This window comes from Typopeltis vanoorti, chromosome 14, assembly GCF_054136105.1.
Source record: "Typopeltis vanoorti isolate ZY-2024b chromosome 14, IOZ_Tvanoo_1.0, whole genome shotgun sequence".
Classification (NCBI taxonomy): Eukaryota; Metazoa; Arthropoda; class Arachnida; order Uropygi; family Thelyphonidae; genus Typopeltis; species Typopeltis vanoorti.
In genome coordinates this window covers 8,498,138-8,642,316 of record NC_143562.1, presented here as the reverse complement: position 1 = coordinate 8,642,316, position 144,179 = coordinate 8,498,138, and the positions used below count along the sequence as shown (strand labels likewise).

At 36.4% G+C, this 144,179-nt stretch overlaps 2 protein-coding genes across 2 annotated transcripts; both read left to right on the top strand.

Annotated features, from left to right (window-relative positions):
* Positions 1-20,726: 20,726 nt before the first annotated feature.
* On the top strand, positions 20,727-40,581 carry LOC150099171 (uncharacterized). The gene is made up of 2 exons (XM_090404202.1): positions 20,727-21,039; positions 39,196-40,581. Exon 2 carries the CDS (start codon positions 39,290-39,292, stop codon positions 40,403-40,405), a length of 1,116 nt encoding a protein of 371 aa, XP_090260328.1. The 5' UTR covers positions 20,727-21,039; positions 39,196-39,289; the 3' UTR covers positions 40,406-40,581.
* Positions 40,582-79,123: 38,542 nt separating this feature from the next.
* LOC150099170 (uncharacterized) lies at positions 79,124-122,258 on the top strand. Its single transcript, XM_090404273.1, has 3 exons — positions 79,124-79,257; positions 83,662-84,973; positions 117,135-122,258. Exons 2-3 carry the CDS (start codon positions 83,775-83,777, stop codon positions 118,513-118,515), a joined length of 2,580 nt encoding a protein of 859 aa, XP_090260399.1. The 5' UTR covers positions 79,124-79,257; positions 83,662-83,774; the 3' UTR covers positions 118,516-122,258.
* Positions 122,259-144,179: the final 21,921 nt, after the last annotated feature.

The window sequence follows — 144,179 nt, the reverse complement described above, 5'->3', positions numbered from 1 at the left end:
AAAGTTGTATCTAATATCAATAACGTTGGAAGCAAGGCCAGATTTATGAGATTTTAAAATTGCAATGTAGTCCTAATATTCTTGGATTCTATTCTCAGCGCTGCGGCTAGTTTGTCCAACAGGGCAATTTATAGACACCTGGTAAGTAGAGAGGAGTAATTTATCCTTGGTAGACATAGAAAAGAAGACAGTTTCTGAGGTGGTTCCAAGGAAGTGAATAGATTTTCCTTGTAAGGAATCCTTACAGTATGTTCAGGCATTCCTTTAAGGTAGTATAGAAATTCTTTTCACATCAGATTGTAGACTCACTGACATGATAAATGTCAATAATGTTTTCAATAATAGTTTCATTGTGACCATTAGTCACTAGAGTGGTCTTTTATTTTATTTAATTCATTTAACAGAAGGGAATTAAATGAGCAGATTGCACTAGCACTGTGAACAAGATTTTTGATAATGCTTGTCTTCTATAATTCTGGTAGAAAGGCTTATGCATTGGTTACCCATTATTATTAACAAAAAATAATGTATACTAAAATATTAATTATAAAAGCTGTATCTATTACTTTCCTATATTTCGGTAATGATGCTACATTTATATCTGCATGCAACACTAACACTGGGCAAATGAGGTTCAGAAAGTTAACCAATGTCAGACCTAGTTATAAATGGCACCTCCTTAGTGAACTAAATTGCATAGTTTTGGCAGATGGGGTTAACAACAGAATTAAATTTGTTGAAGTGTAGGAAGTTTTTCAGGTCTGCAGTAGATTCGAGGGAAAGCTTTTCATATTTGTATTTGCTGTGATGTAATAGGTTGACCTACTAACATATCCTGTTGAGGTGTCCAATGCATGGTCCGCAATCCTGAATGGCTGAATTGATTGAACCAGATGCAGCTCTTGTGATCAGAAATTTTGATATTGGTGGTCCTACCTGTTTGGTCATAGTAAGACTGTAACTGTAAGCAACCAGGTAGGTCTAGTGCAGCATTTCACAAACTTCCTACGACAGAACACTCCACAAATCCTGAAATTTGAACAGAACACCTTGATTGTTTTGTAGTATACATAAATATAAATAATAAATAAAATAAATGAGTAAATGAGTTAAGAAAAAACAAAAATTTATTCTCAAATGTTAATTATTTAAAGCGAAACAAAAATAGTAAAATTAACTGGCATATATACACATATTATTATTATTATTATTATTTGACACCTCCAGGGAGTCCAAAGACTCATCGAGGGAGAGTGTGCCAACAGCATCGAACGATTGGCCCCCTTTCAACTACTAACCGTGCTCAAACTTACTTAACTGATATTGCAATTTAAGTTCTTAATGAATTCAATGTTTTCAGATCTTTGAATCACAAATTCTTTTGATATCAGGCATAATATTAGAAAGTTGAATTCTCATATCTGGTGTAGCATCGAGTCTATTCCTGGACTTTGATTTGGTTGCAGCATAATATGACAATCCTGCCTCGCATACATAAATGTCATTGTAAAAGGAAGTAAAACAAGAATAGCTAGTTTTGACACACTAGGGTACTCATGTTAAATTTGTCCAGAAATCATTTATTGGCAGTTCCTAGTATTTTTCTTTTAAATCAGTCACTAATTAATCAATTAGATTTTCATAATCACTTGCGCTGAAGCCTGCTGGATTAGTTGTCACTGTAAATGGATTCAGAATTCAAAAATTGTTCTCACTGGATTTTGGAAAATATTGCAAAGGGTTGATTGTAAGTCGTGCATGTGTTCTAAAATTATATTAGAAACTTCATTTACTTTAGAATTTATTTCAGTCAAAAATTCATGCAAGGCGGGAAAACAATCAAAATTATTCTGTTCAACTGTACAAATCCAGAATTGCAACTTCCTATCAAAAGATGCAATTTTATCTCTTGTATTAAAAATTAATATTCTTTCCTTGTAATGATAAGTTAATTTCATTGCACTTTGTAAAAATTTCTGCCAGATATGCAAGACTCATCAACCATGAAGAATATCTTAATCTTCTTCTGCAGCTTCTCCCACTTAAGTGGGGTCACTGTTTGTAATGAGTCTCCTCCACACCTCCACATTCCTGTCTTGGGCTGTCACCACATCCAAGTTCTTCATCTTCAAGTCCTCTTCTACCAGCTCCCTCCATCTCTTCTTTGGCCGCCCATGCTTCCGCCTTCCATGCACGTACATCTGCATGACCCTACTTCCCACATATTCGTCCTCCCTCCTCATCACATGACCAAACCATCTCAACCTTGCCTCCTGTATTTTCGCTCCTAAGTTCGTAACTTTCACTGTTCCCCTGATAGTCATTTCTCAGATGATCCTTTCTGGTCACACCACACATCCACCTAAGCATTCTCATCTCTGCTACTTCCATCCTGCTGATGTCATTTTTCCTCAGGGCTACAGTTTCTATAGCATATGTCATAGCTGGCCTCACTACTGTCCTATAAATTTTGCCTTTCAGATTGATCGGCACCCTCTTATCGCATAACACTCCAGCCATCTCCCGCCAGTTCCTCCAACCCGCTTGTATCCCACTTCCTTCTCAGCTCCTCCATCATCTTCCACTGTTGAACCTAAGTATCTAAAGTCTCTCACCTTCCTGATGACATTTCCTTCCAGCTCCAGATCTGTCTCCTGGCCGCAGCCGACTGCACAACACATATACTCTGTCTTACTTCTGCTCAGTCTCATACCTCTCTCTTCCAGTACTTTTCTCCATCTTTCCAGTTTAGTTCCTGCTTCTTCTCTTGAATCTACACACAAGATGTCATCTGCATACAACATTGTCCAAGGCGCATCTTCTCTCACCTCTGTTACCACCTCCACAATATTAAACAGAAACGGACTTAATGCTGACCCTTGATGCAAGTCAACGGTTACTTGAAAACTTTCTGTCTGTCCCAAACAGGTCCGAACACTTGTCTTCACATTTCTGTACATTTCCTGCACCAACCTGACATATTTCTCCGGCACCTTCTCCCTCAGACACCTCCAGACTTCTTGCCTTGGCACTCCATCGTATGCTTTCTCCAGATCAATAAATACCAGATGTAGCTCCCTTTGTTTCTCTCGATATTTTTCCATCATCTGCCGTAACCCAAAGATAGCATCTGTTGTTGATCTACCAGGCATGAATCCAAATTGTTCCTTTGCAATCTCCACCTTCTTCCTCAATCTACCATCAAGAACCCTTTCTAGGATCTTCATTGTGTGGGACATCAACTTTATTCTTCTGTAATTTTTAGTCTAGTGCATCCCTTTACCCTTGTAGATGGGGACAAGAATACTTTTGCTCCATTCGTCGGGTATATTTTCCTGTTGGCAAACTTTCATGAACAGGTCCCACAGCAGGTCAATTCCCTCTTCTCCCAGTGCCTTCCATGCCTCCACTGGAATTCTGTAGGGGCCCAGCGTTTGCCATTCCTCATCCTCTTCATGGCCTCCGTCACTTCCACTCTACTGATGTTCTGCACCATCCCCTCAGAAGGCTGCCCATCTCTGAGAGTCCTTACATTTTCCTCATTCAAAAGTCCCTCAAAGTATATTTTCCATCTGTTTCTTATGTCCACATCCCTCCATAATACTCTTCCTTCAGCATCTTTGATCTGCCTCACATGTAAGATGTCCTTTGCTGCTTTATTTCTACTTTTCGCTAGTTGGTAAATTTTTCTCTGTCCTTCCTTTGTTTCTAATTGATCATACAGATCTTGATATGCTATGGCCTTCGCCTGTGCCACAACTCTCTTGGCTTCTTGCTTTCTCTCTTTGTACACCTCTCTGTCCTCTTCCACTCTTGACTCATCCCACTTCTGGTTTGCCTTTCTCTTAGCTGTCACTGCCACTTGTACATCATTATTCCACCACCAACCCTCCTGCTCTCTAAACTTTCCAGATTGCACAGCTCAGGATTACTTTTGAATTATGTTTCCACCAATCCTGTACACTTTCCAGTCCATCCGAAATCCTCTAACACCCTCTCCCTAAAACGATTCCTCACACTCTCCTCTTTTAAGCGAAACCACTTAATTGTCTTCATCCCATGGCATCCAGAAGTTCTTATCTTCGATCTTATTTTAAAGTCTGCGCACAGCAGTCAGTGTTGTTGTGCTACTTGATCTGTTGGAATTACTTTACAATTTGTCACAACCTTAAGATGTTTTCTTCTAGTCAAAATGTAGTCAATTTGTGAGCTGTTGTTACCACTCCTAAATGTTATCAAATGTTCTTCCCTCTTGTAATAAAACGAGTTCACAATTGCCAGATCAAACGCTACTGCAAAGTCCACAACCCTCTCTCCTTCCTGGTTCATCATTCCCACTCTGTGGCCACCATGCACCCTTTCAGTCTCTATTCTGTCTTCCATTCAAGTCTCCTCCAACAATCACCATCTCATTTTCTTCCAATTCCCTCATTCCTTCATCTAACACGTTCCAGAAACTCATCTTTTTCTTCTGCTGTACAACCAACTTGCGGGGCATATACACATAATACGACCACCCGCTCTTCTCCAAGATGTTTCTTGGAGAAGAGAGGGTGGTCTCATTTCATTCGCATGATCCTGTCATTCCTTCTACCTACGTCCAGTACTTCACCCTTCATTCTGCCACACACCACAATTCCTACACCATTTCTTCCCTCGTTATTCTCTCCAGAGTAGAACAATTTATATCCATCTCCCAGTTCCTTTGCCTTTCCACCGTGTCTCCTGCACACATAAAATGTCCAACTTCCTCTTCCTCATCATGTCTGCCACCTCTCTTCCCCTTCCAGTCATGCTTCCAACATTCAGTGTTCCCACTCGCAACATCCTGTCCACCTGCTGGGCTCACTTCTTTAACCGCACCCGCCCTTGATGCGGTAGTCCTCGTCCATTTCTCGCAGCTGTAGGGCGATGTGGCTGCGTGTCGCTTAAGGGGTACGCCCTAGCCCTTATATCATTTTCTCTTCGACTCATAATCATAGTTTGAGCTGGCATTGAAGTTTTCTGACCGGATGCCCTTCCTGACATCAACCCTCGCATTTATCCGGGCTTGGGACCAGCACCTATTGAGGCTAGCTTGCCTCCTTCGGCGGCTGCATAAGATGAAATGACTTAGCAAGATAGGAAAGACTCACCCCTAGCCCTCGAATACTCAAATAGCATCAGGGGGAAGGAGCAAGGAGAGGAGAAAGAAGGGGAGGGACCAGTCTACAGAACAATATAACAGATATATATTACATGAAGTAAGGCATGGTCCAGCATCAAGTACCTTGGGTTTGCCATGCCCGTACTCACTAAAGTGAGCCCTTGAGGTAGAAGAAGAATTTCTTGTTAATTCAATAAAATTTTGTCCTAAATTATATGATGTCAAGAAGACCCTTAACTCACTACGAAGTTAAAAAAGCGTCAGTGCTTTTCCTCTGGTTTGTCACCACACATTAGTATGTAATAAAAGTGCATTATGTGCTCAACCCATTTAATTGCACAAAATTTTAAATAATCTTGATTTGAAGTGGTCGAGATTTTACATAGTTGATTATTTTTACGACTCCATCCAAAATAATTTTTAAATATGTAGGAATTCTTTTGGTTACTAGTGCTTGTTTATGCAACACTGACTTGGTGGCTCTTGTTGCAACTTGCAGGATGTGTTACAACTCCCTTCAACTTTCCTATCATTGCTTGAGCACCATCTGTACAAATATCAATACACTTTTCCCAACCGATTTCCTGTTTTGTAATATAATTATTAATACAGTTGAATTCTTCAGTATTTTTTTTCTTGTAGATATTTCTGGTCTGGTTGGCCCAGAGGTTAGCGTATCTGTTCTCCAGCCAGAAGGCTGCGGGTTTGAATCCCACCATGGGCATGGATGTTTGTGAAAATAGCGTTGGTGGTCAGTGGTAGGTGAAGATAACTGCAGTTAGTGGAGTTGCGGAGACAGAGTTGTATAGCAGGTGCCCTCCCTCGATGAGTTCTAGGTTTTCCTGGAGGCGTTATGTAATAATAATATTCGCACATGAGTAAATCTTCAATAATTTTATCAAATATGTAACGAACAAATACTAGTAATACAGCGAGTCCTGCGACATCTGTAGATTCATCCATTTGCAATGCATATTTACTGCAAAGTCTAATTTGATGAATTAGCTCTTTCTCTATGTCAGCAGAAAGATCTTGGATGAAGCGTGAAACGGTATTATTTGATAATTGCATTGCATCCACTTTTTTTAGCAACCTTCTCGTTTAACATGCATGATACAATGTCTTTCACACAACACTTAATGAGCTTCTGTATTAAGTGCAATGCGGTAACTCACGCGAAAAGATGCCTCTGTTGTATTTTCAGTTGTAGCAATTGTAAACATTTGAAGATTAAGATTTTTCTAGCGAGGCAAGTCGTCTCTTAAAAAAAAAAAATCTATATCTTTTCCTTTGTAATCAGTGTGTTTCGTTTCAAAGTGCCTACCAAGTTTAGCTGGAGCCAAAGGACTGCTAGTATTGTATTACATAAAACACACATTGCATCAAGAGCATCTGTATTGCCAATAGACGTAAATCCATTTTACGTCTATTGGCAATACAAGAACAGACCAAAACGGAAATACGAAGGGTTATTTAAATAACCCTTCGTATTTCCGTTTTGGTCTGTTCTTGTCTTGACGACACTAGTCCTTTAATATGAGCTGTTGAAGAAACCACACTTCGTAATTCCATATCTTCTCCAATCATCGAGTAGATGTGTCAGCAGAAGTATTTGCTCCTCCTTGTGATAAAGTTCCTGTCTTTAAACAAGAATCCTTGGTAGCTATGACAAATTCCAATATTTGTCATAGCTGTAATAAAAACAAACAATTGTGTTGTAAAAGTAACTTTCGTATGAAATACAATAAAATTATAAATAAATGTCGAATAATATAAAAGTAAATGAATAATGCAAAATAGTAAAAAAAGACTGCAACACAAAAGTAAATATGAATTGTGTCAAATAATCTAAAAGCAATTGTAATAAGAATGATTTGATAAAATGTTCAGTAACAAAAATTAAACAGTTCGAAATAAATCAGATATATTAATTATAAAATTAAAGATTAAGAAGAATTCTTTTTTTATAAGATGAGTGCTCGGTCCCAACAAATTTACTCGTAAATACCTTTCCAATTTTTTTTTAAGTTCATATATTAACATAAGTATTAATAATTAATTATTAATCATAAAGAGTATTAGTATACTTATGTATACGGTGTAACATGTTGACAAATATAAAATTACATTTAAATTAGTTATCAATCATTGGACTAATGAAATCTTGAAGCATATTGTAGTTCCTTCAGGCAAACATCATTAAATTAATTTGTGCTGATTTTCATTTACATATTCCATTCTGATCAACAAAACTTTATATTATTATTATAAGTACTTACGAGTGAATGCAGACTTTTTCATCTGTGTGCTGGTAGTTTTCCCATCCTTTTGTTCATCCTGGAGATCTTTGTAGGCTTGAGGTGGATGAATCACTATTTTCCATCACAAACACATTCAATACGAGATTCTTAACACCAAAATTAAAGTCCCTTGTCTCTTATTCATAAAAAAAATCAGCTAATTCCTTTTTATTCCCGTATATAGGGAATATGCGGGGGCGTTTAGCCCTATCTAACTTTTGGAGACCGAGTGTGCAGTTCAATCTCCACTGGCAGCCAATTAGAGATAGCTGGCCCAAGGCTATCACTAAGCAGCATGCAGTGAAGGGAAACGGTTCAACAATTGCTGCCATCTTGTGGCCCCTTACAAAATATATTTAATGTATGAAATAATGTGGGTTCTACGGTTGATTTTTCTTGAGTTTATGGGATGAAAAACCCGAGTTTCTGAAAGAATATTATCTTATTCATATTAGAATTTAAATGTGTAGGCTTATTACTTTAAAAAAAAAATTACTGCAATACGAACTTGAGAAGTATTACGTATTAATAGATTTGAGAACTGGAAACAGATTACCTTGATCTTCAGTTTCAATGGGAAAATATTCTTTATACTTCCTTGCCGATTGGTCACTAACATTTACAACACGTTATTTCGATTTCAAACCTGAACGAAATAACATCTGTTAAGTTTAAGGGAGATGGTAAATCCCGTATTATTCTACAGCCCGGTACGAAACTCGGATCGAAATCCTAGAGTTTTATGCCGAAAAAACTATCGGCGAGCCCAAGTGTAAGTAATCCTAGAGTTTTATGCCGAAAAAACTATCGGCGAGCCCAAGTGTAAGTAATCACTTGGGTAGTACGACAACCAGGGCAACTCGGAGCAAAGGTGGAGCAAGTTCCGTCACTATCCTTAATATTCTCTCATAATGTAAAACGCAGCTCCTAAGAGATGTATTACTGTTTTACATTATGAGAAGAGGTCAGTCACTACCCAGACCGGTTTCAACCCTATGAATAAGTAAAGCCGTCTCTAAAAATTCGGACGATCCCTAGGCCACTCAATTGTGGGCGAAAGATCGTCCATCTCAGCGTTGGCTCCACTCAGTGATGGCCTTCCACCCACCACCGAGCAGAACCGCTCATATTCCGAAGAAAAGCATTCACCGACAAAGCTCCTCACCGGGCCGTGTCGGAAAACACTACCCCCGGAGACTCAAATTGCTCCCTTAAGGCAAAAACCTTAAGAGAGCGAACTTATATTTTATCAATCTCACCGGTTTCAACCCTTTTTAAGGTCTCATCAGTGAGTAGGTAGACCTGGAATATCAAGGTTTTAAGTAAACCGAACTTACATATACCTCTACTAACGAATTGCTAAACTAGTGTACTTATATATTGTTATTACTACGAAAACAAGCCAAAAGGCTATTTTACCGTCGACATAAGTTAAATTTAAGGGAGATGGTAAATCCCGTATTATTCTACAGCCGGGTACGAAACGGATCGAAATCCTAGAGTTTCATGCCGAAAAAACTATCGGCGAGCCCAAGTGTAAGTAATCACTTGGGTAGTGCAACAGTAATAGATCTCCTAGGAGCTGCGTTTTAGATTATGAGAGAATATTAAGGATAGTGACGGAACTTGCTCCACCTTTGCTCCGTGTTGTCCTGGTCTTGTGCTACCCAAGTGATTACTTACACTTGGGCTCGCCGATAGTTTTTCGGCATGAAACTCTAGGATTTCGATCCAAGTTTCGTACCCGGCTGTAGAATAATACGAGATTTACCATTTCCCTTAAACTTAACTTATGTTTTGCTGGTAAAATAGCCATTTGGCTTGTTATCAAAATAACATCTGTGTTGCAAAAAGGATATGTCGCCATTGTCGTAATCAGCCTGCAAACAATTTTTATGATCAGTCATAAACAGCGGTATTCCTTTTCCGGAATGTTAAAAGATTTCGATGTGTGAAAATTAACGATTATTCATGAATACTTCCACGTTTTAAAATACACAGCTTGGTCATTAACATTTGCTACACAGGTATTATTAAGCGTTCTCGGTCAGCTTTTTCATATTCACGAATATTTTTCTCCTCAGAATATTTCCTGTATAAAATATTTATTCATGTATATGCTTAGAAAGCTAAAATGACAAATTCCAGAACTTCTCGTGGTCCCTTATAATTGATGGCATTTAAAACCATTTCAGGATCATATTAATATTAAATTTGATAATTTTTCATGGAACACTTATTCACTTTCCGTGGAACACAATTTGGGAAACCCCGGTCTAGTGAATATGGCAAGTTTTCCATTCCACCAAAGACCAGGAACATTCCCCAGACCTAACAGGTTTCTTGCAGTTGCAAACTCTCCTACTATGGTCAAACAGGCAGGACTGCTAATATCAGAATTTCTGAACACAAGAACTACATCTGATTCCACCAATACAGGCACTGATGACTTACCATCCTTTGGACAACCACATGATACCCTAGAAGAAGGCCACTCTATTACACTGCAGCAAATACAAGTATGAAAGTCTGTTCCTTGAATCTGCTTCAGCTCTGAAAAACTTCCGAAACCTCAACAAATTTGGGCGCATGTAACTGCCCCAAAGTGGGAAAGCATTAATGCTCCATTCTTCAACCCAGTGGCTAAGACTACCCAATTTAGCCCTCTATCAGGTGTCATTTAGCACTCCAGGCTGACTTTTGTTGTCTTTCTTCAACCTTATTTGCTCAGTGTTAGTGCCTGCATGCGCATCACATTATTTTGTTACGCATGATGATGGCAATGTAAAATTGCCAAAATATAGGAAAGTTTAATTAATGATTTCATAATTAATATTTTAATATACCGTAGTCCCTATCTTATCCATGGTCAACCCCAGTTCGAATATATTAAATAGAAAATTCCAGACATAAACAATTTATAATTATATATAGTCAAAGGATGTGGGATCGCACATTATTTTAAAGCAGAATGCTTGTAGAAACTGAGTTTCATAAGTTCACCCGAGAGCTTACAAGAATACAATCCTTGGTATCCCCGAGTTGTCTTAGCTTCCACTGCTCGACTTAAGTAGCTAAAGTATCAGTGCTGTTTCTTCATAATACTGAACAATAAAAACTTGCTTTTATTTTTAGTCAGTAACAAATAAAAATTGGTATTAGAGCAGTTGCACAAACTGAATAAGAATTTAGCAATAGGAACTGATGGAAAATCAGCATGTATGCTAAAAGAGTGTTCAGCTGAATTTATAATTCCTTTGACCAGGATATATAATATGAGTCTCAGAACAGGGAAGATTCTGCAGGAATGGAAGGAATGTGTGGTGCAAAGACTGATGTATCAAACTATCGACCAATTAGTATCTCTATGGTGGTGGTGAAGATTTTAGAAAAATCAGTTAGGGCCTGCATTCAGAAATGGGTTGACAGTGAATCTCTACTTTGCAATGAAAAACATGGGTTTACAAAGGGAAGGTCATGTTTTAGCAACTTGCTCACATTCTATGAAAATGTTACCATTGAACTAGACAAGGGGAATAGATACATCATGATCCTTTTGGATTTTGCTAAGACTTTTGACAGAATACAACATGACAGACTACTGCATAAATTGGAGAAAATGGGATTGGGTTATACAACAGCATGAATAAGAGGATGGCTGACTGACAGATATCAAAAAGTGGTATATGGGGGATCTGAGTCTGCAAGGTTTAAGGTAACAAGTGCAGTACCACAAGGATCAGTGCTGTCCCCTGTTATTCAATCTGTACATTAATGATATTGGGAAGGATTTGACAAGTAACACTGTTATTTGCTAATGATGCAAAGATAGGCAGGGTAATCATGAATGCTGCTGATATGTAGTCCTTGCAGAACGATTTGAATAAGCTGGAATTGTGGGCATGGGAAAATGGGTGTCAGTTCAATGTCAGTAAATGTAAAGTCATTTGCTTTGGCATGATTACCTATCGAATGTCGTATTATATTGGTGGTATTAGGCTAGAAGCAACTGATGATGCTAGGGATCTAGGAGTGTTAATAGATAGGAAGTTGAAGTTCAGGGGCCATGTGGCAAAGATTGCAAATACAACTCAAAAGATATTTGCAATGCTCAAACTAACGCTTACATGTAAATATAAGGATATTATTTGCCCTCTTTACAAGGCCTTGATAAGACCTCACTTGAACTATTGTGCGCAGCTCTGGTCTCCTGGTTTCCGATGTGATTCTGATATATTGGAGAGAGTACAAAGGAGAGTATTAAAAATGATATCAGGATTGTGGAATACTGATTATGAAGACAGGTTGAGAATTTGTAGATTACAGACACTAGCAAACAGGAGAAAGAGGAGTGATATGATTGAGACTTACAAACTGCTAAAAGGGTCATACAGAATTTCAATTTATGGAGGGTGGAGAAAGGACAAGAGGGCATCCTTGGAAGCTGAGAATGAAGGCTGCCAAGAAAGGTGTAAGGGCTAGAGTTTTCTCTCAGAGGGAGGTGCGTGATTGGAATGGATTGCCATTGGATGTTGTGAGTGCAAGCAGTGTGAATGAATTGAAGAATAATTATGATAGCTGATGTGTGTAGTAGTATGTGGCCGTCCTCGATGAGTCTCTGACTCCCTGGTGGTCTCTCTTAATAATAATAATAATATAGTTTATTATGACTACATAGGTAATTATCTGTGTATCCAGCTATCCCTCCAACTAGTCTTGAACCTGCAATAGAAAATCACTGTAAATTGTAAGCACATGCATACGAACAAATACACATCAACCTTATAATTATTCACATAAAGTGGGGTTAGAAATTCTTTCAAGTTCAACTTTCAAAGCTACCCAGTGTTCTATAAAACAACCACCTAATTTAGGATTGGTGCACTGCATATTTAATTTTATGTTTATTGAAAATTGCTAGATCAATTGGTCTGATCAAAAACTAAAACTGAAATGATTTGAAATTTTTAACACAGATCTTTAGTAGAAAGTTTAATTAAATTAAGGCACTAGTCACTTCAAGAAATTACTACCAATTATTCTAGTAATTTCTCGAATAAAAATGATGCCATTAAGACTATAACTAAATCATATCTATATATATTTTATTGATAACAGACATATTTAACCCCAGTGTAAAAATATATGATTATTTTATTATACTTGATCGAAATCTCTATTCAATATTTTACCTTTGGTTTTTTTACTTTATTTTAGTTGTCGTAACGCCGAGTGTATAATCTTATTGCTAGAAATAGACTATTACCTTTTAATCCATAAATTTACCCCACCCCTCCCAAGGTCTGTGCTATTTCACGTGTTCGTATTTTAAAATTTAGGAACTGCTTCTGGCTGTAACCAATTCCTTTGTCTAAACGGCTGGCTTTTTCTCACCTTGATCTCTGAAAATTTATTTTTATTTACGACTGCGCTATCAGAAAAGGCGTAGAGGAATTGTATATCTTTCCAATTCATGCAAGAAAGAGCCCAGCACAACAGGTTAGTTCGCGAAGGTTTTCTCTTTTTATGAGAAGTGCACTGGTCAGGCAGAATCTGGCAAGTTATTTGACAAACAAAACAATTTATTCATTCAAAGTACATAAAAAAGTTTACACTACACATACTAAATTAATCCAACTCAAATTCACTAATCAAAATTGACTTGGAAAAACATAAACTTCACTTGTCTGGTTCTCCACCAGATTACTTAACATTTCTCACTTAAGTTCAATGATTAATGCAATTAATTACGTTTACAGATAATTCAGACAGGGGAGCAAACTTGCACATACATTACATTAATTTAAACTCAGACTATATATGTTATTAGGCTTAACTCAAACTTTCACTCTATTTCAAACTATTCCTTCTTTAATGTATAACATTATCTAATTCCTTATAACTCTGAAAACTATTTATCAATTATTTTTACAAATATGCTTTCCGTCTTTATCACTGTTTTTTAAGCTAACAAACAGAATTTAGGAAAGTCCTATACCTGTTAATTTGTCATCCAGTTCATTACACAAGACCCTAGAGATCCCAGTTCATTACGCAAGATCGTAAACTTGTATCGATTCATAAGATAGATGAAAAAGCTAGATCTTTGAACTGTGTAAGCCAGTCTGTGTGTGTTTCGTGAGTTGTGGTTAAAGTTTTACAGTTAAAGGGCTGGTTAGAACTAAGACTCAGAATCGGATTGACAACAGAAAAATATTATTTAGTGTCAGCATGAGTCGTAAAACGACGTTCGTATTTTAGCAATCTTTTAATAAGAAAGTGACAAAGGATAATTGGATAAGGGTCATGCATACCTAGTGTTATATTTAGATTTTGCAAAGCCCTTTGTTAAATTTCCACTTGATAAGCTGGTAACTAAATTTGAACAGTTGGACTAAACAGTAGATTAGTTCTCTGGATTGGAGATTGGCTCTCTCATAAGCATCAGCGAGTTGTGTGTGTGTGTGTAGAAGCGATATCCCAGAAGAGGAAGGTAACTAGTGGTGTTTCCCAGCGGTCTATATTGGGTTCATTGCTGTTTAATTTGCATGTAAATGATATCTGGAGAGATATGAATGGTGAAATACAGTTGTTTGCAGATGACGCGATGTTGGGAAGAGCTATCAAGAGTACAGTAGATGCTGTGACATTGAAAGAGCATATGAATACACTGGCTGAATGGGTAAATGAGTGCTGATGATAATTCAATTTTGGCAAGCATAAGGTCTTGAAATTTGGGAAGCACAGATGGGATGTAGGGTAATGGCATATGATAGTGAGTGGCCAGAAGGGAGTAAGCCTACTTTGAAAGCCATACTCTAGGTCAAGTAGTTACACGAATAAAAGATTAGTGAATTTATTAATTATTTGTTTTTATTTTGAACCATCTGAGAGGGGGAAATAATTAATATTATGTACATCACTGAGATTAGGGGACAAAAAGTAATTTAAAATTGAAGTTCAAACGGCTTTTCATCTACCGATATAGGTGAGTTATGTGATTATAAAGAGGAGTATTTTGAAAGTAATGTTAGAGAGCAAACTGCACTTTTAATGTTTGCAGCCTAGTAAAGTGTGCAGTTTGCCTTTGGTTTTTCGCCCTAATTGACGTTTAATATCTGTATAATAAACTTACGATCGATTTTGTATTTCTTGTTATTGCATACACAACGGATGAGTGTTTTATATTCTTTTCGAAGCCTGTAAAAAGAGCATTGTGAGCGAGTTTTCAATGCAGTGAAATGCTCTAGATGCTGATGGTGTAGGATGCTGTTTCGTGGAGTTAGTTAACGTTAATGACCAGTCACTAAGTGGATGACCAAATCTTGTAGATGGTGATTTCCATAATCAGTAAGCTGAGCAGTAATCTCTTAAAATTCGCGAATAATTCAGAAATTGGATTAGCAGCTGGAGATATATAAATCGCAAGAGCCTTGGATTAAGACAAAAGTAATTGGAAGCCAGTGATCATATGAGAACTCTCCAATAAATGTACTAATACTAACAGTGAGACCAGAACACCGCATTAATGCTGAACTTCTTTAGAACACTTTTAATATCAAAACCACAAATCAAAAGATAAAAATACACAGCATATTAGGGCTATTGAGCAGGTAAGTAACTTAGTATTGGGATTCAAAATTGTGGAATATCCCCCACACACTTCCCACTCAGATCTGTCAGATTTATGGTTTCTTAAATTAGACACAGATCAAAGGCATCCAATTACAAAAGCAGAGTTGAGAAAATGGTTCAGTGCACAAGCTGAGGAATTTCACTGCTAATAAGATGTTGGAAATATTCTTAAACAATGAAGAAAGTGTGTCGAAAAGGAGGAAGGTATTGTTAAGAAATACTGCTAAAAATAAAGGAGAATCTCCAAATATTCATTTCTTTTTTTACTTTCACTGATATTTCTCTTTAAAGCATGGGACGCGATCAAAATGGAGGCATTGCTTTCGTATATGTAGATATTATTATTATTATTATTTCGGGCGACTCCAGGAGTCCTTAGACTCATCGAGGGAGGCCCTAAACATCATGTCCACACAACTATGCGATTACATTCTCACAGTATCTATCATACCTTGTCTTGAACTCGTTCACCGTCATACCACCCACAACAGACTGGCAGCTTATTCCACTCATTTACACTCTAAAAGTAAAGAACCCAGCTCTAATACCCCTGCTAACCACACTCTTGCCCAGCTTCCATAGGTGTCCCATAGTTCTCCCACCACCAGTCCTGATCTCAAAAATATCCTCTGAATTAATCCTATAGAATCCCTTTAGCAATTTGAATGTCTCAATCATATCTCCCCTTTTCCGCCTATCAACTAGTTTCTGCAACCCACAGATCTTCAACCTGTTCTCATATGGTTCATTCCATAGACCTGTTATCATCTTAGTCACTCGCCTCTGGATCCTCTCCACCTCCTCGCCATCAAGAAGGAACCGAGGTGATCAAATCTGGGCACAGTAGTCGAGATGAGGTCTTATCAAGGCTCGGTACAGAGGTACAATAACTTGCTTGTCTCTGCTCGTCAAGGTATTTTTCAGCAACCAAGTGATTTGATGAGCTGATTTAGCCACTTTTGCAATGTGCCCCCTAAACTTCATCTCCCTATCCACCAACACTCCCAAGTCCCTGGCCTCATCAATCTCTTGGAGTACAGTTCCACCAATGTGGTATACTGCTGCTAATCTTTTCACCCCAAAATGCATAACCTTACATTTTGTCACATTAAATTGACATCCATTCTCCTTAGCCCAGAATTCCAATCTATCTAAGTCATCCTGCAAGACTTTGACATCTTCTGCATTCACTATTGCCCTACCCAACTTTGCATCATCAGCGAACAAATGAATTGTTCCACTTAGATCCTTCCCTATATCGTTAATGAACAGATTAAACAGCAGTGGTCCAAGCAGTGGACTCCTCTCTGTCATACCGCGACAACAGACTAACCATTCTAACTCCGTCACTCTTTTCTTTCGCTACCTTTAACAATACTTTCAAGTCCTCTCTCATAAAAAAATTATCACCTTTCAATTCATTCGTACCCGCCACAATTATTAATTCTTTCACCCTCTGTTTTTGCACTCTAATACTCTCCCTTACATCCTTAAATTTCGCACCCGGTATGTATGTATGTATATATTTAAAATATGCTGAACTAGTCAAAGTCCACTTTCTTTTGTAAGAATAAGAAAACGAGCATGTATTGGTTAACATTCATTTACCATCTCCAGTTTGAAATCAACCAAACCAATTTTTGATCCTTCACCATTCCCTCTACTGTTGTGGTTTACAAGAGCCATCGTAATTTTCTCTTCTCTAAAGAATACTGTCTTCTTTTTCGGCTTGCTACACTTAAAGTTCCCGTATAATAAAACAAAAAAAAAAAATTGAATCGTGATAAATTATTTAAAAACTAGAGGAACCTTTCTGTATCTCTTTGTTTCTCAATTGATTCACAAGTTATCTTAGCAATATTACAGCAAACAGGATCCTTTCTCCCCAATAATCTCATGTTTTTAACCGTCCTTTCTAGAAAAGTTAACCATAGAATTTGCACTAGTACGTACAACTAACTAGAAAAGAACAGATATCGGCAAATTTTCCAAATGTGTCATGTAGGCCACAGATAAGTATATAGAAAAACAACGTATGAAGGTAATTTATTATATCTGTACACGAATGCTATGAGTATCAGAAACAAAGCGGTAGAGGTTTTTTGTTTCGGTTAATATATTGGGACTTCATATTGTAGGCGTTAGTGAGACTGGCTATCAAAATCAAAAGTTGGTATCGAGTGCAAAGGATACAGTATTTTTAGGAAGAATAGTTTAGTTAGGATAGAAGAGGACGTGTTGCTAATGGTATCAGACTACTGAATTAGAATTGAGGACTATAGGTGCAATTGTAATTAATACGTGCTCATGTGGCAGTGAGTTTGAAGCCTTCTGGTGTGAGTTGGAATGTAATAAGACTAAATACATAGTGGGCTGTTGTTACAGACCAGGTGAATCCGTTCTAGTGACGAAGAAATGCATCATCAAATAAATACAAATGGGAAGGAAAGGAGAAATAATAATGGGTGACTTTAATCATCGGAACATTGCAATGGTAGCTTTGAAATCGCACTAGAAGAGAGAGAGAGAGACCATGTTTACGATTTTAGGAGTTTCGTTAAATTTTTCACATAAATTTTTATGCAGTTCCATGTTTATATTGTTTTTTCCTGGTAATTTCCTCTTTTCATATTATTATAAATGACAATTTCTCTAAGTTTGTCTCCACTGCGTTACATACGTGTATCAAAGTGTACATATACAACACTCCCTATATTTGTTTTGTATTTTCCGGTTCCTATTTTGACATTTAATTTTCTACTAGTTGTAAAAAATCTCTTTTATGTGATTTATCTGTGAATTTTTCTGGTTCTTTCATGAACATAGCATTTATTGATATTTTAAAAACATTTATTAGTGTTCAATCTGTTTTTAACTAATAAGAAATTTTAATATAACTGAGTGAAATTTGTGTTACAAATTTAATAGCCAAGTTACTTGGGTAGTTACTTTTATTGGCAGAATTGATTAGTGGCATACTCAGGATTTAATCTTGGGGGTACCCGAGCACTCAAGATTTAATTAATCTTAGGGGAGGGGCGAGTTGGGTAGCCGATATGATAATGGACATTACGCATTGCATACTATAAGATTGATCCAGAAGATATTTTTGAAAATATGACTGGTGGTGAGAGGACTAGGGGCCATGCATGGAAGCTAAGCAAGAGCGTGGTTGACAAGGGAGTTAGAGCTAGGTTTTTTACTTGGAGAGTGGTGAATGAGTGGAATAAGCTTCCAGAGTCTTGTGGGTGCTACGACCGTGAATGAGTTCAAGGCAAGGTATGATAGATACTGTGTCAATGTCGAATAGTTGTTCTTGACATGATGTTAGGGCCTCCCTCGATGAGTCTGTCGACTCCTTGGAGTTTCCCAGAACAATAATAATAATCATAATACGACCTATGACTGAGCATCTGCAGTGGTCGCCAATACATGAAACCCGTTATTTCCTCTGACTACGTCGTTCGCCTCGCGTTCAGAGCGGCCGTGATTCCCGATAGTTATAAGGTATTCTCACCTTATGTGACCGCTAATTCATAAGTAGTAAAGAAATAGAAGACACAATACAACATAAATAATAATAATTTTAATTAAGAAAAGATTTTTGGAAAATTTTCTAGTGTTTCTTTCCTTTTTCTTTTTGGGGGAACCTGGGCCCATCCCCTGGGTGCGCCACTGGAATTGATAATGTTGGAGGAACAGTTTAGTGGTAGTTAACATCATGTAGATTGTAGAATGCGTGAAAATTATGATTGGTGAGATGCTAATTGTGAGAACAGAAAAAATAAGTATGTGATGAATTATTATTATTATTATTATTATTATTATTATTATTATTATTATTATTATTATTATTATTATTATTATTCCTGATACCTCCAAGGAGTCCGAAGATTCATCGCGGGAGAACACCTACAACTGTCTCTATACCTAACCTCTACTACGAATCATTTCCATCAACACCCTCTACCGCCCACCTCCAACACCACCACAACTAGTAATTTTTGTCTGTAAATTGCGTGTGTTCTGAAGGGCCGATTTGTAGGTATGCGGGATGAAAAACCCGAGTTTCCGGGAGAAAAAACCCTTCTACCTCCGTATGAGATCGGCTAACTCACGTAAACAAAAGGTAAAGGAAATGATTTATTATAAGGCCATAAGAAAATGACAGATTCTGAGCATTCAAAAAATATGATCATTGTTCAACGACTATTTTTAATTGTTAGGCCTATCTAAAGAGGAAGTGAATATCAGGTAAAATATTGGTCAAGTATGTGTTTTATACTGCAGATAAGTCCTGAAAGGATGTCGAATTCGATATATTACGTAGAAACAACTTTTTAAAAGTTGATTTTACGTAATATATACCACCGATCTCATACGGTGGTAGCGGGGTTTTTCTCCCGGAAACTCAGTTTTTCATCTTGCGTACAGACAAATCGGCCTTCCGAACACACGCAATTTACTGTCAAAAAATACTATTGTTGGTGGTGATGATGGGCGATAGATGGCGTTGTGTCATAGTTGGAGAATGAAGTAGCAGTGGAGAGGATGAGATGTATTTAGCGAAGTAGAGTAGTGTGCCCTCCCACAATGAGTCCTTGAACTCCCTGGAGGTGTCATGTAGTAATAATAATATTAAATATGATAATCAGGAATAAAATCTGAAGATATCAGATCTCAGTTCATCATTAATTCACATTTTCACATGAAAAATTAAACCTTCAAACGTGAACTGCTGATGTATTTCAGGTTTCTTTCTGGTTTCCAATGATAATAAAGGTCAAACATATGAGCCAGTAGACAGAAGTCCCCAAAATAATTATATTATTACCGGACAAATGCAACTCGATTTCAGTTTAAGTTAGAATGTCTTGAGTCGTTTATGAATCACCATCCTCTGAATGATGCAGAACTTAGTTGGCTAAACAAAAGAAGACAGGTGTATCCGATGAATTCTGAAATGTCTTGTTAACCTCTGGAAAATTTACTGTGAACATTATTATTATTATTATTATTATTATTAATTTATTTATTTATTATTTTTTTTTTACTTAACACTTCGAAGGAATCCAAAGACACATGGAGGGAGGTTACTTAACTCTTCAAATCTCTTCCTCTACCAATCAATCCACCAATCGTAGTGAACCGCCTCATCTATTGATGAGGCGGTTCACTATTCATGAAATGGGCAATGTATAAAAATTTACTATTATTTGTTGTCTTGAAATGGCGACCTTTCTGATCAGGCGCCTTTGTGCAGGGCACACCCGCACAGGGAGGTCCTCAATCCATATATATCTCAAGATCATGAAGTAAAACTTTAGTAAATACACTGCACGACCTAAAACAAACGTGAAGCGATTAAAAATGGACAGTAAACCAACAACCGATTAGCCGCTTGGCTGGGACTTTCAGCTTCATGAATGGTGCGTCTAAGCAGGTTTGAATTGTATTGCGATGTTTTTGTGATAACTGAAAACAATTTTTTTAGATGCTCTATTTTTTATGTAGATATATGTATATGTTGTATTTATTTAATAAATAAATAAAAGTTTCTTGAACTTAATTTTATTTTAATTTACACATTCCATTTTATGGGGGCGCTGATATATAACTTTGAACAATGGCGTGTCTTGCGGATTTGTGTGATCTTTACGAAATGACAATAATAATTATATCCATGGCTGTTATAAAAGTATATAATAGAAAAGTATGTAATATATAACACAGTATGTAATGAAGCCTTTTGACTCTTTATTTTATTATATAATAGTGTATAATCGCGCAGAAATTGACTGCGGACTGAAGAAACTAGATTCCCATTCGCTTTTTTACATCCCAGCAGACGAAGATCCACCTCTTCCACAATCCATCCTTTGTGTAATCAATACAGGATTATCAATACCGGGTTGCGTGACTTTGTAAACGAATAAGTATACACTTGAGAGCAAATAGGTAAGAATTGTTAGCTATTTGAATGATCCTATTTCCACTTCAGTTAAAATGAGCATTGATGGGATGAGTTGAATTTCAGAATTCGTATAATCCATTTTTGTGCAAATGTTCAGGGATGAAATATATATTATTTATGATGCCAGCCTAGTTGGCGTAATGGTTAGCATATCTGCTTCCCAGCCAAAAGGCTGTAGGTTCGAATCCTGCCTTATGCATGGATGTTGGTGATTGTCTGTGAAAATACTATTGGTGGGGGTAAGCAGTAGATGGTATTGATGTAGAACGAGGTTCACTCTAGTTGGTTGAGACAGAGAGGTGTAGAGCAGGTGCCCTCCCTTGATAAGTCTTTGGACTGCCTGGAGGTGTCCCATAATAATAATAATATCATACCACTGAAATAGTAATATCGTCGTCATCATGATTATTAAGAGATTATGAGGTGCGGCTATTAAATAACGAGACAAGTGCTATGAATCTTGTACTCATAGCAGTTGGATGCATTTGCTCAGTGAATGAACTTGATGGTTTTAGAAGCAGTTGAGATAAGCATTGTTTGCTGTCGCTTGTAGTTAGTCTGTAGGCAGTTATAAAAAAAAAAAACGTGTGAAGTCGCTTTGCCCGAATAATGTCTAACATTAAACTCTATCAGCACATTAATCTCAAATTCCTTGTGAAAGGGAAGAAATTGCCGACCAAGTGTTTGTGATCAAATGTAAATTTTCCAGTATGATCCTGAAACAAAGACAATCGATGCACCGGAAAACTTCCCCATCACCGAGAATGAAAATATCAAGACTGAGCAAGCCAAAACTGAAGGCAATGCTCTTTTTTTTTTTCTTTTTTTTTTTATATCAGTGGCATGGTAATGGTTGAATGGGTACCAGAAGGTCAGAGAGTTAACCAACATTATTAACTTCAGGTTTTGTCAAGCTGAGAGAAGGAGTGAGGAAGAACAGACATGATCTGTGGAAGAACAACGCTTGGATTCTCCATCAGGACAATGCTCCAGCTTACAGTGCACTGTCTGTATAGTAGTATCTGGCTGATAAGAAGATCCCAGTGTTGAACCATCCTCTTACTCCCCGGACTTTGATCCATCCGACTTTTACCTTTTTCAAAGTTGAAATCTGCATTTAAGTGCATCCATTTTCAGTCAGTGGATGAGGTAAAGGAGAAAATGGCAGTGCTACTTTAGCAGATATCACCTGAAGACTTGCAGCAGTGCTTCGAACAATGGAAAATTCATATGCAAAGGTGTATAGATAGAGGAGGGGGAGTATGTCGAATCAGATAACAATTAAGTTCTGCAATTGTAATAATAAAGCACATTTTTGCAACTAGTCTCATTTTAATAGCCACACCTCATATTATTAAGAGAGACCTTCAGGGAATTAGGAACTCATCAAGGGAGGTAACATATACTACATACACCATTGTAACTATTCTTGAATTCATTCACACTGCTTGCACTCAACACATCAAATAGCAGTACATCCTGTAAGAAAAAAAAAATTAGCCCTTACTGCTTTCTTAGTGTTATTCATTCTCAGCTTCTAAGGATGCCCACTTGTCCTTTCCCCACCCTCCATAAATTGAAAAATTCCATCAATAGAAATCTTGCATGATATTTCAGAAAGTTTGTAATTTTGATTCATGTCACCACTCTTTCTCCTGTTTTCTAGTGTCTGCAGTCTGCAAATTCTCAGTCTGCCTTCATAATCAATATTCCACAATCCTGATGTCATTTTTGACAATCATTTGCATCCAATATATCAGAATCACAATGGAAACCAGAGACAGACCTGTGCACAGTATTTCAAGTGAAGTCTTATCAAGACCTTGTAACGAGACAAAATGACATCCTTATCTTTATATGTGACCATTCATTTCAGCTATCTTTTGAGTTGTATTTCCAATCTTTGTAAAATGGTTCCTGAACTTCAACTTCCTATCTACTGACACTCTTGAAGATTCCTAGCCTCATCCGCTTTTAGCATAATCTAACCTATATAATACAACATCGGATATCTAATCATGCCGAAGCAAATGACTTTAAAGTTACTGACATCTGTTTTGCAATGTCCACAATTCAGCCTATCCAAATCATTCTGGAAGTACTGCATATTAGCAGCATTCCTGATTACCCTACCTATCTTTGCATCATCGGCAAATAGCTATATGTTGCTTGTCAAATCCTTCCCAATATCAATGTGCAGATTAAATAACAGTAGACTAATCACTGATTATTGTGGTACACCACTGGTTAACTTAAATCTTGCATACTCACATCCCCCCATACACAACTTCTTGATATCTTGCAGTCAGTGATCATCTTATCCTCTCTAATTTATTATCATTCTTATTATTATACTGGTATCTCCATTCAACCAAAGTTCTCTCAGGTACCCTACAACTATTTTCCATGCGTGCTGATTTTTCTGAAATGCAGCTTCTGAGTTTATTATGATCATCTGCTTTACAATTCCACATAGACCGAATAAAATATAAACTTTATTGAGCACTGTATCGACCAGGCCGTTTATATATATCCTTAATTACATGGATACATATACAATGGAACACTTAGTATATTTAGAGAAACCTGGATTCGGATCCTGTCTGAGATATAAAGAATTTTCATAAGAGCTTTTCGACTGAAGGCGAGTAAGCCAGTGTTACAGAAGCAATGGGATATTTCTTTCCTGAAATTCAGTTTTCTTCATTCCAAAAAAAATGGGCAAAACCACCCATAAATACAAATGCATGGCTTTATACAGCCTTGTTGCTTTGACCATAAATCTAAAACCAACAAACATGGCATACTTACAGAAAAAAATTCTGATTAATTCTTTTTATGAGGCTTTGTGAATGCTTTGTCTGTTAACAGGTTCAAGGAGAGGTATGATGGATTGTGCAGATGAAATGGGTCTCCTGCAGAGTCTTTGGGCTCCATGGAGATGCCCATATTATAATAAGACGTATCACAGACATTTTCTGCTACTCAGAAAAGAGGGCTGATGCACACAGTGGAATAGTATGTTAAACTCTACCAATGCAAGAATGCTCCAACACTCCTTGTGCAATCCAGGATTGTTAGAAAAATCTAAACAGAGAAAGCCACCCACATGACATACAGTGAATGACAAGAGAAAAAAGCTGGCCAGCCAAATAAAAAATTAAAAGATAAAAGGATAGTACCAACCAGTGGTGTGCCTGAGCCACCTCATGTGAACAAACTGTTAAAATGGCAATGCTATAAACTTCAGAGTGGCAAACACTTCCATCCACAATGGCTAGTAGAATTTGGGCAATAGGCTTGTATATGGTAACACGAAAATAGAGCCAGGGATGGGGAGTGCATTTTGGCACTCTTTGTGCTTCCTTCCCCACCCTATGCAGCAGCTGTGTACAGATTGTATACGTCACTCAATATTTATGGATGTAATTCTTAAAACAAGACTTTGCTGCATCATTTCTTTAATGAATTTATTCATTTATATTTTTAGTGAGCCAACTGTTAAAAAATTACCAGCACTTTTGGTACCAACACCCTACACCAGACCAGATTAAATTTCTTGGAAATGTCAAACTCATAGCAGTGGTTTCTTCATACATTTCTTGGGGGAAAAAAAAGTCTGGAAGCAGATAATGTTCGCTAGGATATTTGTTATAGTTCTACAGTGTTCATAACCTTCATGGTGATCACTAATTAACTGAGGGCCTCTAACAAGTAAAGCTAATAACTTTTATTATGTTTGCAGAGACAAAAGTGAGGGAAAGCAATAGTTTGATGACAAACTTTAATCTCATTTTCTAGGAATGAGCTAAAAATAGGCTTTCCTCCATGCTGTGGAGTCATTTTTTACAAGTTTTGAGCTGAATTGTGAACAGATATATAATAGCAGCAGATTGCAATTTTATAGATTTAAGAGAGAGAGAGTCAAGGAATGAATGTGGCCAATTCAACAGAAAATCAATGCTCATAAAGTAAATTAAAAATAAAATAAAAACATAATGGAAAGCAGAATGCTGATTAGAAAGGGATAATTGCAACTGGGTGAAGAAAAATAATGGACAATAGAGAGAAATAAGCAATCTGATTTTGCCTAGAAAACTAGGTATTATCTGTACCAGGCAAGAAGATCAGTGGTTGAAATATTGGTTATGGAAGGTCCTATTAGTTCCTTCCACAACTATTCTTTTAAACACTGAGCAGCAAAAATACAAAGTTTGTAAAATGAAGACAAGGAATGGGATGTACTATCAAGAACAACAAAATGAAAGGATTTGTAAATGAGAGCATTTATGAAGGAAAATGATAGGTTAAAGTACATTGCCCTATAGTCGAGTGTAACAGGTCTCTGTAATCTTCAGATCTCTACAGAAGCCATTAAGACATATATCACTGGTATTAGTTTTGGAGAACAAGGCTACACGAGATTTGTGGTGCACTACAGCTGATGGAAGGAGTCTTAATTTGTCTATACAGAAGATGGGGAGCAACAATGATTGCTGGAATGGTGGAAATACAGATAGCTGCATCTAATGGAATTTACACCACCACAGTCAGATAATGCCACTGTATTATCTGACTGTCATTAAAGTCCTATCTTTGGCACCCTCTAACGAAAAAAAAAAAAAAAATTTGTTTATTGTATTTTTTTATTTTTATTATTTTTTATTATTTATTTTTTGTATAAAATATGCTATTTTTGGCACCCTCTAACGAAAAAAAAAAAAAAACAGCAGCCATCCAGGAATTTTTCTTAGGATAACTGTCTCCCAAATTTTTGGCAAATTAATGCAACCATATTTGTTAAGGTTGGGAGAATTCTTCAAAACCATTGCTGACTCAAAAAATAATCTTTCAGATCTATCTATAACAACTCCTAAATAGCACATTTGTTTTCCTCCATCTAATCCTGAGAGTCCAAAGTGTGGTCTGCCAGTCCCTACTTGCCATAGTAATAGTAGCGAATGTGTCTTTCATATTCTTCCAGGCGGATGTTCACTGGTGTTCCTGTTTGCCCATAATAGGCCAAGTCACAGTCACAAGGAACTTCATACACTCCTGGGTGTGCTAAAGGGTGAAGTTTATCCTTAGGTGAGCGGATCAGAGTTGCCAGCTTGACATGAGGTTTGAAAGTGGTGCGAAGGCCATGTTTCAATAATACTTTGGCTATCTTTTCCAATGTACCTCTGATATTGGGAATAGAAATGGTCATGTTGTATTCTTGTGTATTAGGGGAGGGCAGAGTAATAAGCCTATGTAGTATTTTATCTATTTTGTAGGGATTGTAGCCGTTGGCTAAGAATGTATGGCGCAGGTATTGGAGTTCAGTGGTCAGAGCTGTATCATTAGAACAATTGGCTCTGGCTCTGTGTGTAAGTGTTTTTAAAATGCCATATTGTTGGACTGGATGATGATGTGACTATTTATGTAGGTATCTTCCTAATGTGTGTGTAGGCTTTCAGTAAATAGAAAAAGATAGTGATCCATCTGAAAAGCGGGTGACTAATGTATCAAGAAATGGTAAACAGTTATTTGATTCTTTTTCTACTGTGAAGTGAATTTTGGGGTGTGGCTGTTTAGGTAGGTGACAAAAGCATCCAAAGAGTCTTTTCCATGGGACCAGATGGCAAACATATCATCTACATAGCATAACCACACTTGTGGCTTGTATGTAGCTGTGGTAAGTACTTTGTTTTCCAAGTGTTCCATGTAAAAATTTGCTAACAGGGGAGAGAGGGGGGGGGAGAACCCATAGCAGTACCATTAATTTGTTTGTAGAATTTTCCTCCCCATGTAAAGTAACCTGTATTTGTGGTAAATTGAAATAATTCAAAAATATCTGGGGGAAATTTAGACTTGATTAAATCAAGAGTGTCTATAAGTGGTACATTGGTAAATAAGGAGGTGACATCGAAACTAACCATGTCTGAATTTTTTAGGATTAGATTTTTAACCAGTGGTGTTTCGAAATGGATTGAATTTTTTTACAAAAGTAGAGGAGTTGCCAGTAAGGGTTGCAAGCGACTTGGCTAAATGCTGGGCCAGTTTATATGTGGGACTATCTATGCTATCAACTATGGGGCGTAGGGAGATATTAGTTTTGTGGGTGTTTGGTAATCCATAAATACGGGGTGGTTTAACATGAATTGGTTTTATTTTCCTGATGATTTCTTTGGGCCATGATGCCACTTTTTTCAGTAATTTTCGGACTTTTTGCTTTTGAGACATCGTATTGTCTCGATGTATAATTTGATATGTGGAACTGTCACATATGAGATCTTGCATTTTTCTGTTATACTCTTCTTTAGTCATGATAACTGTTGCATTTCCTTTTTCGGCTTTTGTAATAAAAATATTGTTATTATTATATAACTTTTTTATGGGCAGTTATTTGCTTACGTGGCATATTGCTTTTTGGAGGCTTAGCCTTGTTTAGAATACTTGCTATATCTAGTCGCATGTTATTGGCCATTGCTGGCGGAAGATCGTGGATACCCCGTTCTACTTTCATCATAATTTCTAGTTTAGGAATTTGTTCGGGCGTGACGGCAAAGTTATGTCCTAGACTGAGAGCGTTCTTGGCTTTTTCAGTGAGTGTTTCCAACGATATGTTTACGACCACGTGGTCTCGTCGAAGTTGCGGTTGGGACTTGGTATGTTGGCGCTGTTGTAGCAGTTCATATTTCTTTAGTGGTTGCTTTTTACTTTTGTGAATTCTTTTTCTGCTGCAACTTCGGAGATGTGCTGTAGGACAGTCCATATTTCAGGATTTAACACGTTGATTAGTTCTTGTTGTAGAGCTGTTTAGCTTACTAAGCTCTATGCGAGTAGCGGCGATTTGTTTTCGAAGAAGCGCTAAACTCGCCCGTCGAGTTTAGCGCTTCTTCGAGAAAAAAGTCCGAAAAAAGTGACATCATGGCCCAAAGAAATCATCAGAAAATAAAACTAAAGGCACATCGTATATATCAACGGGTGAGTTTAGCGCTCCTTCGAGAACAAATCGCCGCTACTCGCATAGAGCTTTTTCTATTTACAGAAAGCTTACACACACACAGGAAGATACCTACATAAACAGTCACATCATAAAATTAGTTTAATCCTTTATCCAAGTGTGAGCAAACAAGGTTTGCACCTGAAAGTATCTTCAGGTAAACTTTAAACAGTCACATCATCATCCAGTCCAACAGTACGGCATTTTAAAAACACTTACACACGGAGCCAGAGCCATTTGTTCTAACGATACAGCTCTGCCCATTGAACCCCAAACCTGCGCCATACGTTCTTAGCCAACGGCTACAATCCCTACAAAATAGATAAAATACTACATAGGCTTATTACTCTGCCCTCCCCTAATACACAAGAATACAACATGACCATTTCTATTCCCAATATCAGAGGTACATCAGATAAGATAGCCAAAGTATTTTTGAAACATGGCCTTAGCACCACTTTCAAACCTCATGTCAAGCTGGCAACTCTGATCTGCTCACCTAAGGATAAACTTTAGCACACCTAGGAGTGTATGAAGTTCCTTGTGACCGTGACTTGGCCTATTATGGGCAAACAGGAAGACCAGTGAACATCTGCCTGGAAGAACATGAAAGATACATTTGCTACTATTACAATGGCAAGTCGGGACTGGCTGACCACACTTTGGACTCTCACAATTAGATAGAGGAAAACAAATGTGCTATTTAGGAGTCGTTATAGATCTGAAAGATTATTTTTTGAGTCAGCAATGGCTTTGAAGAATTCTCCCAACCTTAACAAATATGGTTGCATTAATTTGCCAAAAATTTGGGAGAAGGTTATCCTAAGAAAAATTCCTGGATAGCTGCTGTTTCCTCCCCCCCCCCCCCCGTTAGAGGGTGCCAAAAATAGGATATTTTATACAAAAAATAAATAATAAAAATAAAAAAAAACAATAAACAAAAATTTCTTTTTTTCGTTAGAGGGCGCCAAAGATAGGACTTTAGATCTTTTGTGTTTTGCAATTATATTGTTTCACTCGCTCACTGTCGTGTATACAAATGTGTTGTGTCTGATGATGTCTTTAGATCTTTTGTGTTTTGCAATTATATTGTTTCACTCGCTCACTGTCGTGTATACAAATGTGTTGTGCTCTGATGATGTCGTGTTGAAAATCAGCGAAATATAAGTGTTAATAAAACATCTTTGTGATAAAAGTGTGTGTGGTGGTGTTAGTACTATGATAAATTAGTCATGAATTCAGATTTGTTGTAGGCTGAGAATGAAATTGCTGTCTCAGTGTGGAAACCATTTGTGATATGCTTAATTTTTTTTCCTGTGGCATCTTTCCAGATCTCTTGGAAAACCAAGGTCCACATATGATTCCAAAAGATGGCATGGTATTCAAACCATGGAAACGGACACAAGCACTAGGAGGCCTAGCACCATTGTAATGCAAAATGAAATTTTGCTTTACACAGGTCACAGTTTATCTTTTTTTTTTTTTTTCATTCTTTTCCACTTAGCTCAAATTTATATTCCAAGTTACTGAAAGGTGATCTCTGTAAATCTGAAAGAACTGAAGAGATAAAATAATCAAGGTCCACTTGATTATTATTTCCTGATTAATGGAATCGTTAGAAAAAGAAATTCATTTGGGAGATGTGAGTAGTTAGTTACCAAGGAACATGTTATAAAGTCAGACTGGAAAGATCATATCAGGCAGGAAACGGAATTTGTATAATTATCGAGAGATAACTGCCCGAGGCAGCATGAGATGAAGAGTGCTTAAGATATGAGTATTGGATCTGATAAGCTATTCATAAATAGATTGACCACATTCCCTGTGATTGCAGATACCGATTATTTCTTGACTTTGGAGATAGCAAAATGTAGGATTTTCAGTGATGAAGGGATATATATGTGGAACTACAATAGCAATGACTTATGCCAAGCTTAGGAGTAAGCTTGAATCTCTGCCATGACACAAAAATCTGGATGGGAAAGATGTCAGCCGTGTATGAAATATAGATCAAAGTGTGTCTTGAAGAAGCAATATCACATTATATCTAGGGTCAAGAGGATTAATCAAATAGGAGTTAGATTAATGAGTAATATTATTAAGCAGGAACTACATAGTCGAGTTAAACCCAGTAATTCAAAATGGTTTAGTTACTAGCTAACCACTTTGCAAGGGTACATCATCCAAGTGAGGTTATACATGGGCCAGGGACTGGTGTGAAAGCAGGTATTGATAAATTGAAGTTATTTAGAAGACTGAAGAATCATAATGTAAATACAGCAGTGAGATTAGATGGGATATCAGTTCACGTTTTACGGAAATATGCATGGGAACTGGCAATGCCTTTACTAGACTGCTTAAGTCTTAGTCCTCTGGTGAATTCCTTGGAAGTGGAAAAAGGGAAAAACAATTCCTATACATAAAGTTGGCTTTTAGCAAATTACAGACCAATTGGCATCTCATTCATAAATAAAACTACTGGACAATTTGGTTAAAGAGTGAATTTTGCAAGTGGATAAAAAGATGCTCAGGACTAAATGGTGATATACTTCCAGTTTCATATCCCCTGTACATGCTGGTGTCCTGCAACAGGGAGAAAACATCACTATCAACAATAACATTGTCAATGAAGCTTTACTTATTACTTGCCTCTTTTCTCTACATAAATTTGTGCACTTTTTTATGTTGGAACATAGTGTTTGTAATAACCAGTCCACGTCTTGAGCAGAAATCCAACAGGTATTTGCTATTATTATTAGCTTTGCTCTATTCTCTAAATTTTTCCCAAAATTTAGTCTTTAGCTGGATAAAATTGAATTTCATATTGAAAAGAAGAACATGTAAGAAAGTTTTGAAGCGAATAAAATTTGAGCAGCTGTTGTATGTGAACCGTAGACTAATATACACAAACATTATTCAAGAAAAAATGAGAGTTTCAGAATAGGAACGAAACCTTGGAGATTCAGTGGCAAGCCTTGAAGAAAACACTGATTGATTCAGCCAGAGAAGCATGTAGTGAGATTGTCTGCAAGGATAGAAAAATCAGAATTCTACAGTGGAAACATGAAATTAAAGGGAAAGAAGAAAGCATATCAAAAGTTCCTGGCAAATAAATCAGCTTGTGCTCTTAGAGAATACAGAGACAAATGTAAAAAAGCTAAATACTGTGTAAAACTAGCTATACAAAAGAGGAAAGAGTGTTGTAAAAGGTATTAGAGATGATAAAGGTGACATGGAAACTAGAGAAAAAGATATCCTTGAAGTATGGAGTAATTACTTTGAAAAATTGCTAAATGAAACAAGTGGTGATAAAAGAGTGGTAAAAACACTAAACAGGCATGCAGTCAAGAATACATATCCATTCTTGAAGTAGAAAAAGCCATCAAAGGACTGAAATGTAGAAAGGCAGCAGGAGTAGATGATATTCGACCAAAAATGCTCAAGTATGAAGGTATAAAAGTCTTACAGTGGCTGGACTGCATAGTTCAGACGGCCTGGACAGAGGGATGAATTCCAGATGATTGGAGTAGAGTTCTGAAAGTACCCATATATAAAAAGGGAAATAAAACTCAATGTGAGAACAACAAAGGTATTTCTCTACTGAATGTTCCTGGTAAGATTTAAGCAAGTATACTTTGAGAAACGGTTGAGAAGAATTGTGGAAGAAAAGCTTGATGAAGAACAAGCTGGATTCAGGCCAAATAGAGGCTGTCAGGATCAGATTTTCAATTTATGACAAATAGTTGAGAAATCTTTTGAATATAACAAAGATCTGTATTTAAGTTTTGTAGATCTGGAAAAGGCATATGGCAAGGTGCTGCGAAGAGAGAGAAGCTATTAAATGCTACAGTTATATGGGGCATTATATCATACTTCATCTTTATTTGAGCCGGAAGTCAGCAGTTCGAATTGAAGGAAGCAAATGAAGATGGTTTAATGTTAAATCTGGTGTCAGACAAGAATGTACATTATCCTCTCTGTTATTCATTATCTATATGGATCACATTATGAAGGAACTTAGTATTAAACCTGATATCGAAATTGTAGATGTTAATGTCAGCTCTTTGCTTTATGCGGCTGATGTTATACTTCTAGATAAATCGCTAAAAGTCTGCAAGATTTCCTGATTAAACTGAATAACTGTTGTAATAGATATGGTATGAAGGTCAGCAATAACAAGACAATGAAAATATGCAGAAGCACTGAAAATATCAACTGCATTGTGCATGGAAAACCTATAGAACAAGTGAAACATTTCAGCTACTTAGGCATGAATTTTAGTGACGATGGTAAATTAAATATGGAAATAGACAACAGCATCAACAAAGCTGGTATGGTCGGAAGTCAACTGAATAAATGTATATGGAATAAAAGAGAAATTAGCCAAGACACTAAATTAGCCGTATACAAGACAGTGTTCACACCAGTCTTAACTTATGGACCTGAGAGCTGGGTCAGAAGTGAAACACTTCACCAAAGACTAGAGACTACAGATATGGCAATCCTGAGAAAGATTAGGAGTATGAACAGATGGCATCAATGGCAATATCATATCAGAAACGACAATTTTAGGAAAGAACTTGACATTATCAGCATTCAGGAATGCATTAGCAGAGCTAATCTCAGGTGGTATGGTCACTTAAATAGAATAGGCATGGAGAGATTAGCAAAACACGTGTTCTCTGCCAGGTTGGCAGGAAAAAGACCCAGAGGAAGCTCAAGATATAGGTGGATTAATATGGTAAAAAGTGCCCTAGAAGATAGAAATATAAGATCTGATAATGTTGGCAGGTAGCAGACCGATTTGGAGGAAAAGTGTGGATAGGATGTTACTAATGATTTAAATTTTTCATGTGGTTCTCTTATATCGTGTACACCCCTTGAAGGTACATGACAGGAATTTGATTATGATGATAAAAATATGGTATTCTATGAGAGATAGCACGGCTTTATGAAAGGTTGGTCATGCTTTAGTAATTTATTTACTAATGTTTTACAATACAGTGAGAGCTAAGTTGAATAAAGGGAATGCATACATGATGATACTGCTCGATTTTAAAAAGATGTTTGACCGGATATCACATAGAACTCTATTACACAAATTGCAACAAACATTAATCTGGAAAAATGAATATGAGGATTGCTGATTTAGCGATACCAAAAAGTTGCACATGCAGGTTTAAGAGCAGAATCATGGAGAAAACAGGTGACTAGTGGTGTGCTGCAAAACTGTTTCTGAAGCACTACTGTTCTAATTACAGAAATGAAAATAAATAATCTTATGGGAAATATTCAGTTGTCTTCTGATTATGCAAAAATGGATAAGGTGCAATAGTTAATTAGTACCATGTGTAAAGCTTGCAAGCTGATTTAAATAGCCTGTCAGTATGGTCAAGATAATGGGTGTCAGTTTAATGTGTTAAAATGTGAAGTTATGTATGTAAATGTAAAGTTATGCATTTTTGGAGAAATGAATTACAAGGTTTGTACCACATTGATGGAACTTACTCCAGGAAATCAACAAAGCTAGGGATGGTTGGTGAGAGAGAGAGAGTGTGGAAGTGAAAAGAACATACTGGTAAGTTTGACAAGGTAGTTTATAAGGCTTGGCTATTCTAGAGCACACTGACAAGAAGACACGGATTTTATTATTCATTGTTATAAGGTCTCGATACATCAACATCACTGTGTTCAAGTCTGATTACCTGGAGTTCTTGAGGATGAGGGAATAATGGAATCGAAAAAAGAACAATTAATTGAGCTTTCAAGTGACAGTGAGCTTAAAATGCAATTTCATTACCTTGGTTTGGCTCAATTCTGGATCTCGCCTTCAGATAATTTGGAAAATTATCTGAAGAAGCACTGAAAATCGTCATGCAATTTTCTACAACTATCTTTTTGAGAAAGGATTTTCATCGCTCTTTCAAATACATTCAAAATACAGAAATCGTCTTAGTGTGTGTGCCGATCTTCAACTGAAGTTAACCAATATTGAGCCAGATATCCAGCAACTCTGCAAAGGCTGAGAAGCTGAACCATCTCATTAAAAGTAAGTAGCAACATAATTATAATATTTATTTGGACTAGTTTCCGATTATACTCTTTACTGGTTTTGGAATTAATCCATTTCCAAAATCGCGGTGAAACGAAAGTTACACGAAGTGACGTCACGGTGAGGCTCAACTCTGTTAGCGAGGATAGCTGCCCGCATCCCATTTAGCAAAATTCTATCTTGTATGGTCGCTTGTGGGAATATGTGGTCTAGCACATCGAATCCGTCACATGCAGACAACAACATCCGTACAGTCATGTCAGTACAAGCAGCACACAGTACGGATAAAAATAAAACCACCACATTATTAATGAACCTGCCAGATTTATGATGATCATTGTTGTGCCTCTGGATAAAACAGGACGGATATAATTAAAACCACCACCATCATAACACGATTAGTACAAATCACATGCATGCGGTTAATCAATTGGTAGAGCCTCTGCTATTAACCTCCCTACCGGCCGATGTGGATGAAATATCGACACCAAATTGCACTTCTTATCCATGTTATTCAATGGGTGTTACAGCTTTGTATCCAGATTTAGCTGAATGTCTATAGACGTAGTGGCCGGTTGGGGGTTAATGGCTTAAGCAAGTTTAAGCACTGTTAGTAATTGGAAGGAGACCGATTGTTTGATGCTGTTGGCACACTCTCCCTTAATGAGTCTTTGGACTCCCTGGAGGTGTTACATAATAATAATATGGCAAATGGTTGCTGGCAGGAAAATGCTCCTGACCACGTGGATGACGCTTTGTGGCTGACATCGTGGGTTGGAGTAATATCAGGAAGGACCTCACTAACAGGATGTCTTAAATTTTTTTGCTGGTCACGGAAAACTCTTCACTGAAATAAGGCTTCGTATCGGCCGAAAGTGTGTGTGTGGATGGTGGTGGGGAGGGATTAATGGCTTTGGGATGTTCTGAGTGAAATTTTTGGATATATGCAGGGGATGGTTTGGACAGGACAAGGGATGCCATCCATGATGGAATCCATGGATGTCAAGTTCGTATTCAATCAGTGGGACGGCACTGATATACCCACTCATTTGCCCACAGCAAATCGGAAACTGATACCTTTATTTGTTTAATAAAAATTAAATCTTTGTTCAGTGATGATACACTTTGAATCGTTTACTTCCAACTTAATTATGTTTTCATCTGTATTCAAAACATGCTTCTAGATTTATTATGTTATTAAAGGCACAGTTATTTCCAAAATGTTGGTAATCCCCACATAAATTTTTAAAAAAATTACATAACTTAGTGTCCATGGAATTGTTTTAGTCATTTTACTGGTCCTTGGGCTTAGAAAGGTTGAGAAACGCTGTTTGGCAAGATGATTCTAATATATAGGAATTAAAATAGGAATGAGTTAGGTAGAACTATTTGATGTCTCAGCATAGAAGTAATGTTCTAGGGCAGGGGTTTCCAACCCTATGCCTGCGGGCACCATGGCACCCTTCGACCAATTTGTGTGTGCCCGCTGCTGTTCAACCGTGTGCCGTATAGTTTGAAATAATCACGCAACAATTTATGGCATGCTATATGACGCATGCGTTAATTAAACGCATACAATGTAAAGTAGACGTGCATTCGAAGTTGTTCATTCCAGTTTAAGAACTGGATCATCATATTCTCCTAATTATGAAGTACTGGCCAATGAAATGCAATGCCAAAGATCACACTAACTTACATATATACATATTTAAATTTTTATATAATGTAAACTTTTAAGTAATAAAACATTTGATTATAATGTAAACTTTATATGTATTCATTTAACAAACGAATTCAAAAAATTTGCTTGAAAAAATAGATGGTGTCTGTCACCCTATTGGTATTTTAGAATGTGCTCTAGGAAACAGAAAGGTTGGGAACCCCTGTTCTAGAGTAATACCTCTAATGCTGTTGTTCAACTTAAGCACAGCATTCGCGAGATTTCTGTTTTATGGCAACATGATTCTAATATATAGGAATGAAGATAGTGCTAAATCAATTAATTATAGACTAATTATTAGAGCAATCATTAAGGAATTAAAGAGAATGATTAGGATTTGCAACCAGAAGTGGTAGATGGTACTGTTATCTGCTATAGAGATAGTGTGGTTTTGTCAAAAGTATGTCTTGCATTAATGATGCTCATGTTCTATAATTGAGTAGCTTGATTTGGATAGCATAATGTATATACAGTCATCCCCCGACTTATGTAAATTCACAGTTACGTAATAAATCTCGAAAATTACAACTACTAGCGCGAATGAACATGTTTGCGACTTTTGCATCTTTGACATCCATTGCGGTATGCAACGACATTATGTTAACTAGACTTGGCATTCACAGCAAATGTAACGAATAGTAACAGGCAGTGAAAGGTTACTGGTAAATGCCGAGAGCAGCAGAGGGCAAGTGCGCAAAAGCCGTAACATTCAAACCGAAACCTACCAATTAGAAATAAGGACTCCATAAACAATTCCTCCCTTCCCTGACCCGTCAGTAGTCCATGCCTCGCGCAGTTAGTTTAGTCACTTGTTTATTGCCGTTAGTGTTCGTTGTTTATTTATCCTTAAATGTTATTTCAGTTTATTTTTATATTTTATATGTTTTTCATACTTTTATAGTTTATATCTGAGTAAGTACTGCTGCATGATGTTTCATTTATAAAATAATACAGTGTAAATAATATACATATCTGTATATATACACACATATAATAATAATAAATATTGCAGTTTCTTACGAAGTTACACTTAAGCAATTTACAAATTCGACTTACGTACAATTCAAGATAAGTAAAGGTTTACAGAATGCATTACTTACGTAACTCGGGGGATGACTGTAGTACAGTTCTTCAGGATTTTAATATTTGTATTGCTTTCAAACCTCTATGGTGTCTGAAATCTCATTCTAGCATTTTGCCAAAGCATTTAACTGAATTCCACATGAGTTTGATATACAAACTCAGAAAAATCGGAATGCTAAATAGACTTGTGTCATGGATAGTAGAATGGCTGGCCTACAGGCATCCTGATACTGAACTATTAAAATGAGGTTAACATGATATGCTACCATAAAATTCTGTAATTTATTTTTCATAAGAATTCAAAAGGAATTCACATAATAAATGTTATTTAGAATAAAATATTTAACTTCTGTTTAGTTTGCAAATAAAGCTGTTGTGAGCCTGTTGTATTGTCATTAGAAAATTAGACGGCCTTGGTCTAAAGTAATTTTCACTTTATATGGATTTTGAAAGTGCACTTGGCATTCAGATAACCAGGCTAGTTTAAAAGAAGACATGCGACATAATCTCTCTTCTCTCCTTAACATCCATTTCTATATTACTCCATGTTGTAGATTAACTTTCTTTGGTCTAACTTATATCCTCTCTCATGTGTTTATATTATTATTTGTATAAAAGTAATTTTATTATCAGTGGTGGCCCGTACATAAGCACTGCGACACTGCCCAAGGAAAAAATGAAAAATTTAAGTTTTGTTTGTGTTTATAAATAATAACAATGCTTACAGCATTATATAAATGCAATACAACATGTTAAAGGTTTCAGCTTATGTTTCGACAGTCATTGAATAGATAATAATTGGAATTGTTCAGAATAATGCTTTAGATTATGAAACAAATACACTGTGATCTAATGCAGTGTCTATATTATCACGTTTGACCAATTGCAGTCAGACTCGCCGATATTCGTTTGCGCTTGTAATTGCGCGTTATGAGTAATTTCTGTGAGATATGAAACTTTTATTATTGGTGTGTGTTCGTGGTGAGTGTGAACTATTTTTTGCAAATCTTATTTTATTTTGTTAAAATAACATATAATTATTTATTTATTATAGATACAAGGCTGAATTATGATGAATGTCACTGTTGAAAATATGAAAAGAATTATATTTTTCAATTATCGTTACACCAAACAAATACACTGCGTTTGATCTAGAAAGTTTATTTTTCACTTGGTTAGACTATAATAAATTTAGTTTAATCCATTATCGAAGTGTGAGCAAACAAAGTTTGTGCCTGAAAATATTGTCAGGACTGGGGTAAGGTAGTACAACACTGGGAAACTCGTAGCAAAGGTGGAGCAACTCCCATCACTCTTATCCCATTATCTCCCATAATGCAAAACACATCTCCTTGCAGATATGTATAATGTTATGCATTAAGGGAAGGGCCACTACCCAGACAACTCCTATAGGTAAAGATGACCTCGCTATTGCTTCTGCCTGGTATCTCCACCTATGGGCCTGGCTCCCACTTAAGAGACCTCAATAAAGGTCAAAACTAGTCTGGGTAGTGGCCCTTCTCTTGATCATAACATATATATCAGCAAGGAGATGTGTTTTGCATTATGGGAGATACTGGGATAGGAGTGATGGGAGCTTGCTCCACCTTTGGTACAAGTTTCCCGGTGTTGTACTACCTTACCCCAGTCCTGACGATATTTTCAGGCACAAACTTTGTTTGCTCACACTTGGATAAAGAATTAAACGAAATTTATTATACTGTGTTAAATGGCAGTGTCAGAATTATCGCGTTTGGGCAGTGTATCGTATGCTTGTGTGTTATTTTTGTGAGATACGAAACTTTTATTATTGGTGTTTGTTTGTGGTGAGGGTGAAATATTTTTAATAAAGCAATTGTTTAATATGTAAATTTATTTATTAATAAATTTGGTTACTGATTAGGGGGAAAAAATTTATTTTTATTTTTTTTATTTTGTATATGCAGCACCCCCACATAAAATTTTCACCGCCCACCACTGGTTATTATACAGCACATAAAAAAGATTTTCATAGAGAAATAATATATAAAAGAATGAAATTTAGAAATAAAATTACTTTCTGGTTACAGTGCCTTGAAATTAGTTTGCTTCCATGTTGTAGTGCAAATTTTATTATGTAAATCAAATCATTTTATTTTTTTCTGATATATATATCATATTTCCATATTATTATTATATTTCCCTATTATATTCTGTAATAATACAGTATCATTAAATATATTCACTGTGAGTATGTTCTTAATAACTATAATGTGTATGTATAAATAATAAACTGCATTTTTTCTTCTTCTTTTCAGATGACTGTACTTGGTTCATATAAGCAAGAATTTCCAACTGGCTCTCTCTCTCTCTCTCTAATTTGTGGATATCTAAACATGATGGAAAATTAGCATGGAGGAATCTTTTGTGAGAGGTTTAATTGAAAATTCAGTTTCCAACCCTGATGTAAAAAAACAGTTCGAAAAATTTAATGATAATGAGGAACAATTTAGGCTCGAAGCATCAGCAAGTACACTTGAACACTTGGATGCAGTGAAGCAACCTGATGTATTTTCCACTCTTAGGAAAGTTATAATCTGTGACATGTGTGGGAGATCATTTACACAAGCAAATAGTCCTGAAGCACATGTGACCTTTCACACCAATGAGAAACCATTTATTTGTGAAATGTGTGGGCAAAAACATTTCCATTCTGGTGCATTTAATGTTCATGCAAGAACTCACACTGAAGAAAAAAATTTAACTTGTGAAACTTGTGGTAAATCTTTTAGAACAAATTCTATTCTTAAAAAACACAAAAGAATACATATCAATGAAAAACCTTTTAAGTGTGGACTTTGTGATAAATCATATCAATTCCCATCTTATCTTAAAATGCATATAGCATGTCACACCAATGAGAAACCATTTATGTGTGACACTTGTGGTAAATCATTTTCACATCATTATATTCTTAAAGCACATCTAAAATTTCACAAAAACGAGAAACAATTTATGTGTGAAACCTGTGGTAGAACATTTTTCAGTATTTCCAATCTCAACACACATAGAAGGGTTCACACAGGTGAAAAACCTTTTAAATGTAAAACTTGTAATAAGTCATTTTCAAACTCCAGTTCACTAACAACACATACTAGAATTCACACTAAAGAGAAACCATATCTTTGTGCAACTTGTGGTATCTCATTTTCTGATGCCTCTGCTCTTCGAAGTCATATATTAGTTCATAATTTGGAGAAACCATTCACTTGTGAGTCTTGTAGTAAATCATTTTTACGTGCTTCTGATCTTAAAAGACATTCACTTCTGCACTCTAACACAAGACCAAGACGTTATGCTTGCGAAACTTGTGGTGAATTATTTGTATATTATTCTGATCTTAAAAGACATTCAGTTCTTCACTGTAACACAAAACCTTTTGCTTGTGAAATTTGTGGTAAAACATTTAACCGGAATTCACATCTTAAAAGACACCGAAAAGTTCATGCCAATGAGAAACCTGTATAACATGTGAATCATTTTCAGGAATTTCATGTCTTGAAAGATATCTAATGCTTCATATAAATGAGTGATCTTTCGTTTATGAAAATTAAGTTTATGCTCTTAACGCAGTACAGAAGTAATTTTGTTTGTTAAAACTCTTTTCACCAGTGATATTTTTGATAAAATTGTTCCCAAACTTGTCTTCTTAAAATTCATACAAGTTTTAGAGAATGTTTTGATTGGTTGTGCAAATAAGAATTCTTTCTAGGAATTGATATGTACTATAAAATGCATGCCACATTTAGCATTGTGTCTTTTCACATGGAGCATCGGGAATAATCATTATAATATAAATGATAACTCACACACTTCAGAATTCAGATTGATTTGAAGTATCTCTTAATAATTATTTCAAATCAATTTCAAAACTTGTTTATAAAAAGATTTGCTTTATGAACTTGAACTTTTTTAAAAGTTCAAGTTTAACTCAGTTTAACTTTTTTTTTTTTAATGTTGGTTTTGTAATTATATATTATTACAGTTCATACTAATGATGATTTACACTAATGAGTGATTTTTATTGTCAACTTCATGTCCATTAGACTAAAATAAAGTGTGATTGAAAATCAACTTAAAGGTCTATCTAACTATGCTGTATGCTAGAATCGCCTATAATTGTGTCATACTCTTTCGCAGTGGTTCTTAACCTGGGGTGTGTGCACCCCCCCCCCCCCCCCAGGGGGGGGTGAGAGAAGTTTCTAAATTTTGACCCAGATTCGATGGATGACAGCTATTTAATAAAAGACGATCTTATTGAAATATGAGCCAATGCACGTATTCCAATGGAATTTGGAAAACTGGGCTTAGAACAATTCTGGTGTACACAGTTAGAACCTTATCCACAGCTGGCAAAAGCAGCATTGCAGACACTTTTACCATTTGCCACCACCTACCTGTGTGAAATGGGATTTTCATCACTTTTGCACATAAAAACAAAAGCTAGAAATCACTTAAATGCAGGCGATGACTTATGCGGGGCTCTTTCAAAAAAGGAGCCTCGCTTCAAAAAGTATTATTATGAATAAACAACAACAACATCATCATCATCAAATTCCTGCCATGTACCCTCAAGGGGTGTACAGGATATGACAGTACTACATGAAAAAATTACATCATTACTAACTTCCTATCTACAATTTTCCTCCAAATCAGTCTGTTACTTGTCAAGACTCCAACATTATCAGATCTTATATTTCTATCGTCTAAGGCACTTTGTACCGTATCAGTCCACCTATATCTTGGTCTTCCTCTGGGTCGTTTTCCTGCCAACCTGGCAGAGAACACTTGTTTTGCTAATCTTTCCTCTCCCATTCTATTTAAGTGACCATACCATCTGAGATTAGCTCTGCTAACGCATTCCTGGATGCTGACAATGTCAAGTTCTTTCCTAATATCCTCATTTTTAATATGATATTGCCATTGATGCCATCTGTTCACGCCTCTAATCTTTCTCAGGACTCTCATATCTGCGGTCTCTAGTCTTTGGTCAAGTTTTTTACTTCTGACCCAGCTCTCAGATCCATAAGTTAAAATTGGTTTGAACACAGTCTTGTATACAGCTAATTTAGTGTTCCGACTAATTTCTTTCTTATTCCATATGAATTTATTCAATTGACTTCCCACGATGCCAGTTTTCCTGATTCTGTTGTCTATTTCTATATTTAGTTTACCATCTTCAGTAAAAATTGTGCCTAAGTAGCTGAAATGTTTTACTTGTTCCACAGGTTCTCCATTCACAACACAGTTGACATTTTCAATGATTCTGCCTATTTTCATTGTCTTTGTCTTTTTATTACCGACCTTCATACCATATCTATTACAACAGCTATTCAATTTAGTCAGAGAATCTTGCAGACTTGTAGCGGATTTATTTAGAAGTATAACATCATCCGCATAAAGCAAAGGGCTGACATTAACATCTCCAATTTTGATATCAGGTTTAATACCACATTCCTTCATAATGTGATCCATATAGATAATGAATACCAGAGGGGATAATGTACATCCTTGTCTCACACCAGATTTAACATTAAACCATCTTCCTGTACTTCCTTCAATTCTAACTGCTGACTCACAACTCAAATAAAGACTAAGTATTGCTTGATATAATGCCCCATTGACACCATATAACTGCAGCATATTGAATAGCTTCTCTGTTGGCACCTTGTCATATGCCTTTTCCAAATCGACAAAACTTAAATACAGATCTTTGTTATATTCCCATGCTTTCTCGACTATTTGTCGTAAAGTGAAGATCTGATCCTGACAGCCTCTATTTGGCCTAAATCCAGCTTGTTCTTCACCAAGCTTTACTTCCACAATTCTTCTCAACCGTTTCTCAAGTATACTTGCATAGATCTTGCCAGGAACACTCAGTAGGGAAATACCTCTGTAATTCTCACATTCAGTTTTATTTCCCTTTTTATATATGGGTACTATGAGAGCTCTACTCCAATCATCGGGAATTCGTCCCTCTGTCCAGGCTTTCTGAACTATGCAGTGCAGCCACTGTAAGACTCTTATACCACCATACTTCAGCATTTCTGGTCGAATATCATCTACTCCTGCTGCCTTTCCACATTTCAAGCCTTTGATGGCTTTTTCTACTTCAAGTATGGATATGTATTCCTGACTGCATGCCTGGTCAGTGTTTTTTATCACTGTGCTGTCATCACTGCTTGTTTCATTTAGCAGTTTTTCAAAGTAATTACTCCATACTTCAAGGATATCTTTTTCTCCTGTTTTCATTTCACCTTTATCATCTCTAATTCCTTTTACAGCACTCTTTCCTCCATTCCTAAGCTTCTTCAACAACCTCCAGAATATTTTGCCACCTTCTTGATATTTATTTTCTATATTCTTGCCAAAGTCCTCCCATGACTTTTGTTTAGCTAGTTTTACACACTGTTTAGCTTTCTTACATTTGTCTCTGTATTCTGTAAGAGTAAAAGCTGACTTATTTGCCAGGAACTTTTGATATGCTTTCTTCTTTTCCTTCACTGCCTCTTTAACTTCCTGTGTCCACCAGGGAGTTCTGATTTTTTTATCTTTGCACACAACCTCACCACATGCCTCTCTGGCAGAATCAATCAATGTTTCCTTCAGAGTTTGCCACTGAATCTCCAAGGTTTGATTCCTGTTCTCAAACTCTTTCATTTTCTTTTCAATAATCTTTCTGTATTTTAGTCTACAGTTTACATCTGAGAGCTGCTCAACTTTTATTCGCTTTAAAACTTTCTTACATGTTATTCTTTTCAATATGAAATTCAATTTTATCCTGCTCAAGACTAAATAGTGATCACTTCCAATTTCAAATCCTCTGTACACTCTGGTGTCCTGCACCAGGGAGAAAACATCACTATCAACAATAACATAGTCAATGAGACTTTTCTTATTCCTAGCCTCTTCTCTCCATGTGAATTTGTGCACATTTTTATGTTGGAACATGGTGTTAGTAATAACCAGTCCATGTCCTGAGCAGAAATCCAACAGATATTTGCCATTATTATTAGCTTTGCTTTTTTTTCCAAAAATTTCCCAAAATATTTTTGTATGTCTCACAATCATTTCCTACTCTACTATTTAGATCCCCAACAAGGACCAACTTTTCCTTTTTCATTGTGTCAGTTGCTTTTTCTAAAGCCTCAAAAAATTCCTCCACTTCTACCTTAGTAGAACCTTCTGTGGGACCATAGGCACAAATAAGTCTCATTGTCCAGTTCCCCATTCTCATATTTGCCCACATTACTCTACTTGAGACTGACTGCCATTCAAGAAGATTAGCCTCGTATTTTGTGTTGAATACTATGGCTACTCCTTCTTTTCCTTGATTGTTATTGCCTGAATATAACATTTTGTATTTATTGCTCAGAAAGATCTCACCAGTTTTGGTCTTTTTTGTTTCAGTCACCCCTATTATGTCGATCTGGTACTTATCTAATTCCTCAGCTAGCTCCATTTCTTTGCCATTCAGGCTTCTTACGTTGATAGTACCGATCTTTAACTCTGGTGATGTTGAGTTGGGGTTTGTTTTCAGATTTGTTCCAGTAGCTGACTTTTCGCTGTTCGCCCTGGTTCCCTGGCAAAAACAACGGGGGCCTTGTTTAACCGGGCGACGCCCCAGCCGGCATGAAATTTTGTCATGTTGTACCATCATTTTTTATTTTGGTTTAACCAATAAGAATACAATTTGGTCGGCTAAATCCCAAATTGCCAGCCCATCTCGTTCGTTCAGTATCAAAGTAGATACCCAACAGGGTGCACCACGAGAAGGTGAGGATTGGACATTAGGTCAGAAGCCCTGGTCGGTTCTCCGCATTCCTTTAAAGGCTATGTGGAGGTCTCCTCTCAGTTATACAGCTTTGACCCTTAAACACCCCTTAAACTTTGACCCTTAAACACAACAACAACAACATAGCCATTAAAAATTGAGATATTGTTTTGTATGTATATGTAAATGTATGCATTTATTTTACAATAAATAAATAATCTTCCAATAGATGTAATTTCCTAAATAAAGAAATAGAAACATTTTTCAAGGGGGTGCAAGAATGCATTTTTAGATTCAAGGGGGTGCCAATCACTAAAAAGGTTAAGACCTACTGCTCTTTCAGAAAAATTTGCACATATCAGCTTAGAAATGGAAGAATCTGTGTATTAAAAGAAGTAATGAATTCATAAATGAAGTATTGGGAAGACTGATCTATGTAATCCAGACGGAATTTATTTGATGGTAGCGTCTTCGGACTGTACCAAAAGAGAGAGAGAAACTTTTATAATGTCTGCTAAACCAGAAATGATTTTAAAGCAGGAATTGCATGAAATATAATAACGGTACAATTGCAATTGGAATAGTACAAAATGAAAGAAAATTAAATGGAAGGTGTTAAAACAAATTGGTGAGGTTAAGAACCTTTTATGAGAATGTGGATTGAGATTAAAAAAATTGAGAAAATATTGGCTTCTGGATGTGGAGCAATTAAAGAGAATAAAAAGCAGTGTGAGACAAACAGTTTATTAAAGAATGGCGTTAAGTGTTAAAACAATTTTTTATGATTTAACTTCCTTCTGAACTTAAAGATTGTCTTTTTAATTGACTTAATATTTCAAAAAAACAAGTTTAAAATTTTGTAATTAGAAAAATTATTCATATTTAACATGATTAAATAATCTACCGCACTGCATGACATTTTTCTTGAAGGTATTTAGCTGATGACACGCATTTAAAATTGTTATAATTATTTACACAGTTACACACTTTGATATTAGAGCATAGGAAATTTCATAAATGAGATCCTCAGTTTTGGTGAGAAATATTTGGATGCTTCGCCCAGAGGAGAAACTAACCCGGTCTCATTCAATAGTATTTTAAAAGGCAGAATTTAAAGCAAAAGCTGAGATTAAATAATGAAGTTTGTGAGGAGGTCAGATGTTATGTAACTTTCTGTATAAGCAAAACAAACAAGAGTATGCTTCTTGAAAAGAAATTTTCACTAGGTAATACTTTTGTATATTGCATCTTCTCTTCCTTATACTCTAAGTTTGGGACTGATACTTTAAATAACATTGTGGTTTTAGGAAGTTTTACATAATGTATAGGTTTGATTTTACATTTTTCTTGATTAGGTACGATTTAAGAATATAATAATAATAATAATTTTTTTTTTTTTTTTTTTTTTTTTTTTTTTTATAAACGATTTATTTATTTTTACAATGAAAATGATAAAGTTTACTATCACACAGAGTATCTGCACACACACACACAATGAAAAACATATTATCTTTTCTGTACAGTACGAAAATTCGATATACAAAATGCAGAGTACATACTATAAATATGAATATACATCTTTTTAAACTAGCTATATATGGATTGGCACCAATGTGCACACAATTCACGATACAATGCAGTAATGCAACATACTCACACAATTCAATAATAATAATTTTTTTTTTTTTTATTATGTCTCAGTATAAGTTACATACAATAATAATATTTACAGTATATACAATAAGGATTGTACAGAATTTTTTTTTTTTTTTTTTTTTTTTTTTTTTATGTCTCAGATGAATTGCATACATAGTTGCTGTAGTAATTATATGTATATAATATTTATAATGCATTACAAGTGTGTACAACAGATACTTGCACGTTAGTAATTTTCTTACTCGAAGCTTAGCAGAGCTTATCTGAGGAAGATAATAGATGACAGAGGGTGGTGGTTTCATGGTTCTGTTCCTATAGTGGTCACAAGCCAGGTGTTGATTTTACTGTTTGTTGGTACGTGCTTGAAAGACTTCGACTGCTATTACAGTTTAACTTTTTTTTTTTTTTTTTTTGTGCAAATAGGGTTGGATTTAGACATGGTGTGTTTGTTTCTTTGTGTTCTTGTAGTAATAGTTTTTTGAGAGGGGGGGGTTGTCGTAGGTTTGTGTGTGTGTATGTGTGGTGGGGGAGAGAAACAGGAATTGCTCTAATTTTCATTCTCGCTATAATATTTATATAGTGCCTGTTTCAGCTCTCTGTATGTTCCTAGGTTTCTGTTGTCGAACGGCAGTTTGTTTATCATGTCAGGTACGTAGAAGTTTCGGGTGAATTTGCCGTAGTGATTGTTGTACTTGTATGTTATGTAGTTTGTTGACTGTGGTCTTGTTATTTGATATGTTGTTCTGGTTACTCTATATGTTGGGCTGTAGTAGTGTTTTAACATGACTGTGTAGTGGCGTAAGTGTTTCACCTTAAATATTTTGTTTTGTCCATGCTTCCTGCATAAGAGTGGGTTGTTCCCAGAATATCAGTTTTATCATTTTATCTTGCAACCATTGTAGCCTGTTAAGTCTGTAGTCTGCGCAGAATGCATATGATGTGATTGCATATCTTAAAATGTTTTCACATAATGCTTTATAGATTAGTATTTTTATGTGGGTTGGGGCAATGTCTTTTAATCTGTGTAGTTTGCTTGCTATTATCCTAAGCTTTTTATGTAGGTAGTTTGTATGGCTATTCCAACTTTGATCTGCATCGAAGTGAAGTCCAAGGTAGCGTGTTGTTTTCACCTGTGTGATGGTTGTGATTTTAGGTTCTGCATTTTGTGTATAGGAGGATGAATGTTTGATAGTGAGATATTTAGTTTCTATGGGCAGGGTTTGGGGGTTTTTGAATATCATTAGCATTGTTTTTCCAGGGTTTATATATATGCCGTTTTCGGTTAACCAGTTAGTGATTTGATTGATGTCGTGTTGCATATTTTTGTAAGCGATTTTTGCAGTGTTGTGAATGGATACTATGGCAGTGTCGTCTGCATACTGGAAGATTTTACTTTTTAGGGGGAGTTGGCTTATGTCGTGTGTGTATATGTTAAATAGAATGTGAGATAGGACAGCTCCTTGCGGTACTCCACAGGTTACATGTACCTCTTTGCTGTGTGCTGTGCTTTCTGTTTTTCGTGTATGCTTTAAACCACTGGAGTAGACGACCTCCAATTCCTATATGGGTAAGTTTCGTTAACAAGGTTTTATGTGTTAGTGTCAAATGCTTTTGTTAGGTCAATGAATACCACTAATGTTATTCTGTTTTTATCCAATGCAGCGTTTATTAGATCTGTGAAATCTTCCAGGAGTGTTGCTGTTCCTTTATTTTTTTGAAAGCCATATTGTGTTTTGGGTGTGATTTGAAATTTTTCAACGTATGTGGAGAGTTTCTGATGTACAATGCGCTCCTTGATTTGGTTGATTACAGGCAGCGTGGCGATAGGTCTGTAATTACTTATTATATTTCTTTTTCCCTGTTTGTGTATGGGTGTGATTAATGCAGTCTTCAGTGTTTCAGGTATGTGTCCCGTTTCGAAGATTTTATTTAACAGTTTTTGTATAACTGGAAGTAGGTCGGTTGAGTGTTTCTTGATGTCTTTTGGTCTGATTCTGTCTATCCCCTGTCCTTTGTTAGGATTAATTTGTTGAATTGCCAGTGATAGTTCTTCTTTTGTTACTGTGGGGAACCACATCGACTGGGTTGCTCGTGGACCTAGTGGAGAATGTTCGTTATGTGTGAGGAAAGGTTGTTTCTTGTAGCTTTTGGACAGAGTTCACGAAGTGCTGATTAAAGTTGTTTGCCAACTGTTTGAGGGATTTGGGGTCGCAGGCAAAGCTGTGTTTTATTGTTTCTGTGGCAGTGGTTCTGTGTATGTTGTCCAGCATTTCATTAATCAGGTGCCAGGTTTCCTTTGTCATTCTGTGCTGTTGTTAATTTGTTGCTGTAATAGTTTCTTTTTGTCATTCGAATCTGGGTTGTTAGGAGATTCCGTTTTCTTTTGTATTCAGCTTTTAAAGCGATATTGTTCGGTGACTTCTTAAGTTGTTTCCATAGGGCATCTTTTCTTTGTATGTCTGTTAGTATGTTGTCTGTTATCCATGGATTTTGTTTCGTTTGGGGGCGTATTTTTATTTTTGTTAATGCTTTGTTGTATATTTTGTTAAATGCAAGTTTAAGATTATTATATACAGCTTCAGCAGAGTCTAGAGATGCTCTCTGCATCCAGTCTGTTTTTCTGATTTCATCGTTCACTATTGCTTCGTTTACAATGCTATGATACTGTTTTGTAGTCTCAGTGATTTTTATGGGTTCTGGTTCAGTGTGTAACTGCAATGCTGTGAAATAATGGTCTGCTAGTTTGCATGTTATGACGGCTGCTGTGTGGCTGTTTGGAGAGGCCCTTATATTTATATGATCAATGCAGGTTGAGGTTGTTGTGTTTCCGACAATTTCTTCTCGTGTATACGACTATGGATGGGGTTATGTTATATGCCGATAATAGGTCTAGGTATTGTTCTGTGTTGTTATTTATGTTCCTAATGTTTATATTAATGTCTCCTATTATTATCAAGTATTTTGAGGTGCCTACTTTCGTGGCTGAAAGCCATCTGTTCAGTTCTAGGAATTTTGTGGTGCTTAAGTTGGGTGGTCTGTATATTGCGTTTAATATCAGGGAGTTTTCTTTTTTGATGTTTTTAATTTCGATGCATATGTTTTCTGCGTATTCTAATTTATAGTTTATTTCTGTTACTTCTAGTTTATGTTTGGTAAATATTATTTACCAAACATAAACTAGAATAATCGTTTTGTTTGTCTGCAGTGTTTGTGATGTTGGAAGTGTGGAATTTGGGGAGAATGCCTCTTCGTTTGTCGTAGACACTTCAGTCAGTATTAAAATGTCTATTTCGTCTATATCTTCCTTCAGATAAGCTTGCAGGGTCAGCCAGTATTTTTGAATGCTTCTGATGTTGATGTGGAGAATAGATAGTCCTTTTTTGGGGATTGTCAGTTGTTTCCATTCTGATATTGATTTCAGAATGTGGCAAATATGTTCCGGGGTGATTACGTCTGCTTGGTGGTGTGCATTCATGTTGATTGGGGTGCTGGTCCTTCTTTACGAGTTGTCAATATTCCTTTCAATGTGACAGCCTGTTGAGGTCATCTACGGATTTTATTTCGATTGGTTTTGAGTCTTGTGTCTTTGTAAGGAATATTTTGCTGTCTCTTATCCATATAAACTGGTAATTATTTTCTGTTTTTACTTTCCTTGCTTGGTAGAATATTTTCTGATAGTGTGGAGTAAGGTATTCAGACAAGTATATTGGGGTGTTGTCGTGGTCTCCTTTCAGATCCTTTACTACTGGATTTTTAATCCTGCTAGCTTTTATAAGTGTAGTTTTTGTTACGCTGTTGGTGAGTCGCACTACGACGGGAGAAGGACGGGTATTATTTTCTCTTTTCCTTTTTTGTGGTAACCGATGCATTGACTGGATGTCTCTTGGTTCAATGGGGGAGCCGATTTTTTGGCTTAGTTGTATTACAATGTCTCTTAGAGGTTCCGTAGCTATTTCTGGGAGACCATTTATGAGGAGGTCATTTTTGTGCTGCTGTTGGTTTGAGAGCTCGTACTGTTGCTTTAGAGAGTTTAGTTCTTGCCGTAGGTCCGTTGTCTAATTAAATTATGCTGTCTTTCAGTTAGCTCTTTGACGCAGTTTTTAATTTCTCTAACGGTCTGTAACATATCTTCTATTGAGTTATTAAATTTAATAAATGCCTCATATTGGTTAAATTTTTCTGTAATTTGCAGTATATTTTTTAAATAGTTCTCCAACAAAATCGATTAAACAGTCTTTTAGGTTTTGTAATCTATTTTCAAGTAATGCATTTAAAGATGGCTCACCTGGGTTTCCGTTGTTGTTTTCTTTGTTTTTAATTCCCTCTGTTGTTGATAGCTGTTTACTGCCTGTGGTTGTTTTCTGCATTGGCTGTTTTCCGCCTGCGGTCGAAGGCGACATTCCTTTGTTATCTCTGCAATGGGGACACTTCCACTCGTCACGATTCTTGTTTGATTTTCGCTGCCAAGTAGTCTCGGACAATCCTGAACATAAAAAATGCATGTTTCTTTGGCAGTTCCTACATGTTACGTGGTTTTCTTCCCCCGTTAGTTCTTCTTGGCATTTGTAGCACTTCATATTTCTTGTTTGACGATCTTGCTGTATTTTCTAATATGGCGTACTCCTTTGTTCTCTTCTCGCGTAGTTGACCAACGTATACTTCGAATTTTGAATACTTAGATTTTACTTATTACTTAACAGATACTTACAGTTTTTACATCAATATGTTCGTCTTGAAGAACGGAGTTCACTAATGTACCTTAAATTTTAATTCACAAGAAAAGATCTACTTTGCAACTTAAATTATGGGAGCATCGAAATAGCGTGCTTGTGACTGCTTGCTGCTAAAGCGCCCTCTTATATAATAATAATAATAATTATTATTATTATTATTATTATATATTCGCTCAGGCTTCCAGTTCAGCAATGCATCAATACATTCCAAGTTATTGTGTGTGTGTGCGTGCGCGCGAATTTCTCAATCATAGATTTTGTAGCTTCCCAACACAGCAAAAAAAAAAAACAATACACAATAACCAACTGGTGTCATCCTCAGATAAGCTTACATATAAGCTTCGAGGATGAAAGCAAAAATTAGTTCTCATCCAAGATGCATCATATGTAACCAAATGCATGTAATGTATGTATCACATGAAAACCAATGTAAGTAATGTATGTATTATATGTAAACCAATGTGCGCAATGTAAATATCACATGTAAACAAATGTAAGTAATGTATATAATAACTGCAACAAATGTATGCAATGTAAAAAAAAAAATTTTTTTTAAGTAAATCATGAGTCTACACCGTATGTTTGTGAGAATAAGGAAACATAATATTTAGATTGCATATGTGTAAATACTGTTGTATAATCACGCCTTTTCAAACTTGAAAAAAAAAAATAGTAAACCACAACATGTAATATTATACAACTTATGTAACTCTGAACAATATAATTGTAAATTATTATTATGATTGTTATATATATATATATATATATATATAAATGTTATCATCATTACTATTTAAATCTCATGTAGCACAAAGTGCTGAACCTGTAAAGTAATATACTGAATAGATGATCATTGTACATATGTAAATATTTGAAAGGACAATAAAAAAAAAATATTATTCGTGACATCTCCAAGGAGCCCGAAGACTCATCACGGGAGGACACCTACAACTGTCTCAACCAATACACAGAACCTCTACTACGAATCGTCTCTATCAGCGCCATCTACCGCCCACCTCGACGACTACCACAACTAGTATTTTTTGTCTGTAAATTGCGTGTGTTCTGAAGGGCTGATTTGCCTTCAGAAGATTTGCCGATAATAATATTGAAACTGAAAAAAAATGTACATTTATATTAAAAAAAATTCATTGTACACTACTTTTTGTACTGAACAGAAATTGTAATGGCATGCTTTATTGTATATATGTAAATACCCTGTATGATGATAAACAAAATGTTATTACAATTAATTTTTTTTTTAATTAAAAAAATTATTGATATTAAAAATATTTATATATTATTCATATGAATGATTATGTTATGTATCATATTTTGTCAAACTTTGAAAGAAAAATTCAAATTTCAACATGCAATGTTACAGTTTACATTGCAATGCTAACTTTAACAATAGTACACTTCAATTATGGTGATATTATAAATATAACTAATAATACATAAATTATCCTGTTACAGCATTGCACATTATGCAAATTATAATGATATTAATTAGAAACTTTTCTTGAAACACATGAAACCAAATGCAGTATCATTGCTTAAATTCTATATCATATGTATTCAGTTTATCAGAAACAAATAAAATATAAATTATTAAAAAAATATTAAGCAAACTATATCGATTGAAAGATATTGCCCCAACACAATCAAACATGCTAATCTATAAAGCATTATGTGAAAACATTTTAAGATACGCAATCACATCATATGCATTCTGCACAGACTACAGACTTAACAGGCTACAATGGTTGCAGGATAAAATGGTAAAACTGATATTCTGGGAACAACCCACTCTTATGCAGGAAGCACGGACAAAACACATAATATTTAAGGTGAAACACTTATGCCACTACACGGTCATGTTAAAACACTACTTCAGTCCAACCTACAGAGTAACCAGAACAACGTACAAGATAAGACCACAATCAACAAACTACATAAAATACAAGTACAATAATCACTACCGAAAACCCACCCGAAACTTCTATGTACCTGATATAATCAACAAACCCGTTCGACGACAGAAATCTAGGGACTAGGTTTCTGTCTTCACATACAATTTAATTATATTAAATTGTATGTATTATATAAATTTTATGTATAATTAAATTATGTATACGTAGGTAATTTATTAGACAGATAATAAAGTATTATCTAAATATTATAGCGAGAATGAAAGTTACAGAAACCTCTCTCTCTCTTTCAGTCACACACACACACACACACAGAAAACCTATAGCAAACCCCTCTCAAAAACACGATTACAAGGACGCAAACATATTCTTCTTCTGCCACTTAAGTGGGATCACTGTTGATAATGAGTCTCCTCCACATCCTCCTGTCTTGGGCTGTCACCACATCCAAGTTCTTCATCCTCGAGTCCTCTTCTACCAGCTCTGTCAATCTCTTCTTTGGCTACTCATGCTTCCTCCTTCCTTGCAAATCCATCTGCATGACCCTCCTTCCCACATATTCGTCCAACCTCCTCACCACATGACCAAACCATCTCAACCTTGCCTGCTCTATCTTCACTCCTAAGTTCGTAACTTTCACTGTTCCCCTAACATAGTCATTTCTCAGACGATCCTTGCTGGTCACACCGCACATCCACCTAAGCATTCTCATCTCTGATACTTACATCCTGCTGATGTTCTTTTTACTCAGTTCCACAGTTTCCTTTGCGTGCTTGGTATGAAAAATTCCAAACCACTCCCAAATCCAACCCCACTTGTAAAAAAGTTAAGCCATGGACAAGTAGTAGTCTTCAAAGCACCTACCTACAAACAGTAAAATCAACACTTCAACACTTGGCTTTCGACGGGTATGGAAACAAAACCACCAAACCACCGCCATCTATTATATTCCTTAGATAAGCTCTGCAAAACTTCGAGGAAGAAATCAGAAATGCCAACCAAAGAAACAAGTAAATATTATAATCGATTTAATAAAAAGTAAATCATTTTAAATTTAAATGGATCATTGTAAATATGTATGTGAAAAAAGATCTAAAACACATTGTTAACCCCTTAAAGTACCAATTAAAAATCAGAAAGCGGTCGTTTTTCTGCCAATTTCTTGGGCGAGGGTGATTTGCTGGATCAAATTCATGATTATTTGAAAAATAATGAATTTGTGCAAACGCAAACGAAATAGCCGATACACGCCGTTGGCAACTTTTCTAGGCTAAAAGGAAATATAGGCACAAGATCGTCTAGCGTCTATATTCGGTTGTATTTATATGTGAAACCAAAATTCAAAATCAATTTTGGTGCAATAAACAAAAGACGTGTTACAGACGTCTTTGTATGTTAAGGGGTTAATATTATTACTTATGCAATTTAAATAAGATATTTTCCTCGCATTCTGTACAGAAAAAAAAATTATACAGATAAATAGATTGATAATAGTGTAATCTATCCTGTGTAACTGAACTATAACTGATTGTAGACTATTATAAAAATCGTTATTACTACTAATAACACACAAATTGTTGTGCTATATGACTTGCGCACTGTACAAAGTATGAGATAAATTGGGATCTGAATTGAACTGCATGTAAAAAATTATAGTATTATCTCTTGAATTTCATGTAATTATATTAAATTATATGTACTATATAAATAAAAGTATTATATGTGTTATATAAATATGTGTATTACTTTGTATGTATAATTAAATTGTATGTACAGTACGTAATTTATTAGACAGATAATAAAGTATTATTTGACATTAAAAAAAATATTATTTTTATTATTTCTTTCACTCTCTATTAATCCAAATAAAATCCGTGGAAGACCTCAACAGCCTGCCACATTAAAAGGAATATTCACGACTCGTAAAGAAGGGAATAGCATACCAACCTACATGAATGAAGACCATCAAGCAGATGTAATCACCCCGGAACATGATAATTGCCACATTCTGAAATCAATAACAGAATGGAAATAAGTGACTATCCCCAAAAAAGGACTGTCTATTCTCCACGTCAACATCAGAAGCATTCAAAAATACTGGCTGACCGCTGAAAGCTTATCTGAAGGAAGATAAAGACAACATAGACATTTTAATACTGACTGAAGTATCTACAACAAACGAAGAGGCAACCATCTACCAAATGCCACACTTCCAACAACACAAACACTACAGACAAACTGAACGAGGCGGTGGTATAATAATATTTACCAAACATATACTAGAAGTAACAAGCCTTCCAAGCATGTACCAACAAACAGTAAAATCAACTGGTTTGCGAACAGTATAGAAACATAACCAGGAAACCACCGTCATCTATTATCTTCCTCAAATAAGCTCTGCTAAGCTTCGAGAAAGAAATCAGAAATGCCTCCCAAATTATTATTATTAGAATATTAGTTATAAATACTAAAAATAAAAATAAAAAATTCTCTATTATCATTACCGTTAATATTAAAACATATGTTGTAAATGCATAATATTGAGACAAAGAGTGTTATTAAAATTATTAATTAAAATCCAATGTAGAAAAATTTTGTAAAATTATACTCAAGATAACTATTGTACATATATGTGTAAATATTATAGCAATTAATAAAAATATTATTTATTAAAAAAATTATTATTATTATAATTATTATTATTGAAATGAAAACCAGAACAACACTGTACAATACCTAGACACACTATCCATGTACAATCTAATACCAACAATAACATCATTTACTAGAGAAGAAATATTCGGAAATATTATCACTGCCTCCTGTCTAGACCATATAAACGTCCGCGCACCACCAAATAGTTACACTGCATCAGTCATAAAGTGCAAAGTAGCAGACCATTACTTCACCGCTCTAAACCTGCACACCAAGACAATACCCATGCAATGTCCCACAGAAGAAAACGACAGAAAACAATAATAGACGAAGAAATAGTCAACCACGAAATAAGAAAAACAGACTAGGAACACCTGGCATCAGATTCAGCAGATATCTTATACAAGAATATTAAACTCACACTGGAGGAAATATATAAGAAAGCTACAAAGAAAGTCCGAATTCGATCAAAAACAACACAAAATCCTTGGATAACACAAAACTTAATCCTAGAAATACACAGAAAGGACGCTTTATGGAAAGAATTAAAGTGATATCCAAATAACACAACTTTAAAAACTGAATATAAGATAACAAGGAATCGCCTTACAACGCAAATCAGAAATGCAAAAAGAAGCTACTACAGAGACAAACTAACCTCCGCACAAAACAACATGAAACAAACCTGGCATCTGATTAATGAGATGCTAGATTCTGTTCCCAACACCACTGCCTCCGAAACCATAAAACACAGCTTCATGAAAGACGCAAAACCTATCCAACAACTAGCAAATGACTTTAACCAATACTTTGCAGACTCCATCCAAGAACTTCACAGAAATATTCCCCCAATCACAAAACGAGATCCTCCACTTTGACCGCGATCAAAACAGACATTATGGTTCCCAACCATAAAAGAAGCAGAACTTCTCTCAGCAATACATCAAATCAAACCAAACAAAGGCCCACGAATAGATGATATCAGACCTAAAGATATAAAGCAACATGCAACTAGTTTAAGTCCTATCCTACTAAAACTAATAAATAAAATATTTAAAACAGGACAGATACCAAGTATGCTAAAGACCGCCATAATTACACCCATATACAAACAAGAAAAAAGAAATTTAATCAGCAATTACAGACCCATAGCAACATTACCAATTATCAATCAAATTATGGAGCGGATCACACTGAAGAAACTCACAGCATACACTGAGATCTTTAATATTATCCCCAAAACACAATATGGTTTTCAGAAAAATAAGGGAACAACATCTCTCTTGGAAGACTTTACAGACGTAATTAATACCGCCTTAGACAAAAACAAAATAGCCATGGTAGTCTTTATAGATCTAACCAAAGCATTCGATACACTCACACATCAAACCTTGTTAGAAAAGCTGAGGCATGTTGGAATAGACGGGCCTCTTCATAGGTGGTTTACAAACTACCTCCAAAATAGAAAGCACGTATCGGATCAAACGATCGGATCACACGTATCGGATCAAACCAAAGCAGAGAGCTACCAGTAACCTGTGGAATGCCACAGGGAGCTGTACTCTCCCCAACTCTATTCAACATTTACACGCACGATATTAATCAGTTACCACTCAAAGGTAAGATATTCCAATACGCAGACGATACAGCAATAATATCCATCCATAATAATGCAAGCATAGCCCAAACAAATATGCAACATGATATAAATCTGATCATAGACTGGCTCACGAAAAACTCCATACACCTAAACTCAGAAAAGACAAAATTAATGATATTCAGAAATCCACTGACTCGACCAGTTGATAACAAATATATAACCATCCAACATCCACTTTCCAACACGAAAAACACACAGAACAGCAAAACCACTACAATCACTCAGGTTGAAACAATACGATACCTTGGAATTTACCTCGATGCAGATATGAACTGGAATAGCCATATAAAACATCTACACAACAAACTCCGAACAATAAGTGGCAAACTCTACAGATTAAAAGACATAGTTCCAATACGCCTAAAAACACTAATATACAAAGCACTATGCCAAAATATACTAAGGTACGCTATAACAATGTATGCTTTCTCTGCACCCTACAAATTAAATAGATTAATGTCACTACAGTACAAAACGACAATTCTGATCTTTTGGGAACAAAGAGAAAATCACGACCTTATAAACATTACAATGGCAGAACACAAAATACTGACAGCAAAACATTTATGCCACTATGCAGCCTTGCTAAAACATTATTTCGATGCCAACTACAGGACAGTTAGAAATACGTACCGTATAACAAGACCTCAGACTACTAATTATATGACATATAAATACAATAATCACTACGGAAAGGCCACTACTAATTATATCACATATAAATACAATAATCACTACGGAAAGGCCACGCGAAACTTCTACATCCCAGACATGATAAACAAATTACCTTTTGAATACAGAAACCTTACAAACTATAATAGCCTGAAAAGAGCTCTAAGGACATAATACAAACAAGAAACACGCAGCCAAAATACCATAGAAACTTAATGAAACACAATATATTCGCTCAGGCTTCCAGTTCAGCGACGCATCAGTACATTCCAATTTATTGTGTGTGTGTGTGGGGGGGGGTTGCGCGTGCCTCCGTGTGTGCGTGCGTGTGTGCGTGTGAGTGCGCGCGCGCGCAAATTTCTCAATCATAGATTCCGTAGCATCCTAGCACAGCAAAAAAAAAAAAAAAAAATACATAATAACCAACTGGTGTCATCCTCAGATAAGCTTACATTTAAGCTTCGAGGATGAAAGTAAACAAAATTAGTTCTCATCCAAGAATGTATCATATGTAACGAAATGCATGTAATGTACGTATCACAAGAAAACCAATGTATGTATTATATGTAAACCAATGTACGTAATGTAAATATCACATGTAAACAAATGTAAGTAATGTATCATATATAAACAAATGAATGTAATGTATATAATAATTGTAACAAATGTATGTAATGTATATAATAACTGTAACAAACGTATGCAATGTAAAAAAAAAAATATTTTAAAAGTAAATCATGAGTTTATACCGTATGTTTGTGAAAATAAGGACACATAATATTTAGATTGCATATGTGTAAATACTGTTGTATAATCACACCTTTTCAAACTTGAAAAAAAAAAATAGTAAACCACAACATGTAATATTATACAACTTATGTAACTCTGAACAATATAATTGTAAATTATTATTATGACTGTTATATAAAAAAAAACTGTTATCATCATTACTATTTAAATCTCATTATATCTAGCACAAAGTGCTGAACCTTGTAAAATAATATACTGAATAGATGATCATTGTACATATGTATATATATGAAAGAACAATAAAAAAAAATTATAAGTCAGTTATAATCAACGGCACCAATACACAGATGTTAATAATACATAATCCGAGAATCACATAATTCGAGAATAATCCGCACCACTATCGCTATAATTTCACACATACCGCTGCATTAACAACAAAAATACCTGCCAATGTTCCGAAATCAAACCCATAACACATGCAAAATACCATGGCCTTTACGTAGATTGCCATCTTAAATGGACAATACATATTGATTACCTACATACTAAACTCTGCTTCATTGCAGCAAAATTCTTTCAAGTAAAAGACATGATTCCATCTAACATAAAAAAACTCCTATATCACATTATCTGTGGATCTCTACCCAGGTGCTCTATAACGATCCATGCAAACAAATCAAACAGTCACCTAACAAAAACTAGAAATATTATACAGGAAAATTGTGTCAAACAGTGATTTGGAGACATTCTATATGACAGCCAATTTCCGAACCGCTTATGGAGACACACAATCCTGAGTATTAGAAATATGAAGCACTACATAGTGTTACTAAGAAATTACTTCAACATCACCTATCATAAAAACAGAGACACGTATCGCATAACACGACCCACAATAACTCTATACATCCCTAGACCTCTTCAACAACTCATATACTTCTTTTGTGAGATCGTATCCGATACCCATGCTACTTAACAATCTACCAAAAAATTTAAAACACATAGACAACTACAGAACATTAAAACACGAACTCTGTAAACTATACCAACACAGTTAATATAGATATATCACTTATATATACATGACAAACCACCAGCATCGAATGCCTACATCCCATCCATAAACAGTGAGAACAACACCATAAATAGTGAATGCTAATCCTACTCTCTTCATAAAATCTAACGCAAGCTTCGAAATGGATGCGATTAATTGCCTCATTCATCTACACATAATCCTCAGAATCATAGACGGCAAATTATTGTAATGTACACCATTGACACGGTGTCGACATATACACCAATATGTAATGTGCATATTGGTGTATATATATCAATACCATGTATAATAATAAATGATGCTACTGATATGAAAAAATATTAAAAAGAAATAAGGGTACTTTAAATTGCGTACAGAATTTTGTACAGAGCAGAAAATGTAATACGTCTTAATGTACATATGTAAATACTCTGTATGATGATAATAGAAAAAAATATTAGTAGTAAAAAAACAAAATTATTATATAGAGAAATAATATGCATTGTTATTGTATATATAGTGTGAAAAATGCAAAAAAATCTGTAATAATTATCATGTTAATATTATAATAATATACGTTGTGTAAACAATTATTAAAAATCTGTTAACTTCTCTGGCAGGATGGACATCAATCCCTTGGATTTTTATCCCATAAATATACCTACGTTTCTCCTCCAGATAGCAGCCAAGTACTTTGCTCAGGCATCACTCCATCCCGACCAACTCATTTGTGAATCATCAGATTACGATGAAAAAAGACAGATGGAAACATAAACGGACAAAGGCAGCTCTGATCACAGATCGAAATAATTCCACACAGCCCTAATTAGGGCGAGCCAGGTGCTCAAAACTTTATTAAATGAAAGAAAGTTTTGAGCACCTGGCTCGCTCTAATTAGGGCTGTGTGGAATTATTTCGATCTGTGATCAGAGCTGCCTTTGTCCGTTTATGTTTCCATCTGTCTTTTTTCATCGTAATCTGATGATTCACGAATGAGTTGGTCGGGATGGAGTGATGCCTGAGCAAAGTACTTGGCTGCTATCTGGAGGAGAAACGTAGGTATGACTAGCAGGTTTCCGTCTTGGTGGAGGATAGTGTTCCTTACAAACCATGGTAGCTTTGTTGCAGGCATGAGAGATGTGGCAGTTGAAGTTGAGTCGGTTATCTAGTTTGATTCCCAGGTATTTCACTTCTTTTTGCCATGGGATATCGGTATTGTGACTGTTCCGTGGTGGTTTGCTTTCTTCTTTGTAAAGAGTATGGCCGTGCTCTTGTCTGAATTGAAGTCTATTCGCAATTTTTGAAACCATTTTTCAAGATTTGTTGCTGGATTTTGTAGTCGTTGTGTGGCTAGCTGTGGCCTGAGTGATCTGGCCAATATCGCCATGTCATCCGCATAAAAAGCCATGATGGTTGATGTAGTGTTTGGGATGTCTCAGATGTAAATATTGAAAAGTAATGGCGATAGAAGGGAGCCTTGCGGGACACCTGCTGTGATACTTCTTGTAGAGGATCTGAGCCCACCGAGTTTCACTTGAAATTTTCGGTCTTTCTGGCAAGAGTCTATGATTTGGATGAGGTTTAGTGGTATTTTGCAGTTATCAGTTTGTGGGTGAGGCCATTGTGCCACACTTTATCGAAGGCTTTTGCCACGTCCAGGAAAATTGCCCCTATATGTTGTTTCCAATTAAATCCTGTAATTATGTATTCTTTAAGTCTGTGAACCTGTTGAGTTGTGCAGTGACCTGTTCGAAAACAAAATTGTTCTTTTGGAATTAGGTCAAGATTGTCCGTTTCGTTTTGTAGGCGTTTTAGTATTACTTTTTCTGCGATTTTCAATAGGCCTGACAAGAGGCTGATAGGTCTGTAGTTCTGGAGGAACTGAGGTGCTTTCCCTGGCTTTTGGATGAGGATTTTATCTGCCTGCTTCCAGCGAGTGCGGAAGTAGTTGAGTCTTAGCATTGCATTGATGATTGATGATGATGATAGCCACTAGATGCATTATTGTTTTTTGAGGGAGTGCTTTTATAATTTTGTTTGAAATCTGATCAGGACCTGGTGCTTTTCTGTTGTTGAGGTTCTTGATGAGTTGGTATATTTCCTTTGGCATAGTATAGCTTGCGTTGTTATTGTTGGTGGGATGATGAAGTGCACAGCGTACTTGCCTGTGGATTTTTTCGATGAAGCGCAAATCAGCATGAGTATAGTTTGGTTGAAATTGCAGCTCTAGAGCGTCTGCAAAGGCTTCTGCTTTTTCATCATGTCGGTAGACTATGCCTCTTTCTCCGTGAATTGGATGTATGTTGAGGCAGTCGCTGCGAAGGGCTTTAGTCATTTTCCATAATGAGTTTTCTTCGGTGTTTAGGGATCTTAGTTTCCTCTCCCAAAGCTGGTTCTTATGGTCTTTGATTGCATATCGGACTAGGTTTGTCACCCTGTTTAACTCTTGTTTATCCTGGGGCAAGAAAGTTGCATGGTAGAGACGCCTGATCCTGTTTTTGTTGCGGATAAGCTGTGGAATCTCTTCTGGGAGCAGATTAGCTTGAGCTGGAGTGGTAACGGTGGAGGCTGTTGCAAAGCCAGTTTGGATTGTGCTTTCCAGTTTATTGATCGCTGTGTCTACTTCTTTGGGTGAGGAGATGGTGGTACAAGGCCTGTGGTGTTGCAGAGAGTTGCGTTGAGCTTTTTAAAATTTGTGCGGGACTGGTTGGGGATGATTTCTGTTTCCCCACCTTGGCTTAGTAGAACTGGGTTATGGTCAGAGCTGAGATCATTAACCACCTGTAACTGGAATTGGTATGAGGTGTTCCTGAAGATGGCGATATCCAGTACATCAGGTTTGCCCAGCGGTCCGTAGTGTGTTGGTTCGGCAGGACCTGATATGGTGATGTTTCTTGTCATAGCAAACTTGTGTAGGCTCCTCCCATTGTTGTTGGTGTTTCTACTATTCCATGCTGGATGTTTAGCGTTTAGGTCTCCTGCGATTTTTGTTGCTTCATTTGAGTCGAGGAACTGGGAGATATCCGCGGCTAGCAGTGATTTGCTTGGAGGGTTGTAAACAGAATAAAGTTTTAGTCTACCCGTATTGTTGGTGTGTATCTCAATTACAGTTTCTTCCAAGTTTGTGGTCGTTGTTTTCTTGATCTCATTGTATCTTATGTTTTTTTGATGAAGATAGCTGTGCCACCCCCCCCCTCTGGCGTTGAGTCTATCATTCTTGAGTAGTGTGTAGTATCTTAGTTTGGGGATATCACATGGCCGGAGGTGAGTCTCGTTGATCAAAAGGACTCTATAATGCACAGCAAATTCTTCCAATTCTAGGAGATTATTGTTTAGTCCATTAGCATTACAGAATGCAATCTGTACGAAATTATTTGAAATAGGCGTATTAGTCATTGTTTAACATTGTGAATATTACTTGTGTGTTTTTTAGGAACTTGTTTGTATCACTTTGGCTGGGGTTGGTCTTGCTGAAAGTCGTCACCATCTCCCCCAGGGTGGAAGCTAGGATAACAGCTGAGTTATGTTTGTTGGGAATAGACACTGTCAGTATGATCTTTGGGGAAACTGCTGCTGCATATGAGCTGTGTGATGTTGTTTGCTGGTGGGTACCTCGTTCCAAGAGTACTGTACGTTTTGATATGGTGGAGTGTTTGCTTTCTGTTTTTTTTTCAGGTTATCTGAGTGATTAGTACAGCCTTTAAAATTTGCTGGGTGTGGTCCACCACAGTTTATACATGTGGCTGGAGTAGTACGTAGTTGGAGCATGTGTCAGAAGGGTGGTTGCCCGCATTTTACACATTTGTACTCCACTTTGCATGATTTTTGTGAATGTCCGTATTTTTGGCATCGATGCCATTGCCCTGTAGTTGCTTTCCGCATTAGTGGTTCTGTTTTAATCACTAGATTACATACAGTCTTTAGTTCATATATTTCTCTTTGGTCCTTGCTTATTTCAATTAGTACCAGGGGCATGGGACGCTTCTCCACCCTGTACATCCTAGAGACCTTAAGTGGTTCGAGGCCTTGTGTTTTTAGGTCAGAGGCTATTTCTTCTACTGTCACAGTTTATATGATCCCTCTTAATATCACTTTTAGGTTTTTTTCACTATTCAGCTGAAATATGGTCCGATACTCCTTTAGGCTGTATTCTGACACTTTGATCTGAGTTTTAAGCTGAGGTGAAATTAATTTCTGAGTTTTTCGTGACCTCCACAACTGTTGACCATTGTTCTTTAGCATGTAGAATCACCGGTGGTATTCGTTCTTTAATCTGTGCAGACGTGTCCGTTGGTGCATCATGGTCTGCAGTGATAACCGCTTTATCTGTGGGTGCTTGGCTCTACTGTTGTAACCGCCTTCCTGCGCTTCTTTCTACTGACTACCTGAGAGTCGTCAGTGTCCTCTAGTGTGCGAATATCATCTATTGTGGTATTTCCTCTGCTGGTGTCTTGTGAGGTGTTGGGAAGAGGGTCAAGGGATTGGTAGTCCTCTGATTCAACCTCTGTTATTTGGTGAATTGCTACCTTTCCTGGCCATTTCCTTTGCAGTAGGCCTCCTACTGCTTGAAGACTGCGAATAGCTGCTTGAAGTCGAGCTCATCATATGGAGTGTCCATGATTTGGCCTAATTTGTGACTAGAAAGAGAGAATAGAGATTGCTCAGGTGTCCCGAGCAGGTTACAGGTAATCCTGTGGACTTTTGAGGGTCCACTAGCAAATCCCATAGACACTCTCAGGTGTCTACCAGCAATAAAATACAACTAGCTGTCCTACAGCAGGGAAAGGGAGTGCCACGAATCCACTTGGTCACAGATTGAAATTTTACCTCCCTAAATAAAACCATAAATCCACCACTGGCACTAATTGTGGGTGGCGGATGCCAACCATTAGACCTCTTGCATGTTTCATGCAGAGGGGGAGAGAGTAGGAAAAACTGTGTCTGCACCAGTGCAGTGCGCGTTTCGTGAAAAACCTTGTAAACAAACTAATCACGCTCAGTCTAAAATAATACATCCATTCACATCAAAAGCCGAACCGACCTCTCTCAATTATTAAAAAAAAATCTGCTAACGCCTTTTATTCCCTTATAGGGAGTAGGCGAGGCCTTTATACCCTATCTACCTTTTGGAGACTAAGTGGGCAGTTCAATCTCCACCGGTAATCAATCAGAGATAGCTCTCCCATGTCTATCACTAATTATAGCAGCCACCAATGAAACGGCTGGAAAACAAGTGCTGCCATCTCTTGGTACCTAACCCTAACAAGATATGTCAATGTCTGAAATAATGTGGGTACTACGGTCAATTTTCTTGAGTTTACGGAAAGACCTGAGTTTCAGGGAGGAAAGACCCGCTTGTCCGTGCCAGAGATCGACTAACTCGGGAACCAGTCGAAGAAAGGCTTAGAAAAAGTTCCTCCAGTCAGTGACTAGACTTAAACTTAAGTCAAACTTCGAGCGACCAAGCGCAGAGGACGCATTTATTGTTTTAACTTATTTATAAGATATGAAAGATAAGATATTTAAGTACTTACGAGTGAATGCAGATTTTTTCTCCTGTGTGCTAGTAGTTTTCCCCTCCTTTTGTACATCCTGGAGATCGCTTTGTAGGCTAGTGATGGATGACTCACAAACACCTTCAATAAGAGTTTCTTAATACCAAAATTAAACAAAGTCCCTTGTCTCTTCTTCATATTAAAATTTAAATCTGCAGGCCTGTTACTTTTAAAAAATCACGGCACTACGGTTTCGAAACTTTCACCCTACAATACGAACTTGCGAAGAAAGTATTCAGTATTATTAGATTTGAGAACCGGATACAGACTACCTTGATCTTCAATTTTAGCCAAAAAATGTTCTTTATACTTCCTTGATGATTGGTCACTAACATTTGCAACACAGATGTTATTTCTTTCAGTTTTGAGAACAGAGCATATGCAGTGCATTGTTGTAATCGGCTTGCAGGCAATTTTTATGATCGGTCATAAACAGCGGTATTCTCTTTTCCGATTGTTGAAAGAGATCGATGTGTGAAAATTAACGATAATTCATGAATATTTCCATGTTTAAGCATATGCCGCTTGGTCACTGACATTTGCTACACAGATATCATTTCCTTCGGATTTGAGAACAGAGGTTACACCGTCCATTGTTGTTATCCGTTTGCAGGTAATTTTTATGACTGGTCATAAACAGCGATATTCCCTTTACCAAATGTTGACACGTTTTGATGTATGAAAATTAACGATACACAGATGTTATCAGGCGTTCTGGGTCTGAGCTTTTCCACATATTCACGAATATTATTCTCCTCAGAATATTTCCACTATAAAATATTTATTCATGAAAAATGCTTAGAAAACTAAAATGACAAATTCCAGGAGAACTTCTTGCGGAACACAGTTTGTCTGATTTCGTTACAGAAAATAAAGATGAAATAAATATAAAGCAAACAAAAATAGTCTAATATCTGCATTTAAAAAGTTTAGAGACATATTTTTGTAACTTATTCGCAAATCTTCCTGGCGAAGAATTTCAATGGATTTTAGACCCATTTGCAGAAATTGTAAAAATTGACCAGCTTCCGGTTATTTTTCAAGAGCAATTAATTGACGTTAGATATAACACAACTTTGAAAAACGAATTTCAACAGAAATCTCTTCACAATTGGTGGATGGGACTGAAGTCCGAGTATAGCAATTTAGTAAACATAGCAAATGATGCACTCCTACCGTTTGGTTCTACTTATTTATGTGAGGTATAATTTTCTGCAATGACAGGTATTAAAATCAAATATCGAAATAAATTAAACTTGGAACCAGACCTTCGTATCGCAGTATCAAAAGCCATCAAACCAGAATTTCAAGAAATTAAATATTAAATTAAATATTTAATATTTTCGCATTAAATATTATAAGTAATAAATATATTTATAAACTGTTAATAATAAAAATAATGTGTAAAAATATCTAGCGTTTTTAATTATTATATGATAATACAAGGCATATTTCCTCTTTATAATACTTATTACAATACATTTTTGTTCAATCAATTGGGGGTACGCGCTATTTATTTTCTCTGTCTTGGGGGTACGCAATCAAAAAAGTTTAGAGACCACTGATCTAGACTAACTTTGGTTGGGCGTATATGGCGATGACGTGCTCCTACAGTGCCAGCGAGTGTCAACACAGCTATTCGGCTTGATAGTAGCTGCAATACCAGGATGCTTTTCGCCGCTTTACTGTTGAGTGCGAATCTCACTCCCATCTGTTTTTCACCACCCGAATTAGAGTATGATTTTGTCGTCACTGTCTGGTATCTGGATTGTTGTGGATTCAGAGTATGGGAGTCGTAACTTTGAAAGTTCTGCAATTGAGATATTACAACGTGATGACTTACATGCAATTATTTCTATTTGGCCAACTTGGTGACCTATTAGTTCATTCCAGGCAGCTAGCTGAGGCAGGATGATTTTTGGCTTTATGTTTTTGATGATTGTCAGCTTTAGTTTCATGTTCAAGTTCAGACCAGTTGCATATTTCACACCAGTGCTCTGGCCACGATTATCTGCTAGCACTGGCGCATTGGCTTCCCCGGAAGTGTTAGCTTGGGTTTTAGCATATTTTGTCATTTATCCATTGGTGGCTTGCATGATTTTATGGCCCCTCTGCAGGGCTGCCTTATTCTTTAGGCACAGTATCTAGGACTTACAAAAACAGGATTAACAAAAATTTTACAGGAATTGGGAAGAAAAACAATTTCAGAATAAAGAGGCAGTAGTTTCGTGATAATCGGGACAGCAGTTTATTTGGGAGAAATATGACGAACGGAAACAAATCGAGAATATAACCTAATGTTGCTTCATTTATTTGGGCCACCTTGCTGCTTTATCTGGATAATGGCTGTAGATGGCACACGTGTAGCGTGTTGCATAGAGAGTGTTGAGTCAGTCAGCGCCGGGACACTGAATAGAGAGGAGGCGCGAATTTTGACAGTGTAACGATTCTACTTACAGTGAATGTAGGTAACATACGTTTAATTAAACGAGGTGTGTGTTAAATGTTTAGGAAAAAGTCTAATAAACAGTGTAGCGATTAATTTTTTTGTGTTTGTTTTTATAAGGCCCCTGTGAAGATCATAAGGAAAGATCTAACGTTAAGTGATAAAATTGTCTTACTTCACAAAATAAAACGCCTGCCATCTAACACTAGTCATCGTCAGCTGGCTGAGATAGCCTGTGTAACAAAATCTACAATCACACGTTTGTTAGGGAAGTAGGACAAACTGAGAGAAGAATGGGCATCGCACGATGGATAACAGATAAAATCCCAAAAATGGAAGCGAGAAATCGAGGATCAAGACATTGAGGAGGCTCATAATCAATGGTTCTCTCTTGTAAGTGGACTAGCTGTGCCAGTTAATCGTCAAATTTAAAAAACCAAATTAGAAGAGTTAGCCAGAAAGCTTGTCCATGTGAACTTTTAAGCTACAGATGGTTGGTTATCGCGATGGAAAACCAGACATAAAATAAAATTTAAGAACTCTTTACTCTTAAAATTTAACAATAAACAATTGAATAAAATATATTGACATCATCTTCAACGGGCAAAGAAATCAGCACAAAGGTTTCCATTTTACAGGCAGTACAATTTGTTGGAGATAGGAGAAATAAGCAACAAAACAATTCAAAAGTGCTTTGCTCGTTGTGGTTTAAGAATTTAGACCAGGAAATACCAAATATGACTGATAATGAAAATGAAATCATTTTGGAACTGCAACAAGTCAGAAACTACGGAAAGGTTTTATGCATTGACAATAGTCTTCAATGTTACAATGAAAATGAAGATTGTGAAGATGCACTTGTTGAACAAATTGCAACAAAACACCTAAAGACAAGCAAAGAAATGAGGATGACCCACCGGAAATGAGCGAGTGACTAACCAGGAATCCAGGAAATTTATTGCATAATTACGACGCTACTTTATGCAAGAAGGCAGTATGCTTTCTTGCATAGCTGTCTAATTCAGATAAATATGCTTTATTTGAATTAGACAGCTGTGATGATTTTGTTCAGTTTCAGACTAGAAAGGGAGCACATCATAATATTTTAGCTTTTTCCATAAAATTTCGCATAATTCGAGGAGCGGCTTAACCGGGATAAAGTATTCCACTCGCGCTCTGTCCCAATTAACCCGAATCTACTGTATATATCTTAAAAATGATAAACTAACGCCTTAGACGAAGTCATTTAGCCTTACATTTATGAAGTCTTAAGACTTCGTCTAAGGCGGTAATTAAGCAGTAAACCTCTACCGAACGCTACTTCCGTGATTTGCCCGAGCAGATCACGGGTATCATGTATTGGGGATTATTGCAGATGCTCAGTCATAGGTCGTATGCGATGCGTAGTGTGTATTCTCAAATTTTCTACTGAACTCCCCCCCCCCCCCCCAAGATTAAATCCTGAGTGCGCGCCACTGGATCCTAAGTTCGATTTTCTTGATTTTGCGGGACGAAAAATTTGAGTTTACATAAGAAAAAATCCGCTTGTACGTGCTAGATATCGACTAACTCGGGAACCTGTAGATGAAAGACTTAGAGAAAGTTCTTCTATTCGGCGACTAGAATCGAACCTAGGCCATTCTTCGGATGGCTTAGCACCGAGGAGTGCAAACGTAGTTTCCGTTGACACTATTTTATTAAACCAATAGAACATATATACATCACAGTAAATAATATTTATAATACATACTGTCCGACCACCGTTGGCTCGGTGCCAAGAAGATTCAATTCATGTTGAAGGGGCGAAAGAAATAATGCGATGTACAAATTGATCACCAACACGCGAAATCACGTGCTTCATACGTAAGATTTTCCAGCTGTTAGACAACCAAAATAGTTACCACTTTATAAACTACAATATTCATAAAAGAAAAGTTAATTTTCCGACGTGTAATAATAAACAACTCATCCCGCATCTTATTACATTTCTAACATGGTTTGGTTTTTCCACACTTATTTCTAATTACATAAGAATAGTTACATAACAATAATTATATTTTTAATAAAATTCAGTTTTCCACACTTACTCTATTTTTTTGCTATTATTAATAATATAAATTGTTAATCATTATTATTATTATTATTATTATTCCTGATACCTCCAAGGAGTCCGAAGACTCATCGCGGGAGGACATCTACAACTGTCTCTACACCTAACCGCTACTACGAATCATCTCCATCAACGCCATCTACCGCCCAACTCCAACACCACCACAACTAGTAATTTTTGTCTGTAAATTGCGTGTGTTCTGAAGGGCCGATTTGTATGTATGCGGGATGAAAAACCCGAGTTTCCGGGAGAAAAAACCCTGCTACCTCTGTATGAGATCGGCTAACTCACCTTCGAATTCAAATCGACCAGATAAAGATTCTTCCCGTCGCGACGAGAATCGAACTTAGGCCTATTCCAATCGAAGTGCGCAATGTACCGTCGTTCTTCCAATTGCGCTACGGAGGCGTACATTTTAGCACATTAGGAGTTCCTAAAGTTCACTTACAGAAATTCTATTCGTAACCAACTTTGATAATATTTTAAGAGATATACTCTCTTTCTTTCACGCACGCACGAACACACACACACACACACATACATACATACAGTCATCCCTCCACTTATACCGGGTTCCGTTCCATCCGGCAAAGCGTAAGTCGATACGTTAAATCAACAGAGTTATACGGGTTAGGGACTTAACCGTAATACGTATACTGTCATTTTAATTTTTAAACCTTATCATAAAACTGAACTGTGCGTTACTGCCACTATAAAACAGGAGAATAATCACCCAAATCTTCCTCCACAATCGTATCTTCATTACATTCCCTATGTGAAGGACTAGGCTGAGGCTCTTCTGGTGTAACGTTTGTTTTCTTTGATAAAAATGTCCGATGTGCTTTGCTTATTCCACTTCTTTTCATCATAAATTTGTTTATAGCAAGCAAACGCATTATGTACTTTCCTTTCTACTAATAAGTAGCGATCAACATTGTAGTCCATGTCTTCAACCATTTTGAGAACATCGCTTACGTCAGAGAACATTTCTGCAAGACCCTTCACGGTGAATTGTTTAACTGCCTCTCCTTGTTTCTCCTTTTCCTCTTCCTTTTCTCGTTCTTCCTCTTCTGCAACACGTTGTTCCTCAAGTTCAGGCCACAACTTGATTGTCTTTGAGGGCCAAACCCAACTTGGACCACCTGACCAAGGGTTAGATCTCTTTGGACATAGAATCTTACATTAGTCCACTGCAACTAAACTTAAATAAATTTGTTAATAGGTCTACAGTAAATACTAATTAATATGCATATTTAAATTTTTAGAGAGTTGCAATTAAAATTATAATCAAAGTTTTTTACAAACAGATATAGCTGCAAAATGTCTAAATAAAAACCACTTAAACATAAACACGAAGTGTACTAATAATTTCACTGAGAATATCACACTTATTTTCAGTGAAATATCAGTGAGTGAATGCCACATTGTGACACATTTCATTTCTTTGTTGCGACTATTTTATAAAAGTTTCGTGTCGTGTCTGAAGTAGCCGTTCTCGGTGGCGTAGCTAGGCAGGGAGGAGGGGGAGCCCTCCCCGGGCGGCACTTTGAACCTTTTTGAACTTTTGCAGTTAATTCTAAAATACAGTCTCGAGAACTCAGTTCCAAATATTGTAATACTAGTGCAAATTTTCCTCACAATTGCTGTAAGTGTTGCTAGTTGTGAGAGGAGTTTTTCTAAGTAAAATTTGATTAAGATTACCTACAACGAATGGTGTGTTGGGACCGGTTCGCACCGGCTCGTGCGAGCCGGTTGTTAAAATTTTTCAAATTTAGCGAGGCGGTTGTTAATGTTTTTAAGTCGGGCGAGCCGGTTATTAAAATTCTTTATGAAAGGATTAGATGATGAATGGTGGTGTATACTTTTTCTCGTAAATATTTTGAAATTATATAATAAACACTTACATATATTATTATTATTATCAAAAATAAATGCATAAAGGAGAATTCCAAAACACAAACTCAATTTACGAACGGGAATTTGGACACGATTTTATTTACTAAACAATGTCTGTATTCATTAAAACACAAACACGTTATCAAAACTCCCGAACTGGGCATTTGAATAAACAATAATGCCTTATTTTTCGGCGAATTTCCAAGAACTTGCAACATTAAGTTCTTGGAAATGCAACATTGTTCCACTATCGATAAATAAAAAAATTCGTCAAGATGGCTACAGTCTCTGGTCATTTCATCGCCTACGAGTGGTAATATTAGTGTTACTTTTTTTTTGGGGGGGGGGTGTTTTTATCACCACCACCAACATTTTTTCCACACATAGATGGGGGCACCATCAGTGCACACTGCTACTAAATTCTTGAAATTTAAGGGTAGTTTGTCGGTTACACATATCTTTACATTTTCTGCGATCTCCTTCCCTGTTGTTCTTCCTTTCATTGAATACAAACTAGCAAGCTCCTCTCTCTCACCTCACAATTCTTATTAACGCCTCTTAGATAAATTAAAAGCTATTCGGTATCTTTCACGTCAATACTTTCATCCATAGCAAGCGAATAATAGACAGTTTCACTAGCCAATTTTTGCAGGTTATCTTTAAGATCCTCGGCAATATCAGCCACCCTGCGCTGAACTGTCATACGGGACAAACTGATATTTTCAAAATTATTTTTCTTATCAGAACGCATTCGGAAACGGCAATCATCAGACACTTTTTTATGAACTCTTCCTCAGTAAATGATTTTCCAGCACAAACTATTTCTTGTGATATTTTTAACATACCTTTGTGGCAACTTCATTTGCAGATGTCGCTTTTTTAAAGGCTTGTTGCTCACCGCTAAGGACTTTCAATAACTTTGCTGCTTTTATTTGCTTTTCACTTGTATCCAACCTGCCAAGGTTAGGTTGATTCGATTCAAATTGACGTCTCAGATTGTACTCTTTCGGCACAGCGATAGATTCCCGCATAAACAAAGCACACTATTTTGTCCTTAAACAACGTAAAAAAATATTTGTTTGTCCACGCAGGGTTAAATGCTCGATCTTCCGAATCTTTTGCGCTTTTTACTTAAGCTCATTGTGTTGACATTGCCAATATTAATTACAAAATACTAATGACGAAAACTCACAATAATGCAGGTTATGATAACAGTTATGTAATGCTCCAGCTACAACCAACTGCCAAAGCCTGTCAAGACACAGCCAACTTTGTGTAATACGATTCGTTCTCGTCATAGATATCAAGTCTTTATCACGGAGATGTAACTTTGAATTTCCTCGTAGCGATACTAGCGCTAACAAAATCTCGAAGAGATTGTAATGATTTGTTATTAAATACAGCAGTGGGAATAATTCCAAATGCAATTTATTGTCGAGTTGAAAGAAACATGTTTGTGATATTAATCGCATGAACGTAAACATGCAGAGTCTTAGTAAAAACTTTATTCAACGCTAGGAAAAAACCATCTAATTTCATATCCCCTCGTATGATTAAATAATTCAATCAGGCAGACGAGCCAAAATAAATAGCATTGCGGGCCGTATGTTGTGTAGGCCTGTTCCAGTCGATCGATTCTTCGTTGTTCAACTCTTCAGGGAACTTTCTATGAGTTGAATAATGTCGTCATCATTCACTTCGAGATTCAGATTGTTTGCTAGGCCTACTATTTCTTCACTTAATTTACAGAGGTCTTCATTTTTTTTTTTTTTTCAAAACTTCCATAATCGTGCACAAATCTTTTTAATATAGTTTTCCATATGCCACTCACAGATTGAGAAATCACTTCGTCCCAAACTACAGCAATATTTTTAATAGCTTGATAAATATTGAATGCTTTCCAGAACTGCATGAGAGTCTGGTCGTTTCCTTCAGTAGACGAAATGGCTTATGAAAAAGTTCTCCGTAGATAATAAGCTTTAAATACTACAAGAACTCCCTGATCCATCGGTTGGATCAATGAAGTAGTGTTTGGAGGGAGAAACATGATCTTGAACTTGGTGAAGATCACCGATATAAGACGGATGACCTGGAGCATTATCTAGAATTAATAAAATTTTAAATTCTGCATTTTCTTTCACACAATAGCTTTCCATTTCACTTGCATAACAGTTGATTAAGGAATCTGCGAACAATTTTTGAATCAACCACGACTTCTTATTGTTCTGATAATGAACTGGAAGGGTATGCTTCCTAATGTTTTTGAAGGCTCGTGGAGTCTCACTGTGCTATATCATAAATAGTTTCAGTTTATATATCCAGTCACATTATCCCCTGACACAGAATCGTAACACTGTCTTTAAGAGCTTTGAAACCTGGCATAGATTTTAGCTTTTTGTGGATGAATTGTCAGCTCGGGCATTTTTCCTGAAACAAGGTCTTTTCCATATTAAATATTTGCTGTGGAAAATAATTTTCCTCCTTAATAATTTTATCCAATTTCTCCACAAACTCCTTGGAAGCGTTCTCATCAGAACTTACAGATTCACCATATATTTTCACATTATGCAGCGCAAATCGCTGCTTCAATCTCATGAACCCACCAACGAAAGAAGCGTTGAATTCGTAGTCGTAATCGGGTCCTGTTTTCTCCTTCAACATTTTCAAGAAACTTAGTGCATCAGCGGTTATGTTCATAGTGCTCAGAGGTATGTGCGTTGGTCCAGGTCCTCTACGCATGATGGGAGTAGCTTTATCAGTCAACGGTAGGACCTTATTGTTACTTCGTCACTACCGTTGAACTTGCAACTTAGTTTCAAGATCAACTGCTCGCCACTTTTTCTGTGATTCTTCACTAGGCTTTTTAACTGGGCTTGTATGGGACATGTTGCACAAAATACCGCGGAAAATTTACGATAAATACACAAATAATGTATTTCTTCAAAACAAAATCAACAGAGGAGCTGTTGAAGCCACGTTCCGAATGCCGAGGTAGGTTGCCACTGAATGCGCTGTTGCCAAATAGAAAGACGCAAGCTCGCTTGCGTCTTGTTCAAAAGTATAGTCGAAAATGTTATTTATTTCATTATGGGATTACGGACTTATCTTGGAACGGACGTAAGTCGAGGGATGACTGTACATACAGTTAGCTTGATGTTAAGTAAACTTTCCACTCTTCTACATTGATCTTTTTTCAAAAGCATACAGTTCCTCATCGCATCTAGAAGGTACTAATGGAACTTTGTCAGGATATATTCACTGCTTTGTCTTTCATGCATATCGTCACACCTTTACGACCAAATAGCATATAGGTATAACAATTATGATTATTAGTGCCCTATTAAGCTTCTTCTCATTTTGCCAAGATAGTACACTTTCATTTATTATTGGAATCTGTGGCATCCATTATTTCATAACAATGGATGTGACAGTTCATATAGATATAACAATTTCTTCCGCTTTTTTAGAAAAAATCATGTGGTAAATCATGTGGTAAAGTGTTTTGGTTCTTTACAAAAGTGATAAGTTGCAGGACCATTTAATGGTATGCCTTTTACCACAACCCACATTTTGTTTAGCAAACATACATTATGGACTTATTGGAGGTGGGAATACATTGTTTAACATGTTCATTGCCGATCACGCGTTATCGCGTGGACGTCGCTAACTAAATAAAAAAATAAAAAAAATTTGGCCACCACACGAAATTCCAATTTTCAGCTTGGCAATGAAAGTGTTAAAACTGAGCTCAGAATGATATCTCCTTTTCTTGTTTTCAACCTTGTCCAGATTCTGTTTTCGAACATTTTTTTTATAATTTCGTTTTCTAACACTGATTTTTTTTTCTGGGCGTTTCAGTCTCATCTGTAGCATCGTTTTCCGGTTTACCCAAACTTTTCATCATCTTGTGCTTCGATTTTCCCAGTACATTCTATGAGAGGTTAGAATTTATCTGATTATTTTACTGTGATGAATTCCTTATGTTTAATCATTTTTATCATACCTCTTCTTGAACTCATTGACGGATGAAGCACTCACAACTCAGTCAGGCAACACATTATATTCATTCACCACTCTCCAAGCGAAAAATCTAGTCATTACGTCCTTGTTAGCCACACCCTTACTTAATTTCCAGGGATGACCTCTCGTTCTGCCAACGCTATCTCAGTGCTGAAATGATTCCCCTGCATCGAGTTTATAAAAACCTGTTATTGTATGCCCACACTTCGTACAGCCGACCTTGGCTTTGTGCCAAGAAGAGTCAATTCATGCTGAAGGGGAGAAAGAAATAAAGGACATGATTTGGCCACCAACAGGCGAAGTCACGTGCTTTAGACATAAAATTTCCAACTGCTGTACAAGCAAAATAGTTACCACTTTAAGAACTAGAATTTTTATAAAAGAAAAGCTAATTTTCCGACTTACAATAATAAACATTCATCTCACGAAACGCATTGATTACCCTATTATCGGAATGGATTCTCACTCCTTTGACACGCGGAGAAGTGTCGAAGGGTCTCCCATCTGTGGGCGTACAGTAGTAACTTAAATGTTTCTATCATATCCGATCTTCTCCGCCTATCAACGAACTTCTGTAACTCACAAACTCTCAAGCTATCAAAGTAGGCTTCTTATAAAGGAATAATAATTGCATGTCAGTTTGCTTTGCAATAGCCAAGTAATCCTATAAGGAATCTTGGTCACCTTAACAAAATACCCTTTGGACTTCACCTCTCTATCCACCAACATCCAAGTCCCTAGCCTCATCAATCTCTTGGAGTACAGCTCCATCAATGTGTCCGCAATACAGCGACATACGTACTTCCAGTACATTTATCAGTCATATGTCCGATTTGCTTCCGCAAATCGGACATATGACTGATAAATTTTGGTTCTACACATGGCCTTCTCAGGTGACTGATTTTCTAACACCAAAAGCGTGAAGGTGGTCTTCGGGGATCACCGTTATCTTCTTTACACGGATAATATACAGAATTTCTTCAATTTTAGCCCTTTCTTTAATTCTAAAATTACTTTGTTTTTATTACTGAGAACATGTGCCCAATCATCTTTTTAATCATTGTAATATTGTCTAAAAATTCGATTTTAGCATGCTTTTCAAATGCAAGGCGACTGATCTATTTGGGATGTTATTCAGTGCACAATAATTTCTACCTTCCTGGAATAGTTTCCATTGATAAATTCACTTATTCAATAAGTTCCGTTCTTCACTTTAATGTCACCCATATTTGCAAACTTTTCTTTAACAGTCAACTGTTTGAAAGATAACAGAAAAGGTCATACTCCAAATAACCACGTGCCATTCTTTTAACAAACTTTTAATTATATATCTTCCTCTAATTATATATCTTTCTCTAAAAAACGATCAAACGTTGTGTCACATTTCAAAACCACTGTTTTTCATCAGTTCTATTTCTGATGAAATAGAACCGATTTTAAGTTTACCGATTTTAAGACGTCTGGAGAATTTATTTCAGAATTTAGCGATTTCATGCCGTTCTTACTGTATGCTTTTCATTAACTGCTAATGAACTCGCTTCGCCATTACCGTTGTTTGATCGCGTTGGTTTAACGTTTGTTTCCATTTTCATATCTTCTGAATTAGGCAATAAATAAGCCAGAGAACTACTTGCATTCTTATCAGATCAACCTTCGCTGTTGACAGCAAATGAATTGTCGCTTTGGACTTGTATCGCCATAGACCAGCTTTGATCGAGTGAAACGTCATGGCATTCTGATTCTGAAGTTTGAGAGCGAATGAACTGCCACTTCCACTGAGCTACACAGGCAGGGTGACCACATCTAGTACTTTCGTACTAGATCTAGTACTTTTTATAAATTTTTAGTATTCTAGTACGTTGGCCAACATATCTAGTACTTTCTTCCTTCCGAATAATAATAATAACAACATGAGAGTTTGACATATGAGTTTAATATTTTTCTCTTCTCCCACCTCCCCATATGTCACATTCAGTGACAAAAGCATGATTTCTCTCTTTTTTTCTCCCCTTCTCACTGTTCGCTAACCTTCTCCTCCCCACCCCCGAATCCATTGTATGGATTCGGGGGTGGGGAAGAGATCACGCAATCCGACTGGTATTAGCTAATGAAAATATATTCTTTGCTATTCAAACACCTCTTGTGCGTTATAAGATCACTACAGCAATGAAAACAAGTGGAAAAATTAAATATTTTAATACGAGTAACCACCTTTTATTTATGCACAGTGTAAATTGGACCCCATTGAAAAGATAAATCCAACCGACAATGGGCAGTTTTTATACATAGAAATGTATATCTAGGGGCGTTACGAAGAGCTTGATAGAGAAGCAACTATTGAAGACTGTAGAAGCATTTGAAAAAAAGTTTTTTTGGAATAAAGTTTTTGAAATGAAAAATGCTGTAGGAGAACAAATGTTCCCTAATTTAACAACATTAGCCAAAACTGTGCTGTGCCTCCCTCATTCATCAGCAGCAACTAAAAGAATATTTTCAGCAGTGACAATAAATAAGAATAAAATAAGAAATCAACTACAAACTCACTTGATGAATGGACTCCTTTTGACAAAAGAAAAATTGAAACTTTCATCAGCTACAGATTTTACTATTTCTGAAGAGTTAATTCAGCAAAATCTGCTAAAAATAATGAATAAATATTTCCAGTGTTTTTCTTGTGAATGGGCACCCCTGTATATGTAAATAGCATATTAAATAAAAAATTTAATTTTACATTATTTTAAACACTAAAAAATATGCATTACATCATTTTAAACACTAAAAGTTATATATTAAATTAATGCACATATTAAGTTCTAGAGTTACAACTGGGACTTCTGTTATGATGAATGACAACTGCAGCTCTTGGACTCATAGATGACTATAGTGAGATGAGTTTTGACTTTTTTTCTTTTCATTTTTGTCGTACATGTGTTAATTTAGAGGTTTTACATTGAGTTCATCTATGATAATAAGGCAGTGATATCGTAAAATGCCCAAAACAGAGTGAAACGAAAGCAAATAAAAATCTGTTTTTTTTTGTTTTTTTTCAGATTTAGTACCTTTTTCTTGCATAAGTTGGTACGAAATATTTTTGCAAAGTGGCCCTGTACACAGGTCTGTTCATGTAATCAATAATGTGTGTGCGTATACACACATTTCTCTACAAAAATATTAGTATAGTGTTGTGGCTAGCCATCTTGCGGAATTTAATGCAAACATCGCTTTTACGTTCGGTTCTGCCAAAATCATCATAGTTGGTTAGATAACTGTTGTACAATTATATGTATTGATTTTCGTGTTTGTGTGCTTGAATTAATGGCCGGCAAATTTGCTATTTTACATTCGCAGGCACGCACAAATCGCGAGCATATCAACCCGAAACAATTAATATGCGTTTTCCTGTTGTATAATAATTCGAAACAGGTAATTTATGTTAATTATTTTGAGCTGATAGTGATGCCTGCAGTTATTTTAAAATAAAATAATGTTCCCCTTAGTGCTTTCTTGTATATGTTCAATGGTATTCGAAAATTTTCTTAATAAAATAAAATAAAAACGCGAAACAAAAGCTATTCACGATTCACAGGTTACCAACTTCCCGTGTGTTAGTATTTCTTCTTTAGCCAACGAGTATTAGAATGATAATGGTCAATCAGGGCTCTTTGCAATAACGGTACATTCGCACGTGTTAATTTCGTAGATAACTGGGACCTTTGCTTCTCTTTCAAAAATTATTAATTTTAATAAAATTAATAAAAGTGCACTATAGGATATTATTTTATTAATTAATTCTCAATTCTTGTTATTATATTATAAATATATTTATATCATTTAAATATAATAAAGGGCCAATTGTTAGCATTTAGTAGACGTACTGCATAATTAAGAAATAACAGTATATGTCTTACAGAATAGCCAGGTTCCACCGTTGTCTGAACTATATATAGACAATGTATTTACTTATGTTTTGTATTACAGTATACTGATATTATTCTTATAATAAAAAACCTCCATGGAGTCAAAGACTCGTTGCAGGAGGTCCACTGTTACACACATACACAGTTTATCATATCTGCTTTAAATGTGTTCACTGTCTCTGTGCTCCCCACACTCTAGGGCAATGCATTCCAATTACTCACCACTCTCCATGAAAAAATCTGCTCTTCACACACTACTTCTTCAACTTTGAGGGATGATCTTGTTTTCTCCCCACCTTCACCCATTCTATGCAAAACCTCTCCGACATTAATCTGGTAATATCCTCTTAACAGCTTATATGTCTTGACCATATCCCTTCTATTCTTTCTACATCAATTTATGCAAATTGCATTTTGTCAATCTGGCTTCATAAGCAACATTCCAGAGACCAGAAATCACCTTAGTCAATTGTCTCTGGGTCTTTTCTAATACATATTTATCTTTTTGAAAATCAGGTGATCAAATCTATGCACATTAATCCATTTGTGGCCCGATCAAAGCCTTATACAAGGGAACCATAACATCCTTACTTTTATAAGTCAGTGCCCTCCACGTCATTCCCATTATCCTCTGTGCTGTCCTCCCAATTTTAGCAATATGTCCCTGAAATTTTAAATCTACAATTCACTCCCAGATTTCTCATGTCCTCAACATCCCAAATTTAAAAACCTTACACTTTGCAACATTGAATTGACATTCCCACTCATATACCCATTCAGCAACTGTATTCAAGTCCTCTTGCAAAGCCACAGCATCAGCTCTACTCCTGATAGCTCTCCCCAACTTTGCATCATCTGCAAACAACTGCATATCACCATCCAGACTTCTCCTAATATCATTTTAGGAATATGCTCACTGATGCCTATCAGACAGAGAATCTCCAATCCAGCGAACTAATCTACTTTCAGCTCCATCCATTCCAATTTAATTACCACCTTGTCATATGGCATTTATCAAATGCCTTTACAAAATCTAAATATACTACTGTGTATGTAACACCCTTATCCAATGCATTTGTCACTTTATTATAAAAGTAAGCAGACGGGTAAAACACGAACTTCCTTTAACAAATCCATGCTGGCCACCAAAGAGTATTTTTCTGATGTCGACCCAGTTCTGAATCTCGATCCTAACTAACTTCTCTAACACCTTAACCACATCTCCAGATGCACAGACTGGTCCATAATTCAAAGCCCTACTCTTATCACCTCCCATATGAATTGGAAGAATTTTACCCTCTTTCCACTCCTTTGGAACTTGATCCAGTGCAAGGCTCATATTAAAAAGATATGTAAAAGCTGTTTTTAACTCTCTGAAACATTCCCTCAAAACATGGTGAAATAGCATCTAGTCTTACAGCCTCATTTACCTCAAGTCTATTCAATTCCTCATACACTCCTGCTCACTTACTAACAGTTCCTCCTTTCCCACTGCTTTAGAAGTTCTGCATGATGTCACATTCATAAGAATGAAATATCTTTATAAATTGCTCATTAAATATCTCAAGTATATCCTGCACAGTATTTATCATTCCTTCGTTTTCACCAATCAGTTCCATCCATCCATAATCATTCTTTCTTCCTCATATCGAAAGAATTCCTTATGATTTTTTTAGCTGCATTGGATAACTGCTGCTCATACTGGACTTTTGCTATCCTACTCAAGCAAGTCACCTTTCTCACCTACTCATGTTGTGCTTCTATAATATCTTCTTCCTGATTGCATTCCTTATCGTTGGAAGTTTTTCCACTTGGTTATGCTATAAATTAAAGATACCAAGAAATTATATTCTTGGTTTAATCCTTTATCCAAGTGTAGCAAGCAAAGTTTGCACCTGAACTGTTTTCAGGACTAGGCAACTCGTATAAAGAAGCTAATGACTTCGCATCACTTATCTTAGTATCCCATAATGCAAAGCATTATGGGATACTAAGGCATATCCTTACAGACATGTATAATGTACGTATTATGGAAAGGGTCACTTCCCTAACTGGTTTCAAACTTTATTGAGGTCTCATCAGTGGGAGCCAGACCCAGAGGTGATACCAAGGTTGAAGTAATGCAGAGTCATATTTCCATATACTGAGATATGAGAGGCTCTGTTTGGGTGCAGGTTTTTGCCTGTCTCTGAGTGGACCACTACCACTGAGTTTATGGCTCTGCTCAGTGTAGGGTTGAGCCTGCCATTGGACAGAGCCACCGAGTGGAATCACCATTCTGAGTAAAATGATCCTTTGGATTGGTCGCACTTGCTGAGTTTAGATCTGGGGATCACCAGAGTTTTTGGAGAATTTCCTTCACTTATATAGTGAAACCAGTCTGGGTAGTGACCCTTTCCATAATACATAGCATTATACATGTCTGTAAGGATAAGGGCAAGTGATATGAAGTCATTAGCTTCTTTATACAAGTTGCCCAGTCCTAAAAATAGTTCAAGGGTCAAACTTTGTTTGCTATACTTGAATAAAGGATTAAACCAAGAATATAATTTACAGCATACCATATCTCTTGATTCATCCATTTTACACATACTCTATTTACCCTCTTAACCATTGGAATACATTCTGATATTGCATCCACCAAGTAGTTCTTTAGTAGGAACCAAGCAGCACTGATATCCTTTCCATTCAGTTCCTCTTTCTAATTTATTGTTGCAAGCTGTTTCCTAAACTTTTCATAATTACCAGCCATATAATTCCCCATATATCCCTGGATGAGTGGTTACCCTGCATGTGTTCACCTCATGGTCACGCTCACCAACTGATGGAAGATTTGACACCGCATTTATAATATCATCATCTGATGAGATGATCAATCAAATAATATCTTTCAGAAATTCATTTTCTTTTCCCCCAGATGTAGCCTCTTGATTCCAGTCTATATTGCCATAATTAAAGTAGCTCATTTCTTGCTAGCCAGGCTAATTTGCTTATACATTTCCTTCTCAAGCAGCACCGATATTATTATTATTATTTGACACCTCCAAGGAGTCCAAGGACTCATCGAGGGAGGGCACCTGCTCTACAACCCTGTCTCAAGCAACCGACCGCAACCACACCAATATCCTTTCTGTTCAGTTCCTCTTTCCAATTTATTGTTGCAAGCTGTTTCCTAAACTTTTCATGATTACCAGCCTTATAATTCCCCATATATCCCTTTCTAACAGATGTCCTTGAATGACTCGTTACCCTGCAAGTGTTCACCTCGTTGTCATTCTCACCAACTGATGGAAGATTTTACATCACATTTATAATAACATCATCTGATGAGATGATCAATCAAATAATGTCTTTCAGAAGCTTCAGAAATTCATTTTCTTTTCCCCCAGATATAGCGTCTTGATTCCAGTCTATATTACCATATTTAAAGTCACTCATTTCTTGCTAGCCAGGCTAATTTGCTTATACATTTCTTTCTCATTACTATCTATATTACCAGGCCTATTGCAACACCCAACTAAATATTTCATCATGTTCACCTCTACTTCACACCATACAGTCTCAAAACTGCTGCTGTTATTTGCACCTTACAAATACACCTTAAATGGACACAACTCACCTGCTACCATCAACAGTACTTCTCCTTTCTTTTTTCCCTGTCCATATTCTTTCATTTTCTGGTTATGCTGATAAGTTTTCTAGAAGTTATCCAGAAATCAGTTGATATGCTAACTCATTTAAGGATTAGTTAACTGAAGCTTTGCATTAATTTAAGGTTTGAATAATTAAGTAATCATTTACTTTGTAAAAGTCGCCTTATATAATAAAAAGAAATATGTTATAACAGAATATTCTTTCCAATAGTTTTTGTAGATGTTGAAAGTAATGTTGTTTTTTTTTCCCTTTACAGCTGACTTCACTTTACTTGTAAAGGAAATGGAATATTATCACCTATCCAGCTTTTATAATTACTTGCTGTCAAGCTGCTGATTTATGGATGCATACACGTGATTAGAAATTAATATGGAGGAATCTCTTGTGAGATCTGTAATGAAAAACTCAAATTCTCACCATGGAAGTATGAAACAGTGTTCTTCATTCCACACTCCAGAGAAGCAATTTATTTCTGAAACATCTGGAGATTCTCTTCCATACTTTGACGTTGCAAAGCAATCGCCTGTACTTTCCAGTATTGAGAGAACTTTTATTTGTGAAATTTGTGGCAGATCATTTTCAACATCCCAGAATCTTAAAATTCACACAAGAGTTCATACAAATGAGAAACTTTTTACATGTAAAACTTGTGGAAAATCATTTTCACAATTTTCAAATCTTAAAACACACAAAAGGGTTCACACTAAGGAGAAACCTTTTATTTGTGAAACATGTGGTAATTCATTTTCACAAGCATGTAGTCTTAAAATTCATATAAGAGTTCATACTAATGAAAAACCTTTTATCTGTGAAACATGTAATAAATCATTTTCGCAGTTTTCTAATCTTAAAACGCACAAAAGGGTTCACACTAAAGAGAAACCGTTTACTTGTGGAACCTGTAGTAAATCATTTTCACAAGCTGGTAGCCTTAAAAGCCACACAAGAGTTCATTCAGAGAAACCTTTCATTTGTGAAACTTGTAATGAATCATTTTCACAAGTTCAGAATCTTCGAAAACACATAAGAGCTCATACTATTGAAAATCCTTTTATTTGTGAAACTTGTGGTAAATCATTTTCACGAGCTGCAGTTCTTAAGAGACATCGAAGAGTTCATACTAATGAGAAACCTTTTATTTGTGAAACTTGTGGGAAATCATTTTCAGAAGGTTCAAACCTTAGTCAACACATAAGAGTTCACACTAATGAGAAACCCTTTATGTGTGAAACATGTGGTAAATCCTTTTCACAAGTTTCAAATCTCAATAAGCACACAAGAGTTCATACTAATGAGAAACCATTTTTCTGTGAAACTTGTGGTAAATCATTTTCACAAGCTGTACAACTTAAAATGCACATAAGGATCCACACTAATGAAAAACTGTATACTTGTGAAACTTGTGGTAAATCATTTACACATTCTCACAATCTTAAAACACATAGAAGGGTTCACACTAATGAGAAACCTTTTAGTTGTAAAACTTGTGGAAAAGTGTTTTCACACTCTCATAATTTTAAAACACATGTGAAACTACACACCAGTGAGAAATCTTGTAATAAAACCCAGTATCTTTGAAACTTTGCAATGTCATTTTCAGAATTCACATATCTAAAATATATGAAATTATATCAATTAATCAAATATATGAAATTGAAAGTGTGAAATACATGTATTATATTATTCTCAAAACGTTGTAGCTTAAAATTCACATTAGTGCTTACACTTTTTTTCTGATTATGTTAATGTCAGCTCTTTGCTTTATGCGGATGATGTTATACTTCTAAATAAATCCACTACAAGTCTGCAAGATTCCCTGACTAAATTGAGTAACTGTTGTAATAGATATGGTATGAAGGTCAGCATTAAAAAGACAAAGACAATGAAAACAGGTAGAATTGTTGAAAATGTCAACTGTGTTGTGAATGGGAAACCTGTGGAACAAGTAAAACATTTCAGCTACTTAGGCATGATTTTTACTGAAGATAGTAAATTAAATATAGAAATAGACAACAGAATCAACAAAGCTGGTATAGTAGGCAGTCAGTTGAATAAATTCATATGGAATAAGAGAGAAATTAGTCAGAACACTAAATTAGCTGTATACAAGACATTGTTCAAACCAGTTTTAACTTATGGATCTGAGAGCTGGGTCAGAAGTAAAACACTTGACCAAAGACTAGAGACCGCAGATATGAGAGACCTGAGAAAGATTAGAGGTATGAACAGATGGCATCGATGGCAATATAATATTAAAAACGAGGATATTAGCAAAGAACTCGACATTGTCAGCATCCAGGAATGCGTTAGCAGAGCTAACCTCAGGTGGTATGGTCACTTAAACAGAATGGGTGAGGAAAGATTAGCAAAACAGGTGTTCTCTGCCAGGTTGGCAGGAAAATGACCTAGAGGAAGACCAAGATATAGGTGGATTGATACGGTACAAAGTGCCTTAGATGATAGAAATATAAGATCTGATAATGTTGGAGTCTTGACAAGTAACAGACTGATTTGAAGGAAAATTGTAGATAGGAAGTTAGTAATGATGTAAATTTTTTATGTAGTACTATCATATCCTGCACCCCTTGAGGGTACATGTCAGGAATTTGATGATGGTGATGATGGGCAATAGATGGCATTGATGGTAGTAGTGTTGTAGTTGGAGGATTAAGTTGTAGTGGAGAGGATGAGATGTATTTAGTGAAATAATGTGAACTCCCATGATGAGTCCTTGACTCCCTGAAGATGTCACGTAATAATAATAATAATAATAATAATAATATTGATTTGGAAATTATTTTTCTGGGAGACAGCCAAAATTGTGAAGACAACCCAAAGGCTTCTGGGAATGATGTGGGGGACACTTACGTGTAGAAGTAGGGAGATTCTTGTTCCGTTGTATAAGGCTTTGATTAGGCCACACATGGACTATTGTGCCCATATTTGGTCACTGGGTTTTCAGAAGGATGAAGAGATGTTGGAAAGGGTCCAAAGGCAACTGACTAAAGTAGTTTCTGACCTCTGGAATGTCAAGTATGAGGAAAGATTGAGAAGATGTAATTTGCAGTGTCTGGTGGACAGGAGGAAGAGGGGAGATATGATAGAGACCTACAAGTCAGTAAGGGGTTGTTATAAGATCAATGGTGAGAAGTTCTACATTACAGAGAATAGTGGGAGGTCAGGGGAGAACCAGAGGTCATCCCTGGAAACTGTATAAAGAGGGTGTGAGAGGCAGGTTTTTTCATGCAAAGTTGTGAATGATTGGAATGCCTTGCCTGAAAGTGTGGTGTCTGCAAGGAGTTTGAGTGTGTTTAAGACACGGTATGATGAGATGTGTGTGTGTGTGATAAAAGGACCTCCCAGATGAGTCTTTGACTCCATGAGGTCTTGGGGTAATAATAGTAAAGGCACATCTTTAAGAAAACGTATAGCTTCACGTATTTGACTACTAGAATGGTTTTTCTATGAGTGCAATGATGACATTAATTAGATTAAGCACAAGCATAATTTTAATATTTAAGATATAGATATTCATAAGAGTAGTTTGAAGTATAAACAACACCAGAATGAAATAAAGAAATAATTAATTAATTAAATTACTAATGTTTCACTGGACATCATACTGGTATTTTCAGAGCACAAGTTATATTCATTCATTCATTTTCTATTGTATTCATTTCGTTTTTCAAATAGGGTTTTGTATTTGATTCAATGGCTGTGAGCCCCTTTTACGGGGTGGTGCAGCACCACTTCAATCACCTCCTATTTTTATTCAGGCTCGGGACTGGCATAGCTGACAATTCAGACCTATGGCTGGAGGGATTGTCTTAAGTATTCCTGACTGCAGGGGCATGCCAGTAGTGTCTGGCGCCTGTGTGCAAAACTTTAGTTGGCACCCCTATACTCAGTACCATGGCAGTAGTGTCCGGCACCTGTGTGCAAAACTTTAGTTGCAAAAATCACTTTAAAAAAACGTTATTTTTAAGTATTTCCTCCTCTTTGGTGCCTTTACTATCTTGGCACCTGTGTGTATCACACACATTGCACATATGGCCGGTGTGCCCCTGCCTGACTGTATCCATGTGTGTTCATGGGGCCGGTTTGCTTGCTTGCAGGATGAAAAACCCCAGATAAACTGGGGGAAAACCCTGCTGTCCATGCACAAGACTGGCTAACTTGGCTATGGCCGAGGAAGATCCTTAAGCTCCTCGCGTTGTTAAGTGGAATCAAACCTAGGACACTCCTTCCTCAGGCATATTGTTGCAAAGCACATAGCCACTTGGCTAAATGCACAGAAAGCACAAGTTATAAACTCTAATAAGACATATACAGCACTTTATTAGACTGTTGCAGGAACAGTTGAGATTGTAACTGAAAAGAAACTAAAAAGGATCCCTAATAAGTTAATTCAGTGAAATCAAGCTAAATAGGTTCTTAGAATGATTGTCTTCCAGATCTCAAGTAAATGAAAGCTGCCATACTTATTGAGGTTATCAGAAGTATTTCATATCGAATGCTGATTCCAAAATTAGTCCTTTAGACTTAAAGATATTTTTGTGCTGCATACTGGAGTCCATAAAATCTTGTATGAAGGAATATTCACAGTCTGCCAACCCTGACTTGCCATGCAGATGATTGCAGATATAGTTATGTTCTTCCAAGTGGACATTAACAGATCTATTGATCTATCCAAATTAGGCTAAGTTGATGACAAAAGGAACCTTATACATTCCAGCATTTAAAAGAGGATGAGATTGATCCTTCAGAGAACAGATTATGGCTGCTAATTTTGAAAGTGGCATTATGATTTTATTTCTGATCAAGTTTAGCTATATTTTAACATGTACTGATATAGGAAATAAAAATAAATGTGATGTGATCTTGTGTATCAGGTGTGAGAAAGAGCAGGACATGTATATTTGATTGGGATTATAGCATTATCGTAAAAAATCTCTTGGATATAACGGAGTTCTTAGGCAAGGGTTGTGTCATTAAAACGAATAGCCCTGGCTCTGTATGCAAGTGTTTTGATGATGTCATACTGTTGGGATGGATAGATGGTGGTGTGACTCTGTATAAGTACCTTTAAGTGCATGTAGATTTAAGAACAGAAAAAGTTAACAAACTATTATGTAGTCGTGTAAATAGTATCTAGGAAAGTAACACAGTTGTTTTTCTTCTATAGCATGTATTTTTGGATGTTGGCTGTTTAAATGCTCTAAAATGTATCTAGTGTGTGTGTGTAGGCCATGAGATCAAATAGCAAAATACACACACACACACCATCTATACATAACCAGATTACTGGTTTTTGTGTAGCTTTAAATGCTTGATTTTCAAATTCAATATTGAAATTAGCTAGGAAGGAGAGCCTATTGCTAGATGTATGCATATTTTTCCTTTCTTCCTTAAAAAATAACATAAGTGTAAGGTGAATGTGAATAATTCAGTTATGTTGGGAGGGGTGAATAAGGTCAAGGGTTACTGTCTGTGTTACATTGGTAAATGATGAAATGACATTAGATGATCAGATCGTATTGTCTGAATTCTTTTGGTTAAGATTTTTTATTAAATGAATAGAATATTTAATGAAGAAGAGAACTGCCTGTGAAGGAAAAGTGATTTCATTAAATCATCCCCCCCCCCCCAAATACACACACACTAACTTTTGGAACCTCATATGTACATGATGTTTTAACATGGTAAGGTTTTAGTTCTTTTGATAATTTCTTTAGGCAAAGATGTAAATTTTTATATAGTTTTCACACTTTTTTTTTATTTGAGATTTTGTGAGATCTTGATCGATAAGTAGAAGAATATTTTAGAAGAGTGTTTGTTGTCTTATTTTCTGTTTGATCCATTATGATAGTTATATTACGCATATTTAATTTGGCTCTAACAATAATTTTGTTGATGTATAAGTTTTCAAGGCTGCTATTTCTTTTGGTGGACAATCTCATTGGAAGTTTGAATTTTATTAGAATGCCAACCACATTCAAATAAATATTGTTAACAAGTGTGTTAAATGAATCATAGATATGATTTCTAAAATTTGGTAGTTGTCTAAGAACAGTGGCAAAATTATGACTTCAACTGAGGATACTGACTGCATCTTTTGTAAATGGCTGTGACAAATTCACTACTATGTGATCTTGTAGTTGTGACCATGATGGGTTTTTTTTTGTTTGTTTGTTTTTGCTGTTGTAGCGTTTTGAATTTTTTCATATGATATTTTCTGGTTGCTGCATTTTCTGAGATTCATACATGATTGATTCAGTATTTTGGATTTAGTATTCCAGATGTATTTGACATATAAACTTATTTTTCACTCTCTTTTCATCAGGCTCTTATTCATCTTCCAGAAATTATCTTTGTGTTTCTTCATCCTATGTATAATTCTCCATGTTGATCTGGTAAATTCTGAGATATTAGAGCCACGTTACCAACTTAAAAGTTGGTAATGTGGCTCTAATATATCAGAATATGATAGCCTATGAAAGGCAACATGGCTTTGGAAAGGGTCAGCCATGCCTTAGTAATTTATTAACTTTTTATAATAGAGTGACATCCAAGTTGGATAGAGGAAATGGTTACACCATGATTCTGATAGATTTTGCAAAGGCAATAATAAATTTAGTTTAATCCTTTATCCAAGTGTGAGCAAACAAAGTTTATGCCTGAAAGTATCTTCAGGACTGGGGTAAGGTGGTACAACACCAGGCAACTCGTTGCAAAGGTGGAGCAAGATAACATCACTCCTATCTCAGTATCTCCCATAATGCAAAACACATCTCCTTGCGGACATGTATAATGTTATGCATTAAGGGAAGGGCCACTACCCAGACTAGTTTTGACCTTTATTGTTTCACCAGGCCCAAGTGGAGATACCAGGAAGAAGCATTAGCAAGGCCATCTCTACCTATAGGAACTGCCAAACGGTGTGCCACCTTTTTATTAAATTATTCTGGATAATGCTTCTTCCTGGTATCTCCACTCGGGCCTGGCTCCCACTGAAGAGACCTCAATAAAGGTCGAAACTAGTCTAGGTAGTGGCCCTTCCCTTAATGCATAACATTATACATATCCGCAAGGAGATGTGTTTTGCATTATGGGAGATACTGAGATAGGAGTGATGTAACTTGCTCCACCTTTGCAATGAGTTGCCCGGTGTTGTACCACCTTACCCCAGTCCTGAAGATACTTTCAAGCACAAACTTTGTTTGCTCACACTTGGATAAAGGATTGAACTAAATTTATTATAGTCTAACCAAGTGAAAAATAAACTTTTTGCAAAGACATTTGACTATACCACATGGAACTCTGTTACACAACTTAGAATAAATGAAGATGGAAATGACACTGATTTTTTATTTATTTATATCTCACATAAGAGGTACAAGAACCTTTAGATGCTCCTATTCAGACCATATCCAGAGTTTGTGCATCATAATAGTAATCAGATAAATAAATTTATACACTCAACAGTCAGACATGGTTTGATAAGGGTCATATACAGTCATCTATAGCACTCTAATCTAAACCTTCAGTTTTGTACTTCAGGTTTCTAAAGTGTGACATCTTGCACTTATCATCATTGAAATGGCAGCATGGACAGAGGTGCTGCTTAAAGTCTATTTAAATCTGTATCACATGGATCTTGCTACTTATAACTCTCCAGCTTAGCATCATTAGCATACAATTGTGAATATTCCCTGTGAGTTCACATAATGTTATTCACAAATTATAGACCAATCAGTATCTCAGGAATGGTGGTAAAAGAACTGGAAAAATTAGTAAAAAAGAGAATTCAAAAGTGGGTGGATAAGAATATGATAGTCTTATGAAGGGCAACATGGCTTTGTGAAGGGTCAGCCATGCCTTAGTGATTTAGTAACTTTTTATAATAGAGTGACATCTGAGTTGGATAGAGACAATGGCTACACCATGAATCCAATAGATTTTACAAAAGCATTTGACTATACCACATGGAAGTCAGTTACACAGCTTAGAATAAAGGAAGATAGATATGACACTGATTTTTTATTTATTTATATCTCACACAAGAGGTACAAGAACCTATAGCACATCAGTGCTATGTGTAAGGTGAGAAAGAAGAACCTATTGATATTCTTCTTAAAGAGTTATTGGGAAACACATCATGAGAAAAGCTATTCCAGAGAACAGAGGTCGATAAAATAAATGAATAAGAGGAAAAGCAGGTTTGATGAATTTGCAGTTGTACTGTAAGGGATGTTGAACAGCAGCTGCTTTTCTATTAACAGGCCTAACAGCAAGTGGAGGAATGATGTTTGTCAATTCTTTGGAGCAATGACCATGGAAGTACCTGAAAAAGACATAGTTATAACTGAAACATTGTGTCTGTGAGATAGGTGTTGAAGTTAGCCTGTGAGGGACTGAGCTGAAGTGCTTTAATCTGGACAGCATAAGAATATATATGGAGGTTTTAGGTGCGCCATCCCAAATGTGCGTATAGTATTCTAAAGATTTGGGATTTATATAGCATTAGAAGCCAGAAGGGTGAAAATAGCTTCTTGAGCAGAAGTTATGCTCAAGAGTTATCCTGACTTCCATGTTTAGGTCTTTATTGCAGAAGTTCTGCAATAAAGACCTAAACATGGAAGTCAGATGCCGAATGCTGAAATGTTACGTGTGGTCTATTCTGCTCTATGGAGTTGAAACATGGACATTGAAGGTGACAACCATCAAGAAAATCGAAGCCTTTGAGATGTGGCTATAGAAGAATGCTAAAGATATCATGGACAGAAAAAATTACCAATGAAGAGGTCTTAAAATCCATTGGCAAAGCTAAACATCTTGTAAAAATAATCAAGAAACGAAAAACATCATATCTTGGCCACATTATGAGAAACAGCAAATACCAACTTCTACAAACTATTTTGGTAGGAAGAATTGATGGCAAAGGAACTAGAGGAAGAAAAAGAATATCATGGTTTGACAACATCAAGACGTGGACAGGAAAGAGCAGTGCACAACTGCTCAGATTAGCACAAGACCGCAGTTTGTTCACCAAGATGGTCGCTGACCTTCGATAGACGATAGCACAATAAGAAGAAGAGCAGAAAAGAATGCCTAGATTATTAGAAGCTGAGGAAGCTATTGATATAATGTGTTTGTGCCAAGAGAAAGGTTGGAGGTAAATGTCAGGTTATATGGATAAGATGGTGGCCACTGGACAGATATTAGAAAGTGGTATATGGAGGAACAGAATTATTATTATTACGGGGAGTCCTTAGACTCATCGAGGGAGGCCCTAAACATCATGTCCACACAACTATACGACATTCTAACAGTATCTATCACACCTTGCCTTGAACTCACTCACTGTCATAGCACCCACAACAGACTCTGGCAGCTTATTCCACTCATTTACCACTCTAAAAGTAAAGAACCCAGCTCTAACACCCTTGCTAACCATACTCTCTCAGCTTCCATAGGTGTCCCCTGGTTCTCTCACCACCAGTCCTGATCTCATAAATATCCTATGAATTAATCCTATAGAAACCCTTTAGCAATTTGTATGTCTCAATCATATCTCCCCTTTTCCGCCTGTAAACTAATTTCTGCAACCCACAAATCTTCAACCTGTTCTCATAAGGTTCATTCCATAGACCTGCTATCATCTTGGTCACTCACCTCTGGATCCTCTCCACCTCCTCCCCATCAAGAAGAAACCTAGGTGACCAAATCTGGGCACAGTAGTCGAGATGATGTGTTATCAAGGCTCGGTACAGAGGTACAATAACTTGCTTGTCTCCGCTTGTCAAAGTATTTTTCAGCAACCAAGTGATTTGATGAGCTGATTTAGCCACTTTTGCAATGTGCCCCCTAAACTTCATCTCCCTATCCACCAACACTCCCAAGTCCCTGGCCTCATCAATCTCTTGGGGTACAGTTCCACCAGTGTGGTATACTGCTGCTAATCTTTTCACCCCAAAATGCATAACCTTACATTTTGTCACATTAAATTGACATCCATTCTCCTTAGCCCAGAACTCCAATCTATCCAAGTCGTCCTGCAAGATTTTGACATCTTCTGCATTCACTATTGACCTACCCAACTTTGCATCATCAGCGAACAAATGAACTGTTCCTCTTAGATCCTTCCCTGTATCGTTAATGAACAAATTAAACAGCAGTGGTCCAAGAACAGAACCCTGCGGCACACCATTAGTCACAGGCCGTCTTTTGGACTCTACTCCTGAATAAATTACTCTCTGATATCTCTCCATCAACCACTCACCTATCCATCTCACCAACCCTATATCCATTCCTATATGTTGTAGTTTACGGATTAGAAATGCATGTGGTATCCTGTTAAATGCCTTAGCGAGGTCCAGCAGTATCACTGTAAACCCATTACCCTTATCCAGTTCAGCCATCACTGTGTTATGAAACTTGAGCAAGTTACTGAGGCATGATTTATCCTTCACAAAGCCATGCTGTCCCCCCGTACAGTATCTCATTTTCATCAATCCATTCCTGTATTTTTCCCTTGACTACTTTCTCCAAGACCTTGACAACGACTCCTGATATGCCGAACGGTCGGTAATTTGCAACAGTAGTCTTGGATCCTCTTTTTATGCAGTGGAACTATTTTCCCCTCTTTCCACACCGTCGGGACTAAACAAGACCCGAGACTCAGATTAAACAACATGATCAAGGGCACTGGTAATTCTTTAGCCGCTTCACGTAAGACCCGTGCAGGTATGCCATCCAATCCCACAGATGTATTCACATTAAGGTTCTGTAATAGACTATTCACCTCCACTTCATCACAATTCCCATATAAACTAATGGTTCCTTCATTTTTTCAATGTCACCACCTGGATGATATACTCTTGCAAAGTGCTCACTCAGTAATTCCACTATATCGGCTGATTCAGTGACCTTCTTACTATCTTCATTCCTTAAAATCATTTCACCGTGTACAGTTTTTTTTTGCTTGCAGCATACTGAAAAAACTGTTTGGGATGCTCTTTAGCTTGCATAGCCAGTTTCCTTTCATAATCTGCATATTTTGCTTTTTTTACCACGCTCTTTACCCTTCTGGTTTGCACTTTATACCGTTCGTGTGCCTGCAGGTCATCTCTTTCTTTAAATTCCCTCCACAGTTTTTTTTTTTTTTTTGAAGCTCAAGCTTAATAGTGTTATTTATCCATTTAACCCCTACTTGTTTTTCTATTCGCAACCTAGGTATACAATCAGCCATAACCTCCTGTAAATGCTCCTTGACCACTTCCCATGCTCTATCGACATCCAGCTCTTGCAGTTGTACATGCCATAGCACTGATCCAAGCAATCTCCTGAGCTTGTCATACTTGCCAGCATGGTAATTCCACATGTCTTAATCGAAAATTCCACACCTTTAGCCACCTCCCAGGTGATCACTCTCACCAATAGGTGGCAACATGGTCAAATTCATTACAGTCAAATTCTCAGATGCTATTACCAGGTGAAGCACTCTCACACCCCTAGTATTTTCAATTACATACTTTCTCAGATAGTCATCCCTTGATAATAATAATTGAATAAAATCCATTTCCTTCCTCACATGTGTCCTCTCCTCCTTCCAATCAATGTTACCATAGTTGAAATCCCCCATAATAATTACCCTCCTTCCATTCATCCATTCATTTCATCAATTTGTTTATGCATACTATCTCCGCCATCTATTCCAACATATATAGCAACACCTAACTGTATATTTTGTTCTGCCAGTCTCAATCTCACACCAAATACCCTCAAATGAACTATTTTCACTATCCTGCGATACAACTTCAATTCTCCTTGGCTGCAGTTCATCAGCTATCATCGATAACACTCCTCCCCCCATTTTATTCTCTCTGTCCCTCCTAAACATACTATAACCTACACATTCTATCCCACTAACTATATCATCTTCTGTCAGCCATGTTTCACTAATGCCAATAACCTGTGGCCAGGAAGAGCCAATCAAGGCCAAAAATTCTTCCTTCTTGTTCCTAATACTCCTGGCATTAGTATACATGAAATGCAGAAGCTCCTTTGTCCCACCCCATCTTGATGCGTTATTCTAACTATCCCATTCCGATTTCTTGTCCTTAGTACTGGCTCGGGTACATTATATACATTCTTACACTCAACTGTCTCACTGCTGTTTGCATATCCACTCCCTCCCCCCTCCTTGGTAGTTCTAGTTTCCCTGGTTCTGCACATCCATTTTCACTTCATTCAGCAACACTTTTTCCAGTCTCCGCACACAAAATCCATTCAAATGCAGGCCATCCATCTTGTATAAATCCTTTCACCCATCAAACTCATTCAACACGTCCACGAATTCCACACCACACTGTCTGCATAACCTGCTCATAAAGTCATTTGCGATTTTGGCTCTCCTTCTAAACTCCTCTCTGTCATACCGCGGCAACAGGCTCACCATCCTAACTCTGTCACTCTTTTCTTTCGCTACCTTTAACAATACTTTCAAGTCCTCTCTCAAAAAATTTATCTCCTTTCAATTCATTTGTATCCAGGCAAAAGTTGGTGACTAATGGTGTGCTGCAAGATTCAGTGCTAGGATTGCTACTGTTTAATTTTTACATAAATGATATAAGGAAATAACCTGAAAGAAAATATTCAGTTGTTCACTGATAACAAAATTAGGTAGAGTAATAATGAGTCAAGGCAATGTGAAGAGCTTGCAGGGTGATTGAAATAAGCTGTCAGTATGCATAAAAGATAATGGATGTCAGTTTAATGTGTGGAAATGTAAAGTTATGCATTTTGAGATAAATAGATTACAAACTGTCTCCCACATTGAGGGAATTGTACTTCAGGAAATAGAAGAAGTTAAGGATTTAGGAGTAGTGGTAAAAAAAGGATTTTACTTTAGATGCCCTACTCTTTGCAGATGATTAAGTGCTATTTGGAGAAATGGAAGCTAATCTAAAAAATGCTGCAATCAGTAGCGCACTCAGGATTTAATCTTTTGGGGGGGGGGGGCAAGCACTCGAGATTTAATCTTGGAGGGGGGGGGCAAGTTAAGTAGATGATTTGATACCCGTGATCTCCTTTGGTCTGGCTTGGGCAAACGAAGTAGCACTCGGTCCAACCAGCAATACTCCATTTGCCTTGCGTTCACAGCAGCCGTAATTCCGTAATTCCGGGAGCTATAGGGTAGTCCTACCTTATGTGACCGCTAATTCATAAGTAGTATAGAAATAGAAGATGTGACACAACATAAATAAAAAAAATTAATTTTAATTAGGAAAAGAATTTTTGAAAATTTTCTAGTGTTTTTTACTTTTTCTTTTTTTTGGGGGGGGAGCCAGGGCCCCTTGGCCCCCTCCCTAGGTGTGCCACTGGTTGCAATCATATAAATTAAATTCATAATGTCAAAGCAAACAGGAAAAGTATTGCAATTGCCATACATAGATGATCTAAAACTATATGGAAAATGATCCAGAAAAAATTGAGACATCATTCAATATATTCCAAATCTTCATGGAAGCCATTTTTGTGTGGAATTTGAACTTGATAAATGTGCAATATCTACAATTTGAAGTGAAATTACAGCAAAAGGAATACATTTACAGATGGAAGAATAATTAAATGTTTGTACCACATGTCTATGAATTCTTGATGTAGACAATATTTTTCTTGCACAAGTCAAAAAATAATGCAGGCAACTGAATATCTTTTTAGATATTCAGTAGTCAGAAAAATTTTTAAGTAAAAATTCAATGGGTAACACTAACAGCAATCAATTTATGGACCAACATGTAATCTGATGCATAGCAAGAATACCTGAATACAAAAATCAATTTAGATGCATTTATGCATCTAAATTAATGATGAACTATGCCTTGCATTAACTTAGTGATAAATAGAATGCCTAGAGAAAATGAGGGATATAGGCAAGTCAAGGAAAAGTGGTAGAAGAAAAGTGAGTATTAATAATGATGGTAATGAAAGTCACGAAGAAAAAGTAGTGAATGTTGTCGAGTCAAAATCAGAAGTTTGAGAAAATAAAGCACTCCATGATCAATATTCAATGGGCAGTAAAGAAAAGTTGATTTAGCACCACCAAGAAAGAGACAGAAGGTGTGATATACTTGGTATTTAAGAATAAGCATTACAAACAACTATAACAAAGGGAAAGATCAAAAATATCAATTAATGATAGATATCTTTTTTTAAGCTCTCAAAAGTGAAATCATTGCATTCAAAGCGAAAATGCCAATCTGAAGTAATCTTGTAAACAACAAAATAATTGAAACAATTAATAATTTTAAACATTTGGGCTTTAAGAAATGTTACAATGATGATTTATACATCAAACAAATTATCTGAAATGAACAGAATAGTGCACTAAGGATAGCAAAATAAAATAAAATAAATAACAGATTACGAATATAATATTTACAAAACTAATTTTATATTATTATTATTAAGAGAGACAGGGAGTCAGTGACTCATCAAGGGAGACTACATGCACCTGCTATCATAGTTGTTCTTGAATTCATCCATGCTGATTGCACACACATCTGATGGCAATCCATTCCAATCACTGACCACTCTATGAAAGAAATATCTAGTTCTCGCCTCCACCTTAGCAGCATTCATTCTCAGCCACCAAGGATGCCCTCTTATCCTTTCCTGATCCTCCAAAAAACAAAAAATACCATCAACTGAAATCCTGTATGACCCTTTCAGAAGTTTGTAAGTCTCAATCTTATCACCCCTATTTCTCCTGTTCGCTAGTGTCTGCAGTCTACAAATTCTCAATCTGTCTTCATAATCAGTGTTCCACAATCCTTATATTATTTTTCACAATCTCCTTTCAACTCTCTCCACTGTATCAGAATTTACAACAGAAACCAGGAGAAGAGACCTGCACACAATAGTCCATGAGAGGTCTTATCGAGGCCTTCTAAAGAAGAAAAATTACATCCTTACATGCCAAAGTTCGTTTCAGCATGGCAATTATCTTCTGAGTTGTATTTCCAACCTTAACTTTTTAAAGCATGACTTTACATTTACTAACATTGAAGTGGCAGCCGTTTTCATATGTCTACAATTCCAGCCTATTCAAATCATTCTACAAGTACTGCATATCAGCATCACTCCTGATTACACTATCTATCCTTGCGTCATCAGTAAATAGCTGTATGTTGCCTGTCAGATCCTTCCCAATGTCATTAATGTACAGATTGAATAACAGTGGACCAAGCACTGATCCTTTTGGTACACCTATTACCTTGATGGACCTGTGATTTCTATCAGGATTTCTCCATGACTGCAGGTCATAAAGAGTCCAGCTATTCCTGTCTTGGGCCTTTCTTCTCCATTTTCTTCCGACTTTCTTAATCATTGGGTCTTCCCACCTTAAGGCTGGTCTTCCAGGTTTCCTTTTGGTATCTCTCGGATACCAGTTTGTTACTCTGACTGTCCATCTGCTGTCTCTCATTCTGGTGAGATGTCCTGCCCATCTTCTTTTGCTGTTGTAGATTGCTTTTATTACATCTTTGAGTCTAGACTTCTTCCTGATTTCTGTATGTCTTACGTGGTCTATTTTATTTACATTGCACATTCTTCTTTCTTAATGCTGGTAAGATGTGACTATTGAAAAGATGGGCTCTTATTTCTATATCTATGTTTTGGTTGGTAATTATTGATTTTATTTTGTTGAAAGCTATCCAAGCAGCTCTTTTTCTCCTTGCTAATTCATTTGATATGTCATTATTCATTTTTCTGGACTGGCTGGGGTAGATGTAATCTTCAACTTTTTCGATGGTGTGGGATTGTAGAGTGATTGTATAATCTTTACAGTATTTGTTTTTCATCCATCTTGTTTTGTACAGATGTATTTCCAATCCAATTTTTTGGCAGTTTTGGGTGAGTGAGATATTAAAACCACAACATCGGCGAATGATAGGATATTTAACATTTCACCATCAATGTTTATTCCACCTTTCATGTCAGTTTTTCGAATGATGCTATCCAGGGCAGATGTGAAGAGATTAAGTGATAAGACATCACCCTGACGTACTTCTCGACTTAAGTTAATTTTAATCGGGTGATTGAAAAGGGTGATATTTGTTGTGCCTTCTTTGTGGATATCTTTTATGAGTTGGATGTATGCTTTTCCTACGCCTTGTTCTCTTAAAGCTTGGAATACTGCGTTATGTTCAACAGTGTCATATGCATTTTTAAAATCTATAAAAAGAAGACAAAGTGGAATCTGGTATTCTCTGCATCTTTCTGTTAGCTGAGTAATAGTTTGAATGCGATCTATTGTCGAAAAGCCTTTTTTGAAACCGCCTATTCATTGTAGCTATTTTCATTGATGGAGGTTTGTATTCTGTTTAGGATGACTGGCGAATATTTTATGTTTGTGTGTGTGCTAATAGACAGATGGGTCTGTAGTTACTGATGTCTTCTTTATTACCTTTTTTATATGGTCTTTGATGTTTTCCATTCAGTAGGTACTTTCCTTAATTGCATATATCAAGTAAATCTTTCTGCTAGCTTTAAAGAGTACTTGTCCACCCATTTTTAATTCATCAGATTTTATACCTTCAATTCCTGGTGATCGGTCATTTTTCATATGGTGGATAGCCATTTTTACTTCTTCAGGTAGGACAGATGGTATTTCCAAATTCTCGTCTGGTACTGGAGCTGTGATTCTTGTTTTGATGAGTAAAGCTTCTCATAAAACGATTTTACTATTTTTTTCAATTTCACCCCTGTTTGTGTGTCTGTTTCCATGATTGTCTAAGAAGGCTAACGGTAGTGGTTGCTTTAGATTTATTTCTTTTTCTACTTTTTTTTAGGCTACTGCAGTCTAGCTGCTTCTGCCAATTTTGTCGTTCTATATATGTTACGGTCGTCTTTGATATTCTGCCTCAGTTGTTTACAGATAATTTTATATTTTAATGACCTTTTCCTGTCTTTTTCAGTATTCTTCTTTTCTTCAATAGTTCTATCGTTTTCTTGCTGATAGGCTTTTCCTGGTCTTAGAAGGAAGTTCATAGGAGGTTCTTTCTTTGCAGTTTATTAACTGATTATCAAATTTTTTTTAAAAAAATAATAATGTACACTTATGGTTACCTTAAATTTTGCAGACTCACATTCCCTGTATACCACTTTTTGATATCTGTCAGTCAGCCATCCTCTTATCCACAGTAATATTTATAATCCAAACTCATATTTTCTAATTTATGCAAGTCTTCCATGCTGTATTCTGTGAGAATCCAAAAGTATCATGGTGTATCCATTCCCCTTCTGTAGTTCAACAGTAACATTATTATAGAATGTGAACAAGTTGCTAAAGCATGACCTTCCCTTAATAAACCCATGCTATTTATTGCAAAGTAGAGATTCACTGTCAACCCATTTCTGAATGCGAGCCCTGAACAATTTTTCCAAAATCTTCACCACCATTCCTGAGATACCGATTGGTCAATAGTTGGATACATCGGTATTTGCACCACCCTTGTGTGGGATTACCATACATTCTTTCCACTCCTGCAGAATCTTACCTGTTCTGAGACTCAACACTCAGAACAGGTAAGATTCAGAACAGTCAACTGAACACTCTTTTAGCACTCATGCCAATATCCCATCAGCTGAAGAATGGAGGACAGTGAGTGGATATAAAAGAATCATTGCAAATGAAATAAAACCTATGCTGCAGATCTTTTCTTAACAAATAAATAATAATAATAAGCAAATATGTTTTCTTTCCCAAAGTGAGTAGGGAACACTGTTTTAGGTCTAACTTTTGGGCCGTCCATCTCTGCAGTTAGTGAATTAGAGATGCCAATGATATTGAACACCATCCAGTGATGAGAGAACGGTAGACACCTGCCGTCACCTCATGGTTCCTAGCACAATATATTTTCTGAAATAGTGTTTCTTCTGTGGTCGATTTTTGGGATGAAAAACACAAATTTCCGGAAGAAAAATTTCCACTTGCACGTGCCAATGATCGATGAACTCGGAAAGACTCATCGCACAGAGACTTAGAAATAGTTCATCCAAGTTTTTTGTCACCCATGCCTACAGGAGAACCAATCGCTTGTTTACGAAGAGCTCCCATATATGGCTAAAAACAACAAATATAGAACTGGATTTCACCAAACTAACTTCTTCCCAACAGAAACAATGTCATTAAGCTTTTTTATTATTATTACTGAAACTTTAAATTTAGTAAGTTTTGATTTTACTGTATGTATACTGGATTCGTATAACTATAACACAATAAATTTTAAAAAATGTTACACGTTTGTATTCAATTATAACGCAAATGGTAAATATATATATATATATATATATATATATATATATATTCGTGTTTGTACGATATACTTTCTTCCAAATTGATTTTGCCTGAAAAGCGGTCCGCAAGTGTTGCTAAAATTTAAAAAGGGGGTACGCAGACACTGAAAGTTTGGGAAACGCACTCGTAAAGATTGAAATTTCACTCATCTTATATTATCAGGGAGTTGAGAGTAGGCAATCAGACAACTGTTTAGCTGTTTTCAACTCATTCCTCTCAAAAGTAATAGAGGAGGTGTCACGCAATAATAATAATAATAATAGATCATCAAAATCCCAATTTCTCTACCTGGATTCCCACTGATTAATCATTAACCACCTATATGGATTCCCCACCAAACATAAATACGGTATTATATGCCCACTGTTAAAAAAAAAGAAGTTATTGAGACACTATTTTTTCAATACTGCATGATAGCCAAATGTCACTCGTGACTGCAAGTTACGGACTAAGCTGCAAGTCAAATAATGATAGGTGTGTGCAGTGCTAGAAAAACCTAGCAAGTCAATTACCTTCCAGCAAAATGCTGTCACTAGTTGACATATTAGTTGGCAATCATTTTATGATATTGAATGAAAATAATATTTCTACAGCAGTTAGAGCATTACAGATGAAGTGTCTGACTTCATTAAAGAATGAGAATGTATTGGCAAAAAGAAACCTAATAAACTGAATAAAAAAAATAGCAGGCAAAGTGTGTTGCAAAGGTTATTTTCGCACTGAGTAACCATCCAGGCATTTCACCTCTCGAGAAACCAGTCACTGCTGCTTTCAAAGTCATGGCAACTACTGACCAGCAGCATTCTTAATAGTTGCCTAGAACACGGGGTGAATACAAATCAATGAATAATATGATATTTGTATTCCTTCCTTAGATCTGAAGATTCAAATTATTCAGCTGCTCAACTTTGTCAACCTAATAGGCAAGGCGCATGATCCATTCCTCATTACTCAACCAATCAAAAAATTTCGTTTTACCCTGAACTTCATTTGTTTTATAGTTTTGAGCTAGACCATCCATCAGGTTCCAAAAGTTAAGGAGTGATAAAATGGCCTCGCCTACTCCCTTGGGAAATAAAAAACATTAGGGAATTTTTTAATGGCAAATCTAAGCCATATTATGTGGTTTAATATAGGTTTCATTTGAATATGTGGATTTCAGTTACTTAATAAAATATACATACATGCAAAACATTTTTTAAAATAATGCTTATAATATTTCAGATAAGTTTAAAATTCACAAATAAGCCAAGGTGTCACTACATCTAAGGGACCACAATGATACCTGCTGACAAGAGTCGTTTTGGAAAACATAGAATATCAGCTGATGACCTGACCTACGTATCCAACTTCTGTGACAGAGAACTACCTGGAATTTTAGTAAAGAACGAGCCTAAATTACTTTTGTCTTTTTATCTATGTTTTGTTGTTGTTATGATCCGACGAGTCGTTTTACATGCTGTGATTCTATGAACATACGCTCTCCATAACTTTCAGAATTTCCAGGTCAATACCATTTGCTTCTTTAACTCCATCCACCCATCTAATTCTTGGTCTTTCTCTTCTCCTGCTTCCATCTACTTTAGCAAGCATCATCATCTTCTCCAGACTGTCATTTGCTCACATTAGATGTCCAAAGTATGACAATTTTTGTTTAATGATCATAGCCTGTGTAGCTCAGTGGATATGGCATTTACATACCACTGCGCTTGGCCGCACGAAGGAAGACTTCTTGGTTTCGAATCTAGTCGGCGACTAGAAGAAATTTTTCCAAGCCTTTTTTCGACAAGTTAGTCGAAAAAAGGCTTGGAAAGTTAGTCGATCTCTGACATGAACAAGTGGGTTTTTTCTCCCAGAAACTCGGATTTTTTGTCCAGTAAACTCAAGAAAATCGATCGTAGAACCCACATTATTTCAGACAATAAATATAATGTTTTAGGGTTAGGGACCACGAGATGGCGGCACTTGTTGAGCCGTCTCTCTTCACTGCACACTGCTCAATTAGTGATAGCCTTTGTGCCCGCTATCTCTAATTGGGTACCACTGGAGATTGAACTGCCCACTCAGTCTCCAAAAGCTAGATAGGATACAAAGGCCTCACCTACTCATCTACTTTTATTCCCTATAACGGAATAAAAGGCGTTCGCTGATTTTTTTATTGGTTTGCTTTGCAGTATATGGTATTCTTAGTAAGCGTCTCCGAATCCATAATTCAAATGTCTATCTTCCTTCTTTCACTCTTTCTCAGGGTCCAACTTTCACATACATACAGTACCACAGGGAATACAAATGCTTTCACGATTCTGATTTTTGTTGCAAGGCTGATATAGGTATCTTTAAAGATCTTGCTTAAATTTGTCATTGCTTTCTTTCCGAGTAATAATCTTCTTCTAACTTCTTCAGTACATTACCCATCTTTATCAATTCGGGATCCTAGGAGCACAAAATTGTTAGCCGGCCTGGATAGCCGAGTGGTTAGTGTATCCGCTCTCCAATCGAGAGACTGCAGGTTAGAATCCGCTGTGGGCAAGGATGTTTGTGATTGCCTGTCAAAATACTATTGGTGGTGGTCAGCAATAGATGTCATTGGTGTAGATGATGAAGGTATTTTTTATTTTTTTTTAAATAACGAAACCTGTGGTGCGTTCATAATTAGAAGAAACACACGTATAAACCACAGTGAAAATTATTTAATTGTAAATATTTCATCCTAAGTATCTCAGGACATCACCAGTACAGTATTTAAACAAATATAGGAATAACATACAGTTAGGGCGCATGATTACAATAGAATCTCATAGTACCAAAAAAAAAAAAAAAAGTTAATTATTTAACACAATTTTGTATGATAATTTCCCATACTTGAAAAAATTCCGTCTGATATAGTTGAATTGTTCAAGTTTGTTATTGCATCAGGTTACTTCATCTGGAAAGGTCAAATTTACAAGCAAGAGGAAAGAACAGCAATGGGATCTCCTTTATCACCAAACCTAGCAAATTTGTTTCTAGAACACCTTGAGGAAAAAATATTCACTTTTGAACCCAAACAAAAAAGTTGGCTAAGATATGTCGATGACGTATTTGCAGTCTGGAATCATCCCGAACCTGAATTACAACTGTTTCTAGATAAAATTAACCTTCTTCATCATCGCCTCAACTTTATGTTAGAAAAAGAATCTCCACAGGGTATCTCTTTTTTGGATTTACACATCCAAAGAAAAGAAGACGGTTCCATCGCCACGTCCGTCTTTCGCAAGCCTACATTCTCAAGTCGCTATATTCACAATTCTTCTGCTCATCATCCATCTCAGAAATCTGGCATTATCAAATCACTAGTTTCCAGAGCACATAAATTCTGCTCCTCTGAAGAATCTTTAAACCAGGAATTAGAAGTTATCAAAAATACAGCCATCCTAAATGGATATAATCCCAAAACAACTCAAAAATTCATCAGTCACTTCTGCATACATCAAACCAGACAGGAAGAAATGCATAGGATTCCCATACCTTACGTCAAAGGCATCTCAGAACGTCTTTCTAAAATTATGAAGAAATACAATTTTGCCACTACTTACAAACCTATCAACCAAATTTACAACTTATTACCTTCTCCTAAGGACAAATCCTCACCCTTGATGTTACCTGGTGTTTAGGAGATTCCATGCTCATGAAAATTATCTCACTTTGGACAGACAGGTAGGTCTGTTCAGAAACGCATCTCAGAACATCAAGACCACATTCGTCTTTTTAAACCGCAGAAATCTGGCCTCTCTCAACACGGAATTGAAAATCCAAACCATAGGATCCATTGGGAAAAGGCTAAACTTTTACATAGATCTTCATTTAAACATGAACGTTTATACAAAGAAAGTTCGGAAGCCCTACTACACAGACCAAACCTAAACCGCAACGACGTTCTTACTATTCCTAAAGTATGGGAAATTATCATACAAAATTGTGTTAAATAATTAACTTTTTTTTTTTTTTGTACTACTTTAGCACGCTATGCAGGTTTCATGAGATTCTATTGTAATCATGCGCCCTAACTGTATGTTATTCCTATATTTGTTTAAATACTGTACTGATGATGTCCTAAGATACTTAGGATGAAATATTTACAATTAAATAATTTTCACTGTGGTTTATACGTGTGTTTCTTCTAATGATGATGAAGGTAGTTGCGGTTGGTGGAGTTCTGGAGGCAGAAAGTTGCAGAATGGGTGCCCTCCTTCGATGAGCCTTTGGACTCCCCGGAGGTGTTATGTAATAATAATAATAATAATAATAATTTTCTCCCCATCTACTTGAAAATCATTAAGTTAACATGTTGCCATAACTTTTGACTTTGTGAGGTTAAGTTTAAGGCTATATTTAGCACTTCCTTCTTTAACTTTCATAATAAGTTCCTCCAAATCTTCTTTGCATTCTGTTAGCAAGGTGGTATCATCTGCATACTTCAAATTATTAATATTTCTTCCACCAGTTTTAATTCCACTGAAGACTACTCCAGCCCTGCCATTCTTAAAATGTATTCGCTGTACAAGTTAAAGAGGTATGGAGATAGAATACATCCATGTCGCACCCCTTTACCTATTGCGAAATACTCAGTTTCTCCAAGATCTGTTCGGAAAGTAGCTTCTTGTTCATAATAAAGATTCCTCAGAAGGATAATTAAATGCTCTGGTACTCCCATTGTTCTCAACACATTCCACAGTTTCACATGATCTACAGAGTCAAAAGTCTCGCTATAGTCAAGGAAAAAAAGTTCTTTTGATATTCCTGTGCTCTTTCTATTATCCATCTCACATTGACGATTTTATCTCTTGTTCCTCTGCCTTTTCGAAATCCTCCCTGTTCATGCGGAATTTCTCTCTTCATGAATGGTTACAGTCTTTTCTGAACGATCTTAGGTAAGCCTTTACTTGCAAGAGAAATCAGTGCAATCAGTTTATATACCTTTCTTCAATAAAGGTATATAAACTTATTTTTTTCCATTCCCTAGGCCATGTAGTTGTGAACCAAATTCATTGACATAGAGCTGTTAAAATTTTAACTGCCTTTTCTCGCAGGATTGAGCAGCTCAATAGGTATTCCATCTCCTCCTGGTGCCATCTCGCTGAATAGCTGTTGCAGTGCCCACCTCACTTCACTCTCCAGTGGAACTGGCTCTTGTGTATAATCTTTCTCTTTAAATTTCTCAGTAATTTTGGAGTCCTTTCTGTAAAGGGCTTCTGTATATACTCTTTCCATCTTTCTTTGATGTCGGCAGCATCTGTAAGAAATCCTTGGTGTTTACTTTTCAATAGTGTGACCTTGGCGCTGAACTTCCCTGTCAGTTTCCTGGTTATTTTGAAAAGATCTCTTGTTTTTCCTTTCTTGTTTTAGTCTCCTATTTGTTAGCATTCCTGGTTAAAAAAAAAAGTAATTTTCCTTGTCTCTTCTGGCTTGTCGTTGAAACAATGCATTCAAATGCCATACTTCATGCAAATTTCCTGTGGCCTTTATTTTCCTCCTTTCCTGTGTAGTGTTGATGGCATCTTCTGACAGCCATTTAAACGTTTTACAAACTGATTGAATATTCTTCTTTGTTTCTGTTTTTATTTATATCTTTAACTTATTCCCATAGTTTATCTGGTTCTCCTTCACACAAATTGAGTGTGTTGAATCTGTTCTGTATACTAATATTGTATTCAGCCGGTATATTTCCAAGATCATATCTGATCGACATTTGCGATGTTTTTAGTTTCCTTCATTTCACATGTATCGCCGCCACTAATAATTCATTGTCTGTTCCACAGTCTGCACCTGGAAAAGTCTTGACATACTGAATTGCATTTCTCCATCTTCTATGTCAAAGTATATAGTTAATTTGATTTCTGTATTATCCATCAGGTTATGTCCATGTGTATAATCTCCGTTTGTGCTGTTTAAAGCAGGTGTTAGCTACATACAAAGAATTCTCTGCACAAAATTCAACTAGTCTCTTCCCTGCAGTGTTACAAATACCTAAACCAAAACAACCCGTTATTCCTTGTTCCTCGGTTTATTCCACTTTTGCATTCCAATCTCCGATATGTAGCCATAAATCTCATTTCGGTGTTGCATATATCACTTCTTGTAACTTGCCATAAAATTCTTCTATGTCTTCTTCTGGTGCCTCTGTAGTGGGTGCATAAACCTGAATGATGCTCATATTCATTGGGTGTCTATTGACTCTTAAAGAAATGATTCTGTCACTCACTGGATTATAGCCTAATTGATACCTAGTCATCTTTTTCCTGAGTAAGAAAGATGCTTCATTTTTACGACTCGTCTTATGTCCTGAGTAGCACGGCATATAGTCCCCTGACTGAAAATGACCCATTCCTGTCCAAGTTCACTTATTCCCAGTATATCCACCTTCTTCACTCATTTCAAGTTTTATTATTTCCAGCTGACCTCGGTTCATACTTCTTGGTTCATATCTATGTTTCGTAGACCATTTATCTTTTTCTGATGATGGATTTTAGGCAAGTGGCTTGTCCGGTCTCATGCTTACGTTTTCTCGGCCTTGCAATTCTTCTTTTCCATTCATTTTATATCTATATAAAATAGGATATATAAAATGGAAGTCTCCCATTTTCTATTCGAATTCTTCAATTCATTAGATTTCGACTAAATTCTTCATTTGTTTTTTGATATATCCAACGGTTTTTGCGAGAAATTTCATCTCTACTGTTGAATCCGTTTTTCTTTCTCCTTTTTTATGGTCAATGTTTCAGTTCAATATAATACAGCTGTTATAGACAGCATATTATAATATATTGTCTGATTCTGGTGTGTTTGTGTTTTTGTAGAAGGGATGAATTAAATATATAATTTATTTTAGCGTTTACTTTAACAAAATTTGATATTTCAATGTCTATATATTGGCTCCAATTGGAGACTGAACTGCCCACTCAGTCTCCAAAAGTTAGATAGGGCTGAAACGTCATCACCTACTCCCTACATGAGGAACAAAAGGCGTTAGCTGATATTTTGCAAAAGTTATTCAAAAGAGTTTGTGTAGCTCATTGGAAGTGGGGTTTGCACTTCATGACGCTTGATCGCCTGAAAGAACACTTAAGTTCAAATCTAGTCACTAACTAGAGGAACTTTTTCTAAGCCTTTCTAAATAAAATCTATTTCTGGAAGATGGTGAGGTGCATGCTTTGCTCAATTCGTGTGGCATTGTTGCTGGTGAAGAGGTTAAAGCTGATGTGAGTTTGGAGCTTGTTTGCTCTTGCGATGGAGTCTGAGTTCTTACCGCTTCCGCATATGACTTGGACACGGATGAAGATCGAGTGCCTTCCTGTGCTGCCGAATGTGAGGTATTATGATCTGGAGGGCAACCTGCTTGGTTGTTTGTGTCATTGCTTGGAGGGGCGTGGTTCGTTCTTGTTGATCCACGGTTTTTTGGATGGAAAAGGCTTCCCTTGTAATTACGGGATGTGGTCCTCTACAGTTGGCACAACAGGCAAATGTGGATCTGGGCTTGGTGCAGGAGTTGGTTTGGTGATCCTCGCCACATTTTAGGCATCTGTAGGCAGCTCTGCACAGTTTTTGGGCGTGCCCGAACCTCTGGGACTGCTCTGCCGATGCTTTCTTCCTTAGAAGTTCGGTTGTAATTTTAAGCTTACAAATGTCAGTAACCTCATAGATTCTTTTTTTGTGTATTGGAGATTTCGACCAAACCCCAGTGGCATTGGTCTTTTATCTCACCTCAGCATCCTACTGACTTTGATTGGGATTAATCCTTGACCGATGAGGTCAGGTGTGATCTCATCAGTTGTCATGCCCTCAGCCACCCCTCTTAGAACCACTTTTAGGTTTTTCTCGCTTGCTAGCTCAAAGGTGTGGAAGGGCAATTTAGAGTTGTCCAGCATTTTCGTCATCATGCGATAATCTGTGACAGTGGTAGAATATATCTTTACACCCGTCAGTATTTTTTGCCCGTGAGAAATTGATATTTTGTTCCTCTAGCGATCTTGAGATGAGATCCATTTATCTTTATCTCGAAGGATAACTGGAGGGACCTTTTCTTTTCTATCTTGGGTGATTTGATTTTCGTGAGTTGTTACATCCTCTTCCATTCCATCTTCCAACAACTTTGTTTAAATGTTGAATGGCGTCCTTAATATCTTTTACATTCTCCATCCTTGTGTACAATGAAGGAATGTTCCGATGGCTTATTCCTGACGTCCTAGGAGGGTCTATTGACAAATTCCTTAGACTCACGCAAGAGTCTACCAGCTAAGCAATGTGTAATCACAAAAATAGTCAAAACGAAGAAAGCTTACCTCTAAATATATCACTCGGAAGTCCCAACAATATCTCACTAATCAAAAACGCGAGACTAATACTAAATACACGTAAACGCTAACTAACGCCATCTTGTCCATCTCAATACGCACCAAACAAACTCAGAATTCACATTGACATTCAGCATCGTTTGATAATTTGAAAACATTTATCAGTATTTAATCTGTTTTTAACTAATAACAGTTTTTGATGTTATGCAGTAATTTCGATTACAAATTCAGTAGCCAAGTTTTACAATACTGTGGTAATTATTTATATTGACAGAAAGGATAATGTTGGAGGAAACATTTAGTGGTAGTTAACATCTAGTAGAATGCATGGAATCAAGAGTGGTGAGATATTCATTGTGAGAAGAGAAAAAATAAGTAGAAAAAAAATCTGCAAAAAGAAGAAAGTATGAACATGGTCCAACCACTCTTTTAATTGTTAGGTCTGTCTTAAGAGAAATTGAATAAAAAGTAAAATATGGGTCTTGTGTGTTTTTCATACTACAGATAGGCTGTTGCGAGGATGTAAAATTCAATTCTTTACGTAAAAATAACTTTTTAAAAGTTGTTTTTAAGTATTTATCTAATTATTTTATGTAATTATTAATGATTTGCAAAGGAAAGAAATATGAGATAGTGGAAATTCATGTAGGTCCAGCAGATGGATGCCTGTTGGATAAAAGTACATATAAACATAATAATCAGCAATAAAACCTGAAGGTATCAATGCAGAGTTCATCATTAATTCAGATTTTCACATGAAAAATAAAACTTTCAAACATGAACTTCTGATGTATTTCAGGTTTCTTTCTGGTTTCTAATGATAATAGGCTTGACAGATCCCGTTATATACGGCTCTGTCCGTATTTTACTTAGAATTTTGCTGTCCCATATTGTATTTTAGTAGCGACAGCATAATGTTCCGTACTTTAATGAAAAGAAAAATTATGAATATTATGTTGACAATTATAATTTTCAATATTCTTTTCGAATCCAACGTGATTTGTAAACCATAAAAACTGACAATTAGAGGAAATTAATAGTGTTTACAGTTTGCGGCATGGCGGCGCTGGTTCCTTTCATTGGTCGCTTTTTATTTAGTACAAGCATTTTATTTATAATTCTCTACAGATATATTGAATTTGCTTATTTTGAAACAGTTCTTATTTCGACATTGTGCGGTGCGGTATCAGCACAATATTAGGATGCTATTTCAATAATTATTAAAAAAATAATATCTCGCCTTTTTCGAAATGTGCAATATTTGGTTAATACATAAAATATATAATTAAATGTAAATTAATTTTCTTTATTAATTATACAAAGTTAAATTAAATTTTGTTTCTTTCCTTGAGCCCTTAACAATGCCAAAACGAAAGTGTCTTTTTTAACGATGATTATTCGAAAGAATGGAATTTTATTGCAAAAGAAAAACATAATTGCGCAATTATAATTTTATAGTTGGAAGGGAATCAATCATTCGATGCTGTTGGCACACTCTCCGTCGTTGAGTATTTAGACTCCCTGGAGGCATGAAAGAAAAGTTTGCTTGAAATAACTATGGCATTTCATGGCATAAAACATCATCATTCTTTTAATTCTAATGATTGCAGCAACAAACGTGTTCCTATAATATTTTCGAACTCACCCAAATTGTCCCATATTCTGAAAACAATACGGGACATGGGTGACTCATGTCCTGTGTTTTGGTTTTCCAAAATCTGGCAACTCTAAATGATAATAAAGGTCAAACATATGAGCTAGTAGACAGAAGTCCGCTAAATATTTATTTTATTAGCAGAGAAATGCAACTCAATTTCAGTTTAATTTAGGTCGTTTATGCATCGCCATCTTGTGGAAGATACAGAAGTTAGTTGGTTAAACAAACGAAACAATTTTATCAGATGGTTTCTAACGATCTTAAATATTTTGCTAAGCCCTTGATAAGTCATTGTGAATATTGTCAATAAACTTTAATGATGAAGTTTACTTGAATAGCTTTACACAGTAATCGAAAGTCATATGTTGCTTAGAGCGATGAGTATTCTGATTGCAGTAGAGATTTTCTAATAGTATGACAGTGTATGTAGTATAGTGAAACATTGAAATGCGGTTTTATAAGCCTCCTGAACTTGAGTACAATAATCATCATTGCCATGTAACGATCCAGGTAATCGATATTAATTTTCATGGCGAACTGAATTTACCTAAAGCAACGTGTGTGCATTCACACAGAAATTGCCGGTGGATCGAATCAAGTAGATTCTACTCGCTGTTTTATATTCAGCAGATGGTCTCCATCTTTCACAATTCATCCTTTCCCTAATTAATACAAGAATGTAAAAAGATCACGGGTCGCTTGAGAGCAAATAGGTAAACGTTGTTTGCCATTTGAGTGAACTTATTTTGCTCGATCATAATTTATAACAGGTTTAGTTTAATCCTTTATCCAAGTGTGAGCAAACAAAGTTTGCGCCTGAAAGTATCTTTAGGACTGGGGTAAGGTAGTACAACACCGGGCAACTCGTTGTAAAGGCTAACATCACTCCTATCTCAGTATCTCCCATAATGCAAAACACATCTCGTTGCGGATATGTGTAATACTATGCATTAAAGCAAGGGCCACTACCCATACAGTTTCGACCGTTATTGAGGTCTCGTCAGTGGGAGCCAGGCCCAGCAGTGGAGACACAAAGGCAGAAGCAATGAGAGGTCATCCTAACCTATAAGAGTTGCCAAAGGGTGTACAACCTTATTATTAAATTACTCCAGATTCAGAGAAAGATGTTGAGAGTTTATTTTTCACTTGGTTAGACTACAGTAAGTTTAGTTTAATCCTTTATCCAAGTGTGAGCAAACAAAGTTTGCGGCTGAAAGTATCTTCAAGACTGGGGTAAGTCAATAAAGGTCGAAACCGGTATGGGAGTGGCCCTTGCCTTAATGCATGGCATTACACATATCTGCAAGGAGATGTGCTTTGCATTATGGGAGATACTGAGATATGAGTGATAAGAGCTTTCTCCACCTTTGCAACGAGTTTCCCGGTGTTGTACTACCTTACCCCAGTCCTGAAGATACTTTCAGGTGCAAACTTTGTTTGCTCACACTTGGATAAAGGATTAAACGAAACTTATTATAGTCTAACCAAGTGAAAAATAATCTCTCAACATCATAATTTATATAGTTAATAAATAAATCAGCTAATTGCTTTTATATATCTGTGGAATATAATTTGGACTATTTTATCTTCAGCAAAATTTTTGCTCTTTAATGGAAACAGTGTCAATTTTGAATTATAGTTTGCAAACTTGGAATAGTAGCATGAAATAATATGCATATGGTTTGCAGGTGACTGACTTTATTTACCATTAGAGTGAATTGTTCTTTGAGAACTGGTAAAATCATCCATTTCTATGTAAATTTTCAGGGATTAAAAAATATATATATTATCCCTGATGCTCGATTTTCTATTGTCAAACCATCCAAATAGAAATTGCTGTCATCATCATTTTACAGGTACCTCCACGGAGCTAAAAACTCTCACATTACACCCAAACGATCCGAAAATTATCTTTTGTAACTCTCCCTGAACTTATTAATAGACAAAGCACTTACAACTGACACTGGCAACCCATTCCAAGAATGGAATGGGTTTCCAGTGTCAGTCTGACATCTTGCTCATACTGACAGGTTATTTAAATAATCTTGCATGCTCTACACATTGTATTAAGTATTACCCTATCTAATTTGGCATAATCAGCAAATAACTGAATATTTCCCTTCAAATTATTTCTTATATCATTCTGTAAATTGAATAGTAGTGGTCCAAGAACAGAGCTTTGCAGTACATCGCTATTCACCTGCTTTCTCCAGGATTCTGCTCCTGCATATGCCACTTTTTGGTATTTGTCCATTAGCCATCCTTATATCTATTTCTCCAGATTCATATCTGTTTGTTGTAATTTGTGTAACAGAGTTCTCTGTGGTACTCTGTTAAATATCTTTGCAAAATCCAGTAATATCATCATGTAGGCAGAGGTGTAGCTGGAGTGGGGTGGGGGCGGTCCACCCCGGGCGGCACTTTGAACCTTTTTGAACTTTTGCAGTTAATTCTAAAATACAATCTCGAGAACTCAGTTCCAAATATTGTAATATTACTGCGAATTTTCCTCACAATTGCTGTAAGTGTTGCTAGTTGTGAGAGGATTTCTAAAAAAATAATTAAGAATTACCTACATTACTATGAAATAGGCTTTGCCAATGTCATCGATGATTTTGCTAACAAAAAAGCATTAAAAATAACATTTTAGAATGTTGAAATTAAAGTTTTACTTCGAAAATAAACATAGTTTTGTAATTTATTTCCCTAAATGTCGCTTTGACTTTTTCTAGTATTTTGGTGTGTATTGAGAGGGGTGGCAAAAGTTCTAGCTACACCACTGCATGTAGGTATGACCAACCCTTCAAAAAGCTGTGCCTCATAGAATACCATATTTTTACCACTTATTCCAGAATTCACTCTTTAACCAACTTCTCCAGCACTTTTATTTATTTATGAGATACCAATTAGCTTGTAATTTGTTACGGCAGTCTTAGAGCCTCCTTTGTATTGGAATTATTTTTCCCTCATTCCACTTCCTTGAGTCTTTGCCAGAGCTAAGACTTACATTAAACAATCTAGTCAAGGCATTGCCAGTTCCCATGCATATATCCGTAAAACGTAAACTGATATCCCATCTAATCTCATTGCTGTATTTACACTGAGATTCTTCAATCTTCTAAATACCTTCAATTCATCAATCTATGCTTTCACATCAGTCACTGTCACATCTGTAACCTCACTTAGATGATATACCTTGCAAAGCGGTTACTTAGTAACTAAACCAGTTTGAATTACTGATTTCAGCTCAACTGTGTAGTTCCTGCTTTATAATATTACTCATCCATCTAACTCCTACTTGATTAACCCTCTTGACCTTAGATATAGTCTAATATTGCTTCTTCCAGACACCCTTACACCTATCTTTCATGTGCTGCTGACATCCTTTCCTTGCAGATTTTTGTGTTGTGGCACTGCTTCAAGCTTCTCCTAAGCTTGTCACAATCACCTCTCTTGTAGTTCGACATATACCCCTTCATGACTGAAAATCCTACTTGTTTTGCAATTGCCAAAGTCAAGAAATGATCACTATTCACAATTATAGACAATGTGGTCACCCTAGTTATGGATAGCTTTTGTTATCCTATGATCAGATCATACACCAAGTCCTCTCTATCACATGCTGCTTCAGGTAATTATCTCAGTAGGTATGACAGACATTGAGCATAAGTGTGTAGCTCACCTTCAGTTTAAATGCCATTATGAAGATTCTTTGTATCTTAGACAGGATTTGAACTCAGGTCTCTCCAAATATGCTGTGTTCCATTGTATATCTTTCCTTTTTTTTACATGAAAAAAATTTCATTTTTAATTTATTTTCAAGTGAGTTTCTTGTAATACAATTTTATTACTGCCAGAAGCCCAAAATAAATCCCTTTTAATGTTTCATTGCTGGGGTATTGTTTAGTCTAATTTCTATGCTTTAATAATGCATGCGGACAGAACAGTACAATAAATGGAATATTAAAAATATTTTAAAAAAATTATAATAAAAAACAACCCTTTCAGCATAATCAGTAAATGGGTCTTGAAATTATTTTATTTGGCCCATAAATAGTGATGAGGTTACAATCTGTGCATTTAAGAGGTGCAGTCAGTTTTCACCCTACTGGACACACAAATCAAATATATCAAAAATATATGCTTCATATTTGTATAATTTTTTTCTATGAAATGCAATGGTTATATTGACTTCAATGGGTCCATGTAATTATGAACGTATATACATGTTCTGGGGAGGTACATTGGTTAATAAAGTTTATATTTTATTGGGTGTATGTTGAATTGTAATGCAAGTGATCATAATAAACTGAGAAAATGCATTCCCATAAACTCAGCATGCATGGAAAGTTATCATAGGGTATCTGAGAAAAGTTACATGAAGAATAAGTTGCATGAGAGTTAAATAGTTGAATAAAACTAATCAAGAGCTATATAAAAAAAATAAAAAATATATAAAAAAAAAAAAAAAAACTACACTCGAGCAGTATAAAGAAAAAGTAGGCAAATAAAGTGAGATATGTGGATGTGTTAGAGGTATTAAAGCTATTGGATGTCTCAGCATAGAAGTAATGTTCTAAGTTAATACCCCTATCTTGTTGTTCAACTTGAGCTTAACATGAGCAAGATTTCTATTTTCTGCAAGGAATACAAGAAATTCTGTTACATAGGAATGAAGATAGGGCTAATGCAGATAATTATAGAGTAATCATTAAGAAACTAGAGAGGCTGATTAGGGCCTGCATCCATAAGTAGTAGATGGCACTGTGATCTGCTGTGTAGAGATAGCATGCCTTTCTTTAAAGTAGGTCTTAACAATCTGCTCATGTTCTATAATGGAGTGAGAGTTCATGTGTAGGTAGCAGAATGGATATACTGTACTTCTGCATTTTAATATTAGTATTGCTTCCAAGTTTCTGTGGAGGCTGAAGACTCATTCTGGCATTTTGCCAAAACATTTGCTAGAATTCCACATGAGTAGTTGGTATACAAACTCAGAGGAAATGGAATGCATAATAGACTTGTGGCATGGATAGTAGAATACTATCCATGACACAAGCTGAATCATGATACTGAACTAACAAAATCAACATAACCTCTTATACTACAGTTAATTAACTGTACCATAAAATTCTGTCATTTCAAGAAGAGGAATTATTATATTTATTATATTTCCCTATTATTATATTCTATAATAAAGTATCTCTAAATATATTCACTGTGAACATGTTCTTTCTAATTCTAACATGTATGTGTAAATGTTAAAGTGCATATCATTTTTTTTTTTTCTTTTCAGCTGACTTGGCTTTGTTCATATAACCAAGAAATTCCAGCTGGCTCTCTTTCTAATTTGTGGATATCTAAACATGATGGACAAGTAGCATGGAGGAATCTTTTGTGAGAGATTTAATTGAAAACTCAGTTTCCAACCCTGAGGAAATGAAACAGTTGGGAATATTTCATGATAAAGAGGAACAATTTACACTTGAAGCATCAGAAAATACGCTTGAATACTTAGATGCAGTGAAGCAACCTGATGTATTTTCCACTCTTAGGAAAGTTATAATCTGCGAAATGTGTGGGAAATCATTTTCACATTCTGGTGCTTTTAATGTGCACACAAGAGTCCATACTAAAGAGAAACCTTTTTCTTGTGAAACATGTGGTAAATCATTTTCGCAAAATTCCAGCCTTAAAACACACCAAAGAATTCACTCTAATGAAAAACCTTTTACATGTAAAACTTGTGGGCAATCATTTACACAAGCAAATAGTCTTAAAGCACATATGACCTTTCACACCAATGAGAAACCATTTATTTGTGAAATGTGCGGAAAAACATTTTTGCATTCTGGTGCATTTAATGTTCATTCAAGAATTCACACCAAAGAAAAACCTTTTATTTGTGAAACTTGTGGTAAATCTTTTACACAAAATTCCAGTCTTAAAATACACAAAAGAATACATAACAATGAAAAACCTTTTAAGTGTAAAACTTGTGGCAAGTCATTTACACAGCATTCTAGTCTTAAAATACATAAAAGAATACATACAAATGAAAAACCTTTTAAATGTGAACTTTGTGATAAATCATTTACACAATCAAATAATCTTAAAATACATATAACGTATCACACCAATGAGAAACCATTTATGTGTGACACTTGTGGTAAATCATTTTCCCATCATTCTATTCTTAAAGCACATCTAAAATTTCATAATAATGAGAAACCATTTATATGTGAAATGTGTGGTAGAGCATGTTCAAATATGTCTGATCTCAACACACATACACGAGTTCACACACGTGAAAAACCTTTTAAATGTAAAACTTGTAATAAGTCATTTTCAAAGTCTGGATCACTTACAAGGCATACAAGAATTCACACTAACGAGAAACCATTTCTTTGTGAAACTTGTGGCAACTCATTTTCTGATTCCTCTTCACTTCGAAAACACATACGAGTTCATACTTTGGAGAAACCATTCACTTGTGAGACTTGTGGTAAATCATTTTCTCGTTCTCCTAATCTTAAAAGACACTCAGCTCTACATACTAATGCAAGACCTTCTGCTTGTGAAACTTGTGGTAAATCATTTCCCCGATATGCAAGTCTTAAAACCCACCAAAGAATTCATGCCAATGAGAAACCTTTTACCTGTGAAACATGTGGTGAATCATATTCAGAACTTTCACATCTTGAAAGGCATCTAATACTTCACATAATTGAGCGACCTTTTGTTTATGAAAATTGTTAACGAGATTTCTCGAGTTCATCTCTTAAATTAGAGTAGAAATTCTGTTCATTAAAACACTTTTTACATGTGGTATTTGTGATAAAATTGCTGGAGGCGTCTGAGGGAGAAGAAGGTTCTGGAGAAATATGTCAGGTTGGTGCGGGAGATGTACAGAAATATGAAGACAAGTGTTCGGACCTGTCTGGGACAAACAGAAAGTTTTCAAGTAACAGTTGGTGCTTGCATCAAGGGTCAGGATTAAGTCCGTTTCTGTTTAACATTGTGATGGAGGAGGTGAGAGAAGATATGCCTTGGACAATGTTGTATGCAGATCTTGCTGTGTGCAGATTCAAGAGAAGAAGCGGGAACTAAACTGGAAAGATGGAGAAAAGTACTGGAAGAGAGAGGTATGAGACTGAGCAGAAGTAAGACAGAGTATATGTGTTGCACAGTGGGCAGTAGCCAGGAGACAGATCTGGAGCTGGAAGGAAATGTCATCAGGAAGGTGAGGGACTTTAGATATTTAGGTTCAACAGTGGAAGAAGATGGAGGAGCTGAGAAGGAAGTGGGATGCAGGATACAAGCGGGTTGGAGGAAATGGAGGGAGATGGCTGGAGTGTTATGCGATAAGAGGGTGCTGATCAATCTGAAAGGCAAAATCTATAGGACAGTAGTGAGGCCAGCTATGACGTATGCTATAGAAACTGTGGCCCTGAGGAAAAATAACATCAGCAGGATGAAAGTAGCAGAGATGAGAATGCTTAGGTGGATGTGCAGTGTGACCAGAAAGGATCGTCTGAGAAATGACTATGTAAGGGGAACAGTAAAAGTTACGAACTTAGGAGCGAAGATACAGGAGGCAAGGTTGAGATGGTTTGGTCATGTGAAGAGGAGGTTGGACGAATATGTGGGAAGAAAGGTCATGCAGATGGATTTGCAAGAAAGGAGGAAGCGTGGATGGCCAAAGAAGAGATGGAGGGAGCTGGTAGAAGAGGACTTGAGGATGAAGAACTTGGATGTGGTGACAGCCCAAGACAGGAGGATGTGGAGGAGACTCATCATCAACAGTGACCCCACTTAAGTGGGAGAAGCTGCAGAAGAAGATTTGTGATAAAATTTTTTTCAAAATTCTTGTCTTAAAATTCATGCAGGAGTTTGAGAAGGTTTTTGATTGGTTGTGCAAATATGAATTCTTTCTAAGTATTTATATACTTTAAAATATTTACAATAATACGAAACTACTCAAGGAGAGGATTACTGCATGTGACATTTATCATTGTGTCTTTTCATATGAAAAATTGGGTATAGTCATTATAATATGAATGATACCTCATTCACTTAAGAATTTAGGTTGATTTGAAATAACTTAAGAATTATTTAAAATCAGTACTCAAAACTTGTTTTAAAAAGATTGCTTTAGGAACTTGAATTTTTTTTCTTAAGTTAAATAAGGTTTAACTTTTTTATTTTTAAATGTAGGCAGTGTAAATTAAAAGAGATTACAGTTTGCACTAATGATGAATGATTTTTATTGTAAATTTCATGTGCATTTGATTCAAAGAAAGTGTGATTTAAAATCTTGGCCAACTTGAAGGGCAGTATCTATGCTGTATGCTAGAATCATCACTTATAATTGTGTCTTACTCTATCTCTTTGGGGAAAATTTGCACATATCAGCTCAGAAATTGAAGAATCTATAATAAATGATGAAATGAATTGCTAAATCAAGTATTGGGAAGACTGATGTATGTAATTCAGAAGGAGCTTATTTGATGACAATGTTTTTGGACTGTACCAAAAGAGAGAGAGACTTTTAAAATGTCTTCTAAACCAGAAACCAGAAGTGATTTTAAAGGAGGAATTACATGAAATATAATAATAATTCATTCTTTACTGTTCCAATTACACTTGCAATTGGAATAGTAAAGAATGAAAGAAAAGTGAAATGGAAGAGTTTGAAACAAATTGAGAATGTTAAAAATCTTTTTTAAGAATGTGGAGTGAGATTGAAAAAATGGAGAAAATATTTGCTTGTGAAAGTGGAGGAAATAAAGAGAAGAGAAAGCAGTGTAAGACAGACAGTTTATTAAAGAAAGGAGTTAAGTGTTAAAATAATTTTTTATGATTTAACTCGCTTCGTTCCAAATTAATATGGTTCTTTGAAATTATTCATTAAAAGATTATCTTTTTAATTGAATAATTATTTCCAAAAACAAGAAGTTTAAAATTATGTACATAATTATAAAAAAAAATAAAATGTCATTGATTTTTAACATGAGTAAATAATGAGCTACTGCACTGCATGATATTTTTCTTGAAGGCATTTAGCTGATTACACTCATTTTAAATTGTTATAATTATTACAGACTTTGATAATAGATTATGGCAAATTTCATAACATCAGATCCTCTCAGTTTTGGTGAGGATTGTTTGTGAGGAGTATTTCGATGCTAAACCCAGGGGCAGTACTAAGTTCAATCTGATTAGCCCTCTCATGAATAAGGGCCTCATATGAGAACACATATATTTTCCCTCATAGTAATTATTCATTCATAATTTAGTGCTACTCTATGCATGTAGTCCTCATCTAGGGAGACCAAAGTGTTCTTAGAAACCACACCAGATCGCAGGAGTTTCAACAGAGTTACAGGAATACCAGTCTATCTGCAGTGCATGATAGTATCAAGGAGGAAGTGAAAAGTTGCTGTTTTGTTCATTTGAATTTGGTGATTTTATGAGTCTTCTGGAAAGGCTAGTATGATTTTATATATTGTTATACCTTGTAGATGAAGTGTGAATATTTAATTTGTTCATGTTTATTACCATATTCATAAAACGAACATGAAAACAACCTGTCCTCACATGAGGACAATATGTTTGTAAGGTAATCTACAGCAAATAGTTTGAGGGTAGAAAGTTCTTGTACAATATTTTTATAATTTTATTTTATTTTATTTTTGCAAACACAGATGAATAGTAAGTGTGTTAATTGGCATTATCATCTCTTTTACAGATGGATAACCAAAAGCCAGGTCCATCAGGCATAAAAAAAAAGGCCTATTACCACAAGAGACTTACTGAAGAGTAAGTCTTGGCCAACTTGAATGAAGGCAGTATCTATGCTGTATGCTAGAATCACTTATAATTCTGTCATAAAAGAGAGAGTCTATAAAGAGGACCTTATGGACTCTTTGGTGGCTTTGTATCAAAATGATACCAGGAACAAACGATGGTATATGAAAATTTTTTACCATATGTTCAACGTACTTGTTTGTAATGCACAGATCATTTGGAAATGGGAAGAAAAAGAAAAATTGGATTTGTTGGAATTTAAATCAAGAGTGACAACTGCTTTGATATATCAAGGTTTAGTTCAGCTAGGTATAAAGAAACGAGGACACCCTTCAAGTCAGACACCACCAGCACTAAAGAAACACAGAAATGTTTTGACGGCAGTGGACACTTCCTAATGCCAATTGTTGCAGAGATGTACACTGCAAGAGCAAAACTAGATACATCTGTGGTAGATGTGAGTTCCAATCTGTCTGGAATGTTTTCAGTCCTTTTCATACAAAATGAGGCAAAGAGAATAAAACTGTTCTTGATTTACATAGCTCTACTGCAAATTCTAATTGTTCTACTTTTTTGTATATACTAAGTAATCCAAAATTTTGATCATTCATGCAGTGTTTCAGCAAAATATAAATTGTGTATAATCTGTTTTGTCATGCTTGTAATGTCTTTCAATGAAAATAAATTCCTTAGTCTAAGTCGTTTCCATAGAAATATGTCTGTTGGCATTAGAAATATGTCCTCAGATGAAGACATCATTTTTTACATATACAGGACATAAATTTAGCAAAATTAATGAATTCATGGTAATACTGTAAGATTAAATGGTACTGTATCATGCCATTATAATTTTTTATAAATGAATATAAAAATTCATGCATGAGAGGGTTAAATAGCACATTCAAAGACAGAACGAAAAGCATTCCTGGATTAAATACTAAACGTTGTGAGGAGGTCAGGTGTTATGAAAATTCCTGTATAAGCAAAACAAACAAGAATATGCTTGTATTGAAAAGAAATTTTCACTATATGAAAGGTAAAATTTTTGGGTCTGATACTGCAAGTAACATTATGGTTTTAGGAAGTTTTACATAATGTAAAAAGCTGTGGTTTTTCATTTTTTTTTATTAGGTACAATCCCTTTCTGCCTTAGTGATTCCAATTGGAATCACTAAGGCAGATTTGCAGATTGCTTGGCTTTCGTAGCCCATATTACGTGGCGAATGATTCCAATTGGTATCGTACGTCGTAGTTCCACTTAATATCCACTTAATTTATGTAATTTTGCATCGCCGAAGTGAAGCCTTTTGTCTCTTTATTTTAGTAAATACTTTTTCTCATCCTGCAAAATTTAACGCTGATACCGTCAGTCAAACAATCAATAAAGCAGTAAAGTATATAATAGAGTGCATTGTCCAGGCAGGAACAGCCTTCATCACGAGAACATCAACTCGATTTCCACTCTATCCAAAGCCTTGGTGGAATCCAGAACGCCAGACAATCAAAAAAAAGATCAACATAGAGCATGAGATATGTTTCGTAGATACCCCCCACCACATCAAACTTAATAGCTTTTAAGTGTGCTCGGGCCAAAACACGATGTGAGACGTTAGTCTCAAAAACAATCTTGGATCCAATTTACATCGTCGATCAATCAAACAACTGATGCAAAAACTGTAGGGGATAAAATCCGGAAGATGGAAGGTAGATACAAAACACGTCAGCTGTCTACCTTGGAATATAATGGATGTATCATCGCTGATCCCAAAATTGTTGCAGACACTTTGGACAGAAACTTCTCCAGAATCTCAGGAACAGCTTCATAACCCCCCGCCCCCGTGAATCCCACACAAGCTAATAATTATCGCCCAATCGCTCTGCCTAGCTGTCTATGTAAGGTGTCCTGGAAAAAATGGTAAACACAAGGCTCCTCTGGTACCTAGAAAGAAACAAACTTTTTTTCTGACACAATGTGTTGTCCATAAACACCAATCAACCTTGGACCATTTGATCCTCTTAGAAACACTTTTAAGAGATGTTTTTCTGAGACAAGAACACGTGGTTTCAGTTTTCTTCGACATTGAAAAAGCTTATGACACAGCCTGGAGATATGGTACATTAAAAGACCTGTTCAATCTAGGTCTGAGGGGTACACCTAACCGATTTTATTAAAAACTTTCTTTCCAGCCGAGTCTTCCAAGTCAGAGTGGGAAGTATGTTATTTCAGCCATATTACCAAGAAGAAGAGGATATTCCTCAATGCTGCCTTAAGTGTGACCCTCTTTGCTGTTAAATTGAACTCAATCACTGAACAGCTTCCTCCTACAAAGAAATTGCCTCTATGTCGATGACCTCACAATTTATTGTCATTCTTGCAATATGAAGGTCATTGAAATGCAACTCCAATAAGCAGTCGACCGTGTCTCTTCCTGGGCTCATTATCATGGATTCAAGCTTTCAGCAGAGAAGACCGTCTGTGTGCACTTCTGCTGGAAACGCACCCTTCACCCTGATCCTAGTTTAAGAATGGAACAAATTAATATCCCAATAGCACAAGAGGCCAAATTTTTGGGACTTATCTTTGACAGAAAACTAACATTCTCTACGCACGTTCGTCATCATTGGGAAAAGTGCAAAAAAATTTAATATCCTCTGCACCCTGTCCTCTACTGAATGACGTGCCAATAGAACTTATTTACTTCGCATTAATGGTGCACTCAAAACTTGATTATAGATCCCAGGTTTATAGTTCTGCAAGGAAAAGCACACTCCACTGGTTGGACCCTATCCATCATCAGAGTATCCGAATAGCTACTGGTGCGTTTTGCACATGACCCATTGAAAGTCTTTATGTAGAATCAAATGAGCCCCCTTTATCACTAAGACGAAAATATTTGTGGCTCAACTATTGCTTGAAAATTAATTCCATTCCTGATCACCCTATGTGGACCAGTCTCTTTTCCCTCCATCACGAGGCCCAGTATCACGCGCCTCAGACTTCTATTCGTTCTTTTGGTATGTGCATGAAGAAGTCATGGAAGCTATAGGCAATAACATTAACAACACTACCTGTACAAAACAGCATCCCCACTAGGCAGGCTTACACCCCATCTTGCAACCTCTCACTCAGTCAACTACTGAAGTCTTATACGCCCTCATCTGTTCTACCTTCAACTGTATATTCCCAATGTGACGTTCACTCTGATTTCTTGCCCATCTATACTGATGGTTCAAGATCAGCGACCTCCTTGGCAGTGATGCTGTGATTTCTATTATCACGATTTCCATACAAATCCCATCCGATGGCAATAATTATACAGCAGATTTACATGCCATTCACTCACTCTTATATATATATAAGAAAACCTACCAAAAGTGCGTAATTTGTACAGATTCTTTAAGCTCTTGCAGGCTATCCCTTCTTTGGTGTATAATCCACACCCAGTGCTTGGTGAATTGTTACAACTGTTACACAAAATAAAGATCTATAATTTTTGTGTTCAGTTTTGCTGGATTCCGAGCCCCATCGGATTTAAGGGATATGACATCGCAGATGCGGCTGCTAGATCAGCTCATTCCTTCTGAACATCTTGTTTGACCGTTCCATACACCACCGACTACACAAAAATAATAAAATCCAATTTAAAAGCCCAATGACAGTACTTCATGCAGGAAGCACAAACAAACTGCTTGATATTAAACCAGAAATTAGACACTGACTGTCTAGCCAACGTAGGAATGGGAGAGAAGAAATAGTTCTAGCTAGCCTCTGCATATGCCACAGTCATCTGACCAACTCATATTTACTATAACCCACCTATGTTATGAGGAAAGCAACACTTGTCCCATCATTAATCATTTTTGGAGTGGAGCGCTTCATACAAGAAAATAATGGCATCTTTACTCATCTGGCCGAGCCGCGTACACTCAGACAAATGCTGTCAGACCAGAGGCGTAGCTAGAGTGGGGCAGAAGGGGAGGTCAACCCCGGGCGACACTTTGAACCTTTTTGAACTTTTGCAGTTAATTCTAAAATACAGTCTCGTGAACTCGTTTCCAAATATTGTAATACTACTGCGAATTTTCCTCAATTGCTGTAAGTGTTGCTAGATGTGAGAGGAGTTTTTCTGAATAAAATTGATAAAGAATTACCTACATTACTATGAAATAGACTTCGCCTATATCATCGACAATTTTGCTAACAGAGAAGCAGGAAAAATAATATTTTAAAATGATGAAATTAAAGTTTTACTTCAAAAATAAACATAGTGTAAATAAACATATTGGCCCTTTATTTTAAATAAACATAGTGTTTTAATTTATTTAGCTATACGTCGTTTTGACTTTTTTGTAGTATTTTTAGTGTGGCAAAAGCTCTAGCTACACGTCTGAGTCTGTCAGACTCAGACAAATTGTGTGAGTTTTTGATTTCTACAAAAAAATCAACCTATACAAACTCATTTGACTGTAACTTGATCTACATAAGTAGATCAAGTACATACGCAATTTTGTACATACGCATAATAAAAAAATACAGGTATCCCTTGCTTAACGCAGTTTTGCTCAACGCGGGATTTGATTAACGCGACAAAATAAATTGCGGCAACCCCTTGATATACGCGCAAGTGTTTTGGTTAACGCGCCTTTAACCCTGCGGAGCTCGCAGCTGATCTGACAGATGCATACAAAATGTTTATTATAAATATTCTTACACAATTCAGTGTATAGCTTGAAGGTCATAAGTAGCTATGCATTCATATGTTATGAGTGATATTCCGCACTGTTTTTTGCAGTCAATTTGGTTTAACACATGTTATGTAAAGGTTTGTGATATCTGACAGTGAATTGTATCTGAGAGAAATACCGCAACCTCCGATGTCAGTATAGTATGGTTTAGTTGTGTTTTTTTTTAAATTCTTTGTTCAATAATTTCTAGATTGTAACTGAAAATAAATAAACCATCATGTATTACTGAATTAGAGAGCCAAAGGCTTATTTATCATACATGTCCTCTAGGAGATGTGCTTTACATTATGGAAAATACTAAGGAAAGTGATCTGGAGCTTACACCACCTTTACTACGAGTTGCCCATAAGGTTGTTTATGTTTGCATTCTTCGAAACTTTTAGTTTCTATATATTCGGCACGAAACTTGTAGTTTCTATATTCGGCTATGAAATAATTGTTTGCCGAGGCCTGGAGAGTCATTTTGCTTGTTATCATAAGATTTATGCCGATAAGAAAAAAGTAAAACTGTTCAAACGACTCTTGATGACTTCTTTTGATAAAAATATTGCAGTAAATAATGAAGGTACAAGTTTTTATTAAACATTTACTTTGCATTCATTTTTTATCTTTCCTAAAAGAGTATCATATAAAACGAACTATTAGTACACTAATCGATCAGGGACGAATTGCAATTTTTACGATTGATTATTAGATTGGATTAACGCGATTTTGATATACGCGGTAACATCGAGGGATACCTGTAAATAAATCAGGAACGCCTCTTATTCCCTTGCAGGGAGTAGGTGAGGTATTTATACCCTATATAGCTTTTGGAGACTGAGTGGGCAGTTCCGTCTCCACCGGTAGCCAATCAGAGATAGCTGGCCCATGTCTATCACTTATTATATCAGCCACCGATGAAGAGGCTGGCAAACAAGTGCTGCCATCTCTTGGTACTTAACCTAAACAAGATATGTTACTGTCTGGAATAATGTGCGTAATACGGTCAATTTTCTAATTTACGGGATGAAAAACCCGAGTTTCGAGGGGGAGGAAAACCAGCTTTTCCATGCTAGAGATAGACTAACTTGGGAACCAGCGCAAAGAAAGGCTTAGAAAAAGTTCCTCCAGTCGGCGACCAGACTTGAACTTAGGTCTAACTTCGGGCGACCAAGAGCAGAGGACGCATGAGCCACCTCAACTGACCTACACAGGCCTTTATTACTTATTCTTGACTATTTGTGTACTGCTACAACTTTGCTATAATTTTACCCATATATAGATACCACATTATTCAATTCAATTTCAGTAGATGAATATTATTTACATAATATAACATTACTGGTAAAAGGGTGAAGCAAATGCTTTTGTATGCCTTGCTATCTGATAAGGGTACAGTGGAGAGAGAAAATTTATGAGCTATTTGCTAGCCTTATGAGGGCGTGGAGATTATGAGTCATTGCTTTAAGCTAAGATGACTTTTGGCCTTCATCATACCTTGCAGCTTGTTGAACTAGTTCATTGGGGTGTGCAGAACGTTTTTCCTGCTGCTAAAGGTTGCAGGAAAGAGTAGATATGAGGGATATTTGTATCTCGATGAAGTTGAATGTTTCTAACAAATCATCGCGCATCTAGGATCATACGTAAACATTTGTTTTGCATTCTTTGCAATTTGAGGATATTAGTGTAGGGTGTGTGGCTCTAGGCTGGAGACGGGTATGTAATTATGGAACGAATTATCAACTGGTAAAGAAGCACTTTGATTCTGATGTTTATCTTGCGCCTCCTGTTAATTAGAGGGTAGAGCTTGGCGATGGCTTTAAATGCATTAGCACATCAGGCTTTGATATGAGAGTTGAAGATTAATCTTTTCTCCAGTAGTACACCGAGATATTTGGTTTCTGTTTGCCAATGGATTTTCGTAATAAACAGGAAGATGTCCCCTTTTCGGGGTTTACTTGCAATCTCCATTTGGAGAACCATTGCTCTAGCTTTAGCAGATTTTCTTGACTTTTTTTTTTTTTTTTTTGGTAACAAGATGTGGCTGAAGAGATCTGGTTGGTATTGCTGTATCATCCGCATAGGGAGCTAAGATGGATGGCATTGGATTACGCGGGATATTTTCCATATATAGAGAACAAAATCGGCGCCAGCATGAACCCTGCACTCCAGTCGAGATCCATCGCTTGGTTGAAATTGTTCCATTTATCTTGACTCGCATGTGCGTGTGACAAAGATGATTTTATTACGTGAACCATTGTCAATGGGCCAGCTGAGATGAGTTTGTACAGCAGTCCGAAGTGTCATATTTCATGAAATGCTTCGGCTATGTCAAGGAAAACAGCTCCAAAATATTGATGTCAATTATAGCCGGTAGTCAGAGCCGGCTTTATCATTAGGCGAACCTAGGCAATCGCTTAGGGTCGATAAGACTCATTTAAGATGTAATAATTTTCTTGCTATACAGATATTAGGAGTAATCATATATGTATACAAATGTATTATAATAAATTTTTTTAATGTTCATAATGATATTATTTTTAAAAATATCCACATGTGTAGGTGTACTTGTGCTTGTGTGAGTATGAGAAATATATATACAGAGAGAGACAATGTATAGGGGTGCCTAAATTTTCTTTGCCTAGGGACATTAGATACTCTCGGATCGGCCCTGCCGGTAGTGATATACTCAACTAATCTATGAATCTGTTGAGTAGTGCTGTGGTATTGGCGAAAGCCAAATTGTACCTTTGGAAGAATGCTTAACTTGTTTACTGAGGTTTGAATTCTAGAGAGGATGATTTTTTTCGGCGATTTTTCCTAAGTTAGAGATCAGGCCGATAGGACAATAACTTTGAGGCAGGCGTGGTTTTGGTCCCAGTGCATCAACCTTATCTGGTTCATGCACTGGGACCACATCTGCAACTTTTCAAGAGGAGGGGAAGTATTTAAATCTGAAAATTGCATTTATTATTGTGATAAGATGTACAATAGCTCTTCTGGGCAACAGTTTAATAATTTTATTTGTAAACAATAGAACCAGAGACTTTTTATTCTTTACGTTGTTTACAATATCATAAATTTCCTCTGGTGAGGTACGTGCGGACTGACTAGTGCAGGTATTAGGGAGTTTTAATACATATCTGATATGGCGATGAATTTTATAAATATGATTGAAGTCTAAGTTTGCATATGTGGGGTTACGCTGCTTTTCTACTATGGCTTCTGCTTTTTCTGTGTCTGAATGTAGAAGGTCCAGGACTAACATGAGAGGGGGAAGACATTTATTTTTGTTTGTGAGATTTCTCAAAAGTTTCTATATGGATGGATCACTGGATGATATAGAGGCTAACTTGGCTTCCCATGTTTGATTTCTATGGGTTATGAGTGCATCTCTAACTTCGCTGTTTAGCCAGTTGAGAATCATTTTATCTTGTAGAGCACGGGTATTAGGATATCTTTCCTTGCTTTGTGGGCCTGTGTAGCTCAGTAGATGTGGCGTTTGCACACCATGGCGCTTAAGCGCACGAAGGAAGACTTTGTTTCGAATCTATTCGGCGACTGGAGGAAATTTTTCTAAGCCATTTTACGACCACTTCTCGAGTTAGTCGATCTCTGGCATGGGCAAGCGGGTTTTTTGTCCCGTAAACTCAAGAAAATCGACCGTAGAACCCACATTATTTCAGACATTATATATATTGTGTTAAGGTTAGGGACCACGAGATGGTGGCACTTGTGCCGTCTCTCTTCACTGCCTTGCCGCTTAATTGGCGATAGCCTTGGGCCAGCTATCTCTGATTGGCTGCCAGTGGAGATTGAACTGCCCACTCAGTCTCCAAAAGTTAGATAGGGTAAACGGCCTCGCCTACTCCCTGTACGGGAACAAAAAGGCGTTAGCTGATTTTTTCCCCCTTGCTTTGTTTTTTCCCTAATTAAGTTCATAATATCTTCTGGTAATCGATTGGGCTTAAAAAGACAATTGTAGTTGAGGTGACTGCCTTTAAAGTAGTGTTAATTTGCTGAGTAGGACTTTTGACTGTGTTTTCAATTTTTTCCTTGGAACTAATATGAGGCACAGGGCCAATGTATTCCGGAAGTATTTTTGATCATTTCTTCCACGATATGAAGGAGTGAGCTAGAGGATATAGTTTTTCTTGATTTCTCAGCTGGAGCAGAATTCGGTTATAGTTGGATGTCAACTCATTTAATGATTCTAGGCTGTACTAGAATTTAGTTTGCAGGATAGTTATATCCAGGATGTCAGCAGTGCAAACGTACTACGATGAGTTGGTTCAGTGGAGCCTGCCTCGACTGCGTTGTTGGAACCTGAGTAGCTGTAGAGGATGTGGTCGTTCTTAATGGTAGTTCTGCTGTTCCACGCAGGATGCTTCGCATTTAAGTCCCCCAGCAATAATGATTTGTTCTCTAGTGCCCAGGACGGCATTCAGATATGAATGCAGCAGTTTTTAATGGTGGGTTTTAGGCTGCGTAGATTTGTAGTTTTTTGGCTGAAGTAGTGAGTACTTCTATTTCTGTGAGCTCAAGATTAATGGTTGAAGGGTTGGTTAAAGAATGGTGATTAATGTAATTTTTAATGAAGACGGCAGTGCCACCACCTCTGTAGTTGAGTCTGTCGAGGAGGTATCCTTTAGGTTCAGGGGTTATCTTCGGGCATCAAGTGCGATTCCTTTATTAAGATGATATCTGAATTGTATCTCCAGTGAATTCCTGGAGTTCCAGTACCTTGTTTTTAAGGCCATTCATGTTCCACGCCATAATCTGTAGAGAATCCGGTGTGAGTTTGTTTCCATACATTTGTGAGTGCAGCTAAGATGGACTGGGTTTCATGTAAAAATCCTTTTGGGGAGGCCAATGAAGGGTTAGGTTTGTTGAAATCCTGCAGCATATTTGCAAGAGAAGCCGTGATAGTAGCTGCTGGATTTGAAAATGAATTTGGTTGACTCTGATCATGGGTAGCCTTTGTTGAACGGACCACATCTGCATAAGTACTTGTCTGGCATTGGTAATTTGTTCTGTTAAAGGCCTCATGCTGCTGCAGTTTATCCTCTGTCATGGTTTGTTGAATTCTGGGAGGTTGTGGAGCTGAAGCTGAGGGAGATTGTTTATTTGACTCCGACCATCTGTTTTTTTGGGGTGTTGAATACATCCTCTATGATTAGCTGGGTAATGGTCACCGGGGTTTGAACATTTAGATGATTTTTGGCTTGGTGCAGGTGTTAGTGAGGTATCTTTCACCGCATTTTAAACACTTGTACTGTGCTTTGCAAAACTTCTCGACTTGACCAAACCTCTGGCAACTGTGGCAGAGGAGTCAGAATTGGAACTGTCTTTATCCATGCCATCATCCTTAGGTGATTCTGTAGCTTTTGTTTTGTGCTTTTATGCACATGGATCTCTCCTTGATTGAGGGAGCAGAGACTACCAAATCCAGTTTTTCCTCTACAGGAGCAGTGTCCTCGCCAGATTAAATCGCGCCCTGAGCAGGGGCGGACTGAGGCATGGGCTTTATGCGCTTTAGCCCAAGGCCCCGTTCAATCAAAGGGCCCCTTCGCGGTTCAAAATAATAAAAATAAAAACAATTTAAATTACAAATTTAAGAAAAATTAAATTATACAAAATTTTTTCGTACCTAGGTAACATTAAAATCGTTAATTTGCAACATTATTGGATTTGAATTAAATATCAAATATCCATGTTTTAAATGACAGTAAATAGTAAATATGGCTCTGTCTTCTATCGCCTCTGTCGGTAGTCGGTAAAATCGAAATATATTTTGTCATTTGTCAATTATGCAAATAATATAGCAACGTCGGAATGGGAGTGCAAGTCTAGCTCATCCAGTTCATCTAAAGCTTGTTGTGCAAACTTTTCTCTGAAATCCCTTCTCAATACACAACTGGATTCTCTGACTGGAAACATATAGGACCATGTTTAGAAAGTCACGAAAATTCTAATGAACATAGGAAATCATTGTTAGTATGGTTAACACGTAAAGAAAATAAGTCTGTTATTGACACAGTTGCAGGAGCAACTAAGAAAATATACGGAATATTACCACAATGTCCTAAAACGTGTTATTGCAGTTGTGAAATATTTAAGTGTAAGAGGCTTAGTATTCAGAGGTCACGAGGAAATATTTGGCTCTCCGCACAATAGTAATTTTATGGAGCTCTGGAATTACTAGCAGAGTTCGATCCATTCATGCGCAAACATATCCAACAACGAGAACTGCGAACAAAGCCTTTCACTTCGTACTTATCAAAAACAGTTTATGAACAAATAATAGAGATTATGGGAAAACAAGTAATAAAAAGAATTATAGCTGAAATAAATAGTGACGATGCAAAATACTACTCAATTGTGATGGACTCGACACAAGATTTGTCCCACAATGACCAACTAGCTATTATAGTACGATATTGTTTTGAGGAAAAAGTGTATGAAAGATGTGTATCTTTCATCAAAATTTGTAGTCACATTGACCTATCTTTATTCAATTCCTTACAAGAATTTCTAGAAAAAAATGGACTGCCATTGGATAATTGTAGATGACAGTGGTTTGACAACGCGGCAAATATGTCCTGCCGATAAAATAGTGTGCAAGCACATCTGAAACAAAAAAAATAAATACGCTGATTATGTGCCGTGTGCTGCGCATTCCCTAAATCTAGTTGGAGGAGAAGCGATTAAAGTTGCAACTCAAATTGTGAACTTTTTTTGGAATAGTGCAACAAATATATGTTTTCTTTTCTGCATCTACCCATAGGTGGGAGCTTCTAAATCGTGAAACAAAATTAAAATTTTCGATAAAAGGTTTAAGCCAGACTAGATGGTCTTGTCACTATGATGCTGTTAGAGCTTTAAGAAATAGTTACGGTGATATCATGAACATATTAAAAACGTTTAGTGACAATATAGATGAGAAACTTGATTTTCGAAGAGAGGCACAGAAATTATATAATGATTTGGCGAAACTTGAAACTGAGATTTTTTGGGAAGAAATTTTAGAGAGATTCAATTTAGTTAACAAAAAAGTTCAGACCCCAGGCTTAGATATATGTGAAGGTGAGAAATTGATTACGTCATTACAAGTGTTCGTGAGCAACTTACAAGAACAATCAGATCAGAAACTAAACGAATACGAGGAGACAGTAAAAAAAAATTAAGTACTAGTGTGGAAAAAGAATACAGTGATTTAAAAAAGAGACGTATTACTTCAAAATTTTCGGGAAAATCTACAGAGAAAGTTTCGCTAAATGAAGCAGAAAAATTTAAACGGGATACGCTATACGTTGCATTAGATAAATTGATTATGGATTTAAACAGAAGAGGCCATGTCTACAGGGAATTTAGCAAAAGATTCAAATTTTTAATGGATTTGCAAGACATTAATATCAAAAATATTGACTTGGAAAGTGCACGTAATGTTATTGATTATTATTCGGATGATATAGACGAACATTTAGTCAATGAATGCATTCAGTTAAAATCCTACTTACAGACTAAGCCAGACGCATATGACTCATGCGGTGATATATTCAAGCTAAATTATGAAAAGAAACTTGTCGATGTATTTCCGAATTACTATACAGTCTTAAAATGTTTTTTGGCCTTGCCAATCACCAGCTGTGAGGCGGAGAGATCCTTCTCCAGCATGTCCTATTTAGAAACCAAATATAGGACAACAATGACGAATGAAAGATTAAATTATTTATCAATTCTTTGCATAAACTGTGATGTAACCAAAGAATTACAATATGATGATCAAATAAAAGAATTTGCAGGCAAAATTGCAGAAGAGTTATTCTTTAAATGTCTCTTTAATGTATTAAAAAAACTTACATTATATAGCTCCTGGAATGTTTTATTTATTTTATTTTTAAGAATAAGTATTATTATTGTTATTATTTTTTCTTGGTCTTTATTCTTGACGTGAGAATTTGTTGTTTCGTTTTTTTGTTTATTACTAAAAGTAATACCTAATATATTTTATTTTTTATTTATGGTTGATGTTAGTTATGTATACAAAATCTTTTTTCGTTATAACTGTATATAAAAGTTACTTTTATATAAAGAGCCTGTATAGCTCAGTGGATATATAGAAAACGTTTACCAACCACGGCGCTTGACTGCACGAAGAAAGACTTGGTTTCGAGTCTAGTCGGCGACTAGAGGAAATTTTTCTAAGCCTTTTTTCGACCGGTTCCCGAGTTAGTCGATCTCTGGCACGGGCAAGCAGGTTTTCCTCCCGGAAACTCGGGTTTTTCGTCCTGTAAACTCAAGAAAATCGACCGTAGAACCCACATTATTTCAGACATTAAATATATTGTGTTAGGGTTAGGGACCACAAGATGGCAGCACATTTGAGCCGTCTCTCTTCACTGAGTACCGCTTAATTAGTGATAGCCTTGGGCCATCTATCTCTGATTGGTACCAGTGGAGATTGAACTGCCCACTCAGTCTCCAAAAGTTAGATAGGGCTAAATGTCCTCGCCTACTTCCCGTATACGGGAATAAAAAGGCGTTAGGTGATTTTTTTTTAAAAGTTACTTAAGTATCTTTGAGTTTCTTATTCAGTTTTAAAACTATATGGGATTTAATATCCCCTTAATTTAAGTAATGTATATAAAAGTTTGTATATCCAAGTGCATCAAATAAAATAAAAGAGTTCTTCAATGTCTGTTGCTTATAATTTTTTCTATTAAAAAAGGATAAAAATAAGAATAGTTTTTCGACAAAATGGCAAATGAGTCGCCACAACTAACCCAAACTTGGGTTAATTTTGGTTAATTGGATAGGCCCCAAAGAGTGTTAGTCCAGGGTCCCCAAAGTTAACAGTCTGCCACTGGCCCTGAAGTAAACAATTAAATATCGCTCCTGACGGATTTTAAGACAAAAATATGAGAAAATCTCCAGTTGCTATATTTCTTTATTACAACAGAAACATTAATGCAAAACGATTACATAATAATATTAATTCAATGTTTGCTCAACGGGGATATCACAAAAACTGTTTATAACCTCTTCTAAATTTAAATTATAAGCTTTGTTCGCCTCAGTTGGTTTAGTTTCTAGACCAACCAATCTTGCTTGGGTCATTGCTGTTCGCAAATAATCAGTTTCAGCTTGGAAAAACTTCTTTCCACACCGCAATATGGCTGAACGAGCGCCCTTATTAAGCTGCCATGAGGCAGGCTGCCTCTATACTACACCCTGTCGATGGTACTGGTCCACGCTTTCATGATCATCCCTTGTCATGGATTTAAAAAACCTGTCCATTCTACTTCAAATTTTTTAAGCAACTTTTTTAGTAGGCTTAGAGGCGGTCCTCTGTCCAGTGATTCTATCAGGACGTCAGTGTCGACTCCACACATCGTTAAAGATAGGAGGTGTTAAGTCACAGTTGAAGAAGCGGGTCCAAGAACCCATGTATGAAATCCCGTAGATCCAATGGAGGTACTACCCGCAAAGAAAGATCCAGCAGTCTCGAAGGACTGCCAGCAAGACCAAATATTATTTAAAAAATCACCTTAACTATTTATGTACTGCTGTAACCTCCAACCTGGTCTACACGGTGGTCTTATATGAATGCTACAATCTTAACTTGATCTTTGTACATTCAGCGGCACATATATACTATATGCTAAATTGTTCTCAGCTTCTTCTGGCTGCTGTAGCCTCTACTGTACTTCTGTTCATATCTAGATACCACATTGTTGTGGCATCTTGTACATATTACCTACTAATTATATATATATATATATATATATAACTACTAGGAGCCCCCCCCTCTGGCGCCTACGGCACCCAACCGCCCTGAGTTCCAGGTTGGTAAGCCGGTTCTCCATTGTTTTAAAACGTCCAACAAATTGTTGTCTCATGAAGGCAAACACATTGTTTGAAGTGAAACATTTCAAATTTCGGCTTATCAGTTTAACGGCTTATCGGCTTAAGCTGGCTCAAAACAACGAAGAGACAAAAAACGTTTCAAATTTCGGCTTGTCTTTTTATATATACTGTACAGAATGGATTAATTTATGCTAAGTTAAAGATATCAAGCAATTTTATAAGCTAGATTTTAATCATTTTTTCCCAAGTAAGCAAACAGACAAGTTTGCACCTGCTCATAGTGCCAGTCTGAGGCAATGCGTGGTAAAGGTGGAGTAAGCGCCGATCACTTTCCTCACCGTTTTCCCCTAATGCAAAGCACATCCCCTTACGGAGATGTATGATGCTATGCATTTGTGCTCTGCATTAGGGGAAAATACTAAGGAAAATGGTCGGATCTTACTTCACCTTTACCACGAATTGCCTCAGACTTGCACTACGTGCAAGTCTGAGCTTATATATATATATATGTATATATAAGATCTGTTTCTCATTAATTAATTAAAATTTTGTCAGCCTGGCTGGCTGAGTTGTTAGCATATCCGCTCTCCAACCAAAAGGCTGCGGATTGAAAGCCTATCGTGGGCGTGGATGTTTTGATTGTCTGTGGAAATACTAGTGGTGGTGGTGGTCGGCGGTAGATGTAGTTCCGGTCAGTTAGTGGATTGAGTGGTGGAGACAGAGTTGTAGAGCAGGTGTCCTCCCTCGATGAGTCCTTGGACTCCCAGGGCGTGTCGTGTAATAATAATAATAATAATTGACTTTGACTGTTGTAACAGCCGTGGCTCTGGAACCACATTGTTTAACTTGACTTTTGTACACACAAATTGATTTTATCCTTGTTTACCTTTAAACGGCTGTAACCTTTTAACCTGTTGTATTGTTGTAACCCTTGCAGTGGTTTTATTCATATGGAGATAATGTATTGTTTAACCTTATACAGTTTTATACATACTTTCATTTATATTTTTATATACTAATGTATATTTGATTATTTTGTGTGCCTCTGTGGCCTCAGACCTTATGTGTAGCTGTTACTTTTGCAGTAATTTTATTTATATGAAGACACTGTACTGTGTAACTTAACTTTGTACAATTTAGTATATATCTTTAATTCTTTTTCACTAATGTATCTTTGGCTATATGTGTGCAGCTGTAGCCTTTGCTGTCATTTTGTCTATGTGTAAATACTCTTTTGCTTATTATTTTTTATAACTTTCTGTAAACCTTGTGTACTGCTGCAAACTTCTGGAGCAGTATGACCGTTGTAGTCTTTGCGCCAATAAAACATAAACCAAACCAAACTTGTATTCACAGCCCTCGACCACCTGGAAAAGATTGTTCAAAGTGTGGTTCTAGTGGCAACAATAAGTCCATCTTTGGCACAGTCAGGTAGGGTTTTTCCTCCCAGCAATGGGATCTCAAGAAAAATTGACCACACAATTTCCATTACATATGATTTAGGGCTACGAAATGGAAGCAGTTATCTCAATCTCTTTTGAAAAACCTTTGATCTGTTGATAGTTGGGATTTGCTACCAGTGAATACTTGGAGGATAGAAATTGATGGAGAGCAAACTACCTTCAAATGTTAGAACCAGAGGAGCTCCACCAACTTGCTTACACAGATAAAAGGAATTGCAAGATAATTTTGAAACATTTATCCTCTTGTCTCCTCTGCAGATGGCTGGATTAAATAAAATAACTTCTGACACCTCCAAAAAGTCCGCGGGAGGACACTCTACTCCACTCCGCTACTCACTGCTGTAATATCATTTTTGTTCAAGGTGTTTATCAGAACTTGTCATCCCCCCGCGTATATAAATGGAATGATTTTAAGCTGTGCTGCTAATTATATCAATTCGAAATTATAATTCACATGATTAAGGGCAACAATTTCCATTGTTTAAGTTCGAGATTTGAGAAATTTGAATTTTTCATTCTCATTATGTCATGCCAAATTTATGCAGTCTGAGACCCACAGTGGGATGCCATTACACAGCAATACCCATCATTGCACAGTAGTTGTCTAAAGTGCATGTGAAATTCAAAAGTTCCTTTGAGAAGCAATGCTCTTTGACACAACCTTTAACTGAAAACCCCTAAAGATTTCTCTCGTCACCGAGCGAGAATCGATTCGGGTCTTTTGCAATCGAAGGGAACATCTCGGGTTCAGACTTTGATGCAAAGGTTTTAAAACACCAAAACTTTTGATACGCCAAAAATAGTGTATCAAAAGACTTTGATACAATATTTTTGGTGCTTTAGATATTTTTTTCCTTTTGATTTGACATGCAGGCAATAGCATTCAGTTGCATAAATTTGTTTCCCACATAGACAAGTGCATTATATACAACATAATACACATACTGCCACTAAATTACAGTTTTATGCAGGTGTACGTAAACTTCACTTACAACATATAAAGCAAAGTACTTGGTCAAGTGCATCATCCCCTGTTCTAAGCAATTATTGAAGGATGATGTTAGTCGGTAATCGTCAATAGTGTTGATCGCAATTGGAAAAACAGGATCTTTCGAAGTTTGATATGCTTATTGGATGCTCATCTTGCTGGAACCACGATTTTGGAAACAGCAGAACTCACTGGGTTCTTAAAAGGTGAAATATTCCGGGAGTGTTAATCAGCAGAAATATAATCCATATGGCTGTAACTGTAGTCCTAAGACTTAGGAATGAGATCGCTATCGTCTGAGAAGGCTTGAACAGAGAAACAGAAATTCCTGTGTGCACCAATTTGATTGATGCACTTAATGAAGGCTGTTCCTGATCTTCACCGAACTACCGGAGTGAGTTAAACAGTGGTCACGAATGAGAATTGTGCACACCATCCCATCATAATCTCGATGGTTATCTAGCGATTTTGCGCGCGCGCGCGCGTGTGTGTGTCTGTGTTCTGTACATCTATCCTTAGATTGTCTGAATCCTGTGATCCTTTCTTGGCCCTCTGCTGTTAGTGTCCTTTGCGGTCTGCATTGCCAGTAATAATCTTTCAGCAGATTTATACACTTTCTCGGATTGAGGCGCTTGTTAGCTCTCATTGTCATTCTAAGGAATAGTCCCTATCAAAAATTTGTCTCTTCCAAATCATCCTATTTCGTGCTTTCCCCTTTATTAGTTTCAGCCGTCGTCTTCTGGTTTTACATGGCATCTCTTCCCTTTTAAATCGTTTATAATCCATTCGTTATGTCTGCATATGTGTTTCGTTATTTCGTCTTTCTATGATTGTCTTCTACAATACACGGCTCTCTTTCATTTCACGCAAGACTTCGGTTTTCTTTTTCTCCAATTTATCCCTAGCACTACTCGCCAACAGCACACTTCAAATGCTTCCATTCTTTCCCAGTCTTCTGCTGTTATATCCAAATCTCACAACGATATAAAAACATTCTCTAAATGTTTTTATAAATCTTTTCCAAATGTCATTACTTACTTATCTTACTTTTAATAAATGATCTCGTTTTCTTTAATACTTCTTTTGCCATAGCAATTCTTCTTGGGATTTCGAACTTACATCTTCCCTCTTCTTCAATAGCTCCTTCCTCCTTCAAGATATATGAACGATATTGCTTGTTCAATATTCTTACCTCTCACAACTGCTTTCTATGTCTTATTTTGTTCCTTTAAACCTACCACCATTATATTAGTTTTGCTGCATTTATTTTAGGACCATAAGCAGAAAAAACATCATCCATCCTACATAATATCTGTTTTAAATCCTGTTGATTCTCAGCTAATACAGCAATATTATCAGCAAAGCATATCATATGAATGTGCACTCCACCTACAGCTGTCCAGGTCATTCATTCATTCTTTTATAAATTTCATGGCATTCTTTTATATACAGAATGAAAAATAAGAGTGCCAATGCGCAACCTTATCTTACACGTACTTCATTTCTGCTTTCTTTAGTGTTCTATCTCTCCAGTCTAAAATTATTGAATAGCAACTTTTGCCGTAATAAATACTTTTTTTTTTTTTATTATGTAAATATTTCATATTATTCATCACAAGTCATCATCAGTACAAATAACGAACGACAATAAGAATTGAATTAAGAAAAAAAAAAGTACTGCGCATGCTTAAATTGGAATCCCTCTAGGTATACAGTCGCGTGTTCATGGATTAAAAATCAATGGGCTGAAATTAATATTACTTAAATTAAAAAAAAAAATTAGCAGATAAATTATTCAGTACAGTTGAGGATAACAGTTTCCGAAACTTTTGGAATAGTGAGACAGTCATTTCGATTAAGATTAGGTATGAAGTATGAACTATGAAGTAAGGCTTCAGCACTTTCTTTATATAATCGTCCATGTTTATATGTGGATCTATTTAGTAACTTGGCATTCTGTTATTGGATTCTGAGGTTAGCATTTTAGATTCCATGTTGTGCATGGCCAGATTTATGAGATTTGATAAGGCAGATGTAGTCTTGATCTTCAGACATACGTTTATTTATAGATCTTCCTGTTTGTCCATAGTAGGACAAGTTACACGAACATGCTACTTGAAATACATCAGGTAGCATCACTGGCGAGAGTTTGTCTTTTGGAGAAGATAGCAAGTTGTGAATTTGGTTGATGGGTTTATAGGTAGCAATAAGTTGGTATTTTCTCATAATTTTTGCCACACGTTCAGAGATGCCTTTAATATGGAATGAGAGTTCTGTGGGCTTCATCTTATCTGGGTTGATTTGTAAGAGCGTGGCTAATTATTTTTTGGGATTGTTATTGGATTACATCCGTTTAGTAAGGCGCTGTTTCTTTGATAATTACCAATTCTTGTTTTAGGGATTCTTCAGAAGAACAATTTTTGTGTGCTCTGGATATTAGGGATTTTATGATGCCATATTTTGAGATAAATTGTGAGCTGATGTATTACGGATGCAACGACATGAAAAAGTTTGTTTTCGGTAGACGGAAGTGGAAATGGATCCATCTTGTTTGCGTTGGATGTGTGTGTGTGTGTCAAGAAAGGAGATACCTGCTGATGATCCTTTTTCTAGCGTGAACTTGATACGAAGAAAGATGCAGGGTTTTGATTTTTTTTTTTTCCCCGTAGAAATTAGTAGAACTCAGGTTATATGTGGCTCTTGTTCGTCATACGAAAAAATAGGGCCAACTTAAGGTCCCCCCTCAAACAATGAGAGAGAGAAACCAGAGCACTCTAGCTCATTCCCTGTCCACCTCATAAAATGTACGGCCCTGGGGGAATTTAAGGTTATTGGTGCTTGGAAGGTGGGGGAAATAGAAATTTGAGTGTCTGCCAGTAAAGGGAGGAGATTTGCAGAATGGAGATTATAGCAGTATTGAGATTGTAGTTAAGACCATGTATAATTTGGAAGGCTGTGTTGGTTTTGTAATTAATTTCATGGGTTGTGCATATTTCCTGTAGAGTGCCTGTATGCTGATTTCCTCAATGTCTAACAGCATTTTTGATATCTGCACTAATTCTTTCCTTTATTATAATCAATGATCCAACCCTCACCACCATTTCAGCATTTGTCTTCTAATTTTTGTAGATGACCTTCTCTCTCTCTCTCTCTCTCTCTCTCTCTCTCTCTCTCTCTCTCTCTCTCTCTCTCTCTCTCTCTCCCCTCTCTCTCTCTCTCTCTCTCTGAGCAAATGTTAGGTTGGTTTGAGCCCGAATGCACGATTTGCAGAAATCGGAGGATCGAGTACTTTTGAATTTGTTTACTACTGCTCTTAAGTTTTGATTTTTTTTTATTTATTTATTTATTTTTTTTTTTTGTGTGTGTGTGTGTGTTGCAAGTCACTTTCACAAGGCATGGGAAGTTGTTTCCATCCTTTCAAATAAAGAATTGTTATATTTGCATACAAATGTACAGAGTATCAGAACTAACGGACTGAGTTTGAATCAGTATGCCCAAAGATAATTGGCATAAGTGAACCTTGATTGACTGAGGATAATACTAGTATACTGTCAGGACTTGAAATCGTAGGATACAGAATTTGCCGAAAGGACAGGAAAATGAAGAGAGGAGGGGAGTATCGTTAATGGTTGCAGAGGTATTGTGTCCTTGACTGTATTAATGGCATGCTATTTTGTCACTTGAGTCTCGCTTTGAAATTTCGTAACTGGCATGCGCGTTATTTGTTTTTAGAACAGCCTTCGCTGGGTAAGCAGAATGCTAGCAAGCAAAGAGTAGACAAGCAGGAAAGGAGAGCAAGAAAGGTCTAATAAACTATCGAGTTAAGTTTTCTAATCTCTTGGAAAAGTGTTTACATGCATCTTTAATGTTTTTTTAATGTTTTCCCCAAGGCTACGGAACTGTGAGGTTAATAATTGAAGGGCAGTATAATATATCCAGTCTTTGTATATGAGTATATTTTGTGGTTGATGAAAGGCAAGTCATATATGTTCCAAGGAGCAATATAGAATCTGCGGTAAAAGACCGAGTATTGGAAATGCATTGGTTACTGCTCAATTAATGTATTCCTATTTTTTGAGCAATTATTCATCTGCCTACTTCAGAAAATTGAAAGAAAAATGCATTTAGGAAACTACTGTAAGCCCATAGATGCGAGACCCTTCGACACTTTTGTGCATGTCAGAAACAGGAGAATCCATTCCGATAATAGGGTAATCAATCCGTCTTTTGGGATGAGTTGTTTATTATTACACGTCAGAAAATTAACTTTTCTTTTATGAATATTCTAGTTTATAAAGTGGTAACTATTTTGCTTTTATAACAGTTCGAAAATTTTACGTATAAAGCACGTGATTTCACGTGTTGGTAACCAATTCGTATATCCTTTATTTCTTTACTCCCCTTCAGCATGAATTAACTACTCTTGGCAATCTCCCAGACCGGGTTCTAAGAACTGTGGGCGTACAATAGAACAGTTTCTTAGGTCATCTGTTGCTGGGTAACAAGAATGCTACCAAGCAAAGAGTAGGCGACAGGTCTCATGTCGAGGGGAAGGGCCGCATTAAGGTTTTCGTAAGCCCTAGGCACTGTTGCATTTGATTCCAAAAACTGTCTATCGACCTCTATGGGCCACCATATACGTTAAAAACCGGAAGTCGAAAATTTTTTCCAATTCCTTTGCCCTTGTCCGTCCTTCCCTCCTCATATTTTAATATGGGACATGGTAAGGTGGGGAAGGGTGTAAAGCAAAAAAAAAAAAAAAATAATAATAAATAATAATAATAATAATAATGTATTGTAGAAGAGATAATTACATGATTTTTTTTTTTTGGTAAAAAAAGTCATGCTTAAAATTATTAATGTAATTTAGTAATGTACCCTGGTGATTTTTGAATGTTTGAGAAATCGCCGATCTCGCCGTTACAGTATAATACTGTGTTATTTGGAAGGACATTCTTCAAAATATCAATATTATAAATACAGCATTACAGCAGCCTGGTATCGAATTATGCACTTTTATAAACCTCTATGACAGTCTATATTCTTATTCAATAAGTACTATATTTTTTTATGATAGAGTAAACTCTCTTGTTTAAAGGGGCATATGCATTGCTCTCTAAACTATCGGAATGCAAAAAACTGCCAGGTGAATGAAATACTCACTACTGCCCATAACTTTTGGCGAGGTTGCACTAACAATGCCAAAAACAATTCCCTCTAATGATCCTTCTAGAATCAGCATGTAAAACGGTTGCATCCTCCTCCCCAAACACGTTTATATCCTGAATTAACTACTCCATATTGTTGTCTGAGAGACTAGATTCCGCATTTTTCGTTCATTCGCACACTTAATCGCATTATAGATGCCTTCACGGGTCTGCATCCGCCACATTTGCTGTAGTTTTTATGACTTTTCGTTTTCACACTCTCAGTGAACAAAGCCCTCTACAGACACATAACTTCGAATCCATTTAAGTGCAATCCATTAGCAGTGTACAAATCTCTCCTCCATCAAGCTCTGGTCACAGGTTCACAAACTATAGCTGTTTGTTTCTGTTTTTTCT

Excerpts from the sequence above, each read along its gene's own strand:
- LOC150099171 (XM_090404202.1), top strand. The coding sequence starts at position 39,290 with ATGGAGGAATCTTTTGTGAGAGGTTTAATTGAAAATTCAGTTTCCAAC.
- LOC150099170 (XM_090404273.1), top strand. The coding sequence starts at position 83,775 with ATGGAGGAATCTCTTGTGAGATCTGTAATGAAAAACTCAAATTCTCAC. Across the intron at positions 84,974-117,134 it reads AAATCTTGTAATAAAACCCA|TAGCATGGAGGAATCTTTTG; the intron begins GTATCTTTGAAA and ends ATGATGGACAAG.